General features: G+C 48.7%; 1 protein-coding gene and 1 pseudogene across 2 annotated transcripts; one reads left to right on the top strand and one right to left on the bottom strand.

Moving 5' to 3' along the window:
- Positions 1–44,808: 44,808 nt before the first annotated feature.
- On the top strand, positions 44,809–82,838 carry LOC310884945 (glycerophosphodiester phosphodiesterase domain-containing protein 5-like; annotated as a pseudogene). Its single transcript has 16 exons — positions 44,809–49,666; positions 62,188–62,396; positions 63,136–63,239; positions 64,101–64,194; positions 68,775–68,834; positions 70,403–70,501; positions 71,822–71,915; positions 73,403–73,548; positions 73,891–73,973; positions 74,833–74,983; positions 75,511–75,735; positions 76,532–76,689; positions 78,422–78,569; positions 79,684–79,766; positions 80,866–80,948; positions 81,403–82,838. The product of its transcript is annotated as a glycerophosphodiester phosphodiesterase domain-containing protein 5-like (transcript).
- Positions 82,839–84,716: 1,878 nt separating this feature from the next.
- On the bottom strand, positions 84,717–94,964 carry LOC310884892 (unconventional myosin-VIIa-like). Its single transcript, XM_083807396.1, has 12 exons — positions 93,882–94,964; positions 92,619–92,772; positions 92,292–92,447; positions 91,980–92,085; positions 90,580–90,693; positions 89,695–89,782; positions 89,402–89,508; positions 88,295–88,480; positions 87,228–87,344; positions 86,435–86,518; positions 86,043–86,162; positions 84,717–85,042 (listed from the first exon to the last, which is right to left on the bottom strand). The coding sequence occupies exons 1-12, from the start codon at positions 94,006–94,008 to the stop codon at positions 84,953–84,955; spliced, it is 1,449 nt and encodes a 482-aa protein (XP_083663522.1). The 5' UTR covers positions 94,009–94,964; the 3' UTR covers positions 84,717–84,952.
- Positions 94,965–141,741: the final 46,777 nt, after the last annotated feature.

Here is a 141,741-nt window from a genome sequence, read left to right as displayed (position 1 = left end):
GTGAGACAGTTGTCTCTTTTTTGGTGTTCCTTTCTTTCCTTTAGTTTGTCTACTGGGTTCAGCTTTGGGAGTGCTGCTGCCTTTCTGAGACACTAATGAAGCATTAATCACCGGCAGAAAGAATGGCAGTAGATGAAAGCTGACTTTTTCTCCTGGACTTGCCAGCTCCAGAGTATCAGACAGCAGCAGGGTTGTGTTCCTTGGGGCAGGAGAACATTGGGACTGCAGCATTTCTGCCTGCCTTTACCTTTTAGCCTCGGATTTTTCCACCTCTGAAGTGTGTTCAGATTGGGTGGTTGATCCCTTCTGGTGCTCAGAAGTCCTGGGGGACTTAATTATTTTGGGTTTTCTGAACGGCTTGTGGGCTTCATGCCTCCACTCGTCTGATTAGCTGTTTTGTGTCAGTCTCTGTCCCCAACCTAGACTTTCTCTGCGAGGCTGGAGTATTGCAAGCTTTCCACTTAACCCTGAACACAGGGAAAACTTCTTCCTCTGTTCCAGATGTTATGTTTTAAACCTTGCCCCCGAAACAAACACCACATGTGCTGCAAGAAGCACTTTGTGACACCACCTACTGCTTGTTGCGTGCTCGATAATCAATATTGTTTAACAGAACAGAGCACCTGGTATAGGAGATGGCCTGACTGGTCCTGTTGTGAATTCCCTGCTGTGCTCCTCAGTCCCAGCTGTTCTGAAAATTTCTAATAGCTTTAGAAGGCCAAGGCAATGTTTTCAGCAGATCTGTGGTGACAGGAAAGGAAGAATGGAGAGATGATTGCTGCAGGAAGCCCTGTGCAATGTTTTGGAACTGCACAGGTTGCTTTTACTTACACCTCCCTTCCACAAAGAATTTCACTGTAGATTTTGCATGAATTTATTTCCTGGGAGAACTTGCTTGGTCTTGAGAGTGTATAAACATTGGAGAAATTAGGATGTGTTGGGTGCAAAGATCTTTATCAGTTCAGGTGAGGCCCAAAAGTCACGGTGAACTTTCTTGCTCATCGTGCCTTTTTTGTTTCGCCTGCTTGGAGGTTGTTGGAGTTCATACAGGTCTAGGTCCTGATATTTTGTGTAAACACCAGGCTTTTGGGACATGTTCTGAGAAATGTAACCTTTTTTTTTCCTTTTTCCTCTTCCTAGCACCAGTTCCTGAAAATTGCAAAGCCTCTTTCTAGTCTCACTCCTCTGATTCTTGCTGCTAAAGAAGCAGCAAAGAACAACCATTAAAGCGGGGGAGCCAGCACAGCCGTCGTGTCAAGCCTTTTAGATGTTCCCTACAGAAACCGAATTACCTGTCCCTGTCCCCTCCCGCTCCTCCTTCACAGGGGTGTTCTTAAAACTTTGATCTGCCTTGAAGGGTAGCAGATGTATCGTTTGCTGAATGTGGGAGGGCACGCAACAGGTACGCTGCTGATCTTGCGTAGTGAACTGTCTTTCCATCCTCCTTGATGGGCACGGTAGGGGAAGGGTATATTTTATGGCTGGGAAGATCTTCTGAGAACATCTGAACCTGACCTACCCGTAGCAAAGCCAGTTTGTTTTCGTATTTCTTACTGTGTTTATTTTTAAAGATAATGTGGAGCCTTTAGACCATGTTTATCTTAATAAAGTAAATCTTCTGCTGGCTGGACTCCTCCTGCTTTTGCCAAGCTGCTCTTCCAGCACTGAGGCTGCTCTCTGCTTTGGATGACTTGAGGAGGGAAGGAAGCAGGCAGCAGCAATCGGAACAGCTAAAACAACTGGAAGGGGAACGAGGGCAGGACCATGCAGCCCTCCCGCAGCACCGCTGGATGCTTCGGGGGAGCAAGGAGAAAGCCTGTGTGTGCTTCTTGCAGCTGTTGGACAAGTCGTGATCTTTTTGCCAAATTGTGTGAATCAAGGTCCTTCCCCGCACACTTTCGTTTCAACTCAAGTAATTAAACAGCTTTCAAATAGTTCTGATATTTCTAGAAAAATCACAGGAAAAATCAACTGGGATTTCTTTTAGGGTTATTTTATTAGTGCTGTCAGGCTTCGTGGAGACCTGCCCTGTAAGAGAAAGCAAACAGAACAATTGCTCTTAGGAAGATAAGATCTGCCTGCAAGATGATGGTGAAAACTCTTGCTTCTTAGACCAAGGCCAACAGAAAACAAACTGATCATGGACAGTGTTTCCTTGGAAGCATAGGGGCATTCATTTTATTTTTTTTTTGAAATGAGCGAGTGAACTGATATCTTTATGCTACTGACTCCTTTGGTTGCTAATGATATGTAAAACAACAGCGATCCTGGAACTACTAGAGAGATCGGGTGTAAACACTGGCGTTATGTTGAACTGTATCCTGATTTTTAATAAAAGGACTGCTGCATTTCTTAACTCGGGGCTGAGGGAGGGTTGGAGAATTCACTGTCACCAGACAGCTCTGTCGGATGGGATGGGTTTTCATGTTATCGTCACTGGGTGCTTACAAGCGATGCATTAAGTGATACAAGCTTCTGTAGTCCTGTGGGATAGCGAGTGGCTCTGAAGAGGAGTAACTGCACACAGAGGGAACGGATAAAAGATCTTGCTTTCTCTGTACGTATTGCTTTGGTCATTTCCAGGGTGAGTTTAATCCAGTTCTCCTCTCCCCAAAGCACTTGTGTTGCACAGAAACTCATTCCTGCTTCTTGCTGAGACCTGCTGCTGGATCAGTCCTTTCCTCCCTGCCCTGGGCTTGTGATTGAAATATATACATATATTTTTCCCCATTCACTCTGCGATACGTGACAGCCCTTGCACTGGTTTTACAGGCGTAGATAAAGCCTGTAAGGTCCCTTGCTTTTTTGGTGTCTTCTCCCATCCTTCAGGCTACAGGGTGGCCACTGTCTGACGTGAGGCTGTAACGTCTGAAGCCCATTGCCAAATCTTCTGCCTTCCTCCCCTTGTATATATTCTTCATCTTCATGTAATATGAAAAATTTCCCCTTACAAGATGAATTCCTTGGGCAGAGCAGCAAAGCTGCCAGCCCTGGGGGGGACCTGATCTCTTGATGAGCTCCTCTGCTTGGGGCTGGGGTGGAGATCGGGAAAGGGAAGGCCACTGCCCTCGGATAATTCTCTTTGGTGAGGAGTTTGGTTTTATTTTCTATGCAAGTCTCAAAATGCCATGTGTGCGGTGGAAGGAATGATGGGCTAGAGCTCACTAGGTCTAAAATCTAATGTGGCTCTGGTTTTACCGACCCACCAATTGACTTTTTTGGACAGCACAGGATTAAACCTGATCCATGAATTTATTGAATGTTGCTGACTTCCCTTCGCCTTCCCTTCCCACTCCATCCTTGACACCCCTTTGAGATGAGAGTGGTAATGCAGATGTGCCCTACCTGCGAGCAAATCCGTGAGCTTATTTTTCTGCAGGAGGAAAAATGGTAAAAAGGGTGACTTGTATTTAAGTTACTCTGCTGGATTCTCTGTTGCCTATTGGAAAGGAATCTGCAGGAGTGACTGTTTCTCCCCATTCTTAAGCCTGTGATGTGCTTCTGTCTCATTGACTTCAGCTGTGAATTGGTCCTTACTGGTTTGGTAAGGACTGAGAGCTATGCACTGGGAAGCTGTAAGACAGTGACTGTAGACATGTCATCTGTTTTATTTTATTTTTTACCTGTCTATGATGCGAAAGAGTTTGACTTGCTACTTTGTACCTAGCCCCAATTCCAAGTTAACAGACACATCATGTTTTCACGTTCTCAGAAATCTTAAAAAAATAAATAAAATTTAGTTAGCTTAGGAGAATGAGGTATATATTTTTTTCTGAGATATGGATCCTTTTCTCTACTCTTAGGTTCATCTGGGCATCGCCCAGCTTCAGCACTGGTGGCAGCTTCTGCATAGCCTCTTACAGCACTTTCTGGTCACTACAGAGAGCTGTTAGCACAAGTGTCTGACTTAAAATTTTCCTCTGTGGCTTTTTTTTTTTTCTTTTTTTTTTTTTCTGAGTGCATCCTTACTGCTGGGATGTGAAAGCAAATTCCAACAAGAGAACTGATTTGGTGGCATTTTTTAATATATATTTTTAATATACCTACTGCATGAACTAATTTCACTGAGTCTGAACCATTTTAAATCACAGCCCTTATTTATTTGATTATTAGATTCTCTCTTCTATATGAGAACATGAAATATTCAGTTGTTTGACTATCCATCCTGAAAACCTGCTTTGTTTTTATGGGATCCTCAGCAACCCCATCAGGTTAGGTGCCGAAATGGCACAATGTGCTACAGCTCCCAGAGCTCCTGGTGGTGGCGGAAGGTAAAACTCATCTCTTTTTTTTCCAAAGCACTGAAGATTGACGTATTTAAGAAGCAGCTGGTGCATTTCAAGCTTCTTATATTTAAAGAGCTGATATGGAGTTGTGTTACTGTAGCCCTAGGTTTTATTTAAACAAATGATTGATTTAAGTTCAGTGGGGCCAAGAGTTTGGGTGAGAGGGGCTGGCTGAGCTGAGATCGCTTCTGAGCTGAGATCTCCGTTAGTATCCTAACGTGTCTGTCTCAAGGTATCACGGGTTGGTATCACCAGATGATATTTACCATGCAAGGATGGGCTGAAGTGGCCTGTAGGCTGCTGGTACTTCAAGTTTGCTGAGCTCAGCTGGCAGTGAAAGGTCCAGCCCAAAGTCCAAGAAGAATGGTACGTATTTGAACGCCTTTCTTAATTATGAGCTTACAGATTCCCCAGCATCTTTCATATGGAAGCTGTCAAAGGTGAAGGCTGAGTCTGTTTGTCTCCCTAGCATAAAATACGGAGACTTTTCAGTGGCTTATTTTGATAGTAATAGAGAACATGTGGATGTATTTTGGGGCTGTAAACACACTGGATTGAGCGTACAGATAATGTCCTAGGGCGGATCTCATGGTTTGCTGCTAATGACAGCTCTCAGCATCAAGGCTGGGGTCTTGGAGAAGCAGGGAGCTGCCGCTGGTGGCAGAACAGCGATGGAAACTTGCAGCCGAAATGGATGCCCCCAGGAAAGGGGTGGGAGGGCAACAGAGGATGGTGTTGGTCTGAGGAAGAGGATGGTTGCAGGTGTAGGTGGAAGCAAAAGGTAAAAGCTCAGTTTCCCAACTGCTGAGGAAATTTGGAGGGTGCTGGAGCAGCCTGCGGTGGATTGAGGCATCCTGTTTGGGAGCAGGAAGGAGCGGGGGGCTCCTGTGCAATGAAGGGGTGCTCAGAGTGAGGACTGAGCCTTATGTCTTTGAGCAACAACCCGTGCTAAGTGAGCTGGAGCTAATCTGACCTGCTGCCAGATGTCTGTGTGTCTTGTCCTGCTGGGAAATAACAAGGGCATTTGCCGTTTTAAAATCAGCTGGAAAACGTGTTTCTCTTTCTTTGTACTGCCTTGGTGTAACTCTCCGGTAGTGCCCGGTTTGTTAGGGTCAGCTCAGCCATTTAGAAAGCAAAACTGAAACCTTAAATAAAACCAGAATGAATGACCTGCTTCTCCTCCCCTTTGTTTCAATGACGCTTGCAGAAATGAATGGGGGGGTGCTTGAAGGAGTTGTGTTTCTCTGATCTGTTTTAATTAGATCTTACTTGATAGAGCAAAGTGACTTTACACTGAAAGCTGATGCAGAAAGTGTGATTTCTACTGCTTATTTTCACCTGTTTGGAAGTCATTAATGCTCTGAGAAACACCAGTGTGGAAGCAGGATGTAGAGCCCAGCTTGAGGAGGAAGAGGAGGAGGCAGGTGGTGAAATTGACCCTCCTGGTTGCCTGTTGTCTCCCCAGGCAGAGCTTGGTGTCTGCGGCTCCAGGTGCAGAGGAGGAAACAGGGGAGGATTTGGGATCGGTCCCTAAAGCTGCCCTCCCCAGCATCACTTTTACATGTGGGGTCAGTAGGGTGAGGCTGATGACAAGAGCAGGAGTTTATCACCTACATAATTGTGCAAGTGCCTCGTCCCAGCTTGGGTTAAGGAATATTAAGGGGAGGACACGTGTGCCCCCACAAGCCCCCTGCTGTAGGATTTTATCCGCTTGTGGCTGTAGGGCAGAGCTGGGTGCTGGAAGTCCAAGAAACCAAGCCTAACGTGAAGAGGACTTTCCCAGGTCAGCCTCCTGGCGCTGGGAGCCCTGCCGAGCTCTCACAAGCCATTTGGGTGCTGAGCCCCACGTCGGAGGGGGAGCTGGAAGAAAAGGGAACGTCTGGAAGGGGGAGCTGGCAAACTAGTTGGTGGTGGCACTGCTGCGATGTGCATCCCATGTCCATGTCCTTGTCCCACGAGAGCCCGGCAGCCAAACTGTGTCATCCTGCATCCTGCTGCTCCCCTCGTGAAACTTCACAAAGCCGGGCACCAGGCAGACCGGAGGGCCTGGTAACGTACCCCAAAAGTGCCTGAAAAAGTGGTAACGGGGCTGGTGGCTCTGCCAGTATTTCCCTCAACACCATTACTTGAGTGTTTATTTTATTTTATTTTATTTTATTTTAGTCCCATGGCAAAGGAGAGGAGCTTCTGCAGAGGTCCTGGTTGAAACCTCGTGGCTGCAAAATGCTTCCCAACCCCAGTCCTCTCATCCCACTGCTGCCTTTTTTTTCCACCTGCACGGGAGGGAAATGTACCTGTGGTTATCTCAGAGGGGTGTCCCAAGGCTAAATATGCACTGGGACACACAAAACCTGCCCTGGATCTTTAAACTTTTACTTTTTCATACCTAAATTTAGCGTTTTCACTGGTGGGAACAGTTCTGCAGGGTCTTATTATTTGGGAGCGAAGTGGGGGGAATGAGCAGGAGCAGAGGCAATACGCTGGTAGGTACAAGAGAGGAAGAGAGGGTTATTATCGCATGCTTCAGGGAAAACTGCTGCACTTTATATAAGTGATGTTTTTCCTGCATCCCTGATTTTTATTGCCCAGAAGGGTCCCAAGTTTTGGTCCCGAGGCTCATCTTTTGGGAGAATTTAGAGCTTGAACTCCGTGAGCTTGCCGGGCTTAACCTGGCTGCTCCCCTCCAATTCCTGGGGCTGTGCTGCCCTCAAACAGATCAAAGATCTCCTGAAGATGGGTACTTCAGCTGTGACCGCTTTAGCCTTTTGAATGGGTCTGGTTTGGTTTTGTTGATGGAGTTTTCTTTTGTTAACCAGAGATTCTAAGCCTTGGAGATGGGGAGAAAAAATGGGTTGAGGCAGGATTGCATGGGGCAGCCTTTCTCTCTGTCAAGCCAAATGGCCTGGGGGGGAGCCAGCCCCAGAAAAGGGGCCCCTCAGCCCCCCCAGCCCTCCTCCTTGTCCACATGAGGGCATCTTCCAGGCCTCTCCCAACGCAGCCGCCTTTGGCCTCGCACGGGCCACTCCATCACAGAGCCTTGCTGAGGTCACAGTGGCCACCGCTGTCACGCCTTTGCCCCGGGCCCTATAAAAGAGGCCCCCTGCCGCTGGCCCGCCACTTGCTCAGCGACTCGGTCCTCTGAGAGCCAGCGTAAGCGGCAGGAGGAAGGCCAGAGAAAGGAGCAAGGCGAGCGGCAGCCCTCCTCGGTGTGAGGACCGCGAAGCGATCTGAGGAAGCACCGAGAAGATGGCAGCTAATGGGAGAAAGATGTCTCATGGGCAGAGGGACAGCACCTGCGGCACAAAAGACATCAGTGCCTGGGGGAAGCCTGCTGCCCGGCCCAGAGACGATTATTGGAGATATCACTGGCACCGCAGCGATGCGGGGAACAGGCCGGCCCCTCAGACATCCAGCAGCAGGGGGCCTGGGCCTAACCAGAGGTGCAGTGGTGGTGTGGAGCGAAGACGGGAGCGTGATGCGGAGAGCCGTGGGGAGCAGAGGCGTGCCCATCGGCCAGATCGCAGCGAGGGACCCAGCCGTGGCCGTAAAAGAGATGGCGGCGTGAAACCCACGAATGAATATCAAGTGGAGAGTGGCATGGGACCAGGCAATGGAACTGGGCGACCCCCTCGTTCGGCACCCTGGCCGGAGAACACAGCTGATGGGAGGCATCCCGTGTGGGCAGTCCCAGGCAAGGACTGGCTTGTCCTCCTGCCTGACACCGTGGAGCCCATGGAGGTGGATCCACAAGAAGAGGCGGAGGAACCCATGGAAGTGGATCCACCTCGGCCACATCAGACCTGGGACTACCCCGGCAGCTCTCTGCTGCGTGCCATGAGAGAACACCGGTAGCTACGCAGCAGGGCCCGGCGAGCTCCCTACTCCTCGTCGCGCAGGCTCCATCCCAGGCATTAGCTTGGAGCCACCAAACACCTGGCAATAAAGAACTCTTGCTGATATTCAGGGCTTGTGTGCGTGTTTCTTTCCCACCCGCCAGCCCTTGTGCGAGAGGTGTCAGCCCCTCTGCACAGAGCCTCGAGGAAGAGCACAAGAGAGGACCCAGCTCCCTTCGGGCTGCTGCGCTGGGCTGACAGGAGGAGTCCCCAGGGGCCACCATGCGCCTTTAACATTTGTGAAAATAAACTGAGGGGTGAAAATAGTAGTGTGGAAGCGATTAGAGGTGGCTAATTTCTTATATTAGGAGTGAGTTTCTATACCTGAGTAATTGGTAACGACAGACACGGAGAAGGCTGAGGTACTCAGCAACTTCTTTGCCTCCGTCTGCACTGGTAGATGGGCTTCCCAAGTCTTTCATTTCCCTGAACCTGTAGGTGGAGGCTGGGGGAGCAAAGTCCCACCCACGGTAAGTGAAGAGCAGGTTCGAGACCACCTGCTGAATGTAAACAGGTCCAGGTCTATGGGACCTGATGACATGAATCCCAGGGTCCTGAGGGAACTGGCTGATGGGGTTGCCAAGCCGCTCTCCATCACAGTTGAAAAGTCCTGGCAGTCAGGTGATGTCACTGGTGAGTGGAAAAATGGAAACGTCATGCCCTTACTCTTCAACAATTAAAACAAAGAATTGAACAAAGAGTGCTACTCTTCACCAATTAAAACAATTAGGAGACGTTTCTTCTCAGAAAGAGCGGTCAGGCATTGGGACGCGTTGCCCAGGGAGGTGGTGGAGTCCCTGTCCCTGGGGGTGTTCAAGGCAAGGTTGGACGTGGTGCTTGGGGACGTGGTTTCGTGGGTGACATTGTTCGTAGGGGGATGGTTGGACCAGGTGATCTTGGAGGGCTTTTCCAACCTTAATTTTCCTATGATTCTATTATTCTGTGATCTTTTGGAAAGTCAAATGCAAATAAGACAGGGCCAAGCAATTTCCACAGGAAGGCTCTCCAGCTTTCTGTCTTCTCAAAGAAAATAATAAGTACCAAATTAGGTCCTTAAATTTATTCTGAACACAGTATTTGCTCTAGAAAGCAAATCGTGTTTGAGAGATGGTACATCTTCTGGGGAAATACTATCTCTGGGACTGAAAATACGACCAGATAATGCTGGTGGGTGTGGGTGGAGGGAGGACAGACTGGGCATTGGTTTCTGTTTTCACAGACCCAGGAACAGGCTTGAGAGCATGTGTTACACAGTGTATTACAGCTGCCAAATGCTGCACTGCCACGTTTCACAGCATCCATGTACAGCTCTTTACTGATCACCATCACATCACATCGACAAGTGAGCAGCTCTGTGATGTTGATGGCCTCAGCGAGTCAGATTTAGAAGCTTACTCCTGAACACCTTGTTAACCACAAAACCAGGGCCTCCTTTGCAGCAGCAATGTAGCAGGCAGTGCAACAGGCTAGCTTGTACCACAGCATTGGCATCAGTACGTGTTGTTTTTGGAGAAACCTGCTGATTTCTTTTTCTTCCCTCCTTCTTTGCTTTTCCAGCTGACTTTGGCTTCTGTGCCCAGATCACTCCCGAACAGAGCAAGCGCAGCACCATGGTGGGGACCCCGTACTGGATGGTGCCTGAAGTGGTGACACGAAAAGCCTACGGGCCCAAAGTGGACATCTGGTCACTGGGGATAATGGCCATCGAGATGATCGAAGGAGAACCCCCCTACCTCAATGAAAACCCCCTGAGAGTAAGCGAGTGCCTTTTTTTTGCCCTCAGGCCTTCGCTGAGCCTGCTGGTTAACCTGGGCTCTGGAGGAGGCAGGTGAACCTCCGCTGTGGTTTCATCACATGCAGCTACACGTCTCCTTAGATGCTGTAGTGAGAAGATTGTGGTCATTTAAGTTAGAAGCCATGACTGGTTCTGGGTGGCAGAGGGCACAGGCTGTTCCTGTTGCAGACCTTCAGGTAGGGTCTGAGTTAATGATGTGGTGCATCCATAATTCCCCCCTTTCTGGAGAGGCCGATAGGGGCACCTTCTGGCCCCAGAGTGCCCGGCTTCTTAAATCCTTGTGAGTGGGGAAGAGAGCTGTCCTTGAATTCAAAGAATACCACATTACTCTTTTATAAACAGGCCTTTTTCTTGCTGGTGCATTGTTCCTCTTTGCATGCTCCCAGTAAAGCTCCAGGTTTAACAAGCCTTTAGTCAGGCTTTGCCCCTGCTGGTGTCTTTCCCTTCGTATTCTTTAATGAAAGGGGAAATTCTATCAGTTTGTAGGAATGCGGCTGTTCTTGGTGTAAGCCAGTTTTATGGCTTTTTTTCTAAGCTAAACAGGACGAAGGGATCTAGAACAATTCTGTTTAACTTGTTTCCACCTCTTTTACTGGAGATGATTTTGGGAGAGAAGCGCAGCAGTGAAGAAATGCGAAAGGAAAAAGTTGGTATGGAGTTAAATGAGGATGGCTAAGCAACGGGGTGCTTTGCTCTCATTTAACTTAACTTGTTGCAGTTCCCAGGCTATCAGACCTCTACCTTGAGATGTGATGAGCAGTGAGCTCAGAAGGCCTCTGCCAGATGTCTGTTTCCTTTTAAAAGGCATCTAGCGATTTTCTTTTAATAGTAAAATTTTGCAGTGGATGAATTCTGAATTTCCTGATTCTTAGAGAATTCTTCATTCCCAAGCAGCAGCAAAACGACTCCACTTGTTTCTGTAGGGTGTTAAGTGCTGCTTGAGAACCTACTGGCCATCTTTTGTAAAGGACCAACTGCATCTTTAGAGTATTGACTTTTTAGGCCTTGTGCATTTGGGCAAAGTATCGAGAGAAGAAAGCCTCCTGTTTCTTCAGGGGTACCTTCCCATGAGGATATAGTTATTGCAGGAGTCGAGCACTGGCAGAGCTGTGCCAGCCAACTTCCCTCTGTAAACACAGTCTGGACTGCTGGTTTTGTCCTCTTAATCCCTTGAGAGGGCTGCAGGATCCAAACCCAGATTACGACGGTAAAGCAAGAAAGGATTGGATCCCATCCACATAAAAATAGGGCTGGCAGCTCCTCTCTTTGCTGAAACTTAAGCATTTCTTCGTCACCCTGATAAGGGTTTGTTTTGGTTTTGTTTTTCCCCATTGAACTGTGGGGAGGGAGAGGAAAAATGGGTGCCTCTGTAATCTGCAGCTGGAGTCTGACCTTCGTAACCTCCTGTTTCTTTGGTGCTTGCTTTGCTTTAGGCCCTGTATCTCATTGCTACTAACGGGACTCCGGAACTGCAGAATCCAGAAAAGCTTTCACCCATATTCCGAGACTTCCTAAATCGCTGTCTTGAAATGGACGTGGAAAAAAGAGGTTCTGCAAAAGAGCTGCTCCAGGTAAGTGCTGGGGAACGGGACGGAATTCAGCATTCTAGAGTGAGAATAGGCATGTGGAGCAATGTCATTTGGGGTCTTAAATACCGCGTCATCTGAAGTCACAAGCACAGCAGAGATAATTTACCATGAAGAAACGAACAAAAAAAACCAAAACCAACCAACCAAAAAACCCCAAATCCCTAACGAAGCGTTAACAGAGTACTTTCCTTTTTGTGCTGTACTTGCTACTGGCAGCAGCTGTGCAGCGTGTTCTGTAACCAACCTCAAATAATTGCCGTGCCCCGAGCCTGCCAACTGCCGAGCCCCTTAATTCCCGTGGCTTCTTCACGCAGCTCACCCTAACATCTGGCTGTGGTGTTGCGGTCTGGCCGTGCTTGTTCCCGTTTGGATAACAGGAGGGCTTCCAGCTATCGAATGCTCTGGTTGTCTCCCTTCTGGGGGAGAGTTCCCAAAGCTTTCTGGAAGGGGCACGTCTTGCATTAACTGCAGCAGTTTGGCGTTAACACATTTTGCCAGATACAGCTCTTCCTGCAGAGGTGATGGAACCAAGCTTGTGAGAAATCCTCAGTTATTTCACTGAAAACCTGGTGTCTTTGTCTGGACTCGTGGTGAAAGTGAAGGACAAAGCTCCCAGGCTTTTTACCAACACAGATGAGGAGTGTTCATGTGTTTCCTTTTGTCAGACCTCCCACGGGGGTGGAAAATGTGCTTCATCTCTTTGTAAAATAAATCGGTGATGATGGGGCCCTCAGATGTCGACTGTGAGACAGTTGTCTCTTTTTTGGTGTTCCTTTCTTTCCTTTAGTTTGTCTACTGGGTTCAGCTTTGGGAGTGCTGCTGCCTTTCTGAGACACTAATGAAGCATTAATCACCGGCAGAAAGAATGGCAGTAGATGAAAGCTGACTTTTTCTCCTGGACTTGCCAGCTCCAGAGTATCAGACAGCAGCAGGGTTGTGTTCCTTGGGGCAGGAGAACATTGGGACTGCAGCATTTCTGCCTGCCTTTACCTTTTAGCCTCGGATTTTTCCACCTCTGAAGTGTGTTCAGATTGGGTGGTTGATCCCTTCTGGTGCTCAGAAGTCCTGGGGGACTTAATTATTTTGGGTTTTCTGAACAGCTTGTGGGCTTCATGCCTCCACTCGTCTGATTGGCTGTTTTGTGTCAGTCTCTGTCCCCAACCTAGACTTTCTCTGCGAGGCTGGAGTATTGCAAGCTTTCCACTTAACCCTGAACACAGGGAAAACTCCTTCCTCTGTTCCAGATGTTATGTTTTAAGCCTTGCCCCTGAAACAAACACCACATGTGCTGCAAGAAGCACTTTGTGACACCACCTACTGCTTGTTGCATGCTCGATAATCAATATTGTTTAACAGAACAGAGCACCTGGTATAGGAGATGGCCTGACTGGTCCTGTTGTGAATTCCCTGCTGTGCTCCTCAGTCCCAGCTGTTCTGAAAATTTCTAATAGCTTTAGAAGGCCAAGGCATTGTTTTCAGCAGATCTGTGGTGACAGGAAAGGAAGAATGGAGAGATGATTGCTGCAGGAAGCCCTGTGCAATGTTTTGGAACTGCACAGGTTGCTTTTACTTACACCTCCCTTCCACAAAGAATTTCACTGTAGATTTTGCATGAATTTATTTCCTGGGAGAACTTGCTTGGTCTTGAGAGTGTATAAACATTGGAGAAATTAGGATGTGTTGGGTGCAAAGCTCTTTATCAGTTCAGGTGAGGCCCAAAAGTCACGGTGAACTTTCTTGCTCATCGTGCCTTTTTTGTTTCGCCTGCTTGGAGGTTGTTGGAGTTCATACAGGTCTAGGTCCTGATATTTTGTGTAAACACCAGGCTTTTGGGACATGTTCTGAGAAATGTAACCTTTTTTTTTCCTTTTTCCTCTTCCTAGCACCAGTTCCTGAAAATTGCAAAGCCTCTTTCTAGTCTCACTCCTCTGATTCTTGCTGCTAAAGAAGCAGCAAAGAACAACCATTAAAGCGGGGGAGCCAGCACAGCCGTCGTGTCAAGCCTTTTAGATGTTCCCTACAGAAACTGAATTACCTGTCCCTGTCCCCTCCCGCTCCTCCTTCACAGGGGTGTTCTTAAAACTTTGATCTGCCTTGAAGGGTAGCAGATGTATCGTTTGCTGAATGTGGGAGGGCACGCAACAGGTACGCTGCTGATCTCGCGTAGTGAACTGTCTTTCCATCCTCCTTGATGGGCACGGTAGGGGAAGGGTATATTTTATGGCTGGGAAGATCTTCTGAGAACATCTGAACCTGACCTACCCGTAGCAAAGCCAGTTTGTTTTCGTATTTCTTACTGTGTTTATTTTTAAAGATAATGTGGAGCCTTTAGACCATGTTTATCTTAATAAAGTAAATCTTCTGCTGGCTGGACTCCTCCTGCTTTTGCCAAGCTGCTCTTCCAGCACTGAGGCTGCTCTCTGCTTTGGATGACTTGAGGAGGGAAGGAAGCAGGCAGCAGCAATCGGAACAGCTAAAACAACTGGAAGGGGAACGAGGGCAGGACCATGCAGCCCTCCCGCAGCACCGCTGGATGCTTCGGGGGAGCAAGGAGAAAGCCTGTGTGTGCTTCTTGCAGCTGTTGGACAAGTCGTGATCTTTTTGCCAAATTGTGTGAATCAAGGTCCTTCCCCGCACACTTTCGTTTCAACTCAAGTAATTAAACAGCTTTCAAATAGTTCTGATATTCTAGAAAAATCACAGGAAAAATCAACTGGGATTTCTTTTAGGGTTATTTTATTAGTGCTGTCAGGCTTCGTGGAGACCTGCCCTGTAAGAGAAAGCAAACAGAACAATTGCTCTTAGGAAGATAAGATCTGCCTGCAAGATGATGGTGAAAACTCTTGCTTCTTAGACCAAGGCCAACAGAAAACAAACTGATCATGGACAGTGTTTCCTTGGAAGCATAGGGGCATTCATTTTATTTTTTTTTTGAAATGAGCGAGTGAACTGATATCTTTATGCTACTGACTCCTTTGGTTGGTAATGATATGTAAAACAACAGCGATCCTGGAACTACTAGAGAGATCGGGTGTAAACACTGGCGTTATGTTGAACTGTATCCTGATTTTTAATAAAAGGACTGCTGCATTTCTTAACTCGGGGCTGAGGGAGGGTTGGAGAATTCACTGTCACCAGACAGCTCTGTCGGATGGGATGGGTTTTCATGTTATCGTCACTGGGTGCTTACAAGCGATGCATTAAGTGATACAAGCTTCTGTAGTCCTGTGGGATAGCGAGTGGCTCTGAAGAGGAGTAACTGCACACAGAGGGAACGGATAAAAGATCTTGCTTTCTCTGTACGTATCGCTTTGGTCATTTCCAGGGTGAGTTTAATCCAGTTCTCCTCTCCCCAAAGCACTTGTGTTGCACAGAAACTCATTCCTGCTTCTTGCTGAGACCTGCTGCTGGATCAGTCCTTTCCTCCCTGCCCTGGGCTTGTGATTGAAATATATACATATATTTTTCCCCATTCACTCTGCGATACGTGACAGCCCTTGCACTGGTTTTACAGGCGTAGATAAAGCCTGTAAGGTCCCTTGCTTTTTTGGTGTCTTCTCCCATCCTTCAGGCTACAGGGTGGCCACTGTCTGACGTGAATCTGTAATGTCTGAAGCCCATTGCCAAATCTTCTGCCTTCCTCCCGTTGTATACATTCTTCATCTTCATGTAATATGGAGAGTTTCCCCTCGCAAGATGAATTCCTTGGGCAGAGCAGCAAAGCTGCCAGCCCTGGGGGGGACCTGATCTCTTGATGAGCTCCTCTGCTTGGGGCTGGGGTGGAGATCGGGAAAGGGAAGGCCACTACCCTCGGATAATTCTCTTTGGTGAGGAGTTTGCTTTTATTTTCTGTGCAAGTCTCAAATGCCATGCGTGGGGTAGATGGGAAGGAATGATGGGCTACATCTCACTTGATCTAAAATCTAATGTTGCTCTGGTCTTATTGACCCATCAATTGACATTTTTTGACAGCACAGGATTAAACCTGATCCATGAATGTACTGAGTGTTGCTGACTTCCCTTCGCCTTCCCTTCCCACTCCATCCTTGGCACCCCTTTGAGGTGAGAGTGGTAATGCAGATGTGCCCTACCTGCGAGCAAATCCGTGAGCTTATTTTTCTGCAGGAGGAAAAATGGTAAAAAGGGTGACTTGTATTTAAGTTACTCTGCTGGATTCTCTGTTGCCTATTGGAAAGGAATCTGCAGGAGTGACTGTTTCTCCCCATTCTTAAGCCCATGATGTGCTTCTGTCTCATTGACTTCAGCTGTGAATTGGTCCTTACTGGTTTGGTAAGGACTGAGAGCTGTGCTCTGGGAAGCTGTAAGACAGCGGCTGTAGACCTGTCATCTTCTCCTGTTTTTATTTTACCAACCTGTGATGAGAAAGTTGACTTGCTACTGTGTGCCTAGCCCCAGTTCCAAGTTAACAGATGCATCGTGTTTTCATGGTCTCAGAAATCTTGAATAAAAAGATAAATAAAAGAATGTAGTTAGTTTAGGAGAATGAGATACATTTTTTTTGTCCAGAGATGGATCCTTTTCTCTACTCTTAGGTTCATCTGGGCATCGCTCAGCTCCAGCACTGGTGGCAGCTTTTGCATAGCCTCTTACAGCACTTTCTGGTCACTACAGAGAGCTGTTAGCACAAGTGTCTGACTTAATAATTCTTATTTTTTTTTCTGAGAACATCCTTACTGCTGGGATTTGAACGCAACTTCCAAGAGAAGAGAACTGATTTGGTAGCATTTTAAAATATATTTTAATATACCTACAGTATGAACTAATTCTACTGAGTCTGAACCATTTTTAATCGCAGCCCTTAATTATTTATTTGATTATTAGATTCTCTCTTCTATATTAGAATATGAAATATTCAGTTGTTTGACTATCCACCCTGAAAACCTGCTTCCTTTTTAAGGGATCCTCAGCAACCCTATCAGGTTAGGTGCCGAAATGGCACAATGTGCTACAGCTCCCAGAGCTCCTGGTGGAGGTGGAAGGTAAAACCCATCTCTTTTTTTTCCAAAGCACTGAAGATTGTCGTATTTAAGAAGCAGCTGGTGCATTTCAAGCTTCCTATATTTAAAGAGCTGATATTGAGCTGGATTACTGCAGCCCTAGGTTTTCTTTAAACAAATGATTGATTTAAGTTCAGTGGGGCCAAGAGTTTGGGTGAGAGGGGCTGGCTGAGCTGAGATCGCTTCTGAGCTGAGATCTCCGTTAGTATCCGAACGTGTCTGTCTCAAGGTATCACGGGTTGGTATCACCAGATGATATTTACCATGCAAGGATGGGCTGAAGTGGCCTGTAGGCTGCTGGTACTTCAAGTTTGCTGAGCTCAGCTGGCAGTGAAAGGTCCAGCCCAAAGTCCAAGAAGAATGGTACGTATCTGAACGCCTTTCTTAATTATGAGCTTACAGATTCCCCAGCATCTTTCATATGGAAGCTGTCAAAGGTGAAGGCTGAGTCTGTTTGTCTCCCTAGCATAAAATACGGAGACTTTTCAGTGGCTTATTTTGATAGTAATAGAGAACATGTGGATGTATTTTGGGGTTGTAAACACACTGGATTGAGCATATAGATAATGTCCTAGGGCGGATCTCATGGTTTGCTGCTAATGACAGCTCTCAGCATCAAGGCTGGGGTCTTGGAGAAGCAGGGAGCTGCCGGTGGTGGCAGAACAGCGATGCCGGCAGGGGCTGGACGGAAACTTGCAGCCGAAATGGATGCCCCCAGGGAAGGGGTGGGAGGGCAACAGAAGATGGTGTTGGTCTGAGGAAGAGGATGGTTGCAGGTGTAGGTGGAAGCAAAAGGTAAAAGCTCAGTTTCCCAACTGCTGAGGGAATTTGGAGGATGCTGGAGCAGCCTACGGTGGATTGAGGCATCCTGTTTGGGAGCAGGAAGGAGCGGGGGGCTCCTGTGCAATGAAGGGGTGCTCAGAGTGAGGACTGAGCCTTATGTCTTTGAGCAACAACTCGTGCTAAGTGAGCTGGAGCTAATCTGACCTGCTGCCAGGTGTCTGTGTGTCTTGTCCTGCTGGGAAATAAGGGCCTTTGCCATTTTAAAATCAGCTGGAAAACGTGTTTCTCTTTCTTTGTACTGCCTTGGTGTAACTCTCCGGTAGTGCCCGGTTTGTTAGGGTCAGCTCAGCCATTTAGAAAGCAAAGCTGAAACCTTAAATAAAACCTGAATGAATGACCTGCTTCTCCTCCCCTTTGTTTCAATGACGCTTGCAGAAATGAATTGGGGGGTGCTTGAAGGAGTTGTGTTTCTCTGATCTGTTTTAATTAGATCTTACTTGATAGAGCAAAGTGACTTTACACTGAAAGCTGATGCAGAAAGTGTGATTTCTACTGCTTATTTTCACCTGTTTGGAAGTCATTAATGCTCTGAGAAACACCAGTGTGGAAGCAGGATGTAGAGCCCAGCTTGAGGAGGAAGAGGAGGAGGCAGATGATGAAATGGACCCTCCTGGCTGCTTGCTGTCTCCCCAGGTAGAGCTTGGTGTCTGCGGCTCCAGGTGCAGAGGAGGAAACGGGGGAGGATTTGGGATCGGTCCCTAAAGCTGCCCTCCCCAGCATCACTTTTACATGTGGGGTCAGTAGGGTGAGGCTGATGACAAGAGCAGGAGTTTATCACCTACATAATTGTGCAAGTGCCTCGTCCCAGCTTGGATTAAGGAATATTAAGGGGAGGACACGTGTGCCCCCACAAGCCCCCTGCTGTAGGATTTTATCCGCTTGTGGCTGTAGGGCAGAGCTGGGTGCTGGAAGTCCAAGAAACCAAGCCTAACGTGAAGAGGACTTTCCCAGCTCAGCCTCCTGGCACTGGGAGCCCTGCCGAGCTCTCACAAGCCATTTGGGTGCTGAGCCCCACGTCGGAGGGGGAAGAAAAAGGGAACGTCTGGAAGGGGGAGCTGGCAAACTAGTTGGTGGTGGCACTGCTGTGATGTGCATCCCATGCCCATGTCCTTGTCCCATGAGAGCCCGGCAGCCAAACTGTGTCATCCTGCATCCTGCTGCTCCCCTCGTGAAACTTCACAAAGCCGGGCACCAGGCAGACCGGAGGGCCTGGTAACGTACCCCAAAAGTGCCTGAAAAAGTGGTAACGGGGCTGGTGGCTCTGCCAGTATTTCCCTCAACACCATTACTTGAGTGTTTTTATTTTATTTTATTTTATTTTATTTTATTTTATTTTATTTTATTTTTAGTCCCATGGCAAAGGAGAGGAGCTTCTGCAGAGGTCCTGGTTGAAACCTCGTGGCTGCAAAATGCTTCCCAACCCCAGTCCTCTCATCCCACTGCTGCCTTTTTTTTCCACCTGCACGGGAGGGAAATGTACCTGTGGTTATCTCAGAGGGGTGTCCCAAGGCTAAATATGCACTGGGACACACAAAACCTGCCCTGGATCTTTAAACTTTTACTTTTTCATACCTAAATTTAGCGTTTTCACTGGTGGGAACAGTTCTGCAGGGTCTTATTATTTGGGAGCGAAGTGGGGGGAATGAGCAGGAGCAGAGGCAATACGCTGGTAGGTACAAGAGAGGAAGAGAGGGTTATTATCGCATGCTTCAGGGAAAACTGCTGCACTTTATATAAGTGATGTTTTTCCTGCATCCCTGATTTTTATTGCCCAGAAGGGTCCCAAGTTTTGGTCCCGAGGCTCATCTTTTGGGAGAATTTAGAGCTTGAACTCCGTGAGCTTGCCGGGCTTAACCTGGCTGCTCCCCTCCAATTCCTGGGGCTGTGCTGCCCTCAAACAGATCAAAGATCTCCTGAAGATGGGTACTTCAGCTGTGACCGCTTTAGCCTTTTGAATGGGTCTGGTTTGGTTTTGTTGATGGAGTTTTCTTTTGTTAACCAGAGATTCTAAGCCTTGGAGATGGGGAGAAAAAATGGGTTGAGGCAGGATTGCATGGGGCAGCCTTTCTCTCTGTCAAGCCAAATGGCCTGGGGGGGAGCCAGCCCCAGAAAAGGGGCCCCTCAGCCCCCCCAGCCCTCCTCCTTGTCCACATGAGGGCATCTTCCAGGCCTCTCCCAACGCAGCCGCCTTTGGCCTCGCACGGGCCACTCCATCACAGAGCCTTGCTGAGGTCACAGTGGCCACCGCTGTCACGCCTTTGCCCCGGGCCCTATAAAAGAGGCCCCCTGCCGCTGGCCCGCCACTTGCTCAGCGACTCGGTCCTCTGAGAGCCAACGTAAGCGGCAGGAGGAAGGCCAGAGAAAGGAGCAAGGCGAGCGGCAGCCCTCCTCGGTGTGAGGACCGCGAAGCGATCTGAGGAAGCACCGAGAAGATGGCAGCTAATGGGAGAAAGATGTCTCATGGGCAGAGGGACAGCACCTGCGGCACAAAAGACATCAGTGCCTGGGGGAAGTCTGCTGCCCGGCCCAGAGACGATTATTGGAGATATCACTGGCACCGCAGCGATGCGGGGAACAGGCCGGCCCCTCAGACATCCAGCAGCAGGGGGCCTGGGCCTAACCAGAGGTGCAGTGGTGGTGTGGAGCGAAGACGGGAGCGTGATGCGGAGAGCCGTGGGGAGCAGAGGCGTGCCCATCGGCCAGATCGCAGCGAGGGACCCAGCCGTGGCCGTAAAAGAGATGGCGGCGTGAAACCCACGAATGAAAATCAAGTGGAGAGTGGCATGGGACCAGGCAATGGAACTGGGCGACCCCCTCGTTCGGCACCCTGGCCGGAGAACACAGCTGATGGGAGGCATCCCGTGTGGGCAGTCCCAGGCAAGGACTGGCTTGTCCTCCTGCCTGACACCGTGGAGCCCATGGAGGTGGATCCACAAGAAGAGGCGGAGGAACCCATGGAAGTGGATCCACCTCGGCCACATCAGACCTGGGACTACCCCGGCAGCTCTCTGCTGCGTGCCATGAGAGAACACCGGTAGCTACGCAGCAGGGCCCGGCGAGCTCCCTACTCCTCGTCGCGCAGGCTCCATCCCAGGCATTAGCTTGGAGCCACCAAACACCTGGCAATAAAGAACTCTTGCCGATATTCAGGGGTTGTGTGCGTGTTTCTTTCGCATCCTCCAGCCCTTGTGTGAGAGGTGTCAGCCCTTCTGCACAGAGCCTCGAGGAAGAGCACAAGAGAGGACCCAGCTCCCTTCGGGCTGCTGCGCTGGGCTGACAGGAGGAGTCCCCAGGGGCCACCATGCGCCTTTAACATTTGTGAAAATAAACTGAGGGGTGAAAATAGTAGTGTGTAAGTGATTAGAGGTGGCTAATTTCTTATATTAGGAGTGAGTTTCTATACCTGAGTAATTGGTAACGACAGACACGGAGAAGGCTGAGGTACTCAGCAACTTCTTTGCGTCCGTCTGCACTGGTAGATGGGCTTCCCAAGTCTTTCATTTCCCTGAACCTGTAGGTGAAGGCTGGGGGAGCAAAGTCCCACCCACTGTAAGTGCAGAGCAGGTTCGAGACCACCTGCTGAATGTAAACAGGTCCAGGTCTATGGGACCTGATGACATGAATCCCAGGGTCCTGAGGGAACTGGCTGATGTAGTTGCCAAGCCTCTCTCCATCACAGTTGAAAAGTCCTGGCAGTCGGGCGATGTCACTGGTGAGTGGAAAAATGGAAACGTCATGCGCCTACTCTTCAACAATTAAAACAAAGAATTGAACAAAGAGTGCTACTCTTCACCAATTAAAACAATTAGGAGACGTTTCTTCTCAGAAAGAGCGGTCAGGCATTGGGACGCGTTGCCCAGGGAGGTGGTGGAGTCCCTGTCCCTGGGGGTGTTCAAGGCAAGGTTGGACGTGGTGCTTGGGGACGTGGTTTCGTGGGTGACATTGTTCGTAGGGGGATGGTTGGACCAGGTGATCTTGGAGGGCTTTTCCAACCTTAATTTTCCTATGATTCTATTATTCTGTGATCTTTTGGAAAGTCAAATGCAAATAAGACAGGGCCAAGCAATTTCCACAGGAAGGCTCTCCAGCTTTCTGTCTTCTCAAAGAAAATAATAAGTACCAAATTAGGTACTTAAATTTATTCTGAACACAGTATTTGCTCTAGAAAGCAAATCGTGTTTGAGAGATGGTACATCTTCTGGGGAAATACTATCTCTGGGACTGAAAATACGACCAGATAATACTGGTGGGTGTGGGTGGAGGGAGGACAGACTGGGCATTGGTTTCTGTTTTCACAGACCCAGGAACAGGCTTGAGAGCATGTGTTACACAGTGTATTACAGCTGCCAAATGCTGCACTGCCACGTTTCACAGCATCCATGTACAGCTCTTTACTGATCACCAGCTTTCACATCGACAAGTGAGCAGCTCTGTGATGTTGATGGCCTCAGCGAGTCAGATTTAGAAGCTTACTCCTGAACACCTTGTTAACCACAAAACCAGGCCTCCTTTGCAGCAGCAATGTAGCAGGCAGTGCAACAGGCTAGCTTGTACCACAGCTGTGGCATCAGTACGTGTTGTTTTTGGAGAAACCTGCTGGTTTCTAACTATTTCTTCCCTCCTTCTTTGCTTTTCCAGCTGACTTTGGCTTCTGTGCCCAGATCACTCCCGAACAGAGCAAGCGCAGCACCATGGTGGGGACCCCGTACTGGATGGCGCCTGAAGTGGTGACACGAAAAGCCTACGGGCCCAAAGTGGACATCTGGTCACTGGGGATAATGGCCATCGAGATGATCGAAGGAGAACCCCCCTACCTCAATGAAAACCCCCTGAGAGTAAGCGAGTGCCTTTTTTTGCCTTCAGGCCTTCGCTGAGCCTGCTGGTTAACCTAGGCTCTGGAGGAGGCAGGTGAACCTCCGCTGTGGTTTCATCACATGCAGCTACACGTCTCCTTAGATGCTGTAGTGAGAAGATTGTGGTCATTTAACTTAGAAGCCATGGCTGGTTCTGGGTGGCAGAGGGCACAGGCTCTTCCTGTTGCAGACCTTCAGGTAGGGTCTGAGTTAATCCTGTGGTGCATCCATAATTCCCCCCTTTCTGGAGAGGCTGACAGGGGCACCTTCTGGCCCCAGAGTGCCTGGCTTCTTAAATCCTTGTGAGTGGGGAAGAGAGCTGTCCTTGAATTCAAAGAATACCACATTGCTCTTTTATAAACAGGGCTTTTTCTTGCTGGTGCATTGTTCCTATTTGCATTAAAGAATTTTATTTATTTGCAAATAATAAATTTTATTTATTTACAATATTTATTTGCAAATAAAGCTCCAAGTTTAACTAGCCTTTAATCAGGCTTTGCCCCTGCTGGTGTCTTTCCCTTCGTATTCTTTAATGAAAGGGGAAATTCTATCAGTTTGTAGGAATGCAGCTGTTCTTGGTGTGAGCCAGTTTTATGGCTTTTTTTCTAAGCTAAACAGGACGAAGGGATCTAGAACAGTTCTGTTTAACTTGTTTCCACCTCTTTGACTGGAGGTGATTTTGGGAGAGAAGCGCAGCAGTGAAGAAATGCGAAAGGAAAAAGTTGGTGTGGAGTTAAATGAGGATGGCTAAGAAACGGGGTGCTTTGCTCTCATTTAACTTAACTTGTTGCAGTTCCCAGGCTATCAGACCTCTACCTTGAGATGTGATGAGCAGTGAGCTCAGAAGGCCTCTGCCAGATGTCTGTTTCCTTTTAAAAGGCATCTAGCGATTTTCTTTTAATAGTAAAATTTTGCAGTGGATGAATTCTGAATTTCCTGATTCTTAGAGAATTCTTCATTCCCAAGAAGCAGCAAAACGACTCCACTTGTTTCTGTAGGGTGTTAAGTGCTGCTTGAGAACCTACTGGCCATCTTTTGTAAAGGACCAACTGCATCTTTAGAGTATTGACTTTTTAGGCCTTGTGCATTTGGGCAAAGTATCGAGAGAAGAAAGCCTCCTGTTTCTTCAGGGGTACCTTCCCATGAGGATATAGTTATTGCAGGAGTCGAGCACTGGCAGAGCTGTGCCAGCCAACTTCCCTCTGTAAACACAGTCTGGACTGCTGGTTTTGTCCTCTTAATCCCTTGAGAGGGCTGCAGGATCCAAACCCAGATTACGAGGGTAAAGCAAAAAAGGATTGGATCCCATCCACATAAAAATAGGGCTGGCAGCTTTTCTCTTTGCTGAAACTTAAGCATTTATTAGTCACCGTGATAAGGGTTTGTTTTGGTTTTGTTTTTCCCCATTGAACTGTGGGGAGGGAGAGGAAAAATGGGTGCCTCTGTAATCTGCAGCTGGAGTCTGACCTTCGTAACCTCCTGTTTCTTTGGTGCTTGCTTTGCTTTAGGCCCTGTATCTCATTGCTACTAACGGGACTCCGGAACTGCAGAATCCAGAAAAGCTTTCACCCATATTCCGAGACTTCCTAAATCGCTGTCTTGAAATGGACGTGGAAAAAAGAGGTTCTGCAAAAGAGCTGCTCCAGGTAAGTGCTGGGGAACAGGACGGAATTAAGCATTCTAGAGTGAGAATAGGCACGCGGAGAAATGTCATTTGGGGTCTTAAATACTGCATCATCTGAAGTCACAAGCACAGCAGAGATAATTTACCATGAAGAAACGAGCAAAAAAAACCAAAACCAACCAACCAAAAAACCCCAAATCCCTAACGAAGCGTTAACAGAGTACTTTCCTTTTTGTGCTGTACTTGCTACTGGCAGCAGCTGTGCAGCGTGTTCTGTAACCAACCTCAAATAATTGCCGTGCCCCGAGCCTGCCAACTGCTGAGCCCCTTAATTCCCGTGGCTTCTTCATGCAGCTCACCCTAACATCTGGCTGTGGTGTTGCGGTCTGGCCGTGCTTGTTCCCATTTGGATAACAGGAGGGCTTCCAGCTATCGAATGCTCTGGTTGTCTCCCTTCTGGGGGAGAGTTCCCAAAGCTTTCTGGAAGGGGCACGTCTTGCATTAACTGCAGCAGTTTGGCGTTAACACATTTTGCCAGATACAGCTCTTCCTGCAGAGGTGATGGAACCAAGCTTGTGAGAAATCCTCAGTTATTTCACTGAAAACCTGGTGTCTTTGTCTGGACTCGTGGTGAAAGTGAAGGACAAAGCTCCCAGGCTTTTTACCAACACAGATGAGGAGTGTTCATGTGTTTCCTTTTGTCAGACCTCCCACGGGGGTGGAAAATGTGCTTCATCTCTTTGTAAAATAAATCGGTGATGATGGGGCCCTCAGATGTCGACTGTGAGACAGTTGTCTCTTTTTTGGTGTTCCTTTCTTTCCTTTAGTTTGTCTACTGGGTTCAGCTTTGGGAGTGCTGCTGCCTTTCTGAGACACTAATGAAGCATTAATCACCGGCAGAAAGAATGGCAGTAGATGAAAGCTGACTTTTTCTCCTGGACTTGCCAGCTCCAGAGTATCAGACAGCAGCAGGGTTGTGTTCTTTGGGGCAGGAGAACATTGGGACTGCAGCATTTCTGCCTGCCTTTACCTTTTGGCCTCGGATTTTACCACCTCTGAAGTGTGTTCAGATTGGGTGGTTGATCCCTTCTGATGCTCAGAAGTCCTGGGGGACTTAATTATTTTGGGTTTTCTGAACAGCTTGTGGGCTTCATGCCTCCACTCGTCTGATTAGCTGTTTTGTGTCAGTCTCTGTCCCCAACCTAGACTTTCTCTGCGAGGCTGGAGTATTGCAAGCTTTCCACTTAACCCTGAACACAGGGAAAACTTCTTCCTCTGTTCCAGATGTTATGTTTTAAACCTTGCCCCCGAAACAAACACCACATGTGCTGCAAGAAGCACTTTGTGACACCACCTACTGCTTGTTGCGTGCTCGATAATCAATATTGTTTAACAGAACAGAGCACCTGGTATAGGAGATGGCCTGACTGGTCCTGTTGTGAATTCCCTGCTGTGCTCCTCAGTCCCAGCTGTTCTGAAAATTTCTAATAGCTTTAGAAGGCCAAGGCAATGTTTTCAGCAGATCTGTGGTGACAGGAAAGGAAGAATGGAGAGATGATTGCTGCAGGAAGCCCTGTGCAATGTTTTGGAACTGCACAGGTTGCTTTTACTTACACCTCCCTTCCACAAAGAATTTCACTGTAGATTTTGCATGAATTTATTTCCTGGGAGAACTTGCTTGGTCTTGAGAGTGTATAAACATTGGAGAAATTAGGATGTGTTGGGTGCAAAGCTCTTTATCAGTTCAGGTGAGGCCCAAAAGTCACGGTGAACTTTCTTGCTCATCGTGCCTTTTTTGTTTCGCCTGCTTGGAGGTTGTTGGAGTTCATACAGGTCTAGGTCCTGATATTTTGTGTAAACACCAGGCTTTTGGGACATGTTCTGAGAAATGTAACCTTTTTTTTTCCTTTTTCCTCTTCCTAGCACCAGTTCCTGAAAATTGCAAAGCCTCTTTCTAGTCTCACTCCTCTGATTCTTGCTGCTAAAGAAGCAGCAAAGAACAACCATTAAAGCGGGGGAGCCAGCACAGCCGTCGTGTCAAGCCTTTTAGATGTTCCCTACAGAAACCGAATTACCTGTCCCTGTCCCCTCCTGCTCCTCCTTCACAGGGGTGTTCTTAAAACTTTGATCTGCCTTGAAGGGTAGCAGATGTATCGTTTGCTGAATGTGGGAGGGCACGCAACAGGTACGCTGCTGATCTTGCGTAGTGAACTGTCTTTCCATCCTCCTTGATGGGCACGGTAGGGGAAGGGTATATTTTATGGCTGGGAAGATCTTCTGAGAACATCTGAACCTGACCTACCCGTAGCAAAGCCAGTTTGTTTTCGTATTTCTTACTGTGTTTATTTTTAAAGATAATGTGGAGCCTTTAGGCCATGTTTATCTTAATAAAGTAAATCTTCTGCTGGCTGGACTCCTCCTGCTTTTGCCAAGCTGCTCTTCCAGCACTGAGGCTGCTCTCTGCTGTGGATGACTTGAGGAGGGAAGGAAGCAGGCAGCAGCAATCGGGACAGCTAAAACAACTGGAAGGGGAACGAGGGCAGGACCATGCAGCCCTCCTGCAGCACCGCTGGATGCTTCGGGGGAGCAAGGAGAAAGCCTGTGTGTGCTTCTTGCAGCTGTTGGACAACGCGTGATCTTTTTGCCAAATTGTGTGAATCAAGGTCCTTCCCCGCACACTTTCGTTTCAACTCAAGTAATTAAACAGCTTTCAAAGAGTTCTGATATTCTAGAAAAATCACAGGAAAAATCAACTGGGATTTCTTTTAGGGTTATTTTATTAGTGCTGTCAGGCTTCGTGGAGACCTGCCCTGTAAGAGAAAGCAAACAGAACAATTGCTCTTAGGAAGATAAGATCTGCCTGCAAGATGATGGTGAAAACTCTTGCTTCTTAGACCAAGGCCAACAGAAAACAAACTGATCATGGACAGTGTTTCCTTGGAAGCATAGGGGCATTCATTTTATTATTTTTTTTTTGAAATGAGCGAGTGAACTGATATCTTTATGCTACTGACTCCTTCGGTTGCTAATGATATGTAAAACAACAGCAATCCTGGAACTACTAGAGAGATCGGGTGTAAACACTGGCGTTATGTTGAACTGTATCCTGATTTTTAATAAAAGGACTGCTGCATTTCTTAACTCGGGGCTGAGGGAGGGTTGGAGAATTCACTGTCACCAGACAGCTCTGTCGGATGGGATGGGTTTTCATGTTATCGTCACTGGGTGCTTACAAGCGATGCATTAAGTGATACAAGCTTCTGTAGTCCTGTGGGATAGCGAGTGGCTCTGAAGAGGAGTAACTGCACACAGAGGGAACGGATAAAAGATCTTGCTTTCTCTGTTCGTATCGCTTTGGTCATTTCCAGGGTGAGTTTAATCCAGTTCTCCTCTCCCCAAAGCACTTGTGTTGCACAGAAACTCATTCCTGCTTCTTGCTGAGACCTGCTGCTGGATCAGTCCTTTCCTCCCTGCCCTGGGCTTGTGATTGAAATATATACATATATTTTTCCCCATTCACTCTGCGATATGTGACAGCCCTTGCACTGGTTTTACAGGCGTAGATAAAGCCTGTAAGGTCCCTTGCTTTTTTGGTGTCTTCTCCCATCCTTCAGGCTACAGGGTGGCCACTGTCTGACGTGAGGCTGTAACGTCTGAAGCCCATTGCCAAATCTTCTGCCTTCCTCCCCTTGTATATATTCTTCATCTTCATGTAATATGAAAAATTTCCCCTTACAAGATGAATTCCTTGGGCAGAGCAGCAAAGCTGCCAGCCCTGGGGGGGACCTGATCTCTTGATGAGCTCCTCTGCTTGGGGCTGGGGTGGAGATCGGGAAAGGGAAGGCCACTGCCCTCGGATAATTCTCTTTGGTGAGGAGTTTGGTTTTATTTTCTATGCAAGTCTCAAAATGCCATGTGTGCGGTGGAAGGAATGATGGGCTAGAGCTCACTAGGTCTAAAATCTAATGTGGCTCTGGTTTTACCGACCCACCAATTGACTTTTTTGGACAGCACAGGATTAAACCTGATCCATGAATTTATTGAATGTTGCTGACTTCCCTTCGCCTTCCCTTCCCACTCCATCCTTGACACCCCTTTGAGATGAGAGTGGTAATGCAGATGTGCCCTACCTGCGAGCAAATCCGTGAGCTTATTTTTCTGCAGGAGGAAAAATGGTAAAAAGGGTGACTTGTATTTAAGTTACTCTGCTGGATTCTCTGTTGCCTATTGGAAAGGAATCTGCAGGAGTGACTGTTTCTCCCCATTCTTAAGCCTGTGATGTGCTTCTGTCTCATTGACTTCAGCTGTGAATTGGTCCTTACTGGTTTGGTAAGGACTGAGAGCTATGCACTGGGAAGCTGTAAGACAGTGACTGTAGACATGTCATCTGTTTTATTTTATTTTTTACCTGTCTATGATGCGAAAGAGTTTGACTTGCTACTTTGTACCTAGCCCCAATTCCAAGTTAACAGACACATCATGTTTTCACGTTCTCAGAAATCTTAAAAAAATAAATAAAATTTAGTTAGCTTAGGAGAATGAGGTATATATTTTTTTCTGAGATATGGATCCTTTTCTCTACTCTTAGGTTCATCTGGGCATCGCCCAGCTTCAGCACTGGTGGCAGCTTCTGCATAGCCTCTTACAGCACTTTCTGGTCACTACAGAGAGCTGTTAGCACAAGTGTCTGACTTAAAATTTTCCTCTGTGGCTTTTTTTTTTTTCTTTTTTTTTTTTTTCTGAGTGCATCCTTACTGCTGGGATGTGAAAGCAAATTCCAACAAGAGAACTGATTTGGTGGCATTTTTTAATATATATTTTTAATATACCTACTGCATGAACTAATTTCACTGAGTCTGAACCATTTTTAATCGCAGCCCTTATTTATTTGATTATTAGATTCTCTCTTCTATATGAGAACATGAAATATTCAGTTGTTTGACTATCCATCCTGAAAACCTGCTTCCTTTTTAAGGGATCCTCAGCAACCCCATCAGGTTAGGTGCCGAAATGGCACAATGTGCTACAGCTCCCAGAGCTCCTGGTGGTGGCGGAAGGTAAAACTCATCTCTTTTTTTTCCAAAGCACTGAAGATTGTCGTATTTAAGAAGCAGCTGGTGCATTTCAAGCTTCTTATATTTAAAGAGCTGATATGGAGTTGTGTTACTGTAGCCCTAGGTTTTATTTAAACAAATGATTGATTTAAGTTCAGTGGGGCCAAGAGTTTGGGTGAGAGGGGCTGGCTGAGCTGAGATCGCTTCTGAGCTGAGATCTCCGTTAGTATCCTAACGTGTCTGTCTCAAGGTATCACGGGTTGGTATCACCAGATGATATTTACCATGCAAGGATGGGCTGAAGTGGCCTGTAGGCTGCTGGTACTTCAAGTTTGCTGAGCTCAGCTGGCAGTGAAAGGTCCAGCCCAAAGTCCAAGAAGAATGGTACGTATTTGAACGCCTTTCTTAATTATGAGCTTACAGATTCCCCAGCATCTTTCATATGGAAGCTGTCAAAGGTGAAGGCTGAGTCTGTTTGTCTCCCTAGCATAAAATACGGAGACTTTTCAGTGGCTTATTTTGATAGTAATAGAGAACATGTGGATGTATTTTGGGGCTGTAAACACACTGGATTGAGCGTACAGATAATGTCCTAGGGCGGATCTCATGGTTTGCTGCTAATGACAGCTCTCAGCATCAAGGCTGGGGTCTTGGAGAAGCAGGGAGCTGCCGCTGGTGGCAGAACAGCGATGGAAACTTGCAGCCGAAATGGATGCCCCCAGGAAAGGGGTGGGAGGGCAACAGAGGATGGTGTTGGTCTGAGGAAGAGGATGGTTGCAGGTGTAGGTGGAAGCAAAAGGTAAAAGCTCAGTTTCCCAACTGCTGAGGAAATTTGGAGGGTGCTGGAGCAGCCTGCGGTGGATTGAGGCATCCTGTTTGGGAGCAGGAAGGAGCGGGGGGCTCCTGTGCAATGAAGGGGTGCTCAGAGTGAGGACTGAGCCTTATGTCTTTGAGCAACAACCCGTGCTAAGTGAGCTGGAGCTAATCTGACCTGCTGCCAGATGTCTGTGTGTCTTGTCCTGCTGGGAAATAACAAGGGCATTTGCCGTTTTAAAATCAGCTGGAAAACGTGTTTCTCTTTCTTTGTACTGCCTTGGTGTAACTCTCCGGTAGTGCCCGGTTTGTTAGGGTCAGCTCAGCCATTTAGAAAGCAAAGCTGAAACCTTAAATAAAACCTGAATGAATGACCTGCTTCTCCTCCCCTTTGTTTCAATGACGCTTGCAGAAATGAATGGGGGGGTGCTTGAAGGAGTTGTGTTTCTCTGATCTGTTTTAATTAGATCTTACTTGATAGAGCAAAGTGACTTTACACTGAAAGCTGATGCAGAAAGTGTGATTTCTACTGCTTATTTTCACCTGTTTGGAAGTCATTAATGCTCTGAGAAACACCAGTGTGGAAGCAGGATGTAGAGCCCAGCTTGAGGAGGAAGAGGAGGAGGCAGGTGGTGAAATTGACCCTCCTGGTTGCCTGTTGTCTCCCCAGGCAGAGCTTGGTGTCTGCGGCTCCAGGTGCAGAGGAGGAAACGGGGGAGGATTTGGGATCGGTCCCTAAAGCTGCCCTCCCCAGCATCACTTTTACATGTGGGGTCAGTAGGGTGAGGCTGATGACAAGAGCAGGAGTTTATCACCTACATAATTGTGCAAGTGCCTCGTCCCAGCTTGGGTTAAGGAATATTAAGGGGAGGACACGTGTGCCCCCACAAGCCCCCTGCTGTAGGATTTTATCCGCTTGTGGCTGTAGGGCAGAGCTGGGTGCTGGAAGTCCAAGAAACCAAGCCTAACGTGAAGAGGACTTTCCCAGCTCAGCCTCCTGGCGCTGGGAGCCCTGCCGAGCTCTCACAAGCCATTTGGGTGCTGAGCCCCACGTCGGAGGGGGAGCTGGAAGAAAAGGGAACGTCTGGAAGGGGGAGCTGGCAAACTAGTTGGTGGTGGCACTGCTGCGATGTGCATCCCATGTCCATGTCCTTGTCCCACGAGAGCCCGGCAGCCAAACTGTGTCATCCTGCATCCTGCTGCTCCCCTCGTGAAACTTCACAAAGCCGGGCACCAGGCAGACCGGAGGGCCTGGTAACGTACCCCAAAAGTGCCTGAAAAAGTGGTAACGGGGCTGGTGGCTCTGCCAGTATTTCCCTCAACACCATTACTTGAGTGTTTATTTTATTTTATTTTATTTTATTTTAGTCCCATGGCAAAGGAGAGGAGCTTCTGCAGAGGTCCTGGTTGAAACCTCGTGGCTGCAAAATGCTTCCCAACCCCAGTCCTCTCATCCCACTGCTGCCTTTTTTTTCCACCTGCACGGGAGGGAAATGTACCTGTGGTTATCTCAGAGGGGTGTCCCAAGGCTAAATATGCACTGGGACACACAACACCTGCCCTGGATCTTTAAACTTTTACTTTTTCATACCTAAATTTAGCGTTTTCACTGGTGGGAACAGTTCTGCAGGGTCTTATTATTTGGGAGCGAAGTGGGGGGAATGAGCAGGAGCAGAGGCAATACGCTGGTAGGTACAAGAGAGGAAGAGAGGGTTATTATCGCATGCTTCAGGGAAAACTGCTGCACTTTATATAAGTGATGTTTTTCCTGCATCCCTGATTTTTATTGCCCAGAAGGGTCCCAAGTTTTGGTCCCGAGGCTCATCTTTTGGGAGAATTTAGAGCTTGAACTCCGTGAGCTTGCCGGGCTTAACCTGGCTGCTCCCCTCCAATTCCTGGGGCTGTGCTGCCCTCAAACAGATCAAAGATCTCCTGAAGATGGGTACTTCAGCTGTGACCGCTTTAGCCTTTTGAATGGGTCTGGTTTGGTTTTGTTGATGGAGTTTTCTTTTGTTAACCAGAGATTCTAAGCCTTGGAGATGGGGAGAAAAAATGGGTTGAGGCAGGATTGCATGGGGCAGCCTTTCTCTCTGTCAAGCCAAATGGCCTGGGGGGGAGCCAGCTCCAGAAAAGGGGCCCCTCAGCCCCCCCAGCCCTCCTCCTTGTCCACATGAGGGCATCTTCCAGGCCTCTCCCAACGCAGCCGCCTTTGGCCTCGCACGGGCCACTCCATCACAGAGCCTTGCTGAGGTCACAGTGGCCACCGCTGTCACGCCTTTGCCCCGGGCCCTATAAAAGAGGCCCCCTGCCGCTGGCCCGCCACTTGCTCAGCGACTCGGTCCTCTGAGAGCCAGCGTAAGCGGCAGGAGGAAGGCCAGAGAAAGGAGCAAGGCGAGCGGCAGCCCTCCTCGGTGTGAGGACCGCGAAGCGATCTGAGGAAGCACCGAGAAGATGGCAGCTAATGGGAGAAAGATGTCTCATGGGCAGAGGGACAGCACCTGCGGCACAAAAGACATCAGTGCCTGGGGGAAGTCTGCTGCCCGGCCCAGAGACGATTATTGGAGATATCACTGGCACCGCAGCGATGCGGGGAACAGGCCGGCCCCTCAGACATCCAGCAGCAGGGGGCCTGGGCCTAACCAGAGGTGCAGTGGTGGTGTGGAGCGAAGACGGGAGCGTGATGCGGAGAGCCGTGGGGAGCAGAGGCGTGCCCATCGGCCAGATCGCAGCGAGGGACCCAGCCGTGGCCGTAAAAGAGATGGCGGCGTGAAACCCACGAATGAATATCAAGTGGAGAGTGGCATGGGACCAGGCAATGGAACTGGGCGACCCCCTCGTTCGGCACCCTGGCCGGAGAACACAGCTGATGGGAGGCATCCCGTGTGGGCAGTCCCAGGCAAGGACTGGCTTGTCCTCCTGCCTGACACCGTGGAGCCCATGGAGGTGGATCCACAAGAAGAGGCGGAGGAACCCATGGAAGTGGATCCACCTCGGCCACATCAGACCTGGGACTACCCCGGCAGCTCTCTGCTGCGTGCCATGAGAGAACACCGGTAGCTACGCAGCAGGGCCCGGCGAGCTCCCTACTCCTCGTCGCGCAGGCTCCATCCCAGGCATTAGCTTGGAGCCACCAAACACCTGGCAATAAAGAACTCTTGCTGATATTCAGGGCTTGTGTGCGTGTTTCTTTCCCACCCGCCAGCCCTTGTGCGAGAGGTGTCAGCCCCTCTGCACAGAGCCTCGAGGAAGAGCACAAGAGAGGACCCAGCTCCCTTCGGGCTGCTGCGCTGGGCTGACAGGAGGAGTCCCCAGGGGCCACCATGCGCCTTTAACATTTGTGAAAATAAACTGAGGGGTGAAAATAGTAGTGTGGAAGCGATTAGAGGTGGCTAATTTCTTATATTAGGAGTGAGTTTCTATACCTGAGTAATTGGTAACGACAGACACGGAGAAGGCTGAGGTACTCAGCAACTTCTTTGCCTCCGTCTGCACTGGTAGATGGGCTTCCCAAGTCTTTCATTTCCCTGAACCTGTAGGTGGAGGCTGGGGGAGCAAAGTCCCACCCACGGTAAGTGAAGAGCAGGTTCGAGACCACCTGCTGAATGTAAACAGGTCCAGGTCTATGGGACCTGGTGACATGAATCCCAGGGTCCTGAGGGAACTGGCTGATGGGGTTGCCAAGCCGCTCTCCATCACAGTTGAAAAGTCCTGGCAGTCGGGTGATGTCACTGGTGAGTGGAAAAATGGAAACGTCATGCCCTTACTCTTCAACAATTAAAACAAAGAATTGAACAAAGAGTGCTACTCTTCACCAATTAAAACAATTAGGAGACGTTTCTTCTCAGAAAGAGCGGTCAGGCATTGGGACGCGTTGCCCAGGGAGGTGGTGGAGTCCCTGTCCCTGGGGGTGTTCAAGGCAAGGTTGGACGTGGTGCTTGGGGACGTGGTTTCGTGGGTGACATTGTTTGTAGGGGGATGGTTGGACCAGGTGATCTTGGAGGGCTTTTCCAACCTTAATTTTCCTATGATTCTATTATTCTGTGATCTTTTGGAAAGTCAAATGCAAATAAGACAGGGCCAAGCAATTTCCACAGGAAGGCTCTCCAGCTTTCTGTCTTCTCAAAGAAAATAATAAGTACCAAATTAGGTACTTAAATTTATTCTGAACACAGTATTTGCTCTAGAAAGCAAATCGTGTTTGAGAGATGGTACATCTTCTGGGGAAATACTATCTCCGGGACTGAAAATACGACCAGATAATGCTGGTGGGTGTGGGTGGAGGGAGGACAGACTGGGCATTGGTTTCTGTTTTCACAGACCCAGGAACAGGCTTGAGAGCATGTGTTACACAGTGTATTACAGCTGCCAAATGCTGCACTGCCACGTTTCACAGCATCCATGTACAGCTCTTTACTGATCACCATCACATCACATCGACAAGTGAGCAGCTCTGTGATGTTGATGGCCTCAGCGAGTCAGATTTAGAAGCTTACTCCTGAACACCTTGTTAACCACAAAACCAGGGCCTCCTTTGCAGCAGCAATGTAGCAGGCAGTGCAACAGGCTAGCTTGTACCACAGCATTGGCATCAGTACGTGTTGTTTTTGGAGAAACCTGCTGATTTCTAACTTTTTCTTCCCTCCTTCTTTGCTTTTCCAGCTGACTTTGGCTTCTGTGCCCAGATCACTCCCGAACAGAGCAAGCGCAGCACCATGGTGGGGACCCCGTACTGGATGGCGCCTGAAGTGGTGACACGAAAAGCCTACGGGCCCAAAGTGGACATCTGGTCACTGGGGATAATGGCCATCGAGATGATCGAAGGAGAACCCCCCTACCTCAATGAAAACCCCCTGAGAGTAAGCGAGTGCCTTTTTTTTGCCCTCAGGCCTTCGCTGAGCCTGCTGGTTAACCTGGGCTCTGGAGGAGGCAGGTGAACCTCCGCTGTGGTTTCATCACATGCAGCTACACGTCTCCTTAGATGCTGTAGTGAGAAGATTGTGGTCATTTAAGTTAGAAGCCATGACTGGTTCTGGGTGGCAGAGGGCACAGGCTGTTCCTGTTGCAGACCTTCAGGTAGGGTCTGAGTTAATGATGTGGTGCATCCATAATTCCCCCCTTTCTGGAGAGGCCGATAGGGGCACCTTCTGGCCCCAGAGTGCCCGGCTTCTTAAATCCTTGTGAGTGGGGAAGAGAGCTGTCCTTGAATTCAAAGAATACCACATTACTCTTTTATAAACAGGGCTTTTTCTTGCTGGTGCATTGTTCCTCTTTGCATGCTCCCAGTAAAGCTCCAGGTTTAACAAGCCTTTAGTCAGGCTTTGCCCCTGCTGGTGTCTTTCCCTTCGTATTCTTTAATGAAAGGGGAAATTCTATCAGTTTGTAGGAATGCGGCTGTTCTTGGTGTAAGCCAGTTTTATGGCTTTTTTTCTAAGCTAAACAGGACGAAGGGATCTAGAACAATTCTGTTTAACTTGTTTCCACCTCTTTTACTGGAGATGATTTTGGGAGAGAAGCGCAGCAGTGAAGAAATGCGAAAGGAAAAAGTTGGTGTGGAGTTAAATGAGGATGGCTAAGAAACGGGGTGCTTTGCTCTCATTTAACTTAACTTGTTGCAGTTCCCAGGCTATCAGACCTCTACCTTGAGATGTGATGAGCAGTGAGCTCAGAAGGCCTCTGCCAGATGTCTGTTTCCTTTTAAAAGGCATCTAGCGATTTTCTTTTAATAGTAAAATTTTGCAGTGGATGAATTCTGAATTTCCTGATTCTTAGAGAATTCTTCATTCCCAAGCAGCAGCAAAACGACTCCACTTGTTTCTGTAGGGTGTTAAGTGCTGCTTGAGAACCTACTGGCCATCTTTTGTAAAGGACCAACTGCATCTTTAGAGTATTGACTTTTTAGGCCTTGTGCATTTGGGCAAAGTATCGAGAGAAGAAAGCCTCCTGTTTCTTCAGGGGTACCTTCCCATGAGGATATAGTTATTGCAGGAGTCGAGCACTGGCAGAGCTGTGCCAGCCAACTTCCCTCTGTAAACACAGTCTGGACTGCTGGTTTTGTCCTCTTAATCCCTTGAGAGGGCTGCAGGATCCAAACCCAGATTACGAGGGTAAAGCAAGAAAGGATTGGATCCCATCCACATAAAAATAGGGCTGGCAGCTCCTCTCTTTGCTGAAACTTAAGCATTTCTTCGTCACCCTGATAAGGGTTTGTTTTGGTTTTGTTTTTCCCCATTGAACTGTGGGGAGGGAGAGGAAAAATGGGTGCCTCTGTAATCTGCAGCTGGAGTCTGACCTTCGTAACCTCCTGTTTCTTTGGTGCTTGCTTTGCTTTAGGCCCTGTATCTCATTGCTACTAACGGGACTCCGGAACTGCAGAATCCAGAAAAGCTTTCACCCATATTCCGAGACTTCCTAAATCGCTGTCTTGAAATGGACGTGGAAAAAAGAGGTTCTGCAAAAGAGCTGCTCCAGGTAAGTGCCGGGGAACGGGACGGAATTAAGCATTCTAGAGTGAGAATAGGCATGTGGAGCAATGTCATTTGGGGTCTTAAATACTGCGTCATCTGAAGTCACAAGCACAGCAGAGATAATTTAGCATGAAGAAACGAACAAAAAAACCAAAACCAACCAACCAAAAAACCCCAAATCCCTAACGAAGCGTTAACAGAGTACTTTCCTTTTTGTGCTGTACTTGCTACTGGCAGCATCTGTGCAGCGTGTTCTGTAACCAACCTCAAATAATTGCCGTGCCCCGATCCTGCCAGCTGCCGTGCCCCTTAATTCCCGTGGCTTCTTCACGCAGCTCACCCTAACATCTGGCTGTGGTGTTGCGGTCTGGCCATGCTTGTTCCCATTTGGATAACAGGAGGGCTTCCAGCTATCGAATGCTCTGGTTGTCTCCCTTCTGGGGGAGAGTTCCCAAAGCTTTCTGGAAGGGGCACGTCTTGCACTAACTGCAGCAGTTTGGCGTGAACACATTTTGCCAGATACAGCTCTTCCTGCAGAGGTGATGGAACCAAGCTTGTGAGAAATCCTCAGTTATTTCACTGAAAACCTGGTGTCTTTGTCTGGACTCGTGAAAGTGAAGGACGAAGCTGCCAGGCTTTTTACCAACACAGATGAGGAGTGTTCATGTGTTTCCTTTTGTCAGACCTCCCACGGGGGTGGAAAATGTGCTTCAGCTCTTTGTAAAATAAATCTGTGATGATGGGGCCCTCAGACCTCGCCTGTGAGACAGTTGTCTCTTTTTTGGTGTTCCTTTCTTTCCTTTAGTTTGTCTACTGGGTTCAGCTTTGGGAGTGCTGCTGCCTTTCTGAGGCTCTAATGAAGTATTAATCAGCAGCAGAAAGAATGGCAGTAGATGAAAGCTGACTTTTTCTCCTGGACTTGCCAGCTCCAGAGTATCAGACAGCAGCAGGGTTGTGTTCCTTGGGGCAGGAGAACATTGGGACTGCAGCATTTCTGCCTGCCTTTACCTTTTGGCCTCGGATTTTTCCACCTCTGAAGTGTGTTCAGATTGGGTGGTTGATCCCTTCTGGTGCTCAGAAGTCCTGGGGGACTTAATTATTTTGGGTTTTCTGAACAGCTTGTGGGCTTCAGGCCTTCACTCGTCTGATTGGCTGTTTTGTGTCAGTCTCTGTCCCCAACCTAGACTTTCTCTGCGAGGCTGGAGTATTGCAAGCTTTCCACTTAACCCTGAACACAGGGAAAACTTCTTCCTCTGTTCCAGATGTTATGTTTTAAGCCTTGCCCCCGAAACAAACACCACATGTGCTGCAAGAAGCACTTTGTGACACCACCTACTGCTTGTTGCATGCTCGATAATCAATATTGTTTAACAGAACAGAGCACCTGGTATAGGAGATGGCCTGACTGGTCCTGTTGTGAATTCCCTGCTGTGCTCCTCAGTCCCAGCTGTTCTGAAAATTTCTAATAGCTTTAGAAGGCCAAGGCAATGTTTTCAGCAGATCTGTGGTGACAGGAAAGAAAGAATGGAGAGATGATTGCTGCAGGAAGCCCTGTGCAATGTTTTGGAACTGCGCAGGTTGCTTTTACTTACACCTCCCTTCCACAAAGAATTTCACTGTAGATTTTGCATGAATTTATTTCCTGGGAGAACTTGCTTGGTCCTGGGAGTGTATAAACATTGGAGAAATTAGGATGTGTTGGGTGCAAAGATCTTTATCAGTTCAGGTGAGGCCCAAAAGTCACGGTGAACTTTCTTGTTCATCGTGCCTTTTTTGTTTCGCCTGCTTGGAGGTTGTTGGAGTTCATACAGGTCTAGGTCCTGATATTTTGTGTAAACACCAGGCTTTTGGGACATGTTCTGAGAAATGTAACCTTTTTTTTTCCTTTTTCCTCTTCCTAGCACCAGTTCCTGAAAATTGCAAAGCCTCTTTCTAGTCTCACTCCTCTGATTCTTGCTGCTAAAGAAGCAGCAAAGAACAACCATTAAAGCGGGGGAGCCAGCACAGCCGTCGTGTCAAGCCTTTTAGATGTTCCCTACAGAAACCGAATTACCTGTCCCTGTCCCCTCCTGCTCCTCCTTCACAGGGGTGTTCTTAAAACTTTGATCTGCCTTGAAGGGTAGCAGATGTATCATTTGCTGAATGTGGGAGGGCACGCAACAGGTACGCTGCTGATCTCGCGTAGTGAACTGTCTTTCCATCCTCCTTGATGGGCACGGTAGGGGAAGGGTATATTTTATGGCTGGGAAGATCTTCTGAGAACATCTGAACCTGACCTACCCGTAGCAAAGCCAGTTTGTTTTCGTATTTCTTACTGTGTTTATTTTTAAAGATAATGTGGAGCCTTTAGACCATGTTTATCTTAATAAAGTAAATCTTCTGCTGGCTGGACTCCTCCTGCTTTTGCCAAGCTGCTCTTCCAGCACTGAGGCTGCTCTCTGCTTTGGATGACTTGAGGAGGGAAGGAAGCAGGCAGCAGCAATCGGAACAGCTAAAACAACTGGAAGGGGAACGAGGGCAGGACCATGCAGCCCTCCCGCAGCACCGCTGGATGCTTCGGGGGAGCAAGGAGAAAGCCTGTGTGTGCTTCTTGCAGCTGTTGGACAAGTCGTGATCTTTTTGCCAAATTGTGTGAATCAAGGTCCTTCCCCGCACACTTTCGTTTCAACTCAAGTAATTAAACAGCTTTCAAATAGTTCTGATATTCTAGAAAAATCACAGGAAAAATCAACTGGGATTTCTTTTAGGGTTATTTTATTAGTGCTGTCAGGCTTCGTGGAGACCTGCCCTGTAAGAGAAAGCAAACAGAACAATTGCTCTTAGGAAGATAAGATCTGCCTGCAAGATGATGGTGAAAACTCTTGCTTCTTAGACCAAGGCCAACAGAAAACAAACTGATCATGGACAGTGTTTCCTTGGAAGCATAGGGGCATTCATTTTATTATTTTTTTTTTGAAATGAGCGAGTGAACTGATATCTTTATGCTACTGACTCCTTTGGTTGCTAATGATATGTAAAACAACAGCAATCCTGGAACTACTAGAGAGATCGGGTGTAAACACTGGCGTTATGTTGAACTGTATCCTGATTTTTAATAAAAGGACTGCTGCATTTCTTAACTCGGGGCTGAGGGAGGGTTGGAGAATTCACTGTCACCAGACAACTCTGTCGGATGGGATGGGTTTTCATGTTATCGTCACTGGGTGCTTACAAGCGATGCATTAAGTGATACAAGCTTCTGTAGTCCTGTGGGATAGCGAGTGGCTCTGAAGAGGAGTAACTGCACACAGAGGGAACGGATAAAAGATCTTGCTTTCTCTGTACGTATCGCTTTGGTCATTTCCAGGGTGAGTTTAATCCAGTTCTCCTCTCCCCAAAGCACTTGTGTTGCACAGAAACTCATTCCTGCTTCTTGCTGAGACCTGCTGCTGGATCAGTCCTTTCCTCCCTGCCCTGGGCATGTGATTGAAACATATACATATATTTGTCTTTTTTGGTGTCTTCTCCCATCCTTCAGGCTACAGGGTGGCCACTGTTTGACGTGAGGCTGTAATGTCTGAAGCCCATTGCCAAATCTGCTGCCTTCCTCCCCTTGTGTACATTCTTCATCTTCATGTAATACGGAGAGTTTCCCCTCGCAAGATGAATTCCTTGGGCAGAGCAGCAAAGCTGCCAGCCCTGGGGGGAACCTGATCTCTTGATGAGCTCCTCTGCTTGGGGCTGTGGTGGAGATCGGGAAAGGGAAGGCCACTGCCCTCGGATAATTCTCTTTGGTGAGGAGTTTGCTTTTATTTTCTATGCAAGTCTCAAAATGCCATGTGTGCGGTGGAAGGAATGATGGGCTAGAGCTCACTTGATCTAAAATCTAATGTTGCTCTGGTCTTATTGACCCATCAATTGACATTTTTTGACAGCACAGGATTAAACCTGATCCATGAATGTACTGAGTGTTGCTGACTTCCCTTCGCCTTCCCTTCCCACTCCATCCTTGACACCCCTTTGAGGTGAGAGTGGTAATGCAGATGTGCCCTACCTGCGAGCAAATCCGTGAGCTTATTTTTCTGCAGGAGGAAAAATGGTAAAAAGGGTGACTTGTGTTTAAGTTACTCTGCTGGATTCTCTGTTGCCTATTGGAAAGGAATCTGCAGGAGTGACTGTTTCTCCCCATTCTTAAGCTCGTGATGTGCTTCTGTCTCATTGACTTCAGCTGTGAATTGGTCCTTACTGGTTTGGTAAGGACTGAGAGCTGTGCTCTGGGAAGCTGTAAGACAGCGGCTGTAGACCTGTCATCTTCTCCTGTTTTTATTTTACCAACCTGTGATGAGAAAGAAGTTGACTTGCTACTGTGTGCCTAGCCCCAGTTCCAAGTTAACAGATGCATCGTGTTTTCATGGTCTCAGAAATCTTGAATAAAAAGATAAATAAAAGAATGTAGTTAGTTTAGGAGAATGAGATACATTTTTTTTGTCCAGAGATGGATCCTTTTCTCTACTCTTAGGTTCATCTGGGCATCGCTCAGCTTCAGCACTGGTGGCAGCTGCTGCATAGCCTTTTACAGCACTTTCTGGTCACTACAGAGAGCTGTTAGCACAAGTGTCTGACTTAATAATTCTTATTTTTTTTTCTGAGAACATCCTTACTGCTGGGATTTGAACGCAACTTCCAAGAGAAGAGAACTGATTTGGTAGCATTTTAAAATATATTTTAATATACCTACAGTATGAACTAATTTTACTGAGTCTGAACCATTTTTAATCGCAGCCCTTAATTATTTATTTGATTATTAGATTCTCTCTTCTATATTAGAATATGAAATATTCAGTTGTTTGACTATCCATCCTGAAAACCTGCTTCCTTTTTAAGGGATCCTCAGCAACCCTATCAGGTTAGGTGCCGAAATGGCACAATGTGCTACAGCTCCCAGAGCTCCTGGTGGTGGCGGAAGGTAAAACTCATCTCTTTTTTTTCCAAAGCACTGAAGATTGTCGTATTTAAGAAGCAGCTGGTGCATTTCAAGCTTCTTATATTTAAAGAGCTGATATGGAGTTGTGTTACTGTAGCCCTAGGTTTTATTTAAACAAATGATTGATTTAAGTTCAGTGGGGCCAAGAGTTTGGGTGAGAGGGGCTGGCTGAGCTGAGATCGCTTCTGAGCTGAGATCTCCGTTAGTATCCTAACGTGTCTGTCTCAAGGTATCACGGGTTGGTATCACCAGATGATATTTACCATGCAAGGATGGGCTGAAGTGGCCTGTAGGCTGCTGGTACTTCAAGTTTGCTGAGCTCAGCTGGCAGTGAAAGGTCCAGCCCAAAGTCCAAGAAGAATGGTACGTATCTGAACGCCTTTCTTAATTATGAGCTTACAGATTCCCCAGCATCTTTCATATGGAAGCTGTCAAAGGTGAAGGCTGAGTCTGTTTGTCTCCCTAGCATAAAATACGGAGACTTTTCAGTGGCTTATTTTGATAGTAATAGAGAACACGTGGATGTATTTTGGGGTTGTAAACGCACTGGATTGAGCGTACAGATAATGTCCTAGGGCGGATCTCATGGTTTGCTGCTTTGCTGCTAATGACGGCTCTCAGCATCAAGGCTGGGGTCTTGGAGAAGCAGGGAGCTGCCGCTGGTGGTGGCAGAACAGCGATGCCGGCGGGGGCTGGACGGAAACTTGCAGCCGAAATGGATGCCCCCAGGAAAGGGGTGGGAGGGCAACAGAGGATGGTGTTGGTCTGAGGAAGAGGATGGTTGCAGGTGTAGGTGGAAGCAAAAGGTAAAAGCTCAGTTTCCCAACTGCTGAGGGAATTTGGAGGATGCTGGAGCAGCCTACGGTGGATTGAGGCATCCTGTTTGGGAGCAGAAAGGAGCGGGGGGCTCCTGTGCAATGAAGGGGTGCTCAGAGTGAGGACTGAGCCTTATGTCTTTGAGCAACAACTCATGCTAAGTGAGCTGGAGCTAATCTGACCTGCTGCCAGGTGTCTGTGTGTCTGGTCCTGCTGGGAAATAACAAGGGCCTTTGCCGTTTTAAAATCAGCTGGAAAATGTGTTTCTCTTTCTTTGTACTGCCTTGGTGTAACTCTCCGGTAGTGCCCGGTTTGTTAGGGTCAGCTCAGCCATTTAGAAAGCAAAACTGAAACCTTAAATAAAACCAGAATGAATGACCTGCTTCTCCTCCCCTTTGTTTCAATGACGCTTGCAGAAATGAATGGGGGGGTGCTTGAAGGAGTTGTGTTTCTCTGATCTGTTTTAATTAGATCTTACTTGATAGAGCAAAGTGACTTTACACTGAAAGCTGATGCAGAAAGTGTGATTTCTACTGCTTATTTTCACCTGTTTGGAAGTCATTAATGCTCTGAGAAACACCAGTGTGGAAGCAGGATGTAGAGCCCAGCTTGAGGAGGAAGAGGAGGAGGCAGGTGGTGAAATTGACCCTCCTGGTTGCCTGTTGTCTCCCCAGGCAGAGCTTGGTGTCTGCGGCTCCAGGTGCAGAGGAGGAAACGGGGGAGGATTTGGGATCGGTCCCTAAAGCTGCCCTCCCCAGCATCACTTTTACATGTGGGGTCAGTAGGGTGAGGCTGATGACAAGAGCAGGAGTTTATCACCTACATAATTGTGCAAGTGCCTCGTCCCAGCTTGGGTTAAGGAATATTAAGGGGAGGACACGTGTGCCCCCACAAGCCCCCTGCTGTAGGATTTTATCCGCTTGTGGCTGTAGGGCAGAGCTGGGTGCTGGAAGTCCAAGAAACCAAGCCTAACGTGAAGAGGACTTTCCCAGCTCAGCCTCCTGGCGCTGGGAGCCCTGCCGAGCTCTCACAAGCCATTTGGGTGCTGAGCCCCACGTCGGAGGGGGAAGAAAAAGGGAACGTCTGGAAGGGGGAGCTGGCAAACTAGTTGGTGGTGGCACTGCTGCGATGTGCATCCCATGTCCATGTCCTTGTCCCATGAGAGCTCGGCAGCCAAACTGTGTCATCCTGCATCCTGCTGCTCCCCTCGTGAAACTTCACAAAGCCGGGCACCAGGCAGACCGGAGGGCCTGGTAACGTACCCCAAAAGTGCCTGAAAAAGTGGTAACGGGGCTGGTGGCTCTGCCAGTATTTCCCTCAACACCATTACTTGAGTGTTTATTTTATTTTATTTTATTTTATTTTATTTTATTTTATTTTAGTCCCATGGCAAAGGAGAGGAGCTTCTGCAGAGGTCCTGGTTGAAACCTCGGGGCTGCAAAATGCTTCCCAACCCCAGTCCTCTCATCCCACTGCTGCCTTTTTTTTCCACCTGCACGGGAGGGAAATGTACCTGTGGTTATCTCAGAGGGGTGTCCCAAGGCTAAATATGCACTGGGACTCACAAAACCTGCCCTGGATCTTTAAACTTTTACTTTTTCATACCTAAATTTAACGTTTTCACTGGTGGGAACAGTTCTGCAGGGTCTTATTATTTGGGAGCGAAGTGGGGGGAATGAGCAGGAGCAGAGGCAATACGCTGGTAGGTACAAGAGAGGAAGAGAGGTTTATTATCGCAAGCATCAGGGAAAACTGCTGCACTTTATATAAGTGATGTTTTTCCTGCATCCCTGATTTTTATTGCCCAGAAGGGTCCCAAGTTTTGGTCCCGAGGCTCATCTTTTGGGAGAATTTAGAGCTTGAACTCCATGAGCTTGCCGGGCTTAACCTGGCTGCTCCCCTCCAATTCCTGGGGCTGTGCTGCCCTCTCCGGGCAGCTGCACTGGGGATAATTCCTCTTTGTGTTCCCCTGCTGCCACTGCAAGGCTCCAAGTTTGGAGGCTGAAGGCAGGCAGCACACCCCAGCAGGCATCAGGAGATGGTTGTGGTGCTCCAGCACGGTCCTTGGCCACCATCCCACGTCCTCCACCTCCATCTGGTCGAGGTTTGTGCCACGGTCTGGAGGAGGCGTCCTGCACCTCACCTTGAGAGCTGGGCGTTGAGGAGTGCCTGCGCCTCCGGAGCAGGGGAACAAAGGTGGGGAAAGGGCTGGAAGGCAGGTGCTGAGAGGAGAGGCTGAGGGCACCTGGGTGGAGAAGAGGAGGCTGTGGGGTGGCCTCGCTGCTCCCTGCAGCTCCCTGAGGAGGGAATGCAGAGAGAGAGGCACTGGCTTCTGCTCCCTGGGCACCGACGTTGGGTTACGTGGGAATGGCACGGAGCTGTGCCAGGGGAGGCTCAGCCTGGACAGCAGGAAAAGTTTCTTTACCATGAGGGTGCTCAGACACTGGCACAGGCTTCCTCGGGAGGTGGTTGATGCCCCAAGCCTGCCAGCATTCAAGGGGCGTTTGGAAAATGCTCTCAGGAATGTGCTTTAATGTTTGGTTAGCCCTGAGGAGAGGAGAGGAGAGGAGAGGAGAGGAGAGGAGAGGAGAGGAGAGGAGAGGAGAGGAGAGGAGAGGAGAGGAGAGGAGAGGAGAGGAGAGGAGAGGAGAGGAGAGGAGAGGAGAGGAGAGGAGAGGAGAGGAGAGGAGAGGAGAGGAGAGGAGAGGAGAGGAGAGGAGAGGAGAGGAGAGGAGAGGAGAGGAGAGGAGAGGAGAGGAGAGGAGAGGAGAGGAGAGGAGAGGAGAGGAGAGGAGAGGAGAGGAGAGGAGAGGAGAGAGCAGAGAAAAGAGAGCAGAGCAGAGCAGAGCAGGGAAGAGAAGAGCAGAGCAGAGCAGAGCAGAGCAGAGCAGAGCAGAGCAGAGCAGAGCAGAGCAGAGCAGAGCAGAGAAGAGAAGAGAAGAGAAGAGAAGAGAAGAGAAGAGAAGAGAAGAGAAGAGAAGAGAAGAGAAGAGAAGAGAAGAGAAGAGAAGAGAAGAGAAGAGAAGAGAAGAGAAGAGAAGAGAAGAGAAGAGAAGAGAAGAGAAGAGAAGAGAAGAGAAGAGAAGAGCCCCCAGGGTGCATGTCTGAGCATCAGCAGGGTGGGTGCCTGCAGGTGCCCTCGTGCTTCCCCAGGTCTAACGGGGCCTTCTGGTGGCCCCATACTCACTAAGCGTGATTAGAGGGAAGGGACCTGTCACCACTGTGCTGTGACAGCTGGTGGGTTTGATAGGTATTGGCACCAGCATCAGGGCCTGCTTAGAGCTATGGGATGAGTGCAAGGTGGCTTCCCCTGTCCTGCTCAAGCTAAAGTCCTCTAGTGGTCTCCAGGACTCGAGCACACTGGGATTGTGCCATAAAGGGCCATGGGCAGAAGGGTGAGAAGCCTCTGGAGAGGTCAAGTGCCACCAAGCACAGCCTGGGCCGTTGGAAACATCGAAACTGGAGCACCAAATCTGAGCCCCTCCAAACTCAGTGGGGCTCAGGAGCAGCTGGTGCTGGTCCCTAAAGGGCGCCCAGCCATGGGGTTTGTAACCCAGGGGTGGGGGAACCTCGCTGTGACGTCCCTGCTGGGTGTAGCAGGGTGTCCCTATAACCCGGGGGCCACCAGAGAAGGGACAAACGCCTTGGTCCAGATTGACCCACTGAATCTGGAGGAGCGTGAGGCAGGAGGCAGTGCAGAGCAGCAGAGCAGGCAGAAAACAAAGCAAAACTTCTCTGTGTTCTTTTCCCGACATCCAGCGGTGTCTCCCCCACCTCACTCTGCTCAGGCACAGAAACGTTTGGCATTTTCCTGAGCTTTTCCCAGGGGTTTTCATTCCTCGCTGCTCCTTGAATCTGCTTCACTGAGACTTCCTTGGACCTTTGGGTTATCACAAGTTGCATCCTCCTGTTTGACCTGCATTGCAAACTCCTAGTTTCTGCTGGGAAAGAGCAAAATGATGACTAAAAGACAGCCATGAAACAGAGAAGAAGAAAGGAGAGGACAGGCTTTCACCCTTTTTTTGTAATGCCATGCAAGCCGGACCACAATGCAGCAGCACCAGCCCCATGAAGGAGAGTAGGCAATGGAGTTACAAGAGGCAGAGCGCTTGTTGCTGTGGGAGGGAGAGCTTTGGGGTGCAGTGTGAAAGTTTCCCTGGCCATACCACAGCCTGTATTTGTGCTCCCTGTAGCTGGGTGTTGCATTGGGCTGTAGGATAAATCTGTGTGGTCCCAGCTGGCTGCCTGCCCGAGGGATGTAGCTCATTAGGAGAAGATGCTCAAAGCCCAGCTGTAAGTCCCAGGGCTCAGGAGAAACTGCCTGGCTGCCTAAAGCTGATTTTTGAGTTTAAATTCTGTCGCTTTGGGTAAGGTGTGCAGCCAGCAGGTCACGGGCTCTAGAAGAAACCTCTGGCACGTCTACATGGGCTTTGCTCCTCCTTTGCTCAGCGTGAAGCTGCCCTCAGAGTCTTTACATTCAGACATGCCCCGTGTCGAGGGTCTGGAGGTATCTCTGCCCGGGGCCTCTGGGCCTGGCCCCGGGCACCCCTGAGCAGAGCCTGGCTCCGGCCTCTCGGCACCTCCCGGCAGTGCCGGTGGCCATGGCTGGCAGCCCCCGGAGCCTCCTCTGCTCCAGGCCCAGCAGCCCCAGCTCTCGCAGCCTCTCCTCACGGCAGAGGTGCTCCAGGCCCTTCGGCACCTCGGGGGCCCTGCGCTGGGCTCTCCCCAGGGTGCCCAGCTCTGGCTGGGGCTGGGGGGCCCAGCGCTGGGCCCAGCACTGCAGGGGCGGCTTCAGCAGCGCTGAGCAGAGGGGAAGGATCACCTCCCTCGGCCTGCTGGCCCTGCTCTGCCCCAGGCAGCCCAGAAGACCACGAGGCCTCTGAGTGCCAAGGGCACGTGGCTGCCTCCCGTTCCACCCGGTGCCCACCAGGACCCCCAGGTCCATTTTTGCAGAGCTGCTGCCCAGCTGGGGGCCCCCAGCACATCCTGCTGCAGGACTTTGTGCTTCTCCTTACTGAACCCCTGCTCCTTTCCACCCCCAGCCCATCGCTAACTGGACCTTCTGCCTTTCGGTGGGACACAGCTCCCTGCAAAAGGCAGACTTGCCTGCTGCCACAGGAGAACAACCCCAGGGGAGAGCAGGGGCTGAAGTCCCCTCCTGCCCTCCTCCTGTATCGTTCCTGCCCATAAACACTGCAGTTTCTGTGGTTAATCTTACGGGGACCTCGCTCCCTGCACGAGTCACCTGCTGTCAAGGCTCCGCAGCAGCTCCTTGTGCAACCCTACGGAGCGGGGACACAAGCTCAGCCCAGGGGTGACCGACCCCATCGATACAAATGTCCCAAGCCACTGGGGGACAGTGGTAGGATGAAAATGTGATTATTTCTCACCAAAATGCAGCCCGGGACTCTGCATCTAGTCAGGCACCTGGGCACCGAGATGTCCCTGCTCCCGGCGCTCCCTGTTTGTGCCGTTCCCCCCGCGGTTTTATCTTCTCCTGACACGAATAGAGGCAAAATTCAGCGGAGTTCAAGGCTGATATCCCCGAGCCGGGCTGTTACAGATGCCCTCTTTATGGGCTCATAAACCTCAGGGCAGGGCTCCAGCAGGTCCTGGTGCAAAGCAGGTCTGGATGAGGTCCATCACGTGGAGCGTGATAACAACCCCGCTCGCTTGCTCTCCCTTCAATGTCAGCTGCTGGAAGGGCTGGGACACCGGCCGGGACACCGGGCAAGGATTTTCTGGTTGAGATAAGCTGCTGAACTCTGAGCCAAAGATACCGCAGGCAGAGCAGCCCCCGCCCTGCCCCTACGTCATCTGCCAGGTGATCGCAGAGCAAACCGAGGGCTTTGCGTCTCTGCACCCAGAGGAAAGGGCAGGATGCAAAAGCACGCTGGTATTTTGGAGGGGGGGGGGGAAGCAGGGATATTTGCTGGTTTGGGGTAGGGCTTTGGTTGTGTTTTCAGTGATGGTCCTTTCCTTTTTCATGGTCTGCCCTTTGCTGCAGGGAGGAGTTTTGTGCTGATGACGTTGCTCAGCCCTGTCCCCTTTTTCCCCACATACCCAATGGAGCCTGTCCACACCTTGAGGATGCAGCAGCTGGAGGAAAGGCAGCCCGGGCAAGGACCGCAGTGAAACTGGGCTCAGCACAGCCACAAGCACACCGCTCAGGAGGATAACCCAGCACATCAACCCCAGAGACTAAAACTGCTGGACACCCACCTGTCAGGTACCTGGGGAAGCTGCTCTTGCTGCTCCCTGCATCGTATCAGTGCCATCAGGCTTCTCAGTCTCACCCTTCCCTGCCCTCGCTATCAGTTTTCCAGAAATCAGACCATAAACCAAGTAATTTATCTACAGGCTTGCACACAGCCCCACGCCGTGCCTCTACCCCAGCCAGCTGAGTGTTAGCTTGAAGGTGGTCAGGAATAGAAACAAGCAGCAACAGAAACAGCTGCTTCTGCCTTCGGCAACCTTTTGTGGCTCCCTCATTATTTAATATTCTAACTCCAAAGGAAAATGATGGTACTGTAGGATCTAGTGCTACCCAAGGATTACCAGTACTGCTTTTACAGTGGAACTGTTATATGCCCTTTGCTCGTCATTAGGTTTCAGAGTGAATCAGGCTGTCATCTCTGTGGCCCATCTTCTAATCAAAAGTTTATATTTGTAATGTGATCTGCCTAAAAAACACTGGGCCATCATTTCTGCCCCCTTCTTCTCCTCTCCATTTAGACAGCAGTTTGCTGAATTTTCTTTTCAGGGACCTTCTCTTCATCCAACAGGAAAAATCCCAGTGTAAAAAGTGATGGGGATGAAAAGCCTGCAGTGGTGGCATTTCAGGCAGCCCTTTGGGGCAAGGGGGGATTTTTTTTTTTGGCCTCTTGTGCAGTGGAGAACTAAATAGAAGTTGGAGCTGTGTAAGGTAAGCCTTATAGCCTGAGAAACTTCACGGATATCCCTCCAAAAGGCCACCATGCATTGGAAGTTACAAAATTCAACCGCACAAACTGCTCTTGTTGCACTGATCTGCCCCTCACCCCCTCCAAAGGGAGTTATGTCTCTAATAGGATTAAGATCTTAAAGCCAAAAACCATTGCAAAATAAAAAATAAATAAAATAAAATAAAATAAAATAAGCACTGTTTGCATCTGGGGCTGCTCAGAAATTGTGTGCTACAGATTCATGCCCCGGGCTCATGGCTGCAGGAGATGCTTTCCAGGAGGAAGCTTGTTAGTTTTAATTCTGAAGATCAGCAATGTCTTGCCCAAATCGCCTTTGGGATATCTCCTCGAATCCCAACCTGCGGGCACATAATTCTGCCAGGGCAGCGTTTTAACACCAGCCTCTCACATTCTGGGTGGTCAGGGCGTGGGACGGATAAAACCCGGCTTCACCCACGAGTCCCCAGCTCCTCCAGGAGCCATGCCCCCATCCCACGATGGGATTTTAATTTTCCCAGCCTCGGGGGGCTGAATTTATGAAGCCTCACGTGGCCCCTCCTACGGTGGGAGGGACGGCTCCGGCAGCCTCCCTAACACTGGGTGTCACACAGCGGTGCCACCATTCGGGTCCTGAGTGTCACGAGCAGAGGACACAGCGATCCAAGAGCAGCAGAAAGCAAAAAATAACCCCTCCATGTGCGTCCCGGCGAGGTGAGTTACCTCCAACGTCCTCGTGCTAAAGATTCCCCCCACCTATGTGAAATGCATACCTCCTTGCCCGTTCCTGCCTGCCCTAAAAGTTAGCTTTGCGAGGGGGAAGGTGGATTTTTAGGACTTTTCTTGTATTCTTCGGAGTTTTGAGAGTGTTGGTTGGCGTCCGACAGCGGGGCGATTGTCGCAGCTGCTGCCTGGGTGGCAGAGAAACAAAGCCCGAAAAGCAGGAGGATGGGGAGAAGCGGGAACAAAAGGGGATTATTTGCAAAGGGGGGTGTTCCCGGTGACTTCTTGGAGAGAAAAAGGAGTTTAGGAGTCCGGCTTCGCTCTGGCACCCCTGCCAGAGAAGTTTGCCGTCACCTGTTGAGGGGAGGAAGGGGAGCTGGGGAGAGACGTGAGCGGTGGGTGGCCGGTGGGGCTGCTGGAGCCGGGGGCTGGTGGGAGGGAGCTGGCAGCTGAGCATTTGTAATGCCTCGGATAAAGGGCTGTTTCCATAGCAAACGGGAGAAAGGAGCCTCTCTTTCTTTCCGCGAGCTTGCCCGGCGTGTGAACAGGGAGGTCGTCCCGGGAGCAAATAACCCGTGAAAGGGCAAACATCTGGGAAGAGCTGCAAATCATCGAGACCTCTTAGGGATGGCTGGAAGGGGGCAAAGGCTCTCGGGTCTGCCACCCGCTGCGAGCCAGCTCGGATGGGCGACCTCTTCCCTTCCCCAGGCTGGGTGCCCTGGCGCAGGGCTGAGTGCTGGTGTAAATCAGGAGCAGCTCGGTTAGCTGGTGTCAACGCGGGGACCAATTGGGGTTGGATAACGCAGATTTCATCTGGCTGGAGGTCCAGAGGGTGTACATCACCCTCTCTTCCCTCCTACTTTTTCTTTGGGAATCCAGGTCTCCAAAGGGAGTCTCTCTCTGGACTTATTCTCCGGCACATGACACCAGGTGGAAGGGTAAAGGAGAAGGGAAATAATTTCCTACAGCTGCTCAAAGAGTTTAGCTGCATTTAACAAAAGAAAATGCAGAATGTGCTGTGGGACCAGCTGGATTTTAACTGAAAAAATGCTCCGCATGCGAAGGGAGCCAAAGCTGCCTCTTTGCAACTTTGCAATTGAAATGTTTAAAAGGTGTGCAGGGTTTCCAGGGCGACCTGGAAACTTTGCGGAGAAATAGAAAGCTGGGTTTCACAGCCGGTCCCGTGGCTTTCTTATCACAGAATCACAGAATATGGCATGGCATTGGACCGAGGAGGTGACTGGATGGTGTCTTTTGGGCTCGAGGTGTCATTAGGGGTGATGAAAAAGCAGCTCTTTAATCTTGGTGATCACTTGCTGCGGGACTGCGTGTGTCTTAGGAAGTTCCTCTGTGCAAATAGTTGATGTATGGTGGTGTTTAGTGTGATAAAATAACAGCCAAGACATACAAGAAGCATTATTTCTCTACATTTGTAGCTTTGGGGCAATGAGGCTTTGTTTGCTTGCTGTGCAAGAGCCCAGAAGCTTCAGAAAAATATTTGTAATAATCGTGTGCAAGCGGCTTCTGAAGGCATCACCCATCAGCTGAGGTGCCCTAACCCGGCACATGGGCTCCTGCATCCTCCCCACGTGGAGCAAATCCTGCCCAAGTGACCTCTTGGTGGCTTGGGACAGGAGGGTCTTGGACTATTTCAGAGAAGAGTGGATAGGATAAGAAGTTGGGAAGATCCTTTGGGCTCCAGATCCCACAGGAAGGGAGGCAACGGATGGAGCAGCTCGGAGAGGATGCCTGCGGTGGGCTTCACACCAGGCTGAGCATGGGCTCGGCTCGGACACCCTGTGCAGGGGAGCAGAGGAGGCTGCCCGAAGGAGGAACACCTCTGCAGGCAGGACACGGCACGGGAACAGCTCGAAGCACCGCCGTGTGCCTGCATGCTCGGGCTGGAGCCTCGCTGCTTGCGTAGACCTGCTGTGGAGCCAGTCCCCTCCTTACCCTCCCGCCTCATTTCCTCCCTTCTCAAAACTAACTGCAAAAAGCAATCCCTCGTCCCTCCCGCCTCCATCTGCTCTAATTAAGCTGGAGGCCCCTGGAAGGTGTTCAGCCCCCCGTGGTACCGAGCTGCTGCAAGTACCTCGGGTCCATCCCCTGCCGCTGCACGATTTTGCAGCCGCTCTTAATCACAGGACTTATTTTGGAAGGTCTCCAGAGTCTGAGAACTAAAAGCCACTTTAGAAAAGAAGGGGAGGGGGGAGGAATTGGCAGGAGCAATGGCTTTTTAAAAGGCTACTTATTTCTTAAGATGTACTTGCTACTGATTAACCTTTGCTCCGTGATTGCTTTAATTGATTCATGCCTTAAAGCGGTCTGAGAGGTTCTGCGGGGTCAGCGCTCTCCGAAGTGCTCCGTTTCCCTGAAAACTTCTTAAAGCTTCTTGCTTAGGCAAATCCCAATTTGGGCGTGAAATGCAGGTGAACGGCTCTGATCCATTTTTCTTCCCCTTCCCCCAAACTACACAAGCAGTGCTTTACCTCTTCCTTCCCTCGCCTGCTGCCAGGCTGTGCCTGTGTTACTGTGTTATGGTGACTGTTGGTTGGGGCTTGATGTTTTGGGGCCATTCCACAAGAATGAGGCACTACAGCATTGGGAACTACCGCCTTCAATCAGCCTGTTGAACTTCTGTGGTCCCCGTGACTGCTTCCTTTAACCATGCATGGAGAAATCCTGCATTTCTTCCTACTGCAGCGGGGACAGACCCAGAGCAAAGGCAGGGTTTCCAGGCAGCAATGGGCTTTGGTGCCCAAGGGCCATACTTAAATCGAGGCAACCTGGGAGGCCCAAGAAATGGTGCTTGGGTTTTTGGGTTGGAGTGATGAATGTCCTTACGTCTTGGGCTGGATTCATGCCCTGGCACTCTGGCTGTGTTCATCCAACCTGTTCAAGATGCCTGCTCTTGGATGGGTTGAGTTGTACCCATTCCTCTTCACTCCTTGTAACCACTCAAACACGGAGGAGATGGGTCCTAGAGGAATTAAAACAGAGGAATTGAAACACCCACCACAGACTCTACGGCTAAATAAATTACCCTCTTCTGATCTGTTGGGATGTGAGCGCTGCTGGGTGTTGACCCAGCAGAGCCAACCATACCCTAGGTCCTGAGGTTGTCCATCGGGGTCCTGCACGCTGGTTTTCTGCACGAGGTGGTGCCCATGCGATGAAAACCACCATGCACCTGCCTTGCTGAGCAGGCCCTGGAGATTTTCACGATGGGTGAAAAAGAAATGAGCTGTGAAGTCGTCATCTGCTGCTTTCACCGTGCTTTCAGCACGCCCCTGCCCCATGGAAAATGGCACAGGGAATGAGTGCTGATGGAGATGTTCATGAGGGGGAAAAGGAGGCTCTGGGTGATGGCTCCACCACACTGGGAGGCTGGAGTCAGGATGGGGATCTTGGGCGTGGATCTTGAGTGTCAGGCCATCCTTTCCCTAAATCCATGCAAAACTTTCCTGCGATGACTTATGCAGAAACGCGTAGCACTGGGGGTGCGCTGGGAACAGCGGGGCGGCATTGTTACGGGGTAAAAACGGGCCAGCCCTGATGCATATGGATGCTGCGGATAGCTGAATAGAGAAACCTCCGGCCGACGGCGTGGAAAGCATCCCTTCCTCCCCTCCTTGCAGGGCTGTTTTGCTCCAAACCCTGAACTTTAACACAGGCAGCCCGCGGGAGGGCCGGCGCTGGGGGCTTCGGGCGGTGACCGTCCAGGGCCCCCGTCCTTTGTCCTGGCTGAATAGGGCTCTGCAGAGCCGCCGGCGGAGGTATGTGATCTGCAGACCTCTTTTCTTCTCCCCCTTTTGGCCGACTGACAAAGTCTTCCCTTGGAGATGGCGCTGGCAGCATTGCGCTGCCCTCAGCAGGGCTGGGGGGGCCGGCGGGGGTCCCCCACGCTGCGTCCCCATCTCATCATCTCCCCTGAGCAGTAGGGCACAAAGAGCCGCTTAGGAATTCCCAGGAGCAGAGTGGGAGCCGAGCCAGGATGTGCTGAACTGCACAAAGTGGGATTTATCTTCAAAGGAATGTTTCCCCCCTTTTCTGAGCACCATTTTTAATTTTTTATTTTTTTTTTGGCTTCCAAGGGATTTATTCCTCCTCCTTCCCCAGCCCTTTTTTCTTCGCTGTGGCCACTTTTCAAGGGTGGCAGAGTCTTCTTGGAGAGCTGGGGGCCACCCAGGGGCACAGCCCCAGGCTGAGCTCCACGTGTGACCTGAGACCGTGCTGAGCACAGCCCCATGCCCTGCACCACCTGCAAAGTTGCTATGAGCCAGGTGAGGACAAAACCCTCCTGGTGACCACGCCAAAATGTGGGGAGCAGCTTCCTCTCAAACCAGTCGCTTTGAGTTTCAGGCTTGTTTTCAGGCTTGACTTGTAGGTAGGATCTCCCCAGTGCTCCCCATTCACTCTTGGCATGACCAAAATGACATGTGGACACGGACATCTCATAGAATCACAGCATCATTAGGGCTGGAAAAGCCCTCCAAGATCATCTGGTCCAACCATCCCCCTACCACCAATGTCACCCACCAAACCGTGTCCCTGATCTCGGGGCTGTCGGCTGCCTTGTGACTGGGGCCGACATCTGGCTTCAACCACCTCCTTGTGCTCACAGCTGGAAGCTCACAGTTCCCGACCCTTTTGGGGGCTAATTTCTGCCTTTGCCCACCTGTAGTGCCCAGAGGAGGGAATCCAGCTCCCCCAGAAGACTGGACATCCATATAACGGACATGCTGAGCAATGTGGGGCTGTAGCCCAAGCTCATGGGTTACAAATCAGCTGTATGAAGGCTCTCAGGGTAAAAAACAGAAGAAAGGAACTGCTGATGGCCCAGCAATGGGGCCAGAGCTACCTGTGTGCCACCCCACATGTGGTGGGGCAATGCCATGGCTGTTCCAGGGTGTTTTGGGGGGCTGGCCACCATGGTGGCTAGTGGCCTGAAGAGGCAGGGCAGGTGAAGACACCGTGAACGGCTGCCCAGGGAGTGCCCTCTGGTTCTAGGAGGGATGAGTCTCATGTAGGGAGGCTCGAAGCCCACCCCAAGCTCTGGTCTAGCAGGTAATAACCTTCATAATATCCTTTTACCCCAAATTTAGTGCTGTGCAGTGCATCACATCTCTAGGGATATGCAGCATGGCACCACAGGAAAAAAAACAAGCCTTGCTTCTGCATTAATGGAGCTTTAATGCCACACGGCATTTCCCTCTTCACTTTAAGCAAGCAAATATCTCCTGTCCCAGCCGGGACATCCCGCCTCATCTGCTGCTGCTCCAGCATCGCGTGCGAGACGCTGGCTGCTCAGCGGGGGATTTCTCAACCCTTCAGCTTTCTCGTGGGCGTTAATGAAACGAGCCTGAAAGGGAAGTTTGGGAAGCGATGCGATCCTGGGGCTCGTTGCAAGTGGAGCCCTTTAACACCCCGATATCTGGCAGCCCTGGTGTGCAGATCTGGGCTCTCCGGGGGCATTACCCCTGGTTCTGCACCTACATAGTCCCACCTTGTTTCCAGACCTTATAATTCATCTTCTAGGAGAAAGAAAGAGCCATGTCCTATGAGTGAATGTCGACCTTTTATTTTATTTTACTTGAGTTTTCTGATGTTTTTCAGGCCCTTCCATGGCTGAACTGGACCCTCTCCACATTTTAGCTCATGACAAATTACAGGAAAGAGACACCACAGCATAAAAACCTGCTACGTTTGGGTCAACACTTGATGTCAGAGTTTAGGACTTTATTATTCTCAGCCAGAATTTTCTCTCCCCCATTTCTCCCCTTGGCCCTGGAGCATCCCCTCCCTGGAGGAACGAGCCCCAGGGCAGGGGTCGGTGCAGCTTCTGCCCACTCCTCCTCTTGTCCCCCCATGATGGAGGGGCTGAAGCTTCAGTCCTTGGGGTCCTGGAGACCTGAGACTGGCATGGGCTGAAGGCTGGGGGTGGCCTTCACTCGAGTGGTGCGGTGGAAGTTTCTGGAAGGACAGTTGGGGCTGGTGGAACCTTCCGTGAGGAGGGTTGGGGCGGGCAGGACTTCCCAGAAGGACAGCGGGGTGAGCTGGGTGGACCTTGCTGAAAGGTAGGTGGGCTGGAACCTCTCTACAAGCAACTGGCAGGCAAAAATAATTCAAACCCCGACCCGACGGGACAGCTATGCTGGGATTTACCTCCTGTTCCCCCTCAAAGGAAAATTTCTGTAGATGAAAGCATCCCCATACGTGCCAGTCCTACACCTTTGCTCCTCGAAGATGGAGGGACTGGGGCAGCAGGCGAACCTCTGCAGACCCAAAACCATGCGGCCCTTTTGGGAAGTCTCCGTGTAACGAGGGACGGCTCCAGCCAAAAGTCCAGCCAATGCTGTGGCACTTGGCAAGTCTTTCTCCACCCCTTCTTTTTCTTCTTCCTTTTATTTTTATTTTTATGTCAAGCCACTAAGCTACTATTCATTGCCTTTATTCTAAACACTCATTTTGCTCCTAGCAGGAAAGAGGGAAAAATCTATTGTAGTGCTGTGAGGCCCTTTGACAAACACGACAATTTCCCCTTGCCTGTTTCAACACAAAACTGAAAGCATTTGCACAAAATCCATCGCACATGCTCTGAGGCTTGGCCAATAATTTCCTAGGCACGCATTCGCTGAGGCAGCCCGCAAAGTGCTTTGAAGATGAAGAAAACCAGCTGTGATTTGTGATGATGATGATTAGGATTAGACGAGGGTTCTGCAAGAGGTTGTGGATAATGAGTCAACCCCGGGGGCTGGGGACAAACTTGGTCAAAACATGAGAGCGTACTGTGAGAGTTTCTGGAAGTGAAGGGAGACCAAACAATTTTTGGGGAAAGGAGAGGATTAAAAAAAAGTAATTTGGGCTAAAACGTGGTTCAACTTTTAAGTGTTCATTCCTATGATGAGCCCTCTGAAATAAAGGCAGGGATTAAGGTACCTTTTCTGCTCCAGACTCTCATGGACGATGCCTGGCTTTGCTCTGAGGTGAGCCCATCACCATCGGAGTGATGTCTGCTTCTCCACGCAGGGATATGTGCAGAAGCCTGGGGCTGGCAGCGGTGTTTCCAAAACCGTACCGATCATCCTCATCAATTGGGGTTCCTGTAGGGCTTGTCAAGTTGACCCCCACCTCCACCCCAAAATATATGGTTGGTTGCCTCGGAAAATCCATTTGCCTGCATCCTCAGATGAATCCTGGTCTAACCAGCCAGTGTGGCTCGTGTTGAGCACAGCTCACGCTGGATGGCCGACCTTTGAGCCTCAGCACCGACTCCTCTGTAAGTCCCTCTGCAACCCGAAGAGATGCAAAGCTTCATCTGTATTTTCAGGTTCATTTGTCTGAAGCAGGCGTGATTATTTATGACCGTTCAAACTGCGGAGGCATATTGCAAAACACGGGACATTAACCTTGCTGGAAACCTCCCCAGAGCTCTGAGAGCCACAGCCACTGCATGCTGGAGGTGTACAACAGCACACAAAATGAAACGAGTATTGTTCCTGCAGCCACGGGAGCACTTATTCCTCATTAACCCCTTCTCTTTCCATGTTCATTCATTATTTTCTGGGGTAAGCCCCAGCATTTCTGTGTGCTGAGGGCTGTCATCTGCCTCAAACCAACAGCTAATCAGTCCTCAGGGCTACTTTGCACATACTCGAGTCGAGCTGCACATCCTCCCTGGGATCCCACGCAGAAGCAAGGCATAATTAGGGCTAATAAAGAAGCTGTTGAATGTCTTGCTGATAAATTATAATTATCACCTGCCAGGGAAAGGAAAGGATGTATATCCCGTATCACAGGGAGGTGTTGACTAGTCTTGTTTCATATCAACCTTCTTCCTTCCCTGTGTCAAACCTCTTGTGTGCTCTGAAAAGAAAGTGAAGGCTGATGGCAGTGGAACAAGAGGAAACCAAGGCTGTGATCCAGATCCTCGGGCACACTGTGGGCTGGAAATGCAGGTTTAAGGGAGGCTCTTTGCTGAGTTTTCTGGCTGGTGGCAAGGTCTGTGTGCAGCTCGTGGGGACGGTGACCAACCAGCACCATGTCTGGATGTTGATTTTTCTCCTTCCGATTCTCCTTCTGAAGATTCCCAGGTGGAGGGGCAGGGTGTGATGTCCCCAGAGAGCAGAGGGATGGCACTGGGGGTCCCTGTGCCAGGCGACTTCAGTGGCATCTCCACCATCAAGCGAAGGAGCTGCAGGCGCTGGGAAGGCTCAGCCTTGGCACAGGGTTTACTTTCTCTCCAAATTCTGTCCAAATCCCTTAGAAATGGCATGGGCAAAGCAGGGATCACCCCTACCTGCTGCCTGCATCAGGCTTCACAAGGCATCATGATGCTGAGGAGAAAGCATGGACTTCAAAGCCTCAAGGAGAAAGCTATAGGTGATGCCAGGTTTGGCTTCTGTACCTGTTTACCACTCAGAAGATGAGTTCCCCAGCTCTAAGCATCAAATAATAATAATAATAACAATAATGAGGCAAGGATCCTCTCCTTGCTCGTGCGCTTGCCTCTCCAGCCAGCTCTGCTTGCACTACCTTCTGCATCCAGGCTTTGCAGCTGAATGTATTTCCCAATTTTTTCTCCAGCTCATTTCTCCACCACCCCCCGGGCTAGTTCTCATGCTTTTCCTCCCTCTCTGTCGAGCAGTGGGAAATGAGCAGCCCCGCTCAAATGCCTGCAATTATGGGGACTCTTATCTGTGAGCAAACAGTCTCTGTTTGCAAAGGAAAGACCTGAGGTCTCTTGGGATTATGGAGCTGGAAAACATGTGTTACTGCTGTCATGGCTCACTTGCTGAAGCCCTAAACTTTGCTCTCCTGCTGATGCATGTTTTCCTGCTTGCTCTTTGCTCCCATGGCTTTCCCAGTGAATGGATTTGGGGTATGCTGTCCCCTTTTTCCAGCCATTTACTTTTGTCTGGTGGAGCTGGGGAGGGGTTGCAGGCAGCCTCCAAGTTTTAGGAGCACTCTGCTTCAAATCTAGACCAAGCACTGTGAGGTCTCTTGCTGTGTCCTAACAATGGCTGAACTGCTCCAGATCCTCGTGTGGCCCTCCTGTCTTTTGGACTCTGCACCCACCATATGCTGCAATGTTCTTTGCCCCTTTATCCCAGTTGCTGGGCCCAGAAGCCGGGATATTATCTTTGTTGGGATCAGGTGCTAGTGAATTCAAAGGCTTCAGTGCTTGATGTGGTCTGAGGCATTGCAGTTTCGGCCATACCTTGGGAGAGATGTTTCTGTGGCTTCTGAACGCCCCAGTGCAGCTGTAACAGCAGGCTGGAAATTTGGGAGCAAGGATGAGGTTGTGGGATGGAGGGTCATGGAGAAAGCGAAGGGCGGAAGAGGTGTAAGGAAGCTTGCATTAAATTAAACACGATATCTGAGGACACAGAGAAAGAGAAGGACGGGGAGGCTGAGGATTTGAACCCATTTGGAGCTGAGAGGGACATTTCTGCCTGCCCTTGTGTGAAAGGCCTGGTTTTCCTTATCCCTATCAACCCTTTCCTTTGAATTTACACATGAATGCCTTCTTTATTCAATATCTCAAGCATCTCCTGTGCTTTGCTCCCCAGTGGACCCAGCAGTCCCTTGCAGCCGTGGGGCTCCAAGTCTCCCATTTGCTTTTCCAGTGTGAGCCCCGCATGCCCAGTGGGAGCAGGAGCAGCTGTGGGGCAAGTCATGATCTGGGGCTTGGCAGGGCACGTTCAGCTTTGGCTGAAAGCTTTCTGCTCCCACCAGCTGTGATATAATGGCTTTATTGGCATCCCTGGTCTCTAACCTCCGGCAGCCTCTTGTACTTCTGGATGGGGCTGGCAGGTCACTGCAAGGTCTTCTGTGCATTGCTGTTTCTCTTTTGGGCAGGATAGGATTTCAGCCGCAGGAGCTCTCATCCCCTAGTCAGCCCATGCTGGAGAGGAAGAATGGTAGAGGATGATTGAGGATGATGGGCTCCTTCTTATAAACAGCTCTGAAGATGTTTCCTGGGTTGCAGATGTTCCTCGGTGCAGAATTTGCAAACTGAGATTCCGAAACTTCAGCTTTCTAAGTGTCATTTCCCAAAAGGATGACAAGCAGTGGGTGCCAGGGTCCCCTGAGGACATTATCTGGGGTCCCAGGGCTCAGCCGTGAGACAAGATGAACCCTCTGAGCACCAAGGGCTCTGAGGTCTGCATGTGGACATCCCAAACCCACCTCATGCTGCCAGGAAGTGGATGCTCAAGAGGATTTCTTGGTTTGTTTGGCTGTGGTTAAGACTGAAGCTCTCTTAAAGGCAGCTACGTGAATGTTTCCCATTATGTGAGATGTTGTGCTTACCCGTTCCAAAAGCTCCAGCGAGACGGCAGTCATCCAAACAGTTGTGAAATACGTAACAGAGGAAACATTTACTCTCCTCTCTAGATCCATCAAGATCAGGTCGTGAAGTGGTGGGCTTAAACTGTTAGACATGAGGCCAGGCACTGAAAAAAAACTGTTAATGGTAGAGCAAATTCAGACAGGATTAGCCTGTCTTGGGAGCTGGTGGTATCTCCATCACCTGCCCTTTTTATGAGAGAGCTAGTCTAACATCTCGACTAACATCCAGATTTAACATCCCGCCAGCCAGATGGAGAGGACAATGTGCTGAGGTCTCTGCCATCTGTTTTCCTGTCAAATCCCGTACGCTGATAGATAAATACTGATGTGTGAGCCTCGTGTCTCCATTAAGAATGCAATAGCAAATTTCATGGTGCTCTGACAGCAAAGCTGCTGGTTTTGAACCAGTGTCTTCATTGCTATTGCTGGAGGGAAAGGATGAAGCATTAAATCAAGGGCTGGGGAAAAAAACGATGCTGTGCTTCACTGATGGGGAAAATCATGGTCTAGGGATCCTACTAGAAGGTAACAAATACTGCACCCGCATGGCACATGTAAACCTTCTGGTAAGAGCTCTGAAGGTTCAAACGTATTCCGAAGACACAGCTGGGGCAATTTGGCAATCGCTGGGCTTATGCCAGGTATATTTTAGTCCAGGTGACTAGGACAGCAGGATCAAATGTCATCTACACCACTCACCGGTGGCACAGAGCCCACAAACCCTCTGTGCTGGGTTACTCAAGAGCAGGCTCACCATGTCGCCATGTGAGAGCAGCATCAATTTTTTACCAGGGGGTGACCTCCTGCTGCCTCCGGATCTGATGCTGGTGAACTGAGTGTCGTGGATGGGCAAACACCTCTGTCTCAGGAAGGCATTCAGGGCATGGCACACGCGGGCACTTCTTGGTTAGGAGCAGCCTGATCTGACAACTCTTGTGCTTCATTTCCATCCCCTCTCCTTTGCAACCCAGCTGCTGTTAGGCTGGGAACATATAGCAGGAAATACATGAGGAGAGCATCATTTCCGTTTTAACTTGCATCTTGTTTTATTTGTGCCTTCTGCAAACTGATCGTAGGGCTGGATTTTTGGGGTTGTTTTTATGTAGTGTCAATTTGCAAGCTGTTATCCATTCATTTCTGCAAAGAAACGCAGGACTTGGAGTTGTTTGCAAACTATTTACATGTACATTTTACCCACGTGTGTAGTGCAGCAATCTGTTCATTTTTGCTCTTAAATTACTGTTATTACATCAGATAAATTAAGGGGATTGGACTCCTGAGCTGGGACTTTGCAGCAGATATGCCTGCATCTGAACATGACCGGTATGGACTCAGGGGCACTATGGCACTCGGAGAGCATCTCAGGCTATCTCTGTTCTCCAAAGAAGCGATGGATAGCGGTGCCTGTTCGTCTGCCAACACAGGACTATTTTTCCTTAATGTTTCCTTGTGGTCTCGACAGTGCCCTGCTGGGCAAATTGCTCTTTGCTGGCACAACCCCTGTGCTGTTTGCTTCACTGCTAACACCGGCTGCAACTTACCACCGGAGTCTTTGTTTAAAGTCCCGATTATGAACAGATCTCCCATGTGTGCATCTTTACAGCTGTTCTTTCTGGCCTTCCAACACGCTGCCAGTAGAGCTCTTTGAGTCAGGAAATAGTTTTTCCATCAGGGATCGGTCTCTGCAGCGCTGCAGTTTTTCTGGGATAAGAGGGCTGTGTCCTGGGAGAGTTTTGGTCCCTTTCCTACCTGAACTACTTAAACTGGTAAGGGGTTGCAGAGAGGTCACAGCGATATTGAGCTAATTCCCATGGCTAAGTTCATCTCAGGTTCATCTGACATTATTTGGGAATCTGCATGGAGGGCTAAAGTTAATGATTTCCTTTCCCAGAGCTCCCTGTAGAGTCAAAGGGAGGCAGAGGTTCCCTCAGAGGTGATGCAGAGCACCAAAGTTATAACCACTGACCACTCAGGGGACTTGCAATGACCGTACTTTTCTTCTAGACATCTCTCTCAGGGGTATAAAGTTAGGTGGGGTGTCCTCAGCCACCTTACCTGCTGGTCTCTGCATCCTCTTGGGAACAATTCCTCTCCTTCTGACACAAAAAGCTTACCCCGAAGGCAAGGAGACTCACATCAATCTTGTGACCTCATTTCAGGAGGAAGATGAGATAAAGCTCTTCAGATGGAGGCCAGTTCCACCAGCCTCAAGAGGATCAAGTTTGGGAAGCTGAAGGTAGTACGTCGGCACTTGCTGCAGAGGTACGAGCACCAGCCCTTCATCTCCTGCCTGGCGGGTTTCTACAGCTGCCGGTGGAAGCGGTACCAACGCAGAAGGACCGAGCCTGGGAAATGCTGCTGCAAGACGGTAAATTAGCTCAGAATCAGCAAAGACATTCATTTCTGCACTGGGAAAAGTCAGTCCAAGCTGAGAAGCAGTTGATGCTGTGGGTCAAAGGCCTCACCTCCCTTAGAGCCCAGCGCGGTCTCTTGGTGTCCTAGATGGCAGCTCCTGGGGCTGGAGGGCTTGCTGTGCTTCTCTGGCAGGCTCAGTTTGTCTGTGCCACCATGGAGAGAGTGTCCCCGTGTGGCTGGTGGTGTCGGGCAGCTGCGGGTCCCTGCGGTGCCAGCCCTGCTCCAGCAGGGCCACCCCGAGCAGGGGGCCCAGCCCCACGTCCAGGCGGCTGCTGGAGATCCCCAAGGAGGAGCCCCCAGCCCCTCTCTGGGCAGCCTGTGCCAGGGCTCCGGCACCCGCCCAGCCCAGCAGTGCTTCCTGAGGGGCAGAGGGCACCTCCTGGGCTCCAGGCTGGGCCCGGGGCCTCTGGGCCTGGCCCCGGGCACCCCTGAGCAGAGCCTGGCTCCGGCCTCTCGGCACCTCCCGGCAGTGCTGGTGGCCATGGCTGGCAGCCCCCGGAGCCTCCTCTGCTCCAGGCCCAGCAGCCCCAGCTCTCGCAGCCTCTCCTCGTAGGAGAAGGTCGGCTTCAGAAGGTCCAGCATCAAGCCACGTGTTTCACGGACAGCCTAGAAGCAAGCAGTGTCTGCTGTTTGCTCTGCTTGTTTTGGAGTGAACGAGGCTCTGACCGATTGTCCTTCTTCTCCCTCTCTAGCGGGAATGCGTGTTTTTCCCATTGCTCGTTGGAGCTTTCTGCTTTTCTCTCGTCTTCCTGTACATGTGGGGTGAAGCGAAAAATGACTACAACAACTTTGACTGGTAAGTGCCACGTTTTCCTCCTTTCCCACTCGGGTTTTAATGAGACACCCCAGGTAGGCCGGGCACTTCAGTCACGAGCCAAAGCTTTGGTCCCTTCACATCTTGGTTCTGGCACCCAAAATGAACTCCCAGGGTCTGCAGAGGTGCTGAGGCTCTGCCCTTTGCTTGGCTACGGTGTACAGGTTTAAGTGTGGATTTGTGAGAAAGATAACAACCGCTGTTGCAAAAATGGTGAATGAAAGGGACTAAATGGCTCTTTCCTTCCCTTAGTCTTCTTTTCTTTTTTCCTGTTCCCTCTGAAGAAGCGTAGTGGCTGGCATCAGAGATATTGCAGCAGCTATCTCGGAGCAAAGAGAATTTCATGTTCCCAGTCTGGAGACAGAGAAATAACCAGTGTGGTTTTATGCAAATCCTTTCCTTCTGCACTGTGTAGGTAGCAGTTATGTAAATCTGGCCCCTAGAATTAGATGCCATCCAGATAGCTCAAATACCATGAGAAGGGGAGGTGTAATAATGTTATTCATTGTTATAATATATATATATATAATGCTATATATTGTATATATAAATATATAATATAATATAATATAATACAAATATATAATAATAATTATATTATATATGTAATATATAAAATATATATGTAATATATAATAATATATAATAATGTGTAATAATGTTATTCAGGTGTAATAATGTTATTGAGCCTTTGGATAAAAAGGAAAGCTTCCCTCTCTCTCCTTGGGATACGCCTCTGTAGCTCCTCCAGCTTTCTGGCATTTTCTCCTTCAAATATATTTTCCCTGCAGCCCCTGTGCTAATGTGCCACAAATGCTATTATAAGGTTTTATTGCTTTTTAGGTATAACTATGGGAACCTGGGCTTCTGGTTCCTCTGGTCTCTTGTTCTCCTGGTAGTGGCTGCAATCCTGTTCATGTACATCGCGCTGCTGTTGGTAAGTAAGGCTCCTGTTAAGGAGTGAGTTACGGGCCTAGAAAATAAATACAGGGATGGTTTAATGTATCAGACCAAAGTTCAGCCTAGCCCTGACACTTGACAGTAGCTACCTGGGGAGGACTGGGAACACAATGAGCATTTGTGGTACTTTCTCCCACCTGCGGATGAGCATTTTCAACACAGGTGTCTCTGAGCTAGATGTAGGTTCTGTGATTTCCCTCAGTGATTTCCCTTTGGTGAATTTGACCCATTTCTCCACCAACACAAGGAAAGCTGTGCCAGTATTGGTTATGTGGAAGCTGAGTTTTGTTATTTGACAGCAGGGAAGTATGGAGATCTGAGTCTTGTAGTGGTGATGGGTTGTCAAAGTAGAGTTATTCCTCTAACCCTGAAGTGTAAAGCTCATGAGAAGAAGGGAAACATTATCACTAAAGCTGCCTTGATTCTCTCTGCCTTGCTGGAGGGCTTGTCTCCAGTTGGAGACCGCAGATGTGGTCACAAAACACTCCTTAAATTTATGCCCAAAGAGGTTTATGTTCCTGAGGTCTTCACTTTTCCAAACTGCATTAAATTTTCCCCACTTTCAGTCTCATTCCTGCTCCAGCTTGCGTTTTGAGATGCCAGGTGCTGGGGCTGACGCTGTGGCTTTGACTCACCTCTGTGACCAAGGCAACTGGCTTTTATCATCAGTTCCTGCTGCTCCTACCCGTTCATTGACGTCTCATCATATAGCCAGCCTGTAAATTGCCCGTGGCAGGGAACCTCTCTTAGCCTTGCTCACGCAGTGCCCAACACAACAGATTTCCAAGGTCCTTTGTCCCTGCTGAAGTACAAATAAATAGTGATTTTATTTCAGTGCTAGCAATAAAATAACAAAGTGAGAAATAGGACAGCTGCTTGGCCATGCTACAAGCAATCAATAGCATTATAAAAGCTGTGGAATAACTTATCTCTAAGTAGGTCAAATAACAATATTTAATTACAAGGATTTTGAGGCGTGCTGGTGGCTGTAGAGCTTAATCTCTGTTATTTAGCTAGGTCTACCTAGCTTTCCTGGTGTTAATGGATCAGTGTGGGTAGTTTGGAGGTTGCAATATTACTTTGGGCAACTCTGAGCTTTGCCAAAGATGCATGTGCGGTCAGGATCCATTTGCTCCTCACCTTCATGAAGCTGTTAAGTAACCCACCTAAAGTCACTGGGTATTTCTAAGGGCACTTGCCCTTCTTGCTTGCATCATTATGTCCATCGTGCCTAATTTGGCAAGACTCCTGCATGCACTGATGTTAAGTTCTGGGAGGCACAAGGCTGTTCGTGCTCCTGCTATCTCAAAATGTGCAGTGGCTTTCCACAGAGGCAAAAGAAGCAGGGCATGGCTACAGCAAGTCAGGGACCTCCCACCTTGGGGTGCATCAGGCTACTGCTATCCCACCAAAAACATTCATCTCCAGAGGTTCAGCACTCTTGAGCAACCACAGCCAGCTGGCACTTCCCTGAGCACTTCTCCCTCCTACCCAAGTGATGTTCAGGGGGCGTAACACAGCAGAAATACCTTCTGCATTGAGCCACTGGTGGTTCCTGTGATGTGTGACTTCCCTACAAGACTGTTGGTATCACACATCGTAGCTAGACTTAGGTTAAACCATGGTCTGTTCTTCACCAGGTCTTAGGCACACGTAGAAACCCTTTTTGAACCATGGTGGGCTGTGACCATGTTGGCTCCGTGTGAAAACTTGCGTTTGCCTTGTTTCCTAAGAGGCTGGCTGTGCTGCCTGCCTGTTATTTCTCAACAGTTTTTGGCTGAATCAGCCAATTTCAATCACCTGGGACAGACATCCTGACCTGCAGGGACATGGGATGGGGATGTGGAGGAGGGAGGATTCCACGTGTTGCAGGAAGGACCAGAGATCTTCACCCAGGCAATGCTTCCTTGTGATGTTTTGCATCAGCAGCCCAACATGTCAGAAAGCTGAGCACACTGATGCCCTTGCTGGAGCAGAGTTTTTACAGCAAGCAGTGTGGCGTGGTTTTGTTTGTGAGCATCGTAGTCTCTTCCTCCACCTAACTGGGGCCTGGAGGCCTCCTTCCACGTCCTTATTGTGAACCACTGAAGCAAACACTCTTCTGCCCAGCAGCCACCAGTGGCTGAACAAAGTGCTGCACAACAAAGCACTTGCTGTCTGTGCAAAGGCTCTCTCCGCCTGCATGCATCAGTGTAATTTTCTTCAGACAATCAGTTTCAATTAATTTAATTGTTATCACTCCCAAGGCAATCTTCTCATCCCCATTAGAGCTAAAAGGTTAAGCTGCGGGGTCTTGTTGTAGGACAGTTCAGGCTCAGGGGAGAAGAAAAATACTTTCTTGTTCAGTCTTTCAAACACAGAAGATGATATTTGCCTCTCTGCAGTTACACACATTCATTCCAAGGGGTTTTGGGGAGGTAACTCGTGACTGTATAATGTAAAGGGGTTCAGATGTGCTGGGGCCTCTGCATTCATACACTAAGAAGACGACTCAAAATTGTACGTTGGTAGTGAAGTCCAAAGAGTGACCTCAAGCCTTCATCCCTGAGAGACTGGGGTGTCATGGAAGCTCTGAAAGCCTGCATTTTTTTTTTGCCAGAAAGTGAATGTAGAAACCTGGCTTGTGCTGTCAAGCCCCCATTGCAGTGAATCCCAGGGTATGTGTAGGAGCAGTTTGGAGGAGCCAGACCTGCTGGTGGTGGTTGTCCTTTGGCCTGAAGAAGTCTTGCTGTAGGTGGAACCGTGTGAGACACTGCTAAACACAGCTGCTCTCCATGGAAGAGCAGATCAGACAGGTCCTGAGGCAGCTTTTGAGGAGCCAGAGCACACAGAGGACAGATCTTGTCCACATCACATCATCTCACCGGTCCATCAAGACGTGTTCTCCTCCAGTGACCAGTGGAGCAACTGCAAGAGTTCCTGCTTCACCATCCGAGGATGAAAATTGGTGATTATTCTTCTTGTAAGCTGGTAATGAGCTGTTACCTCTATCCATAAAAACGAGCTTTTCCTCCAATGGCATCCCCAAATATGCTGCATCTTTTGTAGGAAAGTTACACAGGAGTAGCAGGGGAGAGTCTAGTTGAGCACGGCCTCTGAAGTAGGCGTTTGGATGCACCTTAGGCAAGGACCAAGTCTTCGTAACATTGCTTGCCGAAAAGGGGAGATTTTTAAAGTGTCTTTTCCCTTCATTTTTCTAAAATGGCTTATTTAAATGTGCCTGGTTTAAGATCTTCAGCAGTAATTCAGTTCTCCGTGAACTGCTCCCGCGGTTACTCATCATGTCCTAGGTGCAGGATTCAATTGAAGGAGGCTGACATGTCAAGTAGCACTTAAAGGCTGATCTGTATTCTCTGCTGAGCTTCTCTTGCCTCAAATCAGCATCATCCTGGAAAGAGAGGGTATTTGTAGCTGGGGCAGAATCACCTTACATTCCTTTATAGTTGGGTTTCAGGAGAACAGCTCCCCTTCCCAACACATTATTACCCTAAATCTCTTTGTACTGCTTTCACACAATCCCACTGTGTTACAGTCTGCAAGGACCTGGATCATAAATTATCATCTCAGTGGAGCACTGATGACTGCTAACAGATGTTTCTTCTCTAAACCTTGATATCTGGTGATACTGGTTCCCAGACCGTCCCTTACACTTGTTGGGAAGCTTGCTCCATGCACCGGAGCATAGACCCACGTGTTTGCACAGCAGCAAGGCGTCTGGGCTGGTGAAACTCATCACAAGGCACCTGGGCTGGTGAAACTTGTCACCAGGTTCATCAGTTGTCTGTGACAACCTGAAGCTAGTCTCCAGAAGAGCCACGGACTGGTTTTCCTCATCCTTTACTTGGTGTTCAGGGCATCTCAGGTTGTCCCCTGCCCTGGCTGGGGTTTTTGCTGTCCTTAAGGGACCCTGATCCCCAAGGGCTCCAACCTGCCAGCAGGGAAAGGAGCACACCAGCCATAGGGCCACAGCTGGGGATTAAAAATTAACCTAATACAAACCAGAGGTTTTGAATCTCCAAGGCAGTTTTCCACGTTCTGAGATGTGCATTTCTTGCATTTCTTGCAATTACTGTCACCGTGTGCTTTCCTTTGCTCTCTGCTCTGTTTTTCTGTTTGTTTGTTTGTTTGTTTTGTGTTTTTGGGTTTTTTTTGAGACTTTTATTCCCTGAGCTGTCCCCCATGGATGATGTGCCTTTAGTGACAACAAATACATGGAAAAAAAGTAAGGTTGCTGCTCTATTTTTCATGTCATGGCTGCTGGCCCAGGCCATATTCTATCTATCAGAGTGCAGTCACAAAGCGTGTACCCCAAAATGCTCAACTATCTGTCACCCATGAGAAGGTTTTGACCCTACAAGGCAGTTTTGGTGAGTGCTTGGCCATTTCAGGAACATATTTACTGTAGCAGTAACCGCTTCTCTCCATCCACCTGTCCTGCCTTGTCATTGTGCACAAAGGTCTAGAGTAAAGTGACTTCCCTATACAAAAATAATTCCAGAAATGCCTCATTTTGTCATTTTGTACCAGGATGCAAACAATCTCTTCTTGCTTTCCCAGGTCCTAGCGATGTGTTTGCTTGCAGAAGGTCAGCAGCTGTACCTGCACTGGAGTCACAAGGTGGGGAGAAAGTTTTCTGGTAACCCTAACCATGCTTTAAACCATCAGCCTGTGGTGTTTCCCTGCATGCAAAACAGCTTAGATCATAGGAGAGAGGGAGGAGGTTAATCTTAGGAGGCTTTAAATATCCATACTAATGATATCTCCAAGTGAGCTAATCACCCCAAGCTCCCTGTGCAGTCAGATGAGGGAAATGAACCCTCCGAGGATGCAAATCATCCAGCTGGTCATAGACACTTAAATTGAGATGAGATGAATCACACCTAAAGTACCTTTTTTCCCCACTGGCTCTAAAAGGAGCCCGTGGTGACTCACTGAGGTGAGGATGTCTGCATTTAACATGTCTACATGTGGTTGCATGTAGACAAAGGCAAAGTTTCCATGAGGAGCACAGCGTAAGTCCCTGTAGCAGGACCCAACAGCTTTAAAAACAGTGGCTGCTTCCTCTGCAGAACAGAAACCTGGCTTTTCCAAGGCATCCTGGTGCCCCGTGTCTTTTGGTCTTGGGGTGGTTTTGGAAAAGCCACGTGGAGTTTGGAAGGCATAGAAACAACTCCTCAGGGAGCTGTTGCTGCAAAATGATGCTTTAGAAACCACCTTTCTTAAGAACTTCTTGAAAGCCAGGTGAGGCTTTTAAAAAATAAGCCATGAAGCTTAGGGGAAAACGTAATAAGATTGCAAATCTTGCCGTGAAGGGGAATAGTTGAATGTCAGAATACTCCATCCTCTGTTTCTTCATTTACACAGTGGAAACGATCAATTTTACTATCAAAAATGGGCTTCCAGAAGATCCAGAAAGCTGTAGAGCAATTTGTGGAAAACACCAACACTACATCCCTATGTGGAAGAGATTAGGGACTGATTATTAGGATGCTGATCTGTAGGATCTCCCTGAAGACTAGTTAGGGCCTTGGTTCCAGTTTCTACTTGTGTTTAGTTCTCAGCAGACAAATAAGGTTCCAGGAAGAGCCTGCCATCATAACTGCTTGGTACCAACCTGGGCAAGAAGCCACAGCACAGAATGAGCTACCCCTTCACTTTTTTTTAGTTAAAGATTAAATTCTTATTTCTGAACTACAGAAATGTTTGCAGTTGCTGAAGCCTCTTCCAAAGCAACTCAGCATAAGGAAGCTGTGCTGATGTCTCTTTTGGGTTTAATTTGGTGCTTCTGAGTTCAGCCAACTACAGGATTTAATGATAGTTGTTCATCTAGGCTCCATCTGCATCAACAGACAGACAGAGGCATCTCTCATCGTAAAGCAAGTGGAAATGGATCACCTCTGTAAATTCCTCTCTTTCTCCCGTGACTAGAGAGGGAGCCTTGAGGGCTGACTCAGGTTAGGTACTTAACTTGTAAAATCAGTTTTGCCATACAGAAAATCCAATTTATAGCACTGTGGGTCTGGTTTTAGTCCCATTAGATCTCTTTGTCTATGAACTAGCACAGCGAAGCTTGTGCATCCCGAATTTATTGAGTCCAAGCTGATTAAAGAAGCCTGTTAGGCAAATAGATTGCACACCCTATGCAGAAATACCAAAGCTTATTAATGTCCTTTGTATCTCCCCAGATTGGGACTTTTCTTGTCCTGGGCTTCTCTGTCACAGCCCTCTTCATATTATCTGTACTCTGGGGAGATCAGTGGAAAACAGTCCGCCTCTCGTTCCAGGTAAGAGGTTTGTTTGAAAGGAGGTTCTTTGAAAAAAACAACTGGTTTCTTGAAGTATTGTGTGGCAATCAGTGGAAAATATTCCATATGGTAAATGTTTTTCACATGGGTTTTCCTGGCAGTCTGTGCAGTTTTGCATAGACTTTTATTAAGACTTAACATTTCCCGTAGGAAGGAAGGAAGCCAAGACCTGAGGTTTGGTATCAAGCTATTTGTTTGATATAACATGTCTCCTTTGGGGAAGTCGTATCTTTTTTTCCCTTTTTTTTGGCAAACTTGTTTTAAGTGCACTGTTAATTAGCAGGTGCTGAGGGCAGGTAAATCAGATCCGTTTGGCTGGTGGGGTTACTGGAGTGAGAACTCACTCCCTACTCAGCTCATGCCAGCTCAGCAGCTTTTAGCATTAGCCCAATTTCAGTCTCCTGCGACCCAGAAGAGCTTCATCCCCTGAGGATGGGAATCAGGGCTAATGCACTGGCAAAGGTTAAGAGAAAGTGTCAGCTTTTCCTCCCCTTTTCAGACTCTAGGGGAAGAGGATGGGGAGAAGGAGACACAAAATCTTTTGGGTTTCCCACAGGTGTGGTTTATTTTGGGTGTTCATGCCCTTTGAGATGCTTCAGCTGCTGTTCCCAAAGGACACCAGTCTTTAACAAATCCTGTGTTCTGTCCACTAGCCCTGCATAACTATCTCAAATATCCTGGGCATCTCAGGTGGCACCTTTGTTTATGCAACTGCATCCTGCTTCTGGTCAAAAGAAGTTGGGATCAGGTATCCAGGGCAGACGTTCTCACACACAATGACATCTCTCAATGACTTCTGCTTTTCTTCAACCCTTACATTTTAGAGAGTTGGCCAAGCGATAGGAAAGGCTGAGGAAATTCCGGTTTGTTGACATTAGATTGATGATTTAGTTGCAGTGGAGATGACTGTTACATGGATAAGATTGGACTGGATTAGATTGGATTAAAACTGGTGCTCTCTGGAAGATGTTCACAGGTTATGACGTAGTAGTAAAGGTGATTGTTTGCCAAACCATCCTGGACAAGGACAGACTTGTCCCTTTTGGCTGGTTGAGAGGAAAGGAGAGCTTTATACTGAAGTGAGGAGCACTCCTCAGTGCGGGGAACCAGCCAGGCACATCTCTCTGCCCTGACTCAAGAGGTGTTCTGTGGATCCAACCTGGGTGTGGGAGAGAAGATAAACTGCTGATGTCCACAGCAGGAGCCCATCTATGTGGGAGGCTGCAGCTGTGTTGGGGCTTGTTTCTGTCTGTATCCACACTTCATCCTTTGAATAAAATCCTTTTTTCTCCTTTCCAGATCACAGCCCCCTATCTCCACATAGGGGCAATAACTATCATGGTCCTCCTCTCCTAGCCCATGGCTCTGTATGCCATCAGAGCAGACAAGAAAGGTACAGTAGCTCTGCTTCCTGCTCCCTGTATGACAAAAGACACATATCAGTGTGGAAAATCAAGCGTGCAGGAGCTGTTTCCTCCCACATCCACATTCCAGCTAGAGTTGAATTTTAGTTTTTGAGTATTCCAGAGAAATCAGCAGGGCTGGGGCTTAGCCTATGCACTGTCTTGGGGCTGTCCATATTTGTTAGTGATTTGCATGCTACCTTGCAAAGTTTTGGTGTATACCAAGGTTGTGACAAGCCCTAAAGATAAGGAGATTAGCAAAAGTCCCCAAGTTCTAGATCATGCGTGAAAATTTGGTCAGAATTTTGCAGGAGAGAGCAACCAGTGTCCAAAATTGCTATGCTCAGTTTCACTGTCTCAGAAAGTCAGTCCATACTAGAGGATCTTAGGAGAAGCCAGATGAGATGGGGAAAAGAGTTTTCAGATTGGTTGTTAAGGAATTTTGCTTTCCTTTCCTGGTGTTATCCCTTTGAGAGCTCCAGGAAGTGTAAGGGCAAGGAGTCAAGAACAACTGCAGAAGAGCCTGGCTCTGGCTCTTTTTCTCTGACCCAGTTTCTCCATATATCCAGTGTTGTCTACATGACACCCATCTGCAGATGTTGAGTTGTAACAGAAACCATTGACTTCAGACAGAATGTGCTGGTGGGAGCATTTTGTTTCCTACCTAGGAATTTCTCTACATTTAACTGCAGCTGGGGGTAGGGAGGAACATGTTGGGACCCAAGACTTTACAACCCACTGTGCCTAATGGTCACTCAACTCCATACATTGACTTGGTGTAACCCCAAGTTCTTTCAGAGCCACTAATACAGTGTGCAGAGGGGTGGTGGTACACACCTAAATAAGGAATTTTGGTGCACAGGTGCTTCTCAGAGGAACTGTTTCATTCTCTGAGGTGAAGGTTGCCCGCTGGGACTCTTGAGTAATATGTCAACAGACTCCAGAGACCATAGGTAATGAGTTGGCAGGTTTCTGAGATGCAGTACCCATGCAGTCAGTGTCAGTAGGAGACTGCATGTCACATACAGAAAGCCAGTGACAGCAGTCTGAAGAAACCAGGGAAGCATTCACCTGGAGGGGAATGAAACTTTAAAATGTTGCCTGCTCTTATTTGAGTAAGAAAAAAAAAAAAAAAAGCATCCTTCTGTTGAGGATCATTCCTCTACAGGTAGGGGAAATTGCATTGCATCATCTCTAATGAAAAAGAAATGAAGGCTGTGTCTTGCTGGACGGCATAGTGAGATGCAAGTGCAGCACAAAACTTGCAATCCTAGCCTAAACAGCCCAAATCCTTCTTCGTCCTGGACTGTATTGTTTGGACAGACGGTGAAAATTAGGGGAAGAAGGGATGGAAAATGGGATGGGACAAAGCCCAACAGTTACTTAGCTGGAGGGCTGTATTAAAAGTCAAGCTGCAAGGCAAACGCTGTGCTACCAAATGGATTAACTCTAGCATTCCTCCTTCAAATTTTTGCAGTTGTTCAGGTGGTAATTGTTGGTCCATACCTGGCTATCCTTCTCTTTCTTTTCTTGATACCTCTGGGGATGTACTCTCCTTGCATCAGAGAGGAGGGGACACTTGGACCAAAGCCAGCCCTCATTGGACACCGCGGAGCACCGATGGTAGGTTTGGAGAAGCTATTTTACATCATTTCTTCATCCTGTGTGCTGTTGCCTTCATCATCATCATTTTTTCCCCCCAAGAAATCAATGGAGGGTGGAAAGGGAGACTTTTCCATTTGGAACTGTGTGCCAAATGATCGCTCTGTGCGTTTGCTAACAGGGAACCCTGAGAGACATGGTGGGTTTGGTGGCTAAGGTGGAAGAAAGCAAACGGGAGACTTTAACAAGATAATGGTGGTCCTTTAATACAAAACAGGCGTTACAAGGAGACAGAAAGTATTTACAGAGTCCTCCAGAGTGTGTCTAAAGCCAGTCTGCTCATGGCCCATTTTTTTTCCCCAGCTGGCACCAGAAAACACTGAGATGTCATTTCAGAAGACAATTGAACATGGTGGGGATGGTCTTGAAACAGATGTCACCATTAGGTAAGGGGAAAACATAACACTTCCCAAAGCAGATACTTCTTCTAAGAGTTGCCTTTGGAGAGTTGCCATGTAATTTTGGGCAATTTGGTTCTGCCAACGGCTGGGACAGGGTCCCTCAGCTGCTGCATGATGCTAAGGGCTGTGGGACATGGCTCTTCTCAATAAGCTCTTATCTAACAGTCATTATTTCTACAGTATATTTTAAATACTTTTGCAACATACAGAGACAAGTTCCTACTGTAGTCTGACTTCCAGGCCTCACTGAAGGTCTTATCAGGCCTAGAAACCACCAGAAAATTGTATTTAGACCTGTGCCATCATTGATATAATTACTAGACCTTTAATTACCTTTGTGTATGGGACTCTTTGCCATGACCTTCTAACCTACTGGGCAGGATGAGCAGTTTCCAGGCACTAAGTAACTAAAATACTAATACTTAGGTGTTCTATTAATAAAGACCTTTCTATAAAAGAGAATTTTGCCTTTCTATCCATTCAAACTTCAGTCCTCTGAAACCTGTAGAAGCACTTTGGTGTCAGCAGAAAGAGCCTTTGGCCACAAGTTACTACCCATTTTCTTTTAGGGGCTGGCAGGCATAAATGTCACCATCTCCACTTTGCCCCTGAGGAAAATGAGTCACAGTGAGGTACAGCTTCACCAAGGTGACCCAGAAATATTTAAGCTTGAAATAGTTTGGTATCTTGAGTGTCAGCCTTCTTTCCTACCCTACCCTCTGCTCTAAGGGAGGCTGTACTGCTGCATTCATGGTGGCCCACACGTTGTTCTCACCTGGTTTGACTCTGCTTGTGCCATGAATGATCTCCACTCCAGGTGACCTGAATTCTTGCTCTCCAACAGCTACGACGGTGTTCCTTTCCTCATGCATGACAGCAGCCTGAGGAGGACAACCAACATCAGGGAGGTCTATCCCAACGACACTGCTCAAAATGCAGCCTTGTTCTCCTGGGATACCCTGAAGGAGTTGAATGCTGGAGCATGGTTCCTTAAGGCAAGCACCATAAATGACTGTGATGTTGTAGAAGAGACACTGGCTGGCTACAGCTTATTAGTATGAAAGTTAGGAGAGAAACTTTTGGTTGAGCCCACACTTAGTTGGTAGAAGTCATTCAGTTGGGGGTCTCCTTGCTTTGTCCTTTTGTCCTTTAGGCCTAGGAGACCTATTTTGTTTGGCTGGTGGGTGTTCTTGTAGCTCCTTATCATGGCAGCAGCAGAACAGATGGTCTGGAGAAAGAAGAAAACAGGTACTTGTGCAAGGTGCTGTGTGTAATACGGTTTACGTGATGGGACAGAGAAGAACAGCAGAGCTAGCTACACAATTTATGTCCCAGAAGCAGTGTCATCTGGGTTAATTATCCATGTTTCTCAGGTAGAAGAGCTAAGCAGAATAGAATATCCTCACCTACTGAGGGTTGATGCCAAACTTTTTCGCTTACAGAGGTATGAAATGTTTGCATGCAGCTTGCTCCTAGATATGACTGGCTGACTGATTTCCTTTTTACATCTGTTTGTTTCTAGGACAAACCCTTTTCATGCATGGGCTCACTGTCAAGGGCAGATCAAAACCAGGCAATGAATCAGTCAATTTACAAGCTAAGTAATTTCTTGCGCCTCGCAGACAGTCAGAATAAACTTGTTATATTTGATCTCTACCGCCCTCCAGAGAAACATCCTTACAGGTACTCGTGGATCAACAGAACCCTGGAAGTCATCCTCAATGAGTCCGGGATTAGACCCCATCTGGTAGGCTGGCCGCTCTTCTTTGTATCCCTTTTTCTTGTTCTCTGAATTGGGGTCATACTTGGCGTGACTTCACGAGCATGCAGTCTTTCCCCTTGCGTCCCAATTGTTTTCAGAGGCATCATTTGGAATATACTTCTACTATCAGTTCCTCAGCAGGTACAAAGTGGCATAATGCTACAGCAACACAGGAAATCAGAAAGTGTAGATATACCCGGTGATGCCTTAGGCCCCTAACTGTGTCCTTTCATCATTGTGATAATTGTCAGCGTACACCCTAATAAGCCACCTATACTTATTTTATATATTGCATAGAAACTCCTGGTTTAAATTAAAGTAGCTGGGAGCTTTATTGCCTTCCTCCCTCACTGTTAACTCCTTGCTTAGGATGGATGCTAAATCCATGTGGAGCAGGTTATATCCATTGATGTCCAGAGTTAGGCTGATCCATATCTGCTCCCATGCTAGGATAATGGGAGAAGAGGGTATTTTCTGTTGCCTTTCCCATTCACCAAAGCTGCCTTTTCATTCATTTCAAACACCGCGTCTTTTGTTGGGCTGTGTGAAATGTTCTCACTGATTTCAAGTCGATAAGAAGGAACAGTGAATACTGATTTCTTGATGAAAGTGACTTGCAAATTTAAACCCTGAATCTAAATGTGCTTTGATCATTTCAAGAAATATATCATTTGACAGGCTGGGTTAAGCCCCTCAAGATCGTATCTTTACTGGATTTGTGTGAAGGGCATGGCATATTAGTGAGCTCACTGAATTCACCAAGTCCTCTTGTTGCCTGCAGGTCTTATGGTTGGAGAATGATATGAGGTCCTTTGTTCACTCTGTTGCTCCCGGGTTTCAGCAGACAATGGGCACTAAAGCCCCAGTTGAAGACCTATTGATGGACAATATTGTCAAACTCAATCTGGCCTACACTGAAATGTCCAGTGAAGATATCCGGTAGGTTGCAGTTTCAGCCCGAAGTGCTGTTGTCTAGAGGATGTTTGCTTCATGTGTGTGGCAATGCCTCCCTCCAGTGACCAGCTCTAGGATCTACAGCATTTTTGGCAAGAGCTCTTTTAGGTTAAGTGGCCAACCCTGTTACATTTTGGAGTTGAAGGACTTTATTTCATTCCTACTGTATACCCCGTGTAGGGCCAAGAGGTAGCATACGTAGCAAGGAGGGTAGCACCCCTCCTTGTCCAAGTCCATATCTACTTCACTGGGATCTGAGGATTTGCTGACTAGAAGGATGCAGGTGTCTCCAGGTTTCTACATATGCCATCCTCAGTATTGCTAATAATGAACCATGGAGAATGAACAAACAACTATTTAACCTCCTATGGCCTCCACAAACATCGGTGTGAGTGCATAATGCTGTGGTGAGAGAACACAACACTCTTGTAGATGGTATTTTGGAGACTTCATTATTGTCTCTGTTGCTACCAGTACTCTGTTGCTTGGGACACACTAACAGTGTAATCTCTCCAATGGAAAGCTCCACATTTATTGAAGGATTCTCCAAAATGGTTGTCTTACATAAACAGATATTTTTAAAAACACACATGAAATGTCTTACCTATCCAGCTCTCCTTTTGTAAACAGGATTTTTTGTTCTTTCCCATGCTCAAAAGCATTGAAAAATAATTAAAAACAAGTATAAGAAAACGTTTAGCCCTTTGGATAATAATAATGTTCATGTTTTCTTAATGATAATTTTCCCAACATTTAAAATGCTAGCTAGATCCATCTGGGTAAATCTGGGTAAATCCTGGGCAGACTGTAGATAAATTTACAAATGCTCATACTGATGATACATTCCCTTAGTGTTATACAGAGAAATGGTATCACTTCATATTAAATTTCAGTAACTTATAAGGACATCACAAATGGCCAGCTGTTGCTGCAAGCATAAGAAATGTGAATAATGACCTTGAAGATTATTTTAAACACACTATTGGGAGATGACAAATGCATTTTTAGGTGGAATACTGAATATGAGCTGGCAGCCCCCAGCTGGATTGTCCCCCTGGGCCCCGCTCTCGGGAGGCCCCCCCTGCAGCGCTGCGTTCAGCTCTGGGCCCAGCACAAGGACACGGAGCTGCTGGAGCGGGCCCGGAGGAGGCCGCGAGGATGCTCAGGGGCTGGAGCAGCTCTGCTCTGGGGCCAGGCTGAGAGAGCTGGGGGTGCTGGGCCTGGGGAAGAGAAGGCCCCGGGGAGAGCTGCCAGCGGCCTGCCAGGGCCTGCAGGGGGGGCAGGGAAGCTGGGGAGGGACTCTTTGTCAGGGCTGGGGGGACAGGACGAGGGGCACCGGCTGGAGCCTGGCAGGGGGGAGGCTTCGGGGAGGCGTTGGGAAGAAATTCTTCCCTCTGAGGGCGCTGAGGCCCTGGCCCAGGCTGCCCAGAGGAGCTGGGGGTGCCCCAGCCCTGGCAGTGCCCAAGGCCAGTTGGAAGGGGCTCTGGACAACCTGACCTAGCAGGAGGTGTCCCTGCCCATGTAGGTGTTGGAATTAGATATTATCAACCGATTATTGGCTGGTTGGGCTTCCTTTTTCTGTTCCTGACCTACGTCCTATAACAAGTTAGGACAGAATTGCCATACAGAATTGCCAGCTCTCCTTGATTCAGCCCAAAGGAAGTACTAACCTCCTTGCTTTTCTTAATGAAGGCAATTGCCTCTTGGTCTTTTAAAGGAAATACGCTGAGGCAAACATCACCACCAACCTCTATGTGATCAACGAGCCGTGGCTCTTCTCCCTGGCGTGGTGCTCGGGGGCACACTCTGTGACCACTAATGCTGTCCACACGCTGAAGAATCTCAGCCAGCCCCTCTTCCTCATGGTAAGCAGTGATCCTCCCTTGTTCCCGGGGTACAAAATGGGGGGCAGATATTCATGGCTACCTTTAGAGACCATGGGCTGATTTGTGCATGAATAAAGTCCCTCTGCATGCAGACAGACTTAACATGAACCTGGTTTACCTCATTCCTCTGAGCCATACCAGGTATCATCACCCTCATTTCCTGGTTCTTCTTGGTCCATGGAGAAGAACCCTGGTTGGCTGGACTTGGAGACTCAGGCCTGACATGAGGGAAAATAAGTCATACTGAAACTTGTCTAGGGTTAAAGGAAGGGGCCTTTGAGGGTACATGTGGATATCGCATGAGGATTTCAATCTCTAAGCTTCTAAAGAACCTTATTGCTGTCAAAAGTTCCTAAATCCCAGGAACGCCTACATTCCTTCTCAACTTGGTCTGTTGTCACAAGCCCAAAGGGAAAAAAAAAAAAAAAAACCTGCTGTGAGGAACTTTTCACATTGCTTGTCTGCCCTCTACTGTGCCTTTGACAACCTATAGGGCTACGGAGCACCTGGGTCACTGGTCTCACCAGAGTCCCTGCATTCAGGTTACCACTCTGAATGACTGGTTTCACACTCTTGAAGTAGATTTTACAGTGCTTCCATCTCCCACCCAGAAAACCGCATCATTTCAGTCCATTCTGAGGGCGGGAGTGGTCTGATGTGAGGACAAATCTTCAGATGCTCTTGGACTTGAAGCAGGAGCCAACCCAGCCCCTCTCTGGTTTTCACTTAAGTACAGTTTTTCCAGGGGCAGCCAAATGCCATCTGTTGATATTAATGTCATAGGGAAGCAAAGGAAACTACAGGGCCTGCCTGTCCAAACAAGTCCCTGTTGTATTTACTGTGATGTGGTCCAGTCTCCTTGGCCACCCAGCGGACTTGTCCTTATTGAGACCGATGATTTTGCACCAACACCCACTGGCAGGTGACCTCTTTAAAATGCCACCAAATACCTTAAACACCGTAAGGATATTACTTCACATGCACACCAGGGAGCTGAATTGCTAGGATCAAGAAGCAAGGAGGAGCTAGAGCAGCTTTCTTGCGTATTTCGGGGTCCTTGGTGTTGGACACGTCCTCTGTTGTTCCCTTCCAGACGCCGCAGCAGTACAACATCATGTGGATCCTGACGGACCTGGCCTCTGTGCTCCTCATCTCACTCATCTTCGCTCTGCACTGGTAACTACTGAGCTGCTAGTGGCCGTGCTAGCCTCATCTGTTGTCCCCCTTGGAGGAACAAAGGGATGCTTTCAGTGACCTGAAGGGTTAAAACTGCTCTAGAGGACATCTTCCTCTTGAAGAATTAGAAAAAAAAAAAAAAAAAAAAAAAGGCCTTAAAGTCTCCAAAAGCCTCTGCACTGCTCCTGCTTGCTATATATTTCCCTTTCCTTTTGGTAACTCAGACATCACCAACCCGAAGGATTCAGTGCAGACTTGGTGTGTTTAGAGTAGCAGCAGAATCCAGTTATCAAAGCTGGAAAACGAACTGATTTTTCTATTTTTTACTATTTAGATTATTTGGACATTGGATGTAACTTAGGAGGAGAGCTCTCATTGTTAACATTTGTGCACCTCATGTCTCTGTCTGCATATATCAGAGTCACTGAGGAATCCATCCTCCCAGACGAACTATCTGAAATATGAAATATACCCAGAAATACCTGAGTGTCACAGACACTATTTTCTTTCTTTCTGTGCTGTCCAAGACATTATCTATGTTTAATAACGGAGAAACTGGGGTCAGGCTGCTGGATGCTCAGCTCTGCCGTGGTTGGATCAGAAGCCAGGCTGTGCTCCTACAGCAGGAGGTGCTGGGCTCAGCTCTTCACCTGCCTGTGGGTGGGTGGAGGGACCAGACCAGCCAGCTCGGGGCTGTTTTCTGCAGGGGTGCTGGGAGCACAGCTCTGCTGCGGGTCACAGCAGGGGGAAAGATCAGGAAGATCCTGGGTGAGCAGCCTGGCTTGCTTATAAGCATGGCGTGGTTATGTGGAGTGCTTTGGTGTGGAAAAGGAGAGACAGCTATACTTTTGCTTTGGAAGGCTGGAGAGGGATTAGTCAAAAAGGCGCCTTCAAAATGCTGTTTTACACGTGAAACGTGGACACTTAGACATCACAGCTGTGCATCAGGATCCCTTCTCACTAAAAACTTGAGCAAACCCTCAGGTACCAGGCCAGGTCCTGCCCTGACAAAGTAGAAAAAGGGTGATCGGGGCTCCAGGGAGCTGCGGGGCGAACCACAGCAAGCAGTGGCCTGATCCAAGCACTTTGCCCCTGGCAGGTGGCGAGAGCGGAGTTTCTCCTGCTGTGCCCACGATGGTGGCTCGATGCTGGAGAGCAGCACCTACAACAAGTTCAGGACAGGTGAGCGGGGTGAGGGGGGGCAGGAGATGGATCCTGCTCGGGGTCACCTCTGTCACGCCCATGTCGTGGTGAAGGATGGATGGGTTATCTCAGCATGGGTGCAGTGCTGTGGTTCCTCCCCAGTGATGAACATCACTTTTCATCAAAGCCATGAGCAACCTTGAGCTCTGCTTCAAGCAGAGGTTGGACCAGAGAGCTCCAGAGGTCCCCTCTGACCTGCTTTACTCTGGGATGCTGTGAAAAAGGAACAGAAGGGCACTGAGCACTCTCAGATCTCCACGGCAAGGTGGGGTCTGTTGGGGATACCCCCATGCGCCAGATTTCTGGACTAAAGGAGCAGACAAAATGACCCAACCTGGGCTGCAGGATTTTTTTGGGGCAAGCTCTTTGCTTGTGACTGCTGGCAAAATAGCTGGAGGTGTGTCAATAGCTCACTGCTTGTCTTCTGTTGCAGAGCTCAGCAACATGCCTGCTGTCGTGGCCTGACGCGGGCAAGGAGGAGGTGCAGACCTGCCATCTCGCGGAGGATCGGAGAGCAAAGCCTGCCCTGCTGCCCCTTCCTGCGGTGCAAACAGCAGCCTGCCTGGCAAGGGGGAGCCATTTGCCACCACGACCCCGATGGAGATGAGCACTGACCTTGTTCTCCTGTTGCTTTCCTCTCAGTCCCATGCCTGGCAGGGATCCCCGGGGTGTAAGGGAGCACAGATGGGGCTGTGTCCATGACGAAGCTGTGCACCACGGTGAAAGGATTAAACCTCCCTGGCAGGATTCGTGTAGGAACCACCATTTCCCTCTGAGACCACTTGTATCTCATCCTGTAAGCCCTCCTGCAGTGTGTAAGCCCTCTGTTTGTGCAGCTTTGTTTTTATCTTCGCTGCAAACACCCGAGCACCCTCTAGTCCTCCTTGCCCTTGGTTGTCCACATCTCTCCAGTCTCCTGTCCACACACTCCCTTCCTCCTCTCAGGTCTGCTCCAGCCCCAGGAGCTCCCCAGCCCCACCACGACGGTCAAGTGCTGCTGGATGGTTCACCAGGGTTTGTGCCTCTCCATAACACAGGCAGGGACAGCTTAGGTTTTCCTTTCCCCTCCTCTAGTCCTGCCGTAAACCCCAATGGGACAGACTTCACCCTGGCTGTGGGTGAGGGAGTATTTTCCACAGATGCTAAAGGATTTCTTGGTGCCTTGGCCATGTGACTACCGGGACAGTAACCAGGAGCACAACACTTCTTCATCGAGCTGGGTGTGAACTGGTTCCACGAGGGGTCCTGTTTGCTTTTCCCTTGGGAAGGTCTTTGTTACCTGCTCTGCATCCTGGGATTTATTCCGATTTTCATTTCTCCCGGTGGCTGCTGGCACATACGGGGAAGGAATTCCTTGCCTTGTTCTGCAAGGGAGATGTGAACATCTCCAGGTTTAAGCCATACATTTCTACTTGAACAGATAATAAAAACTTTTTTTTTTTTTTTGTAAATTGTAGGTGATGTTTTAAATACAGTTTGGCTCTCCAATCCTGTTTTGTTCTTATTCCAGGGGATTGGGAAAGGGGAAGAACGTGGCATTCAGATCATCATCATTCAGAGGTGTGTTTTTGCTGATTAAACATATCATCACAAATAAAAGGTGAAAGGGAAGTACAGGGTTTCAAAGTTAACTGTGCTGAAAAGCACTCAAACCTTTCTAAGCTTGCAATTTTGAGGTATTTTGGAGGCTAGATGTGCAAAAAAGCAGTAGCTTCCCTTGGAAAAGGGCAAAAGGATTGGTGTAGAGCAGCTCCAGATCTATGAAGTGTGCAGAAAGGATCCTAATGATGGTGTTAGCTCCCTACCCCCCTTCTTAATTTTCTTAATTTTTGTGTCCACTGACAGTTCGCTCCCCGTTGCCGGATATTCTCACCAGGAGCCCCGTTCCACCAGAAGTCCTCTCCCTGCTGAGGACCTGGGGGCCCTGATCCCACCCGTGGAGCCACCACCACGACCGCACAGTGCAGGACAGCCTCCCGCAAGCCACTTTATGCCTTTTAATGAGAATATTTCACTTGGACATACGTTTTTTTTCGTGTTACATTGCTCGGTGTGAATACAAAGAGGCCAGCAGATGCTAATACATATGACACACAGGCACACGCACACAAGAGTCCCAGCACCCCCTAAATGGTGGGGTGCACGGGAGGCCAACAGAGCTGTGAACGAAGGGACGAGGGTGGCGGTGGGGGAAAGCTGGCCCAGACCAGCACTGGAGAACATTGCTAGGCTGCATCGTCTACTGAGCGTGTTGTGGGCGGCAGGGGTGGCTGGAGGCTCGTCGTGGTGGTAAGGGGGATCTCCTAGCAGCCCTGGCTGGCTGGTGGACGTCTCCAAGCAGCATTTTGTTTGCTTTGGTGGAGAGACCGAGGTCCAAAGCCACTGCTGTATCCCCGTCAGATGCCGTGCTCCTGGTGGCCTGGCAGGTAGTGCTCCTGGTGCCACAGCGCTGGGAGACTGAGCCCAGTAAGCCCAGCAAGGGTTACTTGAGCTTAACTGGTTAGTGACACCAACATCAGCTCTCAGCAGACACTTCTCACCCCTCCTGATGCCACCTGCCCAGGAACGTGCTCCTCTGAAGCCTGGATTTTGGAAAGGTACCCCATGCTCCTTCCCCTACCTCCCCCCAGACGCGACATGCCTTTAGCCTCCTCTCTGCTGGCAGGTCCCAGCTCTGGTCCAAAGGAGCTGCTCCACACTGCGTGGTGCTGGGTGGACGATGGGACAACCAGCCAGCAGATCGGCAGGGCCAACCAAAGATGGAGAAAAACCCACTGAAATCATGGGCCTGTGCTCTCTGAGAGTGCTTCAGGCTCCAACCGGGACTGGCAGAGAGCCCTTTTATACAGCAACACACACAAAAGCACAACAAAATCATTAAGTTTTTTCCAGCTGTGATGGCCAAGTCCGTGTTTAGATCAGAGCCCTTTCTGCACATGGGCTTGGCCACAATCTTCCAAGAGCAGGAACTTCGAAATCCCTACGTCCACGTTGAAGCTTGCAGTAAAGATCCTCCCAGGGTTAATTTGTCTGGACACAAGGGGGGCAAAAGGAGATGACATCTTCTGAGCTTCACTTCCAGCTGAGCCCTTAGGTTGGGGAAGATGTGCCCCAGTCACTGGCTGTCACGGTGCCAGGGGGATCCTAGGGCGAGGAATTGTCCTGCAGGTCGCCCTCAGCCCTGAGTCATCGTCCAGATACCAGCGCAAATTGCGGGATATTTTTTTTTCTTTTTAATATTTTAAAAAATAAATAGAAGAAGAAACAGAACTTTAAAATTTGTTCTTTAAATATTTCCAGCATTGCACGGACAGCACTTCAGTACTCTAGCCTGTTCGATCAGTGGTTTGTTTGTTCTGATTCCTGGTTAAAATTAGTGCTCCTCCCAGCCTGCTTTTTCTTCCTGTCCTTAAGAACACGGTGTATTCTTCTGTGATGTCAAAAAACAAGCCCCGCAGTGTTCATCAGACACCTTTCCAGCATGGACTGGGGCTCTGCTACTCCTCTTCAAACCTGAAATGCCCATAAGCTCACCAAAAGCCGTTAGCATCTCGATAGCTCTCTCTTTACTTAAAATAAAAACACAAACCAAACCAAGCCACACGCACACGCACACACACACAAATCCTCTTCCCAGAGCCTTTTTGATGGCAGCTGTTGGGTTCAGGCAAACGTCCTGCCGGAGTTTCTTTGCTCAGTCACTGCCTGAGAGCAGTGGTGTCCCCTGGAAATCTTTGAGGTTTAAGGTGGAGTCGGGGTGCAGGGTGGGGAAGGAGGACGGGGGGGGGTCAGAGATAGTCATCCTCGCTCGAAGGGGAGGTGGGATTGGAGCCTTCGAGGTCAGAGTCCAGCGAACTCCCTGACGGCGTTCGGCTCATCTTCCACATCTGGGAGGCAAAGGTTCTCCCCCAGCTGCATGGGTACCCCACAGCCCTCAGCTGGCGAATTAGCCCCATGGCCACCTGCCAGTGGCTTCTTGCAGTTCACTTGCTACCCTTTGCACTCCTCTGTTTGCTCATGGCTGTTAGCATCTGGCTGATGTACGAGGTCAAAAGATCATCCATCTTGTAGCCCTGGTGAGGAGAGAGAAGATGTTACCTGCCTTTATAGCACAGCTTGGTCTCTGGCTCATGCCTCTTGAACACACTTGCTACAAGTCGTTAACTTATATATATGTTTCCAGGTATATTTTTCCCTTCTTTTTTTTTTTTCTTTTTCCTTCTTCCTTTTTCCACAGTTCTCCTTGAGTGATATGGCCCTGACACAAGGATCAAACACAATTTACAGCGCAAGTCTCTCCCAGGAGGCTGCTGAGGCTAAGGATGTGTGGAGCTTTGGAAGGGGAGTGGATTTTTCAAATGGCCAAAAATAATGTGAACGCCCCAAATTAATAACAGGACAGGACTTTTTATCCTACATGCTTTGAGTTTAAGATAGACTAAGCAGAAGTGTTTTGTTTTCTTTTTTTTTTTCCTTGTGGCTGTTAGTAGGTACAAGCTGGGCAAAGGATCTTGGTAAAAGGACACCCCCTGAGCCCACATCTGCTTTGATACGTTTTTCACTCCAGTGACATGGAGCAGTGTCCCATGTTCCTGGGTCGGCAATGCCCCAAGAACCTCAGGCTTGCCTGTAACTTGGAAGATGGACCTAATGAGAGCCCCAGTTGCTTGGGCAGAGCCATGGTGTGAGTGCTGCTTGTTTGCTTACTACAGGCTTGTCCAGTGCTACTGCCCTGGGGGCAGTGGCAGGGAAGTCTTGGATGAACTCTGTGCTGCCATAAAGCTCTCCATGGATGCATAGGAGGTGAGGCCTTACACACTTAACATATCCCCATACTTAATATCTAAATCATCCCTAGGAAAAGCTGTTCTGGAGATAGCAACCAGACAGTGCTGAAATCAAGGGGAAAAAATATAAAAATAAAAAAAGAAAAACACACATTGTTGGGTCTTCTATGAGACCACTTTCAGTCCAGAGAATCCCTGAGACATGGCTTATGGGAAGCAGTTTATTTTAGCCTGCCAAAGTCAGGATTTTTTCTAACTGTGCCCATCAATCTTTAACACTCCTTACCAGGGATGTCTCGCAGAGCAGCTTGCTTCCCCTCACCAGGTTGCCGATAGTTATATGGAAGTAGGTGTTGCCACTGCTCCAGTTGGAGATCTTGGTGAAGGGGTGAGTGATGAGAATATCCTGGTGGGAACACAAGACTCACACTCAACACGAGAGCCTCAACCTTTAACTTTCCTTCAAGCAGACCAAGGATGTCTGCTGAAATGAGAATATACCATGGCCTCACAGGAACAGCAGTGAAGTGCAAGACTGCGGATCCTCCATTCTCGTGGAGGACTGCTCTACTGGAAGGTCCATGTGGCTGGTGGAATAGCACAGCCTTTGGGATTAACCCTGTAAGGGGTTGGGGAGTTGGCTCAGGAGCACCTGGTGAAGACCTCAGTCTTGCTTACCTTGGTTTTGGGATCAATGAGGCTCACTCCATGCTTATTGATGGCAATTAGAAGGATTTCTGGATAATTTGGCTCTGTAGTTTGCTGTTGGAAATGAGATGAACTGGTTAGGGGAAGCGTCGTGCTAAATCAGGTGCTTTCCTATTTCCTCACCCAGTATCTTCTGCCAGCATTTGCATTTACATTTGGCAGCTAAATCACTCTGGGTGGAAAAATCACAGGATATTATTCAGATCCACTATGCCATCTAATGAACATGACAGAAATTAAGGTGCCTAAGTTCAAAGATATCATGAACGGTTTCAGCGTCATGTTTCCACACCATGCTTAATGTATGGTCCCTGAGTATGGGGGGTTGCAATAAGGTGCCCAGAGTTCTTGGACTTCATCACTACTGGCCTCCCCTGCCTGTGATGGGAACCTGGTGCCATGATGGGTGATCTGGATTGGGTTCACAGTGTGTGCAGGTGTGTGAAAATTACACGTTCCCCTTTCCCTTCACAAAACAGAGAATGGCTCTTGCCTCCTCAGCAGTACAGCTGCGAGGATAGACCTGAAGAGGACTGAGATACGTTGATGCTCTACAATGCCCCAGTATTGTAAAGAGACAGGGCAGCCATAAATGAGTATCTCAGCCCTTTACTGATGGAGAGACTTACATCCTTTCCCTGTCTTATCAGGGTTGTTCCACTCCAGGCACTGGGACAACCCTGCATACCTGGAACCCCTCCATGATACGGGACTTCTGATACTGTCTCAAAGCTGCCAGGGAACCCCCAGGCAGAGCAGGTACCTTCACTTCAAAGAATGCTGATCCAAATGTAGGCCACTTGAAGATAATCTTTAGGAAGGCAAGCTTGGCTTCTTCTCTCGTTTTGCCTGCGTGCTTATTGTAGTATGCCACGATGGACTGCAACAGAGAGGACAGCAGAGCTGGAGGGTTTGCATTACCTTGGACCAAAGATTTTTGCAGGTAAAGAAGCATCATGCTACAAAGACGGACTATCCTACCAGAAACCATAATTGCTTCACGGTAACTGGGCTTTCGCTGAGATTCATTAACAAACCACAGCATATGGTGAACCTGTGATCAGTTCTTCCTGCCTATTAGCTGTTCTCAGATGGCAAGTTTCTTGGGATGAGTAAATATTAATTGGGCCAAGAAAGTAGCTGGAGAAGTTTTCCAGGTGGAGACATCTATTCTAGTCTCTGCTCCAATGAACACTTCACAGAAGTGTTGGTGGGTCACTGGAGCAGAGCCTGGAACTAAAGTAGGTCCTTTCTTAGAAGCTGTACTGATGACTCCATTATAGGGATTATAAATTTTGATCTTTCAATTTTGGGAGCAGAAGGGACTGAGGGGACTTCGACACAGAGAAGCCAATAATTTGCTTGTTAGACACATGGCCAAGTTCAAGTCCCAGCAAACAGAAAGGACTTACAAGATTGTTTCTTGGCAGTGAGACATCTACATTACTTTATGGCCTAGACTTGTCCGTACCTGTGCCACAGCTCTCCTTGTGTAAAGCGGGGAGAATTGCCTTTCTGCTCAGCAGTCTGCCTTCAACAACAAAGCTTTACATGAGACCATCCCCTAGATGTGTCCATACAGCACTGCATCCACCACTACAGTCACAGCAACGTGCAGCACAAAGCCCACAACGTGTGTGTGTGTCTGAACACATGTACAATTCCTTCTCTTGGTGCTGTTGGAGAGACTGTGGCCCTTTTAAGGCTCAAGAGGGACCATGGGTCACTCCTTCTGGCAACCTGACTTCAGTGTTGAACATCAGACAAGTCACACGAGATGCTGGGTTTCCCCCCACCAAGCCTGACCTATGACTAAAGCTGCTGTTTTACCCGCTTCCAGTCATCTGGAGAGAGCTGCCGGACGAGGTCCTGAGGCACCAGCTCCTTCAGAAGCTTGGGGATGCTGGGGAAATAGGATTTGTCATCCTCAAACTTCACCCGGTAGATGAGAGCTGCCAACTGCAGGACCTCTTCCCGTGTACACTTGTGGTAGCCGCGCAGGTACTTTGGTAACTCCTGTATGTGGAAGAAAGCCATTCAGAAATAGAGGGGGTGACCTCAGACCTTCACCCTCTGGTGCTAAATCACATTTTTGGAGGTCTCCAGCTCCTGGATATGAGGCTCTGCCTTAGGAACACTCATAGTTGTTGTACCAAGTGTGGTGGACAGGCAGCTGCTCAGCTGAGACCACACTTGATGTCTAAAGATCCTCTCTGGCCTGAAACGTTCTCGTGTTACAGGGTGGTCCCTGTGGTAGGTATCAGATGTGTGAACCTACAGTCTTGTTCTCCCTCCCTCATTGCTGAAAATCCAACCCTTGTAATGGACAATTGGAATTGAATGTGTTTTTTTTCCTCCCTTTATTTTTCCTTTTCATTTTTTTTTCAATCTATTCCCCCATTACGAAAAGATGCTTGAAAATGTGTCAGGTAACTATCAAAGCATCAGAGGCTATGATAATATTAGGATAATTGCTTTATCCAGGCAAGAACACAGGGAACATCTGTGTATTTGCATACTTGTATGAAAAAGCTTTGGGACATGCACGTGTCTCTTTCTTCCCAGATGAAACAAGTGCAGAAGAGCTGCAGCTTCTTGACTGGCTGCTGGGACCATCACAGCTCACGCCCAAGAATGAAGGAGCTGAAAACCTTCAGAATGCTTGTGAATTTGTACTCCCTGCTAAGGCTGAGTGCTACTGTGTCCCACTTCTTGCTACTTTCCCAAGAACATCTGGCCCAAATCTCAGCTGAGTTGGTTGCCTTACAGTGCATGAAGCCTGGTCCTTGCCATACAACCCAACTGTTCTTCATAGCTCTCTGTTGAAGGCAGGACTTTGTTCTGTTAAAAGTAAAACTTCAGGCATCTGCACATACACAGTCTTTCCACCCTAATTCCTCCCAAAGTCTCTGCTGCTATCTCAGGTTCCCAGAGCACCTGGTAATAGTGGAAGATCGAATCTGCCATCGAATCCTTTCCAGGCGTTGTGTTGGTCCAGAGCTTTTTCATGAAGAACACTTGGTAGGTGAGGGAAGGCACTATACCTGTGCGAAGGAAGCAGGGAGCAGATCTGAGAGCAATGCTGAGAGCACCAGCCAGGTCATCTGTCAGGTTTTGCCCCCAGGGCTGGCACGGGCAGCACAACCACAGCAGCGTGGCCCATCTTTAAAAGGGCTGGAGGGCTCAAGGAGGGCTGTGCGTGACCCCAAAGGGAGAAAAGTCACTGTTACCATCTTTCGCTGGTCTTGCTTTCTTTATCCAGTCCGTCAGGTGTCTCACAAAGTCAAAGAAGAAATCGCCCTCGGGCACACTGATGACCTGGGGGCACAGCACATGGTTACAAAGGCTGAGGAAGCAGCGAGAGGCCACAGGCAGGGCTGGCTGTTGCCCCATCTCCTGCAGTTTTTGCTCACTGCTTTGTCTCAATTAGACTTCTCTGCTACAAACTGCTGATGCCAGAAAGCCATTGCCAACAACTCGCTCTAATTCCACCCATTAATTCTTATTGCACCTTCCTGTTTCCCTGGAGCAATTAATTTCCCTTCCTGATGACTATCTCTGTAGATTTCTTCCAGTTGCCCAAGGCAGCTCTAAGCTTGCACATTTTTCTTAATCCTTATAAACCAGCCAAAACCAGGACACCGTCTCAGCAACATGGGTCTTCTACCTCTTTCTCCTGATGGACCCTATCTCCTTTGCCCCAGATCAATGCAGCACCACAGGAACAGCTACCCAGAGGGGACCAGGCTGGCTCCATCTGGCAGTCCCCATGTGCTCTTTAACATTCAATTAATTCGCAATGCAGTGACCTTTTTGGGCAAAAAATGACAAAAATGACAACAAAGGCAAAAAAAGAGTGACTCTTGCCTCACTCTGGATCACACAGGGATTCGGTGGGCCACAATTAGTGTGAGATCCTGCACATAGGGTGGCACTGGCTGCATCACTCAGTCAGCAGGACACAGCAGGCTGCCACAGTGCTATCATCGGGCGTTAAAGCCACCTGCTCTCAACACAGGAGACCTTTGCCTGTTTGTGTTTTAAGCCCTTTGGGATGATTGCTGTGAAGCACCGAGTGTTTTGGCATTACCCCAGCCTCTGTGTGGGTCACTCACCTTGTCAGAGATTTTGACGAAGAGGCTGAAGCCTTCAGAAGATTTTAGGAGCAGCCTGTTGGAGATGTTCTGGCAGAAATCCTTGGCTTTTGTGCTGGACTCCACCTCAAATGCCTACAAAGAAAGGAAGATCATCACCACTGCTACCTCAAGATTAATTTCTGCTTCATGCTCTCTTCGAGGAGCTCTAGGCTCAGATATGTGAAAAGATGTAAGTGCCCACCACCAACGAAAGAAGTGATTTTATGGATTGTGGCTCTGGACATGTGAAAAGGAAATTTGCAGAAGTTCAGCCATGAACTTCTTATTGGGAACTTATTGGGAACTTAAACTTCTGCCAGTCCCATGCATGGCCACGTTTGCCTGAACCACCAGAACCCATGTTCCACATACCATGAGAGAATGGCCTGGAGCTCAGTGCCACTGCCCCTCAGTGCAAATGCGTGTTGTACCACAGGGACACTACTTGGCCAGCCCACCTGGGTGACTGCCATGGTCAAAGGGACCACAGACACGTGCCGAAGTCCCCTCTGCCTCCTTCTACTGGCTCTCACACAGATGCGTGTGTATAAAGCAGCTTATTACTAGTCACATAGAAAAAATACTCAGAGTGATAAGAAGTCCCAGGAGATCTGTAAAACCCCGTTACAGAAAAACATGGGCACACACACAGCTACTGGAGAAGAATACCCTTTTCCCTTCATGGGTGTGCACTGCTTTTCACATAAACTCCCTTGGAAATACAAGAATTTAGTTGTGCCCAAGGGCATGATGAAAGAGAGGAGCAGGCAAACCTCACTGGGAGACTAATCAGTAGCATGAGAGAGCAGTACCTGCAAGGACATGCCTATCTGCTCCAGCCTCAATTTATCTACATGCCTTATTAATGTCTAAGATGATTAATGAAAGGTTCCTGAGTGCAGATGTTATGATTTCTGCATCATCTCAGGTCAGAATGGGGAATAATTTTAGTTTCCTTCTTGCCAGCTCCCAGCCCAGTCCCTGGGACTGGTACCCAGCTGGGTATGGTTTGGTGGACTGAATCTGTCAGTTGAGGCTGCAAATAACTGATGGCCAAGGCCTGTGAACCACTGAGGGCGTGGATGGAGATGAACACATCCTGTTTCTCTCTTCCTGGAGTCAAAATTTGCAGTGAAGACTGACTCAGCACCCATGTCTGGAGAAGGTGAATTGCAGGAAATCAGACCCCTGAGCTCCAGTCTTCTATCCTGCCTCACCAAGGTAGATAAGGATGGATCTTTCTGATGCTGCTGTTTCAGACTCTTCTGGGAAGGCTGAATTTTTTCTGAATCAGAAACAACAGTAGCCTTTTCTGGGATTTTAATAAGAAAATTGACATCCATCCTGACAAAAATGAAGTTTCCTTCTATCCCATTTACCTCATCGGTGTCATCAGGAAAGTAAACCTTGTGGAAAATCTGGGTGGTTTTGTGTTGAATGGCTTCCACTTCTACGAGATGGGGAGGGTACTTTCTGGATCCATTCCTGCAAAACAGGGAGAGGCAAGTGCCATAGCATCAGCAACATCCTCCACCCAAAGTCCTTTTAGTTCAGTTTGGCTGAATGCAGAGAAAGGCTGTGAGCTTCCAGTGTCCCTCCAACTACTACCAAAACATCTCCTACTTGTAATTTCTAATGCATATTTGGATGCTGTGACATGGTCAGGACTAGGAGGTCTTTTGGTGCTGTACCTTAGGGCTTTCTGGAGTCTTTGGATGCAGTCTGCTGCCAACGGGTGATGTTTTCGGGACTGCAGAAACCTCTGGACATGGGGCAGGAGGATGTTACTTGGAGGGAAAAGGCCTGTACACAACCACAGCAGCTCCCAGCCTTTCTCTTCACTGTACCTAAATGAGGAAAGATCCAGGAGGAAAAAAGTTATGGCGTGGACACTGCTCTGTGCTTTGGCATGGGTGGGTGGTTCTCAGCTAGAGGGGAGGAGACGTGCTTAGGCTCCAGATCTCCTTTGCCCAACAGAGGCTAGTGTCTTTGGGCCAAGCAAAACCAACGACTCTTACTTGATGTGGTTGTCCGTAAGCTGCTTCAGGGTCTGGCAGTAGATTTCATCCTTCAGAGGCTCAGCTTTCAAGGCACCTTCAAATATTTGGTCTGTCAGCTCATTGACTGAGCGGGTCCTTTTGGATGGGTAGTCACCCATGTACTTCAGCACTGGTGGGAGACAGGAGTCAAGGATCAGCTAAGCGGGAGGTCTGGAGAAGCCCTTCTGTTGATGATGTGATAAAAGACATCCCACATTTGACTACAGAAGTGGCTGCAATTTGGTGGAGGGGGCACAGTGGTAAGGCTTTAAATTTCTTTAGGAGATGTCCAGCGAGCTCTCTCTCTTTTTCATGCATCATCTCAGGTCAGAAAGAACCACTTTGTGGTTGGGATGTAGGCCTAGGGAAGTTCTGTGACTACTGTGTTACCTGATCACACATAGTGATACCACTATAAAAGACCAGATTTTCAGCTGGTGTCATGAGGCAGAGCTCTGCAGACAGCACTGGAGCTGTGGTAACATAAACCAAATGATGACCTTCACCACTTCACCATATTGTACCTATTCTGCATGACAACAGGTCACAGTATTCTGAATAAATGTGTTTAACATGGAAAGGAGAATGATAAAATTGCAGATGTTCTCAATTTTTACCAGTCCTTTTAGTTCCTACTACTGCTGTTATTTGCTGCTAGGAGGAAAACTGTAGCAGCAGTAACTGTGCTGTAGCATCAGTACCGGGTTTATACCAACAGAACTGTTCGAACTAAAGTCTGTATCCTAGAGCAAAACCCTACCAAAACACAAAGGCGACTTCCACAGGTTAGATTTATATTTGTACTCAGCTTCTTTCTCCCATGCTGTCTTTATTCTGCCAGGAAAGTGATACTCAGGCATCAAGCCCTGTCCCTGAGGCCATGAGGACTAGTTTGTATCCATAATGATTAGGTCTACTCCCTTCTACAGCAGATGCATCCTGGAGAGTTGAAGCAAGCCAAAACAGAACTGTTGAGTTAACCGCTAAGCGATGTGTACCTGCAAGACTCAGTAACTTACTCCCTGGACCTTGCTTATGGAGAAGACACCCATCAGCTCTCAAGGATGCTCAAATACAGATTTCGGGATCAGATCCATCTCCAAGTCCATGACATGGTCCCAAAGCCCTTAAGAGGGACCAGAAACCTTTCTATGGGCTTTAGTTGGGTCTCTGAAGAAGCTGCTCAGCCCTTTGCCTGTCAGCCCTGTTGCCCAAGGGGTGCCCCAGGAAGTGGAAGGATATCAATGAAGGCCATGCAGGCTTCTTGGGACAGCTCCTCGCTCCCCAGGATCTTCTTCAGCAACGGCTGTTTGATGGGCTCACGGGTGTAACACCACAACTTGTCCTTCCCACGGCTCTTGGTGATCATGACCCTGCTCAGGGTGTGCTTGGGTGGTGGCCTGGTGGCAAAGGAAAAGCAAAAGGAAAGGTGGAGAGGTTACAGGGATAAAATGGACTGTGTGTAACCAGTGCTTCACCTGGAAGGCTGTTCACAACACCAGAATAAAGAACTCTTACACCAAGTGGCTATTCACAGTTTTACAGAGTATCTGTCTCCCGCTGTGTCCAAAGGTAGTCATTTTTCCTTTCCTAGGGCTCAGAAAAGTCCCTTTTGGACCCTACCCAAGCACCTTTTCTACTGAAATAAAAAAAAAAAAAAAAAAAAAAAAAAAGCTTCTAACCACAAGAGAAGGGGTGATGGCAATGGGTGGTGAGGGAGATGGGCAGCAACAATGAAAGAATATTGCCCAGTAGAACAAACCCACCAGGGTGAAGACATCTCACAGGACTTGGTCTGTCTCCATGGGCTGCCAACCCCTCTAAACAGGAGCGGGAGTTTTTTGATCAGTCTGGTAAGCTACATTCAGCAGTGGTGCATGCTTTGGAGCTGAGATGAAAATGTCCCCACGTAATTCACCTGCTGCCTACGTGGTCTCAGGCTGTGTAAGGGATCACTGGGAAGGAATACTAGACCACTAAGCACAGCCTCCCACAGATTCACAGATTCACAGATTTCTCTAGGTTGGAAGAGACCTCAAGATCATCGAGTCCAACCTCCGACCTAACACTAAGTACTCCACTAAACCATATCCCTAAGTTCTACATCTAAACGTCTTTTAAAGACCTCCAGGGATGGTGACTCCACCACCTCCCTGGGCAGCCCGTTCCAATGCTTAATAACCCTTTCGGTAAAGAAGTACTTCCTAACATCCAACCTAAAACTCCCCTGTCGCAACTTTAGCCCATTCCCCCTCGTCCTGTCACTAGGCACGTGGGAGAATAGACCAACCCCCACCTCTCTACAGCCTCCTTTCAGGTAACTGTAGAGAGCGATGAGGTCGCCCCTGAGCCTCCTCTTCTCCAGGCTGAACAAGCCCAGCTCCCTCAGCCGCTCCTCGTAAGACTTGTTCTCCAGACCCCTCACAAGCTTGGTCGCCCTTCTCTGGACTCGCTCGAGCACGTCCATGTCCTTCCTGTAGCGAGGGGCCCAAAACTGAACACAGTACTCGAGGTGCGGCCTCACCAGAGCCGAGTACAGGGGGACAATCACTTCCCTAGACCTGCTGGCCACACTGCTTCTTATACAAGCCAGGATGCTGTTGGCCTTCTTGGCCACCTGAGCACACTGCTGGCTCATATTCAGCCGACTATCCACCAATACTCCCAGGTCCTTCTCGGCCAGGCAGCTTTCCAGCCACTCATCTCCCAGCCTGTAGCGCTGCTTGGGGTTGTTGCGCCCCAGGTGCAGGACCCGGCACTTGGCCTTGTTGAACTTCATGCAGTTGACCTCACCCATCGCTCCAGCCTATCCAGATCCTCCTGCAGAGCCTTCCTGCCCTCGAGCAGATCGACACACGCACTTAGCTTGGTGTCATCTGCAAACTTACTGAGGGTGCACTGGACGCCCTCATCCAGATCATCAATAAAGATATTAAAGAGGACCGGCCCCAGTACCGAGCCCTGGGGGACTCCACTAGTGACCGGCCTCCAACCAGATTTGACTCCATTCACCACAACTCTCTGGGCCCGGCCATCCAGCCAGTTTCTAACCCAGCGAAGCGTACGCCAGTCCAAGCCCCGAGCAGCCAGTTTCTTGAGGAGAATGTTGTGGGGAACGGTGTCAAAAGCCTTACTGAGGTCAAGGTAAACCACATCCACAGCCTTTCCCTCATCCACCAAGCGCGTCACTTGGTCATAGAAGGAGATCAAAGATCTCCTGAAGATGGGTACTTCAGCTGTGACCGCTTTAGCCTTTTGAATGGGTCTGGTTTGGTTTTGTTGATGGAGTTTTCTTTTGTTAACTAGAGATTCTAAGCCTTGGAGATGGGGAGAAAAAATGGGTTGAGGCAGGATTGCATGGGGCAGCCTTTCTCTCTGTCAAGCCAAATGGCCTGGGGGGGAGCCAGCCCCAGAAAAGGGGCCCCTCAGCCCCCCCAGCCCTCCTCCTTGTCCACATGAGGGCATCTTCCAGGCCTCTCCCAACGCAGCCGCCTTTGGCCTCGCACGGGCCACTCCATCACAGAGCCTTGCTGAGGTCACAGTGGCCACCGCTGTCACGCCTTTGCCCCGGGCCCTATAAAAGAGGCCCCCTGCCGCTGGCCCGCCACTTGCTCAGCGACTCGGTCCTCTGAGAGCCAGCGTAAGCGGCAGGAGGAAGGCCAGAGAAAGGAGCAAGGCGAGCGGCAGCCCTCCTCGGTGTGAGGACCGCGAAGCGATCTGAGGAAGCACCGAGAAGATGGCAGCTAATGGGAGAAAGATGTCTCATGGGCAGAGGGACAGCACCTGCGGCACAAAAGACATCAGTGCCTGGGGGAAGCCTGCTGCCCGGCCCAGAGACGATTATTGGAGATATCACTGGCACCGCAGCGATGCGGGGAACAGGCCGGCCCCTCAGACATCCAGCAGCAGGGGGCCTGGGCCTAACCAGAGGTGCAGTGGTGGTGTGGAGCGAAGACGGGAGCGTGATGCGGAGAGCCGTGGGGAGCAGAGGCGTGCCCATCGGCCAGATCGCAGCGAGGGACCCAGCCGTGGCCGTAAAAGAGATGGCGGCGTGAAACCCACGAATGAATATCAAGTGGAGAGTGGCATGGGACCAGGCAATGGAACTGGGCGACCCCCTCGTTCGGCACCCTGGCCGGAGAACACAGCTGATGGGAGGCATCCCGTGTGGGCAGTCCCAGGCAAGGACTGGCTTGTCCTCCTGCCTGACACCGTGGAGCCCATGGAGGTGGATCCACAAGAAGAGGCGGAGGAACCCATGGAAGTGGATCCACCTCGGCCACATCAGACCTGGGACTACCCCGGCAGCTCTCTGCTGCGTGCCATGAGAGAACACCGGTAGCTACGCAGCAGGGCCCGGCGAGCTCCCTACTCCTCGTCGCGCAGGCTCCATCCCAGGCATTAGCTTGGAGCCACCAAACACCTGGCAATAAAGAACTCTTGCTGATATTCAGGGCTTGTGTGCGTGTTTCTTTCCCACCCGCCAGCCCTTGTGCGAGAGGTGTCAGCCCCTCTGCACAGAGCCTCGAGGAAGAGCACAAGAGAGGACCCAGCTCCCTTCGGGCTGCTGCGCTGGGCTGACAGGAGGAGTCCCCAGGGGCCACCATGCGCCTTTAACATTTGTGAAAATAAACTGAGGGGTGAAAATAGTAGTGTGGAAGCGATTAGAGGTGGCTAATTTCTTATATTAGGAGTGAGTTTCTATACCTGAGTAATTGGTAACGACAGACACGGAGAAGGCTGAGGTACTCAGCAACTTCTTTGCCTCCGTCTGCACTGGTAGATGGGCTTCCCAAGTCTTTCATTTCCCTGAACCTGTAGGTGGAGGCTGGGGGAGCAAAGTCCCACCCACGGTAAGTGAAGAGCAGGTTCGAGACCACCTGCTGAATGTAAACAGGTCCAGGTCTATGGGACCTGATGACATGAATCCCAGGGTCCTGAGGGAACTGGCTGATGGGGTTGCCAAGCCGCTCTCCATCACAGTTGAAAAGTCCTGGCAGTCGGGTGATGTCACTGGTGAGTGGAAAAATGGAAACGTCATGCCCTTACTCTTCAACAATTAAAACAAAGAATTGAACAAAGAGTGCTACTCTTCACCAATTAAAACAATTAGGAGACATTTCTTCTCAGAAAGAGCGGTCAGGCATTGGGACGCGTTGCCCAGGGAGGTGGTGGAGTCCCTGTCCCTGGGGGTGTTCAAGGCAAGGTTGGACGTGGTGCTTGGGGACGTGGTTTCGTGGGTGACATTGTTCGTAGGGGGATGGTTGGACCAGGTGATCTTGGAGGGCTTTTCCAACCTTAATTTTCCTATGATTCTATTATTCTGTGATCTTTTGGAAAGTCAAATGCAAATAAGACAGGGCCAAGCAATTTCCACAGGAAGGCTCTTCAGCTTTCTGTCTTCTCAAAGAAAATAATAAGTACCAAATTAGGTCCTTAAATTTATTCTGAACACAGTATTTGCTCTAGAAAGCAAATCGTGTTTGCGAGATGGTACATCTTCTGGGGAAATACTATCTCTGGGACTGAAAATACGACCAGATAATACTGGTGGGTGTGGGTGGAGGGAGGACAGACTGGGCATTGGTTTCTGTTTTCACAGACCCAGGAACAGGCTTGAGAGCATGTGTTACACAGTGTATTACAGCTGCCAAATGCTGCACTGCCACGTTTCACAGCATCCATGTACAGCTCTTTACTGATCACCAGCCTTCACATCGACAAGTGAGCAGCTCTGTGATGTTGATGGCCTCAGCGAGTCAGATTTAGAAGCTTACTCCTGAACACCTTGTTAACCACAAAACCAGCCCTCCTTTGCAGCAGCAATGTAGCAGGCAGTGCAACAGGCTAGCTTGTACCACAGCTGTGGCATCAGTACGTGTTGTTTTTGGAGAAACCTGCTGGTTTCTAACTTTTTCTTCCCTCCTTCTTTGCTTTTCCAGCTGACTTTGGCTTCTGTGCCCAGATCACTCCCGAACAGAGCAAGCGCAGCACCATGGTGGGGACCCCGTACTGGATGGCGCCTGAAGTGGTGACACGAAAAGCCTACGGGCCCAAAGTGGACATCTGGTCACTGGGGATAATGGCCATCGAGATGATCGAAGGAGAACCCCCCTACCTCAATGAAAACCCCCTGAGAGTAAGCGAGTGCCTTTTTTTTGCCCTCAGGCCTTCGCTGAGCCTGCTGGTTAACCTGGGCTCTGGAGGAGGCAGGTGAACCTCCGCTGTGGTTTCATCACATGCAGCTACACGTCTCCTTAGATGCTGTAGTGAGAAGATTGTGGTCATTTAAGTTAGAAGCCATGGCTGGTTCTGGGTGGCAGAGGGCACAGGCTCTTCCTGTTGCAGACCTTCAGGTAGGGTCTGAGTTAATACTGTGGTGCATCCATAATTCCCCCCCTTCTGGAGAGGCCGATAGGGGCACCTTCTGGCCCCAGAGTGCCTGGCTTCTTAAATCCTTGTGAGTGGGGAAGAGAGCTGTCCTTGAATTCAAAGAATACCACATTACTCTTTTATAAACAGGCCTTTTTCTTGCTGGTGCATTGTTCTTCTTTGCATGCTCCCAGTAAAGCTCCAGGTTTAACAAGCCTTTAGTCAGGCTTTGCCCCGCTGGTGTCTTTCCCGTCGTATTCTTTAATGAAGGGGGAAATTCTGTCTGTTTGTAGGAATGCGGCTGTTCTTGGTGTAAGCCAGTTTTATGGCTTTTTTTCTAAGCTAAACAGGACGAAGGGATCTAGAACAGTTCTGTTTAACTTGTTTCCACCTCTTTGACTGGAGGTGATTTTGGGAGAGAAGCGCAGCAGTGAAGAAATGCGAAAGGAAAAAGTTGGTGTGGAGTTAAATGAGGATGGCTAAGCAACGGGGTGCTTTGCTCTCATTTAACTTAACTTGTTGCAGTTCCCAGGCTATCAGACCTCTACCTTGAGATGTGATGAGCAGTGAGCTCAGAAGGCCTCTGCCAGATGTCTGTTTCCTTTTAAAAGGCATCTAGCGATTTTCTTTTAATAGTAAAATTTTGCAGTGGATGAATTCTGAATTTCCTGATTCTTAGAGAATTCTTCATTCCCAAGCAGCAGCAAAACGACTCCACTTGTTTCTGTAGGGTGTTAAGTGCTGCTTGAGAACCTACTGGCCATCTTTTGTAAAGGACCAACTGCATCTTTAGAGTATTGACTTTTTAGGCCTTGTGCATTTGGGCAAAGTATCGAGAGAACAAAGCCTCCTGTTTCTTCAGGGGTACCTTCCCATGAGGATATAGTTATTGCAGGAGTCGAGCACTGGCAGAGCTGTGCCAGCCAACTTCCCTCTGTAAACACAGTCTGGACTGCTGGTTTTGTCCTCTTAATCCCTTGAGAGGGCTGCAGGATCCAAACCCAGATTACGAGGGTAAAGCAATAAAGGATTGGATCCCATCCACATAAAAATAGGGCTGGCAGCTCCTCTCTTTGCTGAAACTTAAGCATTTCTTCGTCACCCTGATAAGGGTTTGTTTTGGTTTTGTTTTTCCCCATTGAACTGTGGGGAGGGAGAGGAAAAATGGGTGCCTCTGTAATCTGCAGCTGGAGTCTGACCTTCGTAACCTCCTGTTTCTTTGGTGCTTGCTTTGCTTTAGGCCCTGTATCTCATTGCTACTAACGGGACTCCGGAACTGCAGAATCCAGAAAAGCTTTCACCCATATTCCGAGACTTCCTAAATCGCTGTCTTGAAATGGACGTGGAAAAAAGAGGTTCTGCAAAAGAGCTGCTCCAGGTAAGTGCTGGGGAACGGGACGGAATTAAGCATTCTAGAGTGAGAATAGGCATGTGGAGAAATGTCATTTGGGGTCTTAAATACTGCATCATCTGAAGTCACAAGCACAGCAGAGATAATTTACCATGAAGAAACGAACAAAAAAAACCAAAACCAACCAACCAAAAAACCCCAAATCCCTAACGAAGCGTTAACAGAGTAGTTTCCTTTTTGTGCTGTACTTGCTACTGGCAGCATCTGTGCAGCGTGTTCTGTAACCAACCTCAAATAATTGCCGTGCCCCGAGCCTGCCAACTGCTGAGCCCCTTAATTCCCGTGGCTTCTTCACGCAGCTCACCCTAACATCTGGCTGTGGTGTTGCGGTCTGGCCATGCCTGTTCCCATTTGGATAACAGGAGGGCTTCCAGCTATCGAATGCTCTGGTTGTCTCCCTTCTGGGGGAGAGTTCCCAAAGCTTTCTGGAAGGGGCACGTCTTGCATTAACTGCAGCAGTTTGGCGTTAACACATTTTGCCAGATACAGCTCTTCCTGCAGAGGTGATGGAACCAAGCTTGTGAGAAATCCTCAGTTATTTCACTGAAAACCTGGTGTCTTTGTCTGGACTCGTGGTGAAAGTGAAGGACGAAGCTGCCAGGCTTTTTACCAACACAGATGAGGAGTGTTCATGTGTTTCCTTTTGTCAGACCTCCCACGGGGGTGGAAAATGTGCTTCATCCCTTTGTAAAATAAATCTGTGATGATGGGGCCCTCAGACGTCAACTGTGAGACAGTTGTCTCTTTTTTGGTGTTCCTTTCTTTCCTTTAGTTTGTCTACTGGGTTCAGCTTTGGGAGTGCTGCTGCCTTTCTGAGACACTAATGAAGCATTAATCACCGGCAGAAAGAATGGCAGTAGATGAAAGCTGACTTTTTCTCCTGGACTTGCCAGCTCCAGAGTATCAGACAGTAGCAGGGTTGTGTTCCTTGGGGCAGGAGAACATTGGGACTGCAGCATTTCTGCCTGCCTTTACCTTTTAGCCTCGGATTTTTCCACCTCTGAAGTGTGTTCAGATTGGGTGGTTGATCCCTTCTGGTGCTCAGAAGTCCTGGGGGACTTAATTATTTTGGGTTTTCTGAACAGCTTGTGGGCTTCATGCCTCCACTCGTCTGATTAGCTGTTTTGTGTCAGTCTCTGTCCCCCACTAGACTTTCTCTGCGAGGCTGGAGTATTGCAAGCTTTCCACTTAACCCTGAACACAGGGAAAACTTCTTCCTCTGTTCCAGATGTTATTTTTTAAGCCTTGCCCCCGAAACAAACACCACATGTGCTGCAAGAAGCACTTTGTGACACCACCTACTGCTTGTTGCGTGCTCGATAATCAATATTGTTTAACAGAACAGAGCACCTGGTATAGGAGATGGCCTGACTGGTCCTGTTGTGAATTCCCTGCTGTGCTCCTCAGTCCCAGCTGTTCTGAAAATTTCTAATAGCTTTAGAAGGCCAAGGCAATGTTTTCAGCAGATCTGTGGTGACAGGAAAGGAAGAATGGAGAGATGATTGCTGCAGGAAGCCCTGTGCAATGTTTTGGAACTGCACAGGTTGCTTTTACTTACACCTCCCTTCCACAAAGAATTTCCCTGCAGATTTTGCATAAATTTATTTCCTGGGAGAACTTGCTTAGTCTTGAGAGTGTATAAACATTGGAGAAATTAGGATGTGTTGGGTGCAAAGATCTTTATCAGTTCAGGTGAGGCCCAAAAGTCACGGTGAACTTTCTTGCTCATCGTGCCTTTTTTGTTTCGCCTGCTTGGAGGTTGTTGGAGTTCATACAGGTCTAGGTCCTGATATTTTGTGTAAACACCAGGCTTTTGGGACATGTTCTGAGAAATGTAACCTTTTTTTTTCCTTTTTCCTCTTCCTAGCACCAGTTCCTGAAAATTGCAAAGCCTCTTTCTAGTCTCACTCCTCTGATTCTTGCTGCTAAAGAAGCAGCAAAGAACAACCATTAAAGCGGGGGAGCCAGCACAGCCGTCGTGTCAAGCCTTTTAGATGTTCCCTACAGAAACCGAATTACCTGTCCCTGTCCCCTCCCGCTCCTCCTTCACAGGGGTGTTCTTAAAACTTTGATCTGCCTTGAAGGGTAGCAGATGTATCGTTTGCTGAATGTGGGAGGGCACGCAACAGGTACGCTGCTGATCTTGCGTAGTGAACTGTCTTTCCATCCTCCTTGATGGGCACGGTAGGGGAAGGGTATATTTTATGGCTGGGAAGATCTTCTGAGAACATCTGAACCTGACCTACCCGTAGCAAAGCCAGTTTGTTTTCGTATTTCTTACTGTGTTTATTTTTAAAGATAATGTGGAGCCTTTAGACCATGTTTATCTTAATAAAGTAAATCTTCTGCTGGCTGGACTCCTCCTGCTTTTGCCTAGCTGCTCTTCCAGCACTGAGGCTGCTCTCTGCTGTGGATGACTTGAGGAGGGAAGGAAGCAGGCAGCAGCAATCGGAACAGCTAAAACAACTGGAAGGGGAACGAGGGCAGGACCATGCAGCCCTCCCGCAGCACCGCTGGATGCTTCGAGGGAGCAAGGAGAAAGCCTGTGTGTGCTTCTTGCAGCTGTTGGACAACGCGTGATCTTTTTGCCAAATTGTGTGAATCAAGGTCCTTCCCCGCACACTTTCGTTTCAACTCAAGTAATTAAACAGCTTTCAAAGAGTTCTGATATTCTAGAAAAATCACAGGAAAAATCAACTGGGATTTCTTTTAGGGTTATTTTATTAGTGCTGTCAGGCTTCGTGGAGACCTGCCCTGTAAGAGAAAGCAAACAGAACAATTGCTCTTAGGAAGATAAGATCTGCCTGCAAGATGATGGTGAAAACTCTTGCTTCTTAGACCAAGGCCAACAGAAAACAAACTGATCATGGACAGTGTTTCCTTGGAAGCATAGGGGCATTCATTTTATTTTTTTTTTGAAATGAGCGAGTGAACTGATATCTTTATGCTACTGACTCCTTTGGTTGGTAATGATATGTAAAACAACAGCGATCCTGGAACTACTAGAGAGATCGGGTGTAAACACTGGCGTTATGTTGAACTGTATCCTGATTTTTAATAAAAGGACTGCTGCATTTCTTAACTCGGGGCTGAGGGAGGGTTGGAGAATTCACTGTCACCAGACAGCTCTGTCGGATGGGATGGGTTTTCATGGTATCGTCACTGGGTGCTTACAAGCGATGCATTAAGTGATACAAGCTTCTGTAGTCCTGTGGGATAGCGAGTGGCTCTGAAGAGGAGTAACTGCACACAGAGGGAACGGATAAAAGATCTTGCTTTCTCTGTACGTATCGCTTTGGTCATTTCCAGGGTGAGTTTAATCCAGTTCTCCTCTCCCCAAAGCACTTGTGTTGCACAGAAACTCATTCCTGCTTCTTGCTGAGACCTGCTTCTGGATCAGTCCTTTCCTCCCTGCCCTGGGCTTGTGATTGAAATATATGCATATATTTTTCCCCATTCACTCTGCGATACGTGACAGCCCTTGCACTGGTTTTACAGGCGTAGATAAAGCCTGTAAGGTCCCTTGCTTTTTTGGTGTCTTCTCCCATCCTTCAGGCTACAGGGTGGCCACTGTCTGACGTGAGTCTGTAATGTCTGAAGCCCATTGCCAAATCTTCTGCCTTCCTCCCCTTGTATACATTCTTCATCTTCATGTAATATGGAGAGTTTCCCCTCGCAAGATGAATTCCTTGGGCAGAGCAGCAAAGCTGCCAGCCCGGGGGGGGACCTGATCTCTTGATGAGCTCCTCTGCTTGGGGCTGGGGTGGAGATCGGGAAAGGGAAGGCCACTACCCTCGGATAATTCTCTTTGGTGAGGAGTTTGCTTTTATTTTCTGTGCAAGTCTCAAATGCCACGCGTGGGGTAGATGGGAAGGAATGATGGGCTAGATCTCACTAGGTCTAAAATCTAATGTTGCTCTGGTCTTATTGACCCATCAATTGACATTTTTTGACAGCACAGGATTAAACCTGATCCATGAATGTACTGAGTGTTGCTGACTTCCATTCGCCTTCCCTTCCCACTCCATCCTTGACACCCCTTTGAGGTGAGAGTGGTAATGCAGATGTGCCCTACCTGCGAGCAAATCCGTGAGCTTATTTTTCTGCAGGAGGAAAAATGGTAAAAAGGGTGACTTGTATTTAAGTTACTCTGCTGGATTCTCTGTTGCCTATTGGAAAGGAATCTGCAGGAGTGACTGTTTCTCCCCATTCTTAAGCCCGTGATGTGCTTCTGTCTCATTGACTTCGACTGTGGATTGGTCCTTACTGGTTTGGTAAGGACTGAGAGCTATGCACTGGGAAGCTGTAAGACAGCGGCTGTAGACATGTCATCTTCTCCTGTTTTTATTTTACCAACCTGTGATGCGAAAGAGTTTGACTTGCTACTTTGTACCTAGCCCCAATTCCAAGTTAACAGACGCATCGTGTTTTCATGGTCTCAGAAATCTTAAATAAAAAGATAAATAAAAGAATGTAGTTAGTTTAGGAGAATGAGATACATTTTTTTTTGTCCAGAGATGGATCCTTTTCTCTACTCTTAGGTTCATCTGGGCATCGCTCAGCTTCAGCACTGGTGGCAGCTGCTGCATAGCCTTTTACAGCACTTTCTGGTCACTACAGAGAGCTGTTAGCACAAGTGTCTGACTTAATAATTCTTATTTTTTTTTCTGAGAACATCCTTACTGCTGGGATTTGAACGCAACTTCCAAGAGAAGAGAACTGATTTGGTAGCATTTTAAAATATATTTTAATATACCTACAGTATGAACTAATTCTACTGAGTCTGAACCATTTTTAATCACAGCCCTTATTTATTTGATTATTAGATTCTCTCTTCTATATGAGAACATGAAATATTCAGTTGTTTGACTATCCATCCTGAAAACCTGCTTTGTTTTTATGGGATCCTCAGCAACCCCATCAGGTTAGGTGCCGAAATGGCACAATGTGCTACAGCTCCCAGAGCTCCTGGTGGTGGCGGAAGGTAAAACTCATCTCTTTTTTTTCCAAAGCACTGAAGATTGTCATATTTAAGAAGCAGCTGGTGCATTTCAAGCTTCTTATATTTAAAGAGCGGATATGGAGTTGTGTTACTGTAGCCCTAGGTTTTATTTAAACAAATGATTGATTTAAGTTCAGTGGGGCCAAGAGTTTGGGTGAGAGGGGCTGGCTGAGCTGAGATCGCTTCTGAGCTGAGATCTCTGTTAGTATCCGAACGTGTCTGTCTCAAGGTATCACGGGTTGGTATCACCAGATGATATTTACCATGCAAGGATGGGGTGAAATGGCCTGTAGGCTGCTGGTACTTCAAGTTTGCTGAGCTCAGCTGGCAGTGAAAGGTCCAGCCCAAAGTCCAAGAAGAATGGTACGTATCTGAACGCCTTTCTTAATTATGAGCTTACAGATTCCCCAGCATCTTTCATATGGAAGCTGTCAAAGGTGAAGGCTGAGTCTGTTTGTCTCCCTAGCATAAAATACGGAGACTTTTCAGTGGCTTATTTTGATAGTAATAGAGAACATGTGGATGTATTTTGGGGTTGTAAACACACTGGATTGAGCATATAGATAATGTCCTAGGGCGGATCTCATGGTTTGCTGCTAATGACAGATCTCAGCATCAAGGCTGGGGTCTTGGAGAAGCAGGGAGCTGCCGGTGGTGGCAGAACAGCGATGCCGGCAGGGGCTGGACGGAAACTTGCAGCCGAAATGGATGCCCCCAGGGAAGGGGTGGGAGGGCAACAGAAGATGGTGTTGGTCTGAGGAAGAGGATGGTTGCAGGTGTAGGTGGAAGCAAAAGGTAAAAGCTCAGTTTCCCAACTGCTGAGGGAATTTGTAGGATGCTGGAGCAGCCTACGGTGGATTGAGGCATCCTGTTTGGGAGCAGGAAGGAGCGGGGGGCTCCTGTGCAATGAAGGGGTGCTCAGAGTGAGGACTGAGCCTTATGTCTTTGAGCAACAACTCGTGCTAAGTGAGCTGGAGCTAATCTGACCTGCTGCCAGGTGTCTGTGTGTCTTGTCCTGCTGGGAAATAACAAGGGCATTTGCCGTTTTAAAATCAGCTGGAAAACGTGTTTCTCTTTCTTTGTACTGCCTTGGTGTAACTCTCCGGTAGTGCCCGGTTTGTTAGGGTCAGCTCAGCCATTTAGAAAGCAAAGCTGAAACCTTAAATAAAACCAGAATGAATGACCTGCTTCTCCTCCCCTTTGTTTCAATGACGCTTGCAGAAATGAATTGGGGGGTGCTTGAAGGAGTTGTGTTTCTCTGATCTGTTTTAATTAGATCTTACTTGATAGAGCAAAGTGACTTTACACTGAAAGCTGATGCAGAAAGTGTGATTTCTACTGCTTATTTTCACCTGTTTGGAAGTCATTAATGCTCTGAGAAACACCAGTGTGGAAGCAGGATGTAGAGCCCAGCTTGAGGAGGAAGAGGAGGAGGCAGATGATGAAATGGACCCTCCTGGCTGCTTGCTGTCTCCCCAGGTAGAGCTTGGTGTCTGCGGCTCCAGGTGCAGAGGAGGAAACGGGGGAGGATTTGGGATCGGTCCCTAAAGCTGCCCTCCCCAGCATCACTTTTACATGTGGGGTCAGTAGGGTGAGGCTGATGACAAGAGCAGGAGTTTATCACCTACATAATTGTGCAAGTGCCTCGTCCCAGCTTGGATTAAGGAATATTAAGGGGAGGACACGTGTGCCCCCACAAGCCCCCTGCTGTAGGATTTTATCCGCTTGTGGCTGTAGGGCAGAGCTGGGTGCTGGAAGTCCAAGAAACCAAGCCTAACGTGAAGAGGACTTTCCCAGCTCAGCCTCCTGGCACTGGGAGCCCTGCCGAGCTCTCACAAGCCATTTGGGTGCTGAGCCCCACGTCGGAGGGGGAAGAAAAAGGGAATGTCTGGAAGGGGGAGCTGGCAAACTAGTTGGTGGTGGCACTGCTGCGATGTGCATCCCATGTCCATGTCCTTGTCCCATGAGAGCCCGGCAGCCAAACTGTGTCATCCTGCATCCTGCTGCTCCCCTCGTGAAACTTCACAAAGCCGGGCACCAGGCAGACCGGAGGGCCTGGTAACGTACCCCAAAAGTGCCTGAAAAAGTGGTAACGGGGCTGGTGGCTCTGCCAGTATTTCCCTCAACACCATTACTTGAGTGTTTTTATTTTATTTTATTTTATTTTATTTTATTTTATTTTATTTTATTTTATTTTATTTTATTTTTAGTCCCATGGCAAAGGAGAGGAGCTTCTGCAGAGGTCCTGGTTGAAACCTCGTGGCTGCAAAATGCTTCCCAACCCCAGTCCTCTCATCCCACTGCTGCCTTTTTTTTCCACCTGCACGGGAGGGAAATGTACCTGTGGTTATCTCAGAGGGGTGTCCCAAGGCTAAATATGCACTGGGACACACAAAACCTGCCCTGGATCTTTAAACTTTTACTTTTTCATACCTAAATTTAGCGTTTTCACTGGTGGGAACAGTTCTGCAGGGTCTTATTATTTGGGAGCGAAGTGGGGGGAATGAGCAGGAGCAGAGGCAATACGCTGGTAGGTACAAGAGAGGAAGAGAGGGTTATTATCGCATGCTTCAGGGAAAACTGCTGCACTTTATATAAGTGATGTTTTTCCTGCATCCCTGATTTTTATTGCCCAGAAGGGTCCCAAGTTTTGGTCCCGAGGCTCATCTTTTGGGAGAATTTAGAGCTTGAACTCCGTGAGCTTGCCGGGCTTAACCTGGCTGCTCCCCTCCAATTCCTGGGGCTGTGCTGCCCTCAAACAGATCAAAGATCTCCTGAAGATGGGTACTTCAGCTGTGACCGCTTTAGCCTTTTGAATGGGTCTGGTTTGGTTTTGTTGATGGAGTTTTCTTTTGTTAACCAGAGATTCTAAGCCTTGGAGATGGGGAGAAAAAATGGGTTGAGGCAGGATTGCATGGGGCAGCCTTTCTCTCTGTCAAGCCAAATGGCCTGGGGGGGAGCCAGCCCCAGAAAAGGGGCCCCTCAGCCCCCCCAGCCCTCCTCCTTGTCCACATGAGGGCATCTTCCAGGCCTCTCCCAACGCAGCCGCCTTTGGCCTCGCACGGGCCACTCCATCACAGAGCCTTGCTGAGGTCACAGTGGCCACCGCTGTCACGCCTTTGCCCCGGGCCCTATAAAAGAGGCCCCCTGCCGCTGGCCCGCCACTTGCTCAGCGACTCGGTCCTCTGAGAGCCAGCGTAAGCGGCAGGAGGAAGGCCAGAGAAAGGAGCAAGGCGAGCGGCAGCCCTCCTCGGTGTGAGGACCGCGAAGCGATCTGAGGAAGCACCGAGAAGATGGCAGCTAATGGGAGAAAGATGTCTCATGGGCAGAGGGACAGCACCTGCGGCACAAAAGACATCAGTGCCTGGGGGAAGCCTGCTGCCCGGCCCAGAGACGATTATTGGAGATATCACTGGCACCGCAGCGATGCGGGGAACAGGCCGGCCCCTCAGACATCCAGCAGCAGGGGGCCTGGGCCTAACCAGAGGTGCAGTGGTGGTGTGGAGCGAAGACGGGAGCGTGATGCGGAGAGCCGTGGGGAGCAGAGGCGTGCCCATCGGCCAGATCGCAGCGAGGGACCCAGCCGTGGCCGTAAAAGAGATGGCGGCGTGAAACCCACGAATGAATATCAAGTGGAGAGTGGCATGGGACCAGGCAATGGAACTGGGCGACCCCCTCGTTCGGCACCCTGGCCGGAGAACACAGCTGATGGGAGGCATCCCGTGTGGGCAGTCCCAGGCAAGGACTGGCTTGTCCTCCTGCCTGACACCGTGGAGCCCATGGAGGTGGATCCACAAGAAGAGGCGGAGGAACCCATGGAAGTGGATCCACCTCGGCCACATCAGACCTGGGACTACCCCGGCAGCTCTCTGCTGCGTGCCATGAGAGAACACCGGTAGCTACGCAGCAGGGCCCGGCGAGCTCCCTACTCCTCGTCGCGCAGGCTCCATCCCAGGCATTAGCTTGGAGCCACCAAACACCTGGCAATAAAGAACTCTTGCTGATATTCAGGGCTTGTGTGTGTGTTTCTTTCCCACCCGCCAGCCCTTGTGCGAGAGGTGTCAGCCCCTCTGCACAGAGCCTCGAGGAAGAGCACAAGAGAGGACCCAGCTCCCTTCGGGCTGCTGCGCTGGGCTGACAGGAGGAGTCCCCAGGGGCCACCATGCGCCTTTAACATTTGTGAAAATAAACTGAGGGGTGAAAATAGTAGTGTGGAAGCGATTAGAGGTGGCTAATTTCTTATATTAGGAGTGAGTTTCTATACCTGAGTAATTGGTAACGACAGACACGGAGAAGGCTGAGGTACTCAGCAACTTCTTTGCCTCCGTCTGCACTGGTAGATGGGCTTCCCAAGTCTTTCATTTCCCTGAACCTGTAGGTGGAGGCTGGGGGAGCAAAGCCCCACCCACGGTAAGTGAAGAGCAGGTTCGAGACCACCTGCTGAATGTAAACAGGTCCAGGTCTATGGGACCTGGTGACATGAATCCCAGGGTCCTGAGGGAACTGGCTGATGGGGTTGCCAAGCCGCTCTCCATCACAGTTGAAAAGTCCTGGCAGTCGGGTGATGTCACTGGTGAGTGGAAAAATGGAAACGTCATGCCCTTACTCTTCAACAATTAAAACAAAGAATTGAACAAAGAGTGCTACTCTTCACCAATTAAAACAATTAGGAGACGTTTCTTCTCAGAAAGAGCGGTCAGGCATTGGGACGCGTTGCCCAGGGAGGTGGTGGAGTCCCTGTCCCTGGGGGTGTTCAAGGCAAGGTTGGACGTGGTGCTTGGGGACGTGGTTTCGTGGGTGACATTGTTTGTAGGGGGATGGTTGGACCAGGTGATCTTGGAGGGCTTTTCCAACCTTAATTTTCCTATGATTCTATTATTCTGTGATCTTTTGGAAAGTCAAATGCAAATAAGACAGGGCCAAGCAATTTCCACAGGAAGGCTCTCCAGCTTTCTGTCTTCTCAAAGAAAATAATAAGTACCAAATTAGGTACTTAAATTTATTCTGAACACAGTATTTGCTCTAGAAAGCAAATCGTGTTTGAGAGATGGTACATCTTCTGGGGAAATACTATCTCTGGGACTGAAAATACGACCAGATAATGCTGGTGGGTGTGGGTGGAGGGAGGACAGACTGGGCATTGGTTTCTGTTTTCACAGACCCAGGAACAGGCTTGAGAGCATGTGTTACACAGTGTATTACAGCTGCCAAATGCTGCACTGCCACGTTTCACAGCATCCATGTACAGCTCTTTACTGATCACCAGCTTTCACATCGACAAGTGAGCAGCTCTGTGATGTTGATGGCCTCAGCGAGTCAGATTTAGAAGCTTACTCCTGAACACCTTGTTAACCACAAAACCAGGGCCTCCTTTGCAGCAGCAATGTAGCAGGCAGTGCAACAGGCTAGCTTGTACCACAGCATTGGCATCAGTACGTGTTGTTTTTGGAGAAACCTGCTGATTTCTAACTTTTTCTTCCCTCCTTCTTTGCTTTTCCAGCTGACTTTGGCTTCTGTGCCCAGATCACTCCCGAACAGAGCAAGCGCAGCACCATGGTGGGGACCCCGTACTGGATGGCGCCTGAAGTGGTGACACGAAAAGCCTACGGGCCCAAAGTGGACATCTGGTCACTGGGGATAATGGCCATCGAGATGATCGAAGGAGAACCCCCCTACCTCAATGAAAACCCCCTGAGAGTAAGCGAGTGCCTTTTTTTTGCCCTCAGGCCTTCGCTGAGCCTGCTGGTTAACCTGGGCTCTGGAGGAGGCAGGTGAACCTCCGCTGTGGTTTCATCACATGCAGCTACACGTCTCCTTAGATGCTGTAGTGAGAAGATTGTGGTCATTTAAGTTAGAAGCCATGACTGGTTCTGGGTGGCAGAGGGCACAGGCTCTTCCTGTTGCAGACCTTCAGGTAGGGTCTGAGTTAATGATGTGGTGCATCCATAATTCCCCCCTTTCTGGAGAGGCCGATAGGGGCACCTTCTGGCCCCAGAGTGCCCGGCTTCTTAAATCCTTGTGAGTGGGGAAGAGAGCTGTCCTTGAATTCAAAGAATACCACATTACTCTTTTATAAACAGGGCTTTTTCTTGCTGGTGCATTGTTCCTCTTTGCATGCTCCCAGTAAAGCTCCAGGTTTAACAAGCCTTTAGTCAGGCTTTGCCCCTGCTGGTGTCTTTCCCTTCGTATTCTTTAATGAAAGGGGAAATTCTATCAGTTTGTAGGAATGCGGCTGTTCTTGGTGTAAGCCAGTTTTATGGCTTTTTTTCTAAGCTAAACAGGACGAAGGGATCTAGAACAATTCTGTTTAACTTGTTTCCACCTCTTTTACTGGAGATGATTTTGGGAGAGAAGCGCAGCAGTGAAGAAATGCGAAAGGAAAAAGTTGGTATGGAGTTAAATGAGGATGGCTAAGCAACGGGGTGCTTTGCTCTCATTTAACTTAACTTGTTGCAGTTCCCAGGCTATCAGACCTCTACCTTGAGATGTGATGAGCAGTGAGCTCAGAAGGCCTCTGCCAGATGTCTGTTTCCTTTTAAAAGGCATCTAGCGATTTTCTTTTAATAGTAAAATTTTGCAGTGGATGAATTCTGAATTTCCTGATTCTTAGAGAATTCTTCATTCCCAAGCAGCAGCAAAACGACTCCACTTGTTTCTGTAGGGTGTTAAGTGCTGCTTGAGAACCTACTGGCCATCTTTTGTAAAGGACCAACTGCATCTTTAGAGTATTGACTTTTTAGGCCTTGTGCATTTGGGCAAAGTATCGAGAGAACAAAGCCTCCTGTTTCTTCAGGGGTACCTTCCCATGAGGATATAGTTATTGCAGGAGTCGAGCACTGGCAGAGCTGTGCCAGCCAACTTCCCTCTGTAAACACAGTCTGGACTGCTGGTTTTGTCCTCTTAATCCCTTGAGAGGGCTGCAGGATCCAAACCCAGATTACGACGGTAAAGCAAGAAAGGATTGGATCCCATCCACATAAAAATAGGGCTGGCAGCTCCTCTCTTTGCTGAAACTTAAGCATTTCTTCATCACCCTGATAAGGGTTTGTTTTGGTTTTGTTTTTCCCCATTGAACTGTGGGGAGGGAGAGGAAAAATGGGTGCCTCTGTAATCTGCAGCTGGAGTCTGACCTTCGTAACCTCCTGTTTCTTTGGTGCTTGCTTTGCTTTAGGCCCTGTATCTCATTGCTACTAACGGGACTCCGGAACTGCAGAATCCAGAAAAGCTTTCACCCATATTCCGAGACTTCCTAAATCGCTGTCTTGAAATGGACGTGGAAAAAAGAGGTTCTGCAAAAGAGCTGCTCCAGGTAAGTGCCGGGGAACGGGACGGAATTCAGCATTCTAGAGTGAGAATAGGCATGTGGAGCAATGTCATTTGGGGTCTTAAATACCGCGTCATCTGAAGTCACAAGCACAGCAGAGATAATTTACCATGAAGAAACGAACAAAAAAAAACAAAACCAACCAACCAAAAAACCCCAAATCCCTAACGAAGCGTTAACAGAGTACTTTCCTTTTTGTGCTGTACTTGCTACTGGCAGCATCTGTGCAGCGTGTTCTGTAACCAACCTCAAATAATTGCCGTGCCCCGAGCCTGCCAACTGCTGAGCCCCTTAATTCCCGTGGCTTCTTCACGCAGCTCACCCTAACATCTGGCTGTGGTGTTGCGGTCTGGCCGTGCTTGTTCCCGTTTGGATAACAGGAGGGCTTCCAGCTATCGAATGCTCTGGTTGTCTCCCTTCTGGGGGAGAGTTCCCAAAGCTTTCTGGAAGGGGCACGTCTTGCATTAACTGCAGCAGTTTGGCGTTAACACATTTTGCCAGATACAGCTCTTCCTGCAGAGGTGATGGAACCAAGCTTGTGAGAAATCCTCAGTTATTTCACTGAAAACCTGGTGTCTTTGTCTGGACTCGTGGTGAAAGTGAAGGACGAAGCTGCCAGGCTTTTTACCAACACAGATGAGGAGTGTTCATGTGTTTCCTTTTGTCAGACCTCCCACGGGGGTGGAAAATGTGCTTCATCTCTTTGTAAAATAAATCGGTGATGATGGGGCCCTCAGATGTCGACTGTGAGACAGTTGTCTCTTTTTTGGTGTTCCTTTCTTTCCTTTAGTTTGTCTACTGGGTTCAGCTTTGGGAGTGCTGCTGCCTTTCTGAGACACTAATGAAGCATTAATCACCGGCAGAAAGAATGGCAGTAGATGAAAGCTGACTTTTTCTCCTGGACTTGCCAGCTCCAGAGTATCAGACAGCAGCAGGGTTGTGTTCCTTGGGGCAGGAGAACATTGGGACTGCAGCATTTCTGCCTGCCTTTACCTTTTAGCCTCGGATTTTTCCACCTCTGAAGTGTGTTCAGATTGGGTGGTTGATCCCTTCTGGTGCTCAGAAGTCCTGGGGGACTTAATTATTTTGGGTTTTCTGAACAGCTTGTGGGCTTCATGCCTCCACTCGTCTGATTAGCTGTTTTGTGTCAGTCTCTGTCCCCAACTAGACTTTCTCTGCGAGGCTGGAGTATTGCAAGCTTTCCACTTAACCCTGAACACAGGGAAAACTTCTTCCTCTGTTCCAGATGTTATGTTTTAAGCCTTGCCCCCGAAACAAACACCACATGTGCTGCAAGAAGCACTTTGTGACACCACCTACTGCTTGTTGCATGCTCGATAATCAATATTGTTTAACAGAACAGAGCACCTGGTATAGGAGATGGCCTGACTGGTCCTGTTGTGAATTCCCTGCTGTGCTCCTCAGTCCCAGCTGTTCTGAAAATTTCTAATAGCTTTAGAAGGCCAAGGCAATGTTTTCAGCAGATCTGTGGTGACAGGAAAGGAAGAATGGAGAGATGATTGCTGCAGGAAGCCCTGTGCAATGTTTTGGAACTGCACAGGTTGCTTTTACTTACACCTCCCTTCCACAAAGAATTTCCCTGCAGATTTTGCATAAATTTATTTCCTGGGAGAACTTGCTTAGTCTTGAGAGTGTATAAACATTGGAGAAATTAGGATGTGTTGGGTGCAAAGATCTTTATCAGTTCAGGTGAGGCCCAAAAGTCACGGTGAACTTTCTTGCTCATCGTGCCTTTTTTGTTTCGCCTGCTTGGAGGTTGTTGGAGTTCATACAGGTCTAGGTCCTGATATTTTGTGTAAACACCAGGCTTTTGGGACATGTTCTGAGAAATGTAACCTTTTTTTTTCCTTTTTCCTCTTCCTAGCACCAGTTCCTGAAAATTGCAAAGCCTCTTTCTAGTCTCACTCCTCTGATTCTTGCTGCTAAAGAAGCAGCAAAGAACAACCATTAAAGCGGGGGAGCCAGCACAGCCGTCGTGTCAAGCCTTTTAGATGTTCCCTACAGAAACCGAATTACCTGTCCCTGTCCCCTCCCGCTCCTCCTTCACAGGGGTGTTCTTAAAACTTTGATCTGCCTTGAAGGGTAGCAGATGTATCGTTTGCTGAATGTGGGAGGGCACGCAACAGGTACGCTGCTGATCTTGCGTAGTGAACTGTCTTTCCATCCTCCTTGATGGGCACGGTAGGGGAAGGGTATATTTTATGGCTGGGAAGATCTTCTGAGAACATCTGAACCTGACCTACCCGTAGCAAAGCCAGTTTGTTTTCGTATTTCTTACTGTGTTTATTTTTAAAGATAATGTGGAGCCTTTAGGCCATGTTTATCTTAATAAAGTAAATCTTCTGCTGGCTGGACTCTTCCTGCTTTTGCCAAGCTGCTCTTCCAGCACTGAGGCTGCTCTCTGCTTTGGATGACTTGAGGAGGGAAGGAAGCAGGCAGCAGCAATCGGAACAGCTAAAACAACTGGAAGGGGAACGAGGGCAGGACCATGCAGCCCTCCCGCAGCACCGCTGGATGCTTCGGGGGAGCAAGGAGAAAGCCTGTGTGTGCTTCTTGCAGCTGTTGGACAAGTCGTGATCTTTTTGCCAAATTGTGTGAATCAAGGTCCTTCCCCGCACACTTTCGTTTCAACTCAAGTAATTAAACAGCTTTCAAATAGTTCTGATATTCTAGAAAAATCACAGGAAAAATCAACTGGGATTTCTTTTAGGGTTATTTTATTAGTGCTGTCAGGCTTCGTGGAGACCTGCCCTGTAAGAGAAAGCAAACAGAACAATTGCTCTTAGGAAGATAAGATCTGCCTGCAAGATGATGGTGAAAACTCTTGCTTCTTAGACCAAGGCCAACAGAAAACAAACTGATCATGGACAGTGTTTCCTTGGAAGCATATGGGCATTCATTTTATTTTTTTTTTGAAATGAGCGAGTGAACTGATATCTTTATGCTACTGACTCCTTTGGTTGCTAATGATATGTAAAACAACAGCGATCCTGGAACTACTAGAGAGATCGGGTGTAAACACTGGCGTTATGTTGAACTGTATCCTGATTTTTAATAAAAGGACTGCTGCATTTCTTAACTTGGGGCTGAGGGAGGGTTGGAGAATTCACTGTCACCAGACGATTCTGTCGGATGGGATGGGTTTTCATGTTATCGTCACTGGGTGCTTACAAGCGATGCATTAAGTGATACAAGCTTCTGTAGTCCTGTGGGATAGCGAGTGGCTCTGAAGAGGAGTAACTGCACACAGAGGGAACGGATAAAAGATCTTGCTTTCTCTGTACGTATCGCTTTGGTCATTTCCAGGGTGAGTTTAATCCAGTTCTCCTCTCCCCAAAGCACTTGTGTTGCACAGAAACTCATTCCTGCTTCTTGATGAGACCTGCTGCTGGATCAGTCCTTTCCTCCCTGCCCTGGGCTTGTGATTGAAATATATACATATATTTTTCCCCATTCACTCTGCGATACGTGACAGCCCTTGCACTGGTTTTACAGGCGTAGATAAAGCCTGTAAGGTCCCTTGCTTTTTTGGTGTCTTCTCCCATCCTTCAGGCTACAGGGTGGCCACTGTCTGACGTGAGGCTGTAACGTCTGAAGCCCATTGCCAAATCTTCTGCCTTCCTCCCCTTGTATATATTCTTCATCTTCATGTAATATGAAAAATTTCCCCTTACAAGATGAATTCCTTGGGCAGAGCAGCAAAGCTGCCAGCCCTGGGGGGGACCTGATCTCTTGATGAGCTCCTCTGCTTGGGGCTGTGGTGGAGATCGGGAAAGGGAAGGCCACTACCCTCGAATAATTCTCTTTGGTGAGGAGTTTGGTTTTATTTTCTATGCAAGTCTCAAAATGCCATGTGTGCGGTGGAAGGAATGATGGGCTAGAGCTCACTAGGTCTAAAATCTAATGTGGCTCTGGTTTTACCGACCCACCAATTGACTTTTTTGGACAGCACAGGATTAAACCTGATCCATGAATTTATTGAATGTTGCTGACTTCCCTTCGCCTTCCCTTCCCACTCCATCCTTGACACCCCTTTGAGGTGAGAGTGGTAATGCAGATGTGCCCTACCTGCGAGCAAATCCGTGAGCTTATTTTTCTGCAGGAGGAAAAATGGTAAAAAGGGTGACTTGTATTTAAGTTACTCTGCTGGATTCTCTGTTGCCTATTGGAAAGGAATCTGCAGGAGTGACTGTTTCTCCCCATTCTTAAGCCCGTGATGTGCTTCTGTCTCATTGACTTCGACTGTGGATTGGTCCTTACTGGTTTGGTAAGGACTGAGAGCTATGCACTGGGAAGCTGTAAGACAGCGGCTGTAGACATGTCATCTTCTCCTGTTTTTATTTTACCAACCTGTGATGCGAAAGAGTTTGACTTGCTACTTTGTACCTAGCCCCAATTCCAAGTTAACAGACGCATCGTGTTTTCATGGTCTCAGAAATCTTAAATAAAAAGATAAATAAAAGAATGTAGTTAGTTTAGGAGAATGAGATACATTTTTTTTTGTCCAGAGATGGATCCTTTTCTCTACTCTTAGGTTCATCTGGGCATCGCTCAGCTTCAGCACTGGTGGCAGCTGCTGCATAGCCTTTTACAGCACTTTCTGGTCACTACAGAGAGCTGTTAGCACAAGTGTCTGACTTAATAATTCTTATTTTTTTTTCTGAGAACATCCTTACTGCTGGGATTTGAACGCAACTTCCAAGAGAAGAGAACTGATTTGGTAGCATTTTAAAATATATTTTAATATACCTACAGTATGAACTAATTCTACGGAGTCTGAACCATTTTTAATCACAGCCCTTATTTATTTGATTATTAGATTCTCTCTTCTATATGAGAACATGAAATATTCAGTTGTTTGACTATCCATCCTGAAAACCTGCTTTGTTTTTATGGGATCCTCAGCAACCCCATCAGGTTAGGTGCCGAAATGGCACAACGTGCTACAGCTCCCAGAGCTCCTGGTGGTGGCGGAAGGTAAAACTCATCTCTTTTTTTTCCAAAGCACTGAAGAATATCGTATTTAAGAAGCAGCTGGTGCATTTCAAGCTTCCTATATTTAAAGAGCTGATATTGAGCTGGATTACTGCAGCCCTAGGTTTTCTTTAAACAAATGATTGATTTAAGTTCAGTGGGGCCAAGAGTTTGGGTGAGAGGGGCTGGCTGAGCTGAGATCGCTTCTGAGCTGAGATCTCTGTTAGTATCCGAACGTGTCTGTCTCAAGGTATCACGGGTTGGTATCACCAGATGATATTTACCATGCAAGGATGGGGTGAAATGGCCTGTAGGCTGCTGGTACTTCAAGTTTGCTGAGCTCAGCTGGCAGTGAAAGGTCCAGCCCAAAGTCCAAGAAGAATGGTACGTATTTGAACGCCTTTCTTAATTACGAGCTTACAGATTCCCCAGCATCTTTCATATGGAAGCTGTCAAAGGTGAAGGCTGAGTCTGTTTGTCTCCCTAGCATAAAATACGGAGACTTTTCAGTGGCTTATTTTGATAGTAATAGAGAACATGTGGATGTATTTTGGGGTTGTAAACGCACTGGATTGAGCATATAGATAATGTCCTAGGGCGGATCTCATGGTTTGCTGCTAATGACAATTCTCAGCATCAAGGCTGGGGTCTTGGAGAAGCAGGGAGCTGCCGGTGGTGGCAGAACAGCGATGCCGGCGGGGGCTGGATGGAAACTTGCAGCCGAAATGGATGCCCCCAGGGAAGGGGTGGGAGGGCAACAGAAGATGGTGTTGGTCTGAGGAAGAAGACGGGTGCTGGGGTAGGAGGATGCAAAAGGTAAAAGCTCAGTTTCCCAACTGCTGAGGAAATTTGGAGGGTGCTGAAGCAGCCTGCGGTGGATTGAGGCATCCTGTTTGGGAGCAGGAAGGAGCGGGGGGCTCCTGTGCAATGAAGGGGTGCTCAGAGTGAGGACTGAGCCTTATGTCTTTGAGCAACAACTCGTGCTAAGTGAGCTGGAGCTAATCTGACCTGCTGCCAGATGTCTGTGTGTCTTGTCCTGCTGGGAAATAACAAGGGCATTTGCCGTTTTAAAATCAGCTGGAAAACGTGTTTCTCTTTCTTTGTACTGCCTTGGTGTAACTCTCCGGTAGTGCCCGGTTTGTTAGGGTCAGCTCAGCCATTTAGAAAGCAAAACTGAAACCTTAAATAAAACCTGAATGAATGACCTGCTTCTCCTCCCCTTTGTTTCAATGACGCTTGCAGAAATGAATTGGGGGGTGCTTGAAGGAGTTGTGTTTCTCTGATCTGTTTTAATTAGATCTTACTTGATAGAGCAAAGTGACTTTACGCTGAAAGCTGATGCAGAAAGTGTGATTTCTACTGCTTATTTTCACCTGTTTGGAAGTCATTAATGCTCTGAGAAACACCAGTGTGGAAGCAGGATGTAGAGCCCAGCTTGAGGAGGAAGAGGAGGAGGCAGATGATGAAATGGACCCTCCTGGCTGCTTGTTGTCTCCCCAGGCAGAGCTTGGTGTCTGCGGCTCCAGGTGCAGAGGAGGAAACGGGGGAGGATTTGGGATCGGTCCCTAAAGCTGCCCTCCCCAGCATCACTTTTACATGTGGGGTCAGTAGGGTGAGGCTGATGACAAGAGCAGGAGTTTATCACCTACATAATTGTGCAAGTGCCTCGTCCCAGCTTGGATTAAGGAATATTAAGGGGAGGACACGTGTGCCCCCACAAGCCCCCTGCTGTAGGATTTTATCCGCTTGTGGCTGTAGGGCAGAGCTGGGTGCTGGAAGTCCAAGAAACCAAGCCTAACGTGAAGAGGACTTTCCCAGCTCAGCCTCCTGGCACTGGGAGCCCTGCCGAGCTCTCACAAGCCATTTGGGTGCTGAGCCCCACGTCGGAGGGGGAAGAAAAAGGGAATGTCTGGAAGGGGGAGCTGGCAAACTAGTTGGTGGTGGCACTGCTGCGATGTGCATCCCATGTCCATGTCCTTGTCCCATGAGAGCCCGGCAGCCAAACTGTGTCATCCTGCATCCTGCTGCTCCCCTCGTGAAACTTCACAAAGCCGGGCACCAGGCAGACCGGAGGGCCTGGTAACGTACCCCAAAAGTGCCTGAAAAAGTGGTAACGGGGCTGGTGGCTCTGCCAGTATTTCCCTCAACACCATTACTTGAGTGTTTTATTTTATTTTATTTTATTTTATTTTATTTTATTTTATTTTATTTTATTTTATTTTATTTTATTTTATTTTATTTTATTTTATTTTTAGTCCCATGGCAAAGGAGAGGAGCTTCTGCAGAGGTCCTGGTTGAAACCTCGTGGCTGCAAAATGCTTCCCAACCCCAGTCCTCTCATCCCACTGCTGCCTTTTTTTTCCACCTGCACGGGAGGGAAATGTACCTGTGGTTATCTCAGAAGGGTGTCCCAAGGCTAAATATGCACTGGGACACACAAAACCTGCCCTGGATCTTTAAACTTTTACTTTTTCATACCTAAATTTAGCGTTTTCACTGGTGGGAACAGTTCTGCAGGGTCTTATTATTTGGGAGCGAAGTGGGGGGAATGAGCAGGAGCAGAGGCAATACGCTGGTAGGTACAAGAGAGGAAGAGAGGGTTATTATCGCATGCTTCAGGGAAAACTGCTGCACTTTATATAAGTGATGTTTTTCCTGCATCCCTGATTTTTATTGCCCAGAAGGGTCCCAAGTTTTGGTCCCGAGGCTCATCTTTTGGGAGAATTTAGAGCTTGAACTCCGTGAGCTTGCCGGGCTGTCCTGGCTGCTCCCCTCCAATTCCTGGGGCTGTGCTGCCCTCAAACAGATCAAAGATCTCCTGAAGATGGGTACTTCAGCTGTGACCGCTTTAGCCTTTTGAATGGGTCTGGTTTGGTTTTGTTGATGGAGTTTTCTTTTGTAAACCAGAGATTCTAAGCCTTGGAGATGGGGAGAAAAAATGGGTTGAGGCAGGATTGCATGGGGCAGCCTTTCTCTCTGTCAAGCCAAATGGCCTGGGGGGGAGCCAGCCCCAGAAAAGGGGCCCCTCAGCCCCTCCAGCCCTCCTCCTTGTCCACATGAGGGCATCTTCCAGGCCTCTCCCAACGCAGCCGCCTTTGGCCTCGCACGGGCCACTCCATCACAGAGCCTTGCTGAGGTCACAGTGGCCACCGCTGTCACGCCTTTGCCCCGGGCCCTATAAAAGAGGCCCCCTGCCGCTGGCCCGCCACTTGCTCAGCGACTCGGTCCTCTGAGAGCCAGCGTAAGCGGCAGGAGGAAGGCCAGAGAAAGGAGCAAGGCGAGCGGCAGCCCTCCTCGGTGTGAGGACCGCGAAGCGATCTGAGGAAGCACCGAGAAGATGGCAGCTAATGGGAGAAAGATGTCTCATGGGCAGAGGGACAGCACCTGCGGCACAAAAGACATCAGTGCCTGGGGGAAGTCTGCTGCCCGGCCCAGAGACGATTATTGGAGATATCACTGGCACCGCAGCGATGCGGGGAACAGGCCGGCCCCTCAGACATCCAGCAGCAGGGGGCCTGGGCCTAACCAGAGGTGCAGTGGTGGTGTGGAGCGAAGACGGGAGCGTGATGCGGAGAGCCGTGGGGAGCAGAGGCGTGCCCATCGGCCAGATCGCAGCGAGGGACCCAGCCGTGGCCGTAAAAGAGATGGCGGCGTGAAACCCACGAATGAATATCAAGTGGAGAGTGGCATGGGACCAGGCAATGGAACTGGGCGACCCCCTTGTTCGGCACCCTGGCCGGAGAACACAGCTGATGGGAGGCATCCCGTGTGGGCAGTCCCAGGCAAGGACTGGCTTGTCCTCCTGCCTGACACCGTGGAGCCCATGGAGGTGGATCCACAAGAAGAGGCGGAGGAACCCATGGAAGTGGATCCACCTCGGCCACATCAGACCTGGGACTACCCCGGCAGCTCTCTGCTGCGTGCCATGAGAGAACACCGGTAGCTACGCAGCAGGGCCCGGCGAGCTCCCTACTCCTCGTCGCGCAGGCTCCATCCCAGGCATTAGCTTGGAGCCACCAAACACCTGGCAATAAAGAACTCTTGCTGATATTCAGGGCTTGTGTGCGTGTTTCTTTCCCACCCGCCAGCCCTTGTGCGAGAGGTGTCAGCCCCTCTGCACAGAGCCTCGAGGAAGAGCACAAGAGAGGACCCAGCTCCCTTCGGGCTGCTGCGCTGGGCTGACAGGAGGAGTCCCCAGGGGCCACCATGCGCCTTTAACATTTGTGAAAATAAACTGAGGGGTGAAAATAGTAGTGTGGAAGCGATTAGAGGTGGCTAATTTCTTATATTAGGAGTGAGTTTCTATACCTGAGTAATTGGGAACGACAGACACGGAGAAGGCTGAGGTACTCAGCAACTTCTTTGCCTCCGTCTGCACTGGTAGATGGGCTTCCCAAGTCTTTCATTTCCCTGAACCTGTAGGTGGAGGCTGGGGGAGCAAAGTCCCACCCACGGTAAGTGAAGAGCAGGTTCGAGACCACCTGCTGAATGTAAACAGGTCCAGGTCTATGGGACCTGATGACATGAATCCCAGGGTCCTGAGGGAACTGGCTGATGGGGTTGCCAAGCCGCTCTCCATCACAGTTGAAAAGTCCTGGCAGTCGGGTGATGTCACTGGTGAGTGGAAAAATGGAAACGTCATGCCCTTACTCTTCAACAATTAAAACAAAGAATTGAACAAAGAGTGCTACTCTTCACCAATTAAAACAATTAGGAGACATTTCTTCTCAGAAAGAGCGGTCAGGCATTGGGACGCGTTGCCCAGGGAGGTGGTGGAGTCCCCGTCCCTGGGGGTGTTCAAGGCAAGGTTGGACGTGGTGCTTGGGGACGTGGTTTCGTGGGTGACATTGTTCGTAGGGGGATGGTTGGACCAGGTGATCTTGGAGGGCTTTTCCAACCTTAATTTTCCTATGATTCTATTATTCTGTGATCTTTTGGAAAGTCAAATGCAAATAAGACAGGGCCAAGCAATTTCCACAGGAAGGCTCTTCAGCTTTCTGTCTTCTCAAAGAAAATAATAAGTACCAAATTAGGTCCTTAAATTTATTCTGAACACAGTATTTGCTCTAGAAAGCAAATCGTGTTTGCGAGATGGTACATCTTCTGGGGAAATACTATCTCTGGGACTGAAAATACGACCAGATAATACTGGTGGGTGTGGGTGGAGGGAGGACAGACTGGGCATTGGTTTCTGTTTTCACAGACCCAGGAACAGACTTGAGAGCATGTGTTACACAGTGTATTACAGCTGCCAAATGCTGCACTGCCACGTTTCACAGCATCCATGTACAGCTCTTTACTGATCACCAGCCTTCACATCGACAAGTGAGCAGCTCTGTGATGTTGATGGCCTCAGCGAGTCAGATTTAGAAGCTTACTCCTGAACACCTTGTTAACCACAAAACCAGCCCTCCTTTGCAGCAGCAATGTAGCAGGCAGTGCAACAGGCTAGCTTGTACCACAGCATTGGCATCAGTACGTGTTGTTTTTGGAGAAACCTGCTGGTTTCTAACTTTTTCTTCCCTCCTTCTTTGCTTTTCCAGCTGACTTTGGCTTCTGTGCCCAGATCACTCCCGAACAGAGCAAGCGCAGCACCATGGTGGGGACCCCGTACTGGATGGCGCCTGAAGTGGTGACACGAAAAGCCTACGGGCCCAAAGTGGACATCTGGTCACTGGGGATAATGGCCATCGAGATGATCGAAGGAGAACCCCCCTACCTCAATGAAAACCCCCTGAGAGTAAGCGAGTGCCTTTTTTTTGCCCTCAGGCCTTCGCTGAGCCTGCTGGTTAACCTGGGCTCTGGAGGAGGCAGGTGAACCTCCGCTGTGGTTTCATCACATGCAGCTACACGTCTCCTTAGATGCTGTAGTGAGAAGATTGTGGTCATTTAAGTTAGAAGCCATGGCTGGTTCTGGGTGGCAGAGGGCACAGGCTCTTCCTGTTGCAGACCTTCAGGTAGGGTCTGAGTTAATGATGTGGTGCATCCATAATTCCCCCCTTTCTGGAGAGGCCGATAGGGGCACCTTCTGGCCCCAGAGCGCCCGGCTTCTTAAATCCTTGTGAGTGGGGAAGAGAGCTGTCCTTGAATTCAAAGAATACCACATTACTCTTTTATAAACAGGGCTTTTTCTTGCTGGTGCATTGTTCCTCTTTGCGTGCTCTCAGTAAAGCTCCAGGTTTAACAAGCCTTTAGTCAGGCTTTGCCCCTGCTGGTGTCTTTCCCTTCATATTCTTTAATGAAGGGGGAAATTCTGTCTGTTTGTAGGAATGCGGCTGTTCTTGGTGTAAGCCAGTTTTATGGCTTTTTTTCTAAGCTAAACAGGACGAAGGGATCTAGAACAGTTCTGTTTAACTTGTTTCCACCTCTTTGACTGGAGGTGATTTTGGGAGAGAAGCGCAGCAGTGAAGAAATGCGAAAGGAAAAAGTTGGTGTGGAGTTAAATGAGGATGGCTAAGCAACGGGGTGCTTTGCTCTCATTTAACTTAACTTGTTGCAGTTCCCAGGCTATCAGACCTCTACCTTGAGATGTGATGAGCGATGAGCTCCAAAGGCCTCTGCCAGATGTCTGTTTCCTTTTAAAAGGCATCTAGCGATTTTCTTTTAATAGTAAAATTTTGCAGTGGATGAATTCTGAATTTCCTGATTCTTAGAGAATTCTTCATTCCCAAGCAGCAGCAAAACGACTCCACTTGTTTCTGTAGGGTGTTAAGTGCTGCTTGAGAACCTACTGGCCATCTTTTGTAAAGGACCAACTGCATCTTTAGAGTATTGACTTTTTAGGCCTTGTGCATTTGGGCAAAGTATCGAGAGAAGAAAGCCTCCTGTTTCTTCAGGGGTACCTTCCCATGAGGATATAGTTATTGCAGGAGTCGAGCACTGGCAGAGCTGTGCCAGCCAACTTCCCTCTGTAAACACAGTCTGGACTGCTGGTTTTGTCCTCTTAATCCCTTGAGAGGGCTGCAGGATCCAAACCCAGATTACGAGGGTAAAGCAAGAAAGGATTGGATCCCATCCACATAAAAATAGGGCCGGCAGCTCTTCTCTTTGCTGAAACTTAAGCATTTATTAGTCACCGTGATAAGGGTTTGTTTTGGTTTTGTTTTTCCCCATTGAACTGTGGGGAGGGAGAGGAAAAATGGGTGCCTCTGTAATCTGCAGCTGGAGTCTGACCTTCGTAACCTCCTGTTTCTTTGGTGCTTGCTTTGCTTTAGGCCCTGTATCTCATTGCTACTAACGGGACTCCGGAACTGCAGAATCCAGAAAAGCTTTCACCCATATTCCGAGACTTCCTAAATCGCTGTCTTGAAATGGACGTGGAAAAAAGAGGTTCTGCAAAAGAGCTGCTCCAGGTAAGTGCCGGGGAACGGGACGGAATTAAGCATTCTAGAGTGAGAATAGGCACGTGGAGCAATGTCATTTGGGGTCTTAAATACTGCGTCATCTGAAGTCACAAGCACAGCAGAGATAATTTACCATGAAGAAACGAACAAAAAAAACCAAAACCAACCAACCAAAAAACCCCAAATCCCTAACGAAGCGTTAACAGAGTAGTTTCCTTTTTGTGCTGTACTTGCTACTGGCAGCAGCTGTGCAGCGTGTTCTGTAACCAACCTCAAATAATTGCCGTGCCCCGATCCTGCCAGCTGCCGTGCCCCTTAATTCCCGTGGCTTCTTCACGCAGCTCACCCTAACATCTGGCTGTGGTGTTGCGGTCTGGCCGTGCTTGTTCCCATTTGGATAACAGGAGGGCTTCCAGCTATCGAATGCTCTGGTTGTCTCCCTTCTGGGGGAGAGTTCCCAAAGCTTTCTGGAAGGGGCACGTCTTGCACTAACTGCAGCAGTTTGGCATTAACACATTTTGCCAGATACAGCTCTTCCTGCAGAGGTGATGGAACCAAGCTTGTGAGAAATCCTCAGTTATTTCACTGAAAACCTGGTGTCTTTGTCTGGACTCGTGAAAGTGAAGGACGAAGCTGCCAGGCTTTTTACCAACACAGATGAGGAGTGTTCATGTGTTTCCTTTTGTCAGACCTCCCACGGGGGTGGAAAATGTGCTTCATCTCTTTGTAAAATAAATCTGTGATGATGGGGCCCTCAGATGTCGACTGTGAGACAGTTGTCTCTTTTTTGGTGTTCCTTTCTTTCCTTTAGTTTGTCTACTGGGTTCAGCTTTGGGAGTGCTGCTGCCTTTCTGAGACACTAATGAAGCATTAATCACCGGCAGAAAGAATGGCAGTAGATGAAAGCTGACTTTTTCTCCTGGACTTGCCAGCTCCAGAGTATCAGACAGCAGCAGGGTTGTGTTCCTTGGGGCAGGAGAACATTGGGACTGCAGCATTTCTGCCTGCCTTTACCTTTTAGCCTCGGATTTTTCCACCTCTGAAGTGTGTTCAGATTGGGTGGTTGATCCCTTCTGGTGCTCAGAAGTCCTGGGGGACTTAATTATTTTGGGTTTTCTGAACGGCTTGTGGGCTTCATGCCTCCACTCGTCTGATTAGCTGTTTTGTGTCAGTCTCTGTCCCCAACCTAGACTTTCTCTGCGAGGCTGGAGTATTGCAAGCTTTCCACTTAACCCTGAACACAGGGAAAACTTCTTCCTCTGTTCCAGATGTTATGTTTTAAACCTTGCCCCCGAAACAAACACCACATGTGCTGCAAGAAGCACTTTGTGACACCACCTACTGCTTGTTGCATGCTCGATAATCAATATTGTTTAACAGAACAGCGCACCTGGTATAGGAGATGGCCTGACTGGTCCTGTTGTGAATTCCCTGCTGTGCTCCTCAGTCCCAGCTGTTCTGAAAATTTCTAATAGCTTTAGAAGGCCAAGGCAATGTTTTCAGCAGATCTGTGGTGACAGGAAAGGAAGAATGGAGAGATGATTGCTGCAGGAAGCCCTGTGCAATGTTTTGGAACTGCACAGGTTGCTTTTACTTACACCTCCCTTCCACAAAGAATTTCACTGTAGATTTTGCATGAATTTATTTCCTGGGAGAACTTGCTTAGTCTTGAGAGTGTATAAACATTGGAGAAACTAGGATGTGTTGGGTGCAAAGCTCTTTATCAGTTCAGGTGAGGCCCAAAAGTCACGGTGAACTTTCTTGCTCATCGTGCCTTTTTTGTTTCGCCTGCTTGGAGGTTGTTGGAGTTCATACAGGTCTAGGTCCTGATATTTTGTGTAAACACCAGGCTTTTGGGACATGTTCTGAGAAATGTAACCTTTTTTTTTCCTTTTTCCTCTTCCTAGCACCAGTTCCTGAAAATTGCAAAGCCTCTTTCTAGTCTCACTCCTCTGATTCTTGCTGCTAAAGAAGCAGCAAAGAACAACCATTAAAGCGGGGGAGCCAGCACAGCCGTCGTGTCAAGCCTTTTAGATGTTCCCTACAGAAACCGAATTACCTGTCCCTGTCCCCTCCCGCTCCTCCTTCACAGGGGTGTTCTTAAAACTTTGATCTGCCTTGAAGGGTAGCAGATGTATCGTTTGCTGAATGTGGGAGGGCACGCAACAGGTACGCTGCTGATCTTGCGTAGTGAACTGTCTTTCCATCCTCCTTGATGGGCACGGTAGGGGAAGGGTATATTTTATGGCTGGGAAGATCTTCTGAGAACATCTGAACCTGGCCTACCCGTAGCAAAGCCAGTTTGTTTTCGTATTTCTTACTGTGTTTATTTTTAAAGATAATGTGGAGCCTTTAGACCATGTTTATCTTAATAAAGTAAATCTTCTGCTGGCTGGACTCTTCCTGCTTTTGCCAAGCTGCTCTTCCACCACTGAGGCTGCTCTCTGCTGTGGATGACTTGAGGAGGGAAGGAAGCAGGCAGCAGCAATCGGAACAGCTAAAACAACTGGAAAGGGAACGAGGGCAGGACCATGCAGCCCTCCCGCAGCACCGCTGGATGCTTCGGGGGAGCAAGGAGAAAGCCTGTGTGTGCTTCTTGCAGCTGTTGGACAAGTCGTGATCTTTTTGCCAAATTGTGTGAATCAAGGTCCTTCCCCGCACACTTTCGTTTCAACTCAAGTAATTAAACAGCTTTCAAATAGTTCTGATATTCTAGAAAAATCACAGGAAAAATCAACTGGGATTTCTTTTAGGGTTATTTTATTAGTGCTGTCAGGCTTCGTGGAGACCTGCCCTGTAAGAGAAAGCAAACAGAACAATTGCTCTTAGGAAGATAAGATCTGCCTGCAAGATGATGGTGAAAACTCTTGCTTCTTAGACCAAGGCCAACAGAAAACAAACTGATCATGGACAGTGTTTCCTTGGAAGCATAGGGGCATTCATTTTATTTTTTTTTTGAAATGAGCGAGTGAACTGATATCTTTATGCTACTGACTCCTTTGGTTGCTAATGATATGTAAAACAACAGCGATCCTGGAACTACTAGAGAGATCGGGTGTAAACACTGGCGTTATGTTGAACTGTATCCTGATTTTTAATAAAAGGACTGCTGCATTTCTTAACTTGGGGCTGAGGGAGGGTTGGAGAATTCACTGTCACCAGACGATTCTGTCGGATGGGATGGGTTTTCATGGTATCGTCACTGGGTGCTTACAAGCGATGCATTAAGTGATACAAGCTTCTGTAGTCCTGTGGGATAGCGAGTGGCTCTGAAGAGGAGTAACTGCACACAGAGGGAACGGATAAAAGATCTTGCTTTCTCTGTACGTATCGCTTTGGTCATTTCCAGGGTGAGTTTAATCCAGTTCTCCTCTCCCCAAAGCACTTGTGTTGCACAGAAACTCATTCCTGCTTCTTGCTGAGACCTGCTGCTGGATCAGTCCTTTCCTCCCTGCCCTGGGCTTGTGATTGAAATATATACATATATTTTTCCCCATTCACTCTGCGATACGTGACAGCCCTTGCACTGGTTTTACAGGCGTAGATAAAGCCTGTAAGGTCCCTTGCTTTTTTGGTGTCTTCTCCCATCCTTCAGGCTACAGGGTGGCCACTGTCTGACGTGAGGCTGTAACGTCTGAAGCCCATTGCCAAATCTTCTGCCTTCCTCCCCTTGTATATATTCTTCATCTTCATGTAATATGAAAAATTTCCCCTTACAAGATGAATTCCTTGGGCAGAGCAGCAAAGCTGCCAGCCCTGGGGGGGACCTGATCTCTTGATGAGCTCCTCTGCTTGGGGCTGTGGTGGAGATCGGGAAAGGGAAGGCCACTACCCTCGAATAATTCTCTTTGGTGAGGAGTTTGGTTTTATTTTCTATGCAAGTCTCAAAATGCCATGTGTGCGGTGGAAGGAATGATGGGCTAGAGCTCACTAGGTCTAAAATCTAATGTGGCTCTGGTTTTACCGACCCACCAATTGACTTTTTTGGACAGCACAGGATTAAACCTGATCCATGAATTTATTGAATGTTGCTGACTTCCCTTCGCCTTCCCTTCCCACTCCATCCTTGACACCCCTTTGAGGTGAGAGTGGTAATGCAGATGTGCCCTACCTGCGAGCAAATCCGTGAGCTTATTTTTCTGCAGGAGGAAAAATGGTAAAAAGGGTGACTTGTATTTAAGTTACTCTGCTGGATTCTCTGTTGCCTATTGGAAAGGAATCTGCAGGAGTGACTGTTTCTCCCCATTCTTAAGCCTGTGATGTGCTTCTGTCTCATTGACTTCGACTGTGGATTGGTCCTTACTGGTTTGGTAAGGACTGAGAGCTATGCACTGGGAAGCTGTAAGACAGCGGCTGTAGACATGTCATCTTCTCCTGTTTTTATTTTACCAACCTGTGATGCGAAAGAGTTTGACTTGCTACTTTGTACCTAGCCCCAATTCCAAGTTAACAGACGCATCGTGTTTTCATGGTCTCAGAAATCTTAAATAAAAAGATAAATAAAAGAATGTAGTTAGTTTAGGAGAATGAGATACATTTTTTTTTGTCCAGAGATGGATCCTTTTCTCTACTCTTAGGTTCATCTGGGCATCGCTCAGCTTCAGCACTGGTGGCAGCTGCTGCATAGCCTTTTACAGCACTTTCTGGTCACTACAGAGAGCTGTTAGCACAAGTGTCTGACTTAATAATTCTTATTTTTTTTTCTGAGAACATCCTTACTGCTGGGATTTGAACGCAACTTCCAAGAGAAGAGAACTGATTTGGTAGCATTTTAAAATATATTTTAATATACCTACAGTATGAACTAATTCTACTGAGTCTGAACCATTTTTAATCACAGCCCTTATTTATTTGATTATAAGATTCTCTCTTCTATATGAGAACATGAAATATTCAGTTTGACTATCCATCCTGAAAACCTGCTTCCTTTTTATGGGATCCTCAGCAACCCCATCAGGTTAGGTGCCGAAATGGCACAACGTGCTACACCTCCCAGAGCTCCTGGTGGTGGCGGAAGGTAAAACTCATCTCTTTTTTTTCCAAAGCACTGAAGAATATCGTATTTAAGAAGCAGCTGGTGCATTTCAAGCTTCCTATATTTAAAGAGCTGATATTGAGCTGGATTACTGCAGCCCTAGGTTTTCTTTAAACAAATGATTGATTTAAGTTCAGTGGGGCCAAGAGTTTGGGTGAGAGGGGCTGGCTGAGCTGAGATCGCTTCTGAGCTGAGATCTCTGTTAGTATCCGAACGTGTCTGTCTCAAGGTATCACGGGTTGGTATCACCAGATGATATTTACCATGCAAGGATGGGGTGAAATGGCCTGTAGGCTGCTGGTACTTCAAGTTTGCTGAGCTCAGCTGGCAGTGAAAGGTCCAGCCCAAAGTCCAAGAAGAATGGTACGTATTTGAACGCCTTTCTTAATTACGAGCTTACAGATTCCCCAGCATCTTTCATATGGAAGCTGTCAAAGGTGAAGGCTGAGTCTGTTTGTCTCCCTAGCATAAAATACGGAGACTTTTCAGTGGCTTATTTTGATAGTAATAGAGAACATGTGGATGTATTTTGGGGTTGTAAACGCACTGGATTGAGCATATAGATAATGTCCTAGGGCGGATCTCATGGTTTGCTGCTAATGACAATTCTCAGCATCAAGGCTGGGGTCTTGGAGAAGCAGGGAGCTGCCGGTGGTGGCAGAACAGCGATGCCGGCGGGGGCTGGATGGAAACTTGCAGCCGAAATGGATGCCCCCAGGAAAGGGGTGGGAGGGCAACAGAAGATGGTGTTGGTCTGAGGAAGAAGACGGGTGCTGGGGTAGGAGGATGCAAAAGGTAAAAGCTCAGTTTCCCAACTGCTGAGGAAATTTGGAGGGTGCTGAAGCAGCCTGCGGTGGATTGAGGCATCCTGTTTGGGAGCAGGAAGGAGCGGGGGGCTCCTGTGCAATGAAGGGGTGCTCAGAGTGAGGACTGAGCCTTATGTCTTTGAGCAACAACTCGTGCTAAGTGAGCTGGAGCTAATCTGACCTGCTGCCAGATGTCTGTGTGTCTTGTCCTGCTGGGAAATAACAAGGGCATTTGCCGTTTTAAAATCAGCTGGAAAACGTGTTTCTCTTTCTTTGTACTGCCTTGGTGTAACTCTCCGGTAGTGCCCGGTTTGTTAGGGTCAGCTCAGCCATTTAGAAAGCAAAACTGAAACCTTAAATAAAACCTGAATGAATGACCTGCTTCTCCTCCCCTTTGTTTCAATGACGCTTGCAGAAATGAATTGGGGGGTGCTTGAAGGAGTTGTGTTTCTCTGATCTGTTTTAATTAGATCTTACTTGATAGAGCAAAGTGACTTTACGCTGAAAGCTGATGCAGAAAGTGTGATTTCTACTGCTTATTTTCACCTGTTTGGAAGTCATTAATGCTCTGAGAAACACCAGTGTGGAAGCAGGATGTAGAGCCCAGCTTGAGGAGGAAGAGGAGGAGGCAGATGATGAAATGGACCCTCCTGGCTGCTTGTTGTCTCCCCAGGCAGAGCTTGGTGTCTGCGGCTCCAGGTGCAGAGGAGGAAACGGGGGAGGATTTGGGATCGGTCCCTAAAGCTGCCCTCCCCAGCATCACTTTTACATGTGGGGTCAGTAGGGTGAGGCTGATGACAAGAGCAGGAGTTTATCACCTACATAATTGTGCAAGTGCCTCGTCCCAGCTTGGATTAAGGAATATTAAGGGGAGGACACGTGTGCCCCCACAAGCCCCCTGCTGTAGGATTTTATCCGCTTGTGGCTGTAGGGCAGAGCTGGGTGCTGGAAGTCCAAGAAACCAAGCCTAACGTGAAGAGGACTTTCCCAGCTCAGCCTCCTGGCACTGGGAGCCCTGCCGAGCTCTCACAAGCCATTTGGGTGCTGAGCCCCACGTCGGAGGGGGAAGAAAAAGGGAATGTCTGGAAGGGGGAGCTGGCAAACTAGTTGGTGGTGGCACTGCTGCGATGTGCATCCCATGTCCATGTCCTTGTCCCATGAGAGCCCGGCAGCCAAACTGTGTCATCCTGCATCCTGCTGCTCCCCTCGTGAAACTTCACAAAGCCGGGCACCAGGCAGACCGGAGGGCCTGGTAACGTACCCCAAAAGTGCCTGAAAAAGTGGTAACGGGGCTGGTGGCTCTGCCAGTATTTCCCTCAACACCATTACTTGAGTGTTTTTATTTTATTTTATTTTATTTTATTTTATTTTATTTTATTTTATTTTATTTTATTTTATTTTATTTTATTTTTAGTCCCATGGCAAAGGAGAGGAGCTTCTGCAGAGGTCCTGGTTGAAACCTCGTGGCTGCAAAATGCTTCCCAACCCCAGTCCTCTCATCCCACTGCTGCCTTTTTTTTCCACCTGCACGGGAGGGAAATGTACCTGTGGTTATCTCAGAAGGGTGTCCCAAGGCTAAATATGCACTGGGACACACAAAACCTGCCCTGGATCTTTAAACTTTTACTTTTTCATACCTAAATTTAGCGTTTTCACTGGTGGGAACAGTTCTGCAGGGTCTTATTATTTGGGAGCGAAGTGGGGGGAATGAGCAGGAGCAGAGGCAATACGCTGGTAGGTACAAGAGAGGAAGAGAGGGTTATTATCGCATGCTTCAGGGAAAACTGCTGCACTTTATATAAGTGATGTTTTTCCTGCATCCCTGATTTTTATTGCCCAGAAGGGTCCCAAGTTTTGGTCCTGAGGCTCATCTTTTGGGAGAATTTAGAGCTTGAACTCCGTGAGCTTGCCGGGCTTAACCTGGCTGCTCCCCTCCAATTCCTGGGGCTGTGCTGCCCTCAAACAGATCAAAGATCTCCTGAAGATGGGTACTTCAGCTGTGACCGCTTTAGCCTTTTGAATGGGTCTGGTTTGGTTTTGTTGATGGAGTTTTCTTTTGTAAACCAGAGATTCTAAGCCTTGGAGATGGGGAGAAAAAATGGGTTGAGGCAGGATTGCATGGGGCAGCCTTTCTCTCTGTCAAGCCAAATGGCCTGGGGGGGAGCCAGCCCCAGAAAAGGGGCCCCTCAGCCCCCCCAGCCCTCCTCCTTGTCCACATGAGGGCATCTTCCAGGCCTCTCCCAACGCAGCCGCCTTTGGCCTCGCACGGGCCACTCCATCACAGAGCCTTGCTGAGGTCACAGTGGCCACCGCTGTCACGCCTTTGCCCCGGGCCCTATAAAAGAGGCCCCCTGCCGCTGGCCCGCCACTTGCTCAGCGACTCGGTCCTCTGAGAGCCAGCGTAAGCGGCAGGAGGAAGGCCAGAGAAAGGAGCAAGGCGAGCGGCAGCCCTCCTCGGTGTGAGGACCGCGAAGCGATCTGAGGAAGCACCGAGAAGATGGCAGCTAATGGGAGAAAGATGTCTCATGGGCAGAGGGACAGCACCTGCGGCACAAAAGACATCAGTGCCTGGGGGAAGTCTGCTGCCCGGCCCAGAGACGATTATTGGAGATATCACTGGCACCGCAGCGATGCGGGGAACAGGCCGGCCCCTCAGACATCCAGCAGCAGGGGGCCTGGGCCTAACCAGAGGTGCAGTGGTGGTGTGGAGCGAAGACGGGAGCGTGATGCGGAGAGCCGTGGGGAGCAGAGGCGTGCCCATCGGCCAGATCGCAGCGAGGGACCCAGCCGTGGCCGTAAAAGAGATGGCGGCGTGAAACCCACGAATGAATATCAAGTGGAGAGTGGCATGGGACCAGGCAATGGAACTGGGCGACCCCCTCGTTCGGCACCCTGGCCGGAGAACACAGCTGATGGGAGGCATCCCGTGTGGGCAGTCCCAGGCAAGGACTGGCTTGTCCTCCTGCCTGACACCGTGGAGCCCATGGAGGTGGATCCACAAGAAGAGGCGGAGGAACCCATGGAAGTGGATCCACCTCGGCCACATCAGACCTGGGACTACCCCGGCAGCTCTCTGCTGCGTGCCATGAGAGAACACCGGTAGCTACGCAGCAGGGCCCGGCGAGCTCCCTACTCCTCGTCGCGCAGGCTCCATCCCAGGCATTAGCTTGGAGCCACCAAACACCTGGCAATAAAGAACTCTTGCTGATATTCAGGGCTTGTGTGCGTGTTTCTTTCCCACCCGCCAGCCCTTGTGCGAGAGGTGTCAGCCCCTCTGCACAGAGCCTCGAGGAAGAGCACAAGAGAGGACCCAGCTCCCTTCGGGCTGCTGCGCTGGGCTGACAGGAGGAGTCCCCAGGGGCCACCATGCGCCTTTAACATTTGTGAAAATAAACTGAGGGGTGAAAATAGTAGTGTGGAAGCGATTAGAGGTGGCTAATTTCTTATATTAGGAGTGAGTTTCTATACCTGAGTAATTGGTAACGACAGACACGGAGAAGGCTGAGGTACTCAGCAACTTCTTTGCCTCCGTCTGCACTGGTAGATGGGCTTCCCAAGTCTTTCATTTCCCTGAACCTGTAGGTGGAGGCTGGGGGAGCAAAGTCCCACCCACGGTAAGTGAAGAGCAGGTTCGAGACCACCTGCTGAATGTAAACAGGTCCAGGTCTATGGGACCTGATGACATGAATCCCAGGGTCCTGAGGGAACTGGCTGATGGGGTTGCCAAGCCGCTCTCCATCACAGTTGAAAAGTCCTGGCAGTCGGGTGATGTCACTGGTGAGTGGAAAAATGGAAACGTCATGCCCTTACTCTTCAACAATTAAAACAAAGAATTGAACAAAGAGTGCTACTCTTCACCAATTAAAACAATTAGGAGACATTTCTTCTCAGAAAGAGCGGTCAGGCATTGGGACGCGTTGCCCAGGGAGGTGGTGGAGTCCCCGTCCCTGGGGGTGTTCAAGGCAAGGTTGGACGTGGTGCTTGGGGACGTGGTTTCGTGGGTGACATTGTTCGTAGGGGGATGGTTGGACCAGGTGATCTTGGAGGGCTTTTCCAACCTTAATTTTCCTATGATTCTATTATTCTGTGATCTTTTGGAAAGTCAAATGCAAATAAGACAGGGCCAAGCAATTTCCACAGGAAGGCTCTTCAGCTTTCTGTCTTCTCAAAGAAAATAATAAGTACCAAATTAGGTCCTTAAATTTATTCTGAACACAGTATTTGCTCTAGAAAGCAAATCGTGTTTGCGAGATGGTACATCTTCTGGGGAAATACTATCTCTGGGACTGAAAATACGACCAGATAATGCTGGTGGGTGTGGGTGGAGGGAGGACAGACTGGGCATTGGTTTCTGTTTTCACAGACCCAGGAACAGACTTGAGAGCATGTGTTACACAGTGTATTACAGCTGCCAAATGCTGCACTGCCACGTTTCACAGCATCCATGTACAGCTCTTTACTGATCACCAGCCTTCACATCGACAAGTGAGCAGCTCTGTGATGTTGATGGCCTCAGCGAGTCAGATTTAGAAGCTTACTCCTGAACACCTTGTTAACCACAAAACCAGCCCTCCTTTGCAGCAGCAATGTAGCAGGCAGTGCAACAGGCTAGCTTGTACCACAGCATTGGCATCAGTACGTGTTGTTTTTGGAGAAACCTGCTGGTTTCTAACTTTTTCTTCCCTCCTTCTTTGCTTTTCCAGCTGACTTTGGCTTCTGTGCCCAGATCACTCCCGAACAGAGCAAGCGCAGCACCATGGTGGGGACCCCGTACTGGATGGCGCCTGAAGTGGTGACACGAAAAGCCTACGGGCCCAAAGTGGACATCTGGTCACTGGGGATAATGGCCATCGAGATGATCGAAGGAGAACCCCCCTACCTCAATGAAAACCCCCTGAGAGTAAGCGAGTGCCTTTTTTTTGCCCTCAGGCCTTCGCTGAGCCTGCTGGTTAACCTGGGCTCTGGAGGAGGCAGGTGAACCTCCGCTGTGGTTTCATCACATGCAGCTACACGTCTCCTTAGATGCTGTAGTGAGAAGATTGTGGTCATTTAAGTTAGAAGCCATGGCTGGTTCTGGGTGGCAGAGGGCACAGGCTCTTCCTGTTGCAGACCTTCAGGTAGGGTCTGAGTTAATGATGTGGTGCATCCATAATTCCCCCCTTTCTGGAGAGGCCGATAGGGGCACCTTCTGGCCCCAGAGCGCCCGGCTTCTTAAATCCTTGTGAGTGGGGAAGAGAGCTGTCCTTGAATTCAAAGAATACCACATTACTCTTTTATAAACAGGGCTTTTTCTTGCTGGTGCATTGTTCCTCTTTGCGTGCTCTCAGTAAAGCTCCAGGTTTAACAAGCCTTTAGTCAGGCTTTGCCCCTGCTGGTGTCTTTCCCTTCATATTCTTTAATGAAGGGGGAAATTCTGTCTGTTTGTAGGAATGCGGCTGTTCTTGGTGTAAGCCAGTTTTATGGCTTTTTTTCTAAGCTAAACAGGACGAAGGGATCTAGAACAGTTCTGTTTAACTTGTTTCCACCTCTTTGACTGGAGGTGATTTTGGGAGAGAAGCGCAGCAGTGAAGAAATGCGAAAGGAAAAAGTTGGTGTGGAGTTAAATGAGGATGGCTAAGCAACGGGGTGCTTTGCTCTCATTTAACTTAACTTGTTGCAGTTCCCAGGCTATCAGACCTCTACCTTGAGATGTGATGAGCGATGAGCTCCAAAGGCCTCTGCCAGATGTCTGTTTCCTTTTAAAAGGCATCTAGCGATTTTCTTTTAATAGTAAAATTTTGCAGTGGATGAATTCTGAATTTCCTGATTCTTAGAGAATTCTTCATTCCCAAGCAGCAGCAAAACGACTCCACTTGTTTCTGTAGGGTGTTAAGTGCTGCTTGAGAACCTACTGGCCATCTTTTGTAAAGGACCAACTGCATCTTTAGAGTATTGACTTTTTAGGCCTTGTGCATTTGGGCAAAGTATCGAGAGAAGAAAGCCTCCTGTTTCTTCAGGGGTACCTTCCCATGAGGATATAGTTATTGCAGGAGTCGAGCACTGGCAGAGCTGTGCCAGCCAACTTCCCTCTGTAAACACAGTCTGGACTGCTGGTTTTGTCCTCTTAATCCCTTGAGAGGGCTGCAGGATCCAAACCCAGATTACGAGGGTAAAGCAAGAAAGGATTGGATCCCATCCACATAAAAATAGGGCCGGCAGCTCTTCTCTTTGCTGAAACTTAAGCATTTATTAGTCACCGTGATAAGGGTTTGTTTTGGTTTTGTTTTTCCCCATTGAACTGTGGGGAGGGAGAGGAAAAATGGGTGCCTCTGTAATCTGCAGCTGGAGTCTGACCTTCGTAACCTCCTGTTTCTTTGGTGCTTGCTTTGCTTTAGGCCCTGTATCTCATTGCTACTAACGGGACTCCGGAACTGCAGAATCCAGAAAAGCTTTCACCCATATTCCGAGACTTCCTAAATCGCTGTCTTGAAATGGACGTGGAAAAAAGAGGTTCTGCAAAAGAGCTGCTCCAGGTAAGTGCCGGGGAACGGGACGGAATTAAGCATTCTAGAGTGAGAATAGGCACGTGGAGCAATGTCATTTGGGGTCTTAAATACTGCGTCATCTGAAGTCACAAGCACAGCAGAGATAATTTACCATGAAGAAACGAACAAAAAAAACCAAAACCAACCAACCAAAAAACCCCAAATCCCTAACGAAGCGTTAACAGAGTAGTTTCCTTTTTGTGCTGTACTTGCTACTGGCAGCAGCTGTGCAGCGTGTTCTGTAACCAACCTCAAATAATTGCCGTGCCCCGATCCTGCCAGCTGCCGTGCCCCTTAATTCCCGTGGCTTCTTCACGCAGCTCACCCTAACATCTGGCTGTGGTGTTGCGGTCTGGCCGTGCTTGTTCCCATTTGGATAACAGGAGGGCTTCCAGCTATCGAATGCTCTGGTTGTCTCCCTTCTGGGGGAGAGTTCCCAAAGCTTTCTGGAAGGGGCACGTCTTGCACTAACTGCAGCAGTTTGGCATTAACACATTTTGCCAGATACAGCTCTTCCTGCAGAGGTGATGGAACCAAGCTTGTGAGAAATCCTCAGTTATTTCACTGAAAACCTGGTGTCTTTGTCTGGACTCGTGGTGAAAGTGAAGGACGAAGCTGCCAGGCTTTTTACCAACACAGATGAGGAGTGTTCATGTGTTTCCTTTTGTCAGACCTCCCACGGGGGTGGAAAATGTGCTTCATCTCTTTGTAAAATAAATCTGTGATGATGGGGCCCTCAGATGTCGACTGTGAGACAGTTGTCTCTTTTTTGGTGTTCCTTTCTTTCCTTTAGTTTGTCTACTGGGTTCAGCTTTGGGAGTGCTGCTGCCTTTCTGAGACACTAATGAAGCATTAATCACCGGCAGAAAGAATGGCAGTAGATGAAAGCTGACTTTTTCTCCTGGACTTGCCAGCTCCAGAGTATCAGACAGCAGCAGGGTTGTGTTCCTTGGGGCAGGAGAACATTGGGACTGCAGCATTTCTGCCTGCCTTTACCTTTTAGCCTCGGATTTTTCCACCTCTGAAGTGTGTTCAGATTGGGTGGTTGATCCCTTCTGGTGCTCAGAAGTCCTGGGGGACTTAATTATTTTGGGTTTTCTGAACGGCTTGTGGGCTTCATGCCTCCACTCGTCTGATTAGCTGTTTTGTGTCAGTCTCTGTCCCCAACCTAGACTTTCTCTGCGAGGCTGGAGTATTGCAAGCTTTCCACTTAACCCTGAACACAGGGAAAACTTCTTCCTCTGTTCCAGATGTTATGTTTTAAACCTTGCCCCCGAAACAAACACCACATGTGCTGCAAGAAGCACTTTGTGACACCACCTACTGCTTGTTGCATGCTCGATAATCAATATTGTTTAACAGAACAGCGCACCTGGTATAGGAGATGGCCTGACTGGTCCTGTTGTGAATTCCCTGCTGTGCTCCTCAGTCCCAGCTGTTCTGAAAATTTCTAATAGCTTTAGAAGGCCAAGGCAATGTTTTCAGCAGATCTGTGGTGACAGGAAAGGAAGAATGGAGAGATGATTGCTGCAGGAAGCCCTGTGCAATGTTTTGGAACTGCACAGGTTGCTTTTACTTACACCTCCCTTCCACAAAGAATTTCACTGTAGATTTTGCATGAATTTATTTCCTGGGAGAACTTGCTTAGTCTTGAGAGTGTATAAACATTGGAGAAACTAGGATGTGTTGGGTGCAAAGCTCTTTATCAGTTCAGGTGAGGCCCAAAAGTCACGGTGAACTTTCTTGCTCATCGTGCCTTTTTTGTTTCGCCTGCTTGGAGGTTGTTGGAGTTCATACAGGTCTAGGTCCTGATATTTTGTGTAAACACCAGGCTTTTGGGACATGTTCTGAGAAATGTAACCTTTTTTTTTCCTTTTTCCTCTTCCTAGCACCAGTTCCTGAAAATTGCAAAGCCTCTTTCTAGTCTCACTCCTCTGATTCTTGCTGCTAAAGAAGCAGCAAAGAACAACCATTAAAGCGGGGGAGCCAGCACAGCCGTCGTGTCAAGCCTTTTAGATGTTCCCTACAGAAACCGAATTACCTGTCCCTGTCCCCTCCCGCTCCTCCTTCACAGGGGTGTTCTTAAAACTTTGATCTGCCTTGAAGGGTAGCAGATGTATCGTTTGCTGAATGTGGGAGGGCACGCAACAGGTACGCTGCTGATCTTGCGTAGTGAACTGTCTTTCCATCCTCCTTGATGGGCACGGTAGGGGAAGGGTATATTTTATGGCTGGGAAGATCTTCTGAGAACATCTGAACCTGGCCTACCCGTAGCAAAGCCAGTTTGTTTTCGTATTTCTTACTGTGTTTATTTTTAAAGATAATGTGGAGCCTTTAGACCATGTTTATCTTAATAAAGTAAATCTTCTGCTGGCTGGACTCTTCCTGCTTTTGCCAAGCTGCTCTTCCACCACTGAGGCTGCTCTCTGCTGTGGATGACTTGAGGAGGGAAGGAAGCAGGCAGCAGCAATCGGAACAGCTAAAACAACTGGAAAGGGAACGAGGGCAGGACCATGCAGCCCTCCCGCAGCACCGCTGGATGCTTCGGGGGAGCAAGGAGAAAGCCTGTGTGTGCTTCTTGCAGCTGTTGGACAAGTCGTGATCTTTTTGCCAAATTGTGTGAATCAAGGTCCTTCCCCGCACACTTTCGTTTCAACTCAAGTAATTAAACAGCTTTCAAATAGTTCTGATATTCTAGAAAAATCACAGGAAAAATCAACTGGGATTTCTTTTAGGGTTATTTTATTAGTGCTGTCAGGCTTCGTGGAGACCTGCCCTGTAAGAGAAAGCAAACAGAACAATTGCTCTTAGGAAGATAAGATCTGCCTGCAAGATGATGGTGAAAACTCTTGCTTCTTAGACCAAGGCCAACAGAAAACAAACTGATCATGGACAGTGTTTCCTTGGAAGCATAGGGGCATTCATTTTATTTTTTTTTTGAAATGAGCGAGTGAACTGATATCTTTATGCTACTGACTCCTTTGGTTGCTAATGATATGTAAAACAACAGCGATCCTGGAACTACTAGAGAGATCGGGTGTAAACACTGGCGTTATGTTGAACTGTATCCTGATTTTTAATAAAAGGACTGCTGCATTTCTTAACTTGGGGCTGAGGGAGGGTTGGAGAATTCACTGTCACCAGACGATTCTGTCGGATGGGATGGGTTTTCATGGTATCGTCACTGGGTGCTTACAAGCGATGCATTAAGTGATACAAGCTTCTGTAGTCCTGTGGGATAGCGAGTGGCTCTGAAGAGGAGTAACTGCACACAGAGGGAACGGATAAAAGATCTTGCTTTCTCTGTACGTATCGCTTTGGTCATTTCCAGGGTGAGTTTAATCCAGTTCTCCTCTCCCCAAAGCACTTGTGTTGCACAGAAACTCATTCCTGCTTCTTGCTGAGACCTGCTGCTGGATCAGTCCTTTCCTCCCTGCCCTGGGCTTGTGATTGAAATATATACATATATTTTTCCCCATTCACTCTGCGATACGTGACAGCCCTTGCACTGGTTTTACAGGCGTAGATAAAGCCTGTAAGGTCCCTTGCTTTTTTGGTGTCTTCTCCCATCCTTCAGGCTACAGGGTGGCCACTGTCTGACGTGAGGCTGTAACGTCTGAAGCCCATTGCCAAATCTTCTGCCTTCCTCCCCTTGTATATATTCTTCATCTTCATGTAATATGAAAAATTTCCCCTTACAAGATGAATTCCTTGGGCAGAGCAGCAAAGCTGCCAGCCCTGGGGGGGACCTGATCTCTTGATGAGCTCCTCTGCTTGGGGCTGTGGTGGAGATCGGGAAAGGGAAGGCCACTACCCTCGAATAATTCTCTTTGGTGAGGAGTTTGGTTTTATTTTCTATGCAAGTCTCAAAATGCCATGTGTGCGGTGGAAGGAATGATGGGCTAGAGCTCACTAGGTCTAAAATCTAATGTGGCTCTGGTTTTACCGACCCACCAATTGACTTTTTTGGACAGCACAGGATTAAACCTGATCCATGAATTTATTGAATGTTGCTGACTTCCCTTCGCCTTCCCTTCCCACTCCATCCTTGACACCCCTTTGAGGTGAGAGTGGTAATGCAGATGTGCCCTACCTGCGAGCAAATCCGTGAGCTTATTTTTCTGCAGGAGGAAAAATGGTAAAAAGGGTGACTTGTATTTAAGTTACTCTGCTGGATTCTCTGTTGCCTATTGGAAAGGAATCTGCAGGAGTGACTGTTTCTCCCCATTCTTAAGCCTGTGATGTGCTTCTGTCTCATTGACTTCGACTGTGGATTGGTCCTTACTGGTT

Source organism: Anser anser, assembly GCF_964211835.1.
Source record: "Anser anser genome assembly, chromosome: 1".
NCBI lineage: Eukaryota > Metazoa > Chordata > Aves > Anseriformes > Anatidae > Anser > Anser anser.
Note: the sequence above shows the minus strand (reverse complement) of the source record. Positions and strands in the feature narration are given on the sequence as shown.

Excerpts from the sequence above, each read along its gene's own strand:
- LOC310884892 (XM_083807396.1), bottom strand. The coding sequence starts at position 94,008 with ATGATCACCAAGAGCCGTGGGAAGGACAAGTTGTGGTGTTACACCCGT. Across the intron at positions 92,773-93,881 it reads AGCCTGCATGGCCTTCATTG|CAGTGCTGAAGTACATGGGT; the intron begins ATATCCTTCCAC and ends CCTGTCTCCCAC. Across the intron at positions 89,783-90,579 it reads TCGTCAAAATCTCTGACAAG|GTCATCAGTGTGCCCGAGGG; the intron begins GTGAGTGACCCA and ends CTGTGCCCCCAG.